The sequence below is a fragment of the Saccopteryx bilineata genome, chromosome 3, assembly GCF_036850765.1.
Source record: "Saccopteryx bilineata isolate mSacBil1 chromosome 3, mSacBil1_pri_phased_curated, whole genome shotgun sequence".
Classification (NCBI taxonomy): Eukaryota; Metazoa; Chordata; class Mammalia; order Chiroptera; family Emballonuridae; genus Saccopteryx; species Saccopteryx bilineata.
Window position 1 is genome coordinate 166,934,393 of NC_089492.1, and position 100,944 is coordinate 167,035,336.

The 100,944-nt window shown below is 43.4% G+C and overlaps 1 protein-coding gene across 1 annotated transcript; it reads left to right on the plus strand.

Moving 5' to 3' along the window:
• The first annotated feature begins 6,992 nt into the window (after nucleotides 1–6,992).
• CASQ2 (calsequestrin 2) lies at nucleotides 6,993–88,276 on the plus strand. Its single transcript, XM_066268214.1, has 11 exons — nucleotides 6,993–7,455; nucleotides 46,375–46,459; nucleotides 49,310–49,410; nucleotides 50,843–50,954; nucleotides 54,794–54,867; nucleotides 64,476–64,606; nucleotides 66,069–66,114; nucleotides 72,798–72,852; nucleotides 82,996–83,096; nucleotides 84,934–85,008; nucleotides 86,892–88,276. Exons 1-11 carry the CDS (start codon nucleotides 7,222–7,224, stop codon nucleotides 87,105–87,107), a joined length of 1,230 nt encoding a protein of 409 aa, XP_066124311.1. The 5' UTR covers nucleotides 6,993–7,221; the 3' UTR covers nucleotides 87,108–88,276.
• The last annotated feature ends 12,668 nt before the right edge of the window (nucleotides 88,277–100,944 follow it).

Consider the following 100,944-nt stretch of genomic DNA (forward strand, 5'->3'; position numbering starts at 1 on the left):
CAGGAATCGAACCTGGGACTCCTGCATGCCAGGCCGACGCTCTACCCCTGAGCTAACTGGCCAGGGCCTATTTTTACTTTCTTAAATACAGGATGGGACAAAAGCAGTTGTGAGTATGCAAAACAAAGTTTGTTCCTATATTTATATTTATTAATTAACGTAGTTTCTGTGCAAATCCTGTAAACCTACTTTTGCCCACTCTCCATAGTTGCTTCCCAAACCAGTGAGCCACTGGATCATTTGTTAAGAATCAGTCTTTCTCGTGGTGAATTATTTTCACTATACTCAACAGAATGAATCATTTACTAATTGAAAAACCGCAATTAACTTGATTCTGTATGGAATGATTATTATTAGAAATGATCTTAAAACAAACTTTAGAAAAGAGTTGGCAATAATGTAGCAATCCAGAAATGTTTGGAAATCATTTCTTTTTAAATACATTATGCAAGAATAACAACTTTTTTTTAATTCCTAAGGAAAGGTATTGAGAGATTGTCTATTGCTATAAAAAGTAAGTCAAAACAAATTAAGGAATGCGGATTAAGTTTATTTCTCTCATTCTAGAGGCCTAGATGAAGCGACTGGCCCTCTGAGACACATGGCCCAGCTTCTTCTTGGGGTGGAATTCAAAGGAACCATCAATGTAACAGTCTGAGCACCTGTATTTGCTAACCTGTTCTGTCATCTATGGGGTTAGGAGAAGATGCGGGTTTTGTTGTTTGTTTGTTTTTAAAGATTCTACTTATGATTTTAGAGAGAGGATAGAGAGAAAGACATGGAGGGAGGAGAAGAGGAAAGTATCAACTTGGAGTAGTAGCTTCTTGTATGTGACTTGACCAGGTAAGCCTGGGGCTTCAAACTGGTGACCTCAGCATTCCAGGTCATTGCTCTATCCACTGTGCCACCACAGGTCAGGCAAGATGCAGGTTATCAATACAGAGAAAACAGCTGAGGCCACAGGCTAGGCAGCTTTTCTTCATTTTAGGAGTCAGTTTTTACTGGTTTCCTTCTGTATTAGTTCACTATTGCTGCTGTAACAAACCACCTTAGACTCAGTGGTTAAAGCAATACAAATGCTGTTATGGAGGTTAAAAGTCTCAAATGGTTTGGCAGGGCTGCATTGCTTCTGGAAGTTCTAAGGGTAAACTCCATTTTCATAGGCTGCCAGCATTCTTTGGCCAATGGCCCTGCATCATTCAAACTTGGCTTCTGTGGTCACACTGCCTTCTCTCTCTCTGACCTGCCTACCTCTCTGTGATTCCATTGGCCCACCAGGATAATCGAGGCTTATCTCCCCATCTGAAGGTCCTTAATCTAATCATATCTGCAAAGTCCCTTTTGCTGCGTAAAGTAACACAGTTACAGGTCTGGGGAGTGGACCTACTACACTCTTTGTTTGGATACTGAATATTCTCTAGATTCAGGTTTTTTCTGTTCTTTTACTGCTTTCCCTAAGAAGTCCATATTTTTTTCTTGAGTTCCAAGACATATTAACAGCAAACTTTCCATTTATTTGTTCTTCTGTACATTTTCTTTTTAACTAAATTCCGCATTTTCTTTTCTTTTTTCCCCAACTGTTCCTCTTGTGCTTTCCTGTAGAAATACCTGGTTCTTTTTGTTTTCTTACCCTGGAAATTCTGGGTAACTGAAGATTTTCCATTTTTGTTATTCCCCAAAGGACACAGAGAAGGCCTCCTGTCCTTACATAGAGTAGTCTAGTTATGACAAGCCAGAACGACCCTGTCCAAACCCAGTCTCTGTTACTTACCACTGTGTCACAGGCAGATGACTTAATTTTGCCGACCCTCAGTTAAATCATCTGTGACGTAAAAGAAGTAACACCTACTCAACAGAATTGAGATGAGATGGTGTGTAAATGTGATGAGCCCAGTGACTGGCTCATAGTAAGCACTGCAAACACAGTGCCCTCTTCCCTTTTCTCCACACCCAGAAGGCATGGAGGTGATTCGGTGAAGCGATTCCTAGCTTGCCCTAGTGAATTTATCAGCCCCCTGTGATAGGCATCTAGCTTGTAGCTCCAAGTGGTAGAAAACAGATACAAGTGGCTTCAAATCTCAGCTTCCCTGTTATTAGCCATGTGAATCTAGGCAAGTTGGTGAACCTCTCTGTGCCTTGGTTTACCCATCTGTTAAATCAAGGGGTAATAAATTACCAGCCTCAAAGGGTTGGTGAGAATATTTTTTTAAGTAAGAGGAGGGGAGATAGAGAGACAGACTCCTATAGGTATTCTGAATGGAATCCACCTGGCAACCACATGTAGGGCTGATGCTTGAATCAATGGAGCTATTTTTAGCACCTGAGGCTGATGTGCTCAGACCAACTGAGCTATCCTTAGCACCTGAGACTGATACTCAAACCAATCAGGAAGGGAAAAGAAAGAGAAGGAGGGTAAGAGAAGCAGATGGTTGCTTCTCATGTGTGCCCTAACCAGGGATTGAACTCAGGATGTTTGCATGCTGGGCCAACCCTCTATCCACTGAGCCATATAGCAGGTTGAAAATAAATTTTAAAGTGCTTAAAATAAGGTCTGGCACAAAGTGCTCTAATTTTATATTATAAATATTTTATAATTAAATTCATTTACTGATTTTAGAAAGAGAGGAAGAGAGAGAGAAAGAGAAGCAACAACTCATTCCACTTAGTTGTGCATTCATTGCTTGCTTCTTATATATGCCCTAGTTGGGGACTGAATCTGCAACCTTAGCATATTAAAATGATGCTCTAACCAACTGAACTACTGGCCAGGGCCTATTTAATAAAATATTCAGTGAGAACTTCTATAGGCAGAGCATGTAGGTTGATGCTGTCCTCATTCCCCTGCTCCAATTAGGCTCAGTCTACTGTGGGGAAAGGCTCCCCAGTGGGAGGATGTTTCCAAGGAAAGGCATGGTGTGTAAGGGGAGTGCAAGCCAGCCACAGGTTGACACCGAGGGCATCCCTATGGAAGTGACATTTGTGAAAACCTGGAATTGTTATTGGCAGAGCTGTGGGGCTCTTTTCAATGGAACATCAATATATTTTTTCTGCCTGGTTCTGCTGAGGCGGTCTGATATTCAGAGTAAAAGGGGAAGGAGGCTTTGGGGTTGTGAACATGCCTGCTCAGAGCTGAGCAGAGGAAGCCCGAGGCCATGAAACATGAGGCTGCAGACAGGAGCATTTCTGGGACTCTTATCTACACAGCGAGCAGGCTGTATTTCCCAGGCCATTAGCCCTAGACTGTAGGAAGGAGAAGCAGGAGCAAACAAAGAGAGGTGCCATACCTTGTATTGTCCACTGGGTGGAGTATTTTAGCCAAAGAAGGGACCTTTGGCCATATCGATGGGAGATCTTTGCTTTGGAGAAGATAGATAGATGCAAGTTTGGATGTGTGAAGTCCCTCCCATCAAAACTCTTCTCCACAGGTAACATTCATCAAACTTCCTCAAACCTGTGGGCTGTGCCTAGGCTTAGTATAGTCAAAGAAATCCTTTATGGGTGTAGCAACTTTCAAATTTCATAGCCAGAAGTGGCCAGAGAGGACCAGTGAGTCTGACCCTCTTTTCCACAAATTGGAAATGTGAGGGCCAAGAGGGGAGGAGACTTGACCAAGGTCACACAGACAGGCTAGGCCGCGTCAGATCTGTCAGAATCCAGGTCTCCTGAATTCCTGGTCACAGCTCTGTCACCCTGAACTGTTTCTAAGTTGCTCAGATAGGTCTCCTTGCCCTTTAGACTTTCCAATGTAGGTATGAATCCATATCTTTTAAAAGAATCTAAGAAAACTGATGTGGAGAGAAGGAAGAGGTGGCTACAGCTCCCTTTAGTGGTAGATTCCACTGGGGTCTCCAGCTGGGAGGCATCCCAGTCCTCCCTGGGACTGGTCCTCTCAGCTGTTGCTTCCTGTCTCAGCCCCTCCCTCCCCTTCTGCTCTGGTATTCCTTCCTCAAAGGTGCTGTCTGGACTTCTGGTCTAAAAGGGCCACCCTTTCCCTACTGTCACAGGCTCTTCCTTGATCTACTTAACTGTCTTCAGAGCAGGTGCCTCTATTTGATGTTATATTGCGTGCGCGCGCGCACACACACACACCACATTTTGTTTCTCTAATTACTGCCTGCCTCCCCTCTATGAGCTTACTCTAGGAATAAGCTCAGTGAATTCAGGTTTACAATGTATCTATCCCCAGTACCCAGAAGAATGTCCAGTACATAGAAGATGCTCAACACAAATTTATTTAATTAGTAAATTAATAAAAGGTCATGGCTTCAAATTCTCATCTATAAAATGGATTATTATGCAGATCAAATTAAATAGGACATAAAGCAACTTGGCCACCTGTCAAGAAAAAAAATGCAAGTGGTGCCCACTCAGAGTGATGGACTAAAAATTATTAGCAGAAACAAATGGTCTATGGCATATAGCATGACAATAATTAATGTATATTTGCATTAATTTGTTTATTTTGTTTTATCCCTTCTTATTTCAAAACAAAACAACATAAAAAAATACCTGCTAACGGCAACATCAAGATACACACAGTTCAGCACTACCACATAAGCTAAGAGTGTGTGATGCGTGGCCTTAGGCAGCAGCGAGGTCTGGGATGGAACAGCTGATCTGTTAGCTGCAAAGCTGACTCAGAAATGTCAGAAGCTTTTTCTGTTTACAAAATAAATGAAAGTTGGTGAGCCATAAGGCAAAGTTAAACAAAATTAGGAAAATAAAAGGCACCTAAGAAAAGGTTGGTGCAGAAAAAGCAGACCATGAAAACCTATCATTATTCAGAGTGGGACACCAAGTTAGGTTCTCACAGCCTCCTGTGGATGGGCAGTGGGGGATCCGATCGTCACAGCATATGTCAGTGTCTGTGCAGCCATCAGGGCTGGGCTGTGAGACCCCAAACACTGTCCGGGATCTGGGGATGGGAACGTTCCACACTGGGGATTTTTTCTATTAATACGCAGCTGATCCTAAGCCAGAATTGAGGGCCAAATGAAAAATTTTAAAATTATCCATTGCCCTGGTATTTTTCGTCTCTTGCAAGTCAGTAGGAAATTCAAAGACTCTGATTTTAAATATCTCCCAGTTTTTCAGAAATGTTTTTTAAAAAGACATATATTAAGAAAAGTGGGACAAATTCTAAATAAAGGTAAAGCAGAGATTGAAACAACTGAGAACAGTTTGGAAAGCTGACCTTGAAAAGATAAGACCTACATGGTCACGTGGAAATCTTTTTCTCCCTAAATTTTCTGAAGAAAAGGGAGATCTCTCATGTTTGGCAATGACCTGAAAACCTAACCATGGCCTGGAATGGGTATTCTTGGCTAAATTTTGAAAAGCATAGAGAATTCACCATGGGAAGGAAGTGAATGCTGTCACAGGTTTTAACTGGTGAATTATCCAAAGTCCTGACTTCCTGGACATGAAAAATGACAACTCCTTGTAGGCCTGACTCTCAGTGTGAGACCCTCTGTCACTTGTGCAGGCAAATGAACTTCCCTTTTCCTTCTGTCCCCTGCGAATGCTGGGAGAGACAAGAGCCTCACTATTTACAAAGCTGGTCTCTCAATGGAAGGGTCACAAAAACTTGGCCCAAATCATAAGAGCCAGAGACCATTCTGAGGAGTGGAAAGGCATGACCGGACTGTTGTTTGACCAGAACACATGGTCAAGGGCCGTTTAAGAAAACGGTGTCTGCCGGGAAACTGTCCTGAGTCAGAATTAGAGCAGCTGGGAGCACCAGGCCCCTGGCAATCAAAAACAATCTCAGACAAATTGCTAATTTCTCTGAATCTCAGCTCACTTGCAAAATGAGAGCCAAATCACTGCTGCCCCGATTGCCTGCTGAAATCAAGGAGAAAATGGACAGAAAAGGTTCACAAACCATTACTATGAGAAATTAACAAGGAATTACTTTTAAGAACCTATGTCCCAGCGTCTTAGGTGAGAATGAAGTAGGTGAGATAGCTACCGGGTTTGGGCACATGCTTTACCATCTATATGTTCCAAACCTTACAGTATACTTCTTATTGTCTCCATTTGACATGGGGGCAGCTGAGGCTCAGAGGGAGAGTGACCCTCCAAAGTTTATTCAGCTATGAAAAGGGCAGAGCAGGTATTTGAACTCTCATCTGTCTGGTGTCTAGACCCTCTACATCACTCTGTGTCTAATGAAGAGGCAAGGGGCAAAAGCAATACTTTAGGGGTCAACATAAAAAGAAAAATATGACAGGGATGATAGCCAAGCACCTAAGAAGGTTTCTGGGGAGGACTGTTAATTTTAGATTTTAAAATGGGGACGGGTTCTCCTGGTGTCAGCAGGATTTGGCAGTGGGCAGGGTGACAGGAAGGAACAGGTCGTGGGTGGTCTGGTGCCCCTGGAGCCCTTTCCTGTATAGGGCTGGGGACAGAGAGTCTCCCCGTATCCTCCGCTCAGTGACTGGCAGAGCCATGTGGGCATGACCAGGGGCCAGCTGAGACTGGGTTTCTAAGAAGAGAGACAAGAGGTGGCACAGGTAGAACATTAAATTTACCCTGGAGCTCCCTTTGATTCCCTTGTCAGCAGTGGGGAGCAGGGGATGGATGAGCTGTCCCCAGGAAGGGTCAGGCTGGATAACAGAATGATTCAATAATGTCTGAGTGGCACTGTGCACGTTCTACCATCTCCACTTGCTTACTGGTGCCACGGTCCCGTGTCTGTCCTCTCGTTTTCTCTTCCTCCCTCCGAGCTCATCTCTTTTCTTTGACCTTCCTGGCCTCCTTCTTTTCTGTGCACATCCCGTTCTCCGCCCCTTTCCTTTATCCTCCCTCCCCAACCCCCTGACTGACAGTATCAGCGAGTCCCTCAACAGTGGCATAGGAATCTTTTTATTCATTGTATGATTTATTTTTAGCCTGAAACAAGTGCATCCTAAAAATGGAGTTCCTGATGGGACAGGCTGGGCAGAGCTATGCGAGGTATCTGGGGTTGGCCGGCCGCCTGGCTGTCAGTCTGCATGCGTGCGCATATGTGTGCATGTGAGTGAGCCTCTCTCCCTTCTTCCTGAGCCCACAGCTACAGTAGCTGGGCCCAAGGAGGACAAGAGTCAGTTCTGGGGCCCAGGAAGGGCAGGACAAATCAGCCTCTCTGTTCCCCACCTCTCTCAACAGGTCCCTTAAGAGTTGTACCTCCTTTTCCCTGCACTCAGTCTTTCTGGGCAAGAAAAACCGAACTTGTCCCAGATGAAGAAGACTTACCTATTTGTCGTGTGGATCTACCTGCTGTCCTCCTGCAGGGCGGAAGAGGGGCTGAACTTTCCCACGTATGATGGCAAGGACCGCGTGGTGAGTCTCACTGAGAAGAACTTCAAGCAGGTTTTGAAGAAGTACGACCTGCTCTGCCTCTACTACCATGAGCCCATGTCTTCAGACAAGGTCGCTCAGAAACAGTTCCAGCTGAAAGAAATCGTGCTGGAGGTAAGTGGGGGTGTGCTGGCCAGTGGAGGCAGGAGGGCAGGAGGGGCAGGGTCCCGATCCTGAAATCTTGCTGCATTCGCATCTCATGTGAATCTGGAGATATTCCTACTGCAAACCTGGGATGTGGGAACAAGCGTGGGCCCTGATGCCAAAAATGGGGACAATGGACTGTGTCTGACTTAGTCTGTTTCATAGTGGTGATTTTTTAAGGGCAATCTTGAAAATTTTTCAGAGAGAATGTTAAAACTATTGTTACAAAGACTGACTGACATGAAGTCCCAGAGCTTTGGGTTTCATTCAGTGTGTTAAGAACCCACTCTGTTGTCTCCCCATGATCCTGGAGAAACGGGAAATCTTTGACCTTGCGTCTCTTGGTGGGTCAGGTGGGGAATGTCTCTAAGTGATTCTCCTTCCTTGTGGTTTGGTTTTGGTCACCATTATATTGGGTGGATATGTGACAACCTTTGCTGCACACTCAGTAATGGGTGCTTTTTTTTTTTCTCTCTCAGAAAGTTCTTGGTGTGAGTTCAGGGCTGACACTGAAGTCAGTTCTTATTTTATCTGCATTATGTGGCCTGACTGTAAACCTGGCATGGGGCCCATTTTCAAATTCTGCGTGAGAGCCCTAGAGCCCTGCCTGTAGCCCGTCTGGACAAGTTGAGGTCATTCACACTCAGGAGCACCATGAATCCCAAGAACCCAGTGGGCACCCAGGTGCCCTGTCAGTCCCCATGCCCGACCCAGGCCAGCCCAGGCACAAATACATGAAAAGGACTGTTTGAGAATTACAGCAGTTTATTAACAATCAGAAAGCTCCATTTAATCAAATACTTTGATTAATAGAATTATCATATAAAACCCACGTAGATTTGAATTTTCAAAAAAAAATTTTTTTGACTCATAAAATCCAGGAAAACCATCCTAAACACATCAAAATATCTTGCTAATTTAAAAAGCACTCCAGAATCCTAAGTGTCACCTGGTCATCATACAGACACCCATTTCAGGTGTTTGTAGTCAGCAGTGTGGCCATTCAAAGAGCTCTAGTTGGCAAAAAGCTAAGTGTTTTTAAAATACCATTGTTACCATTACAGTTTCCCTTAGGCTCCGTCCTGGGGGCTGACAGTGGAAGCTGGGTTCTCTCCAAGGGCAGCACAGGAGAGAAAGCAGGGACAGTTCTTAGGTGGCTGTAGCATGGACATGGGGAAATTGCAGGTGGGAATCCAGCACAGCTAGCTGCCGCTTAGCCCGTGAAAGCCTTGCTCACCATCGTCTCCACTGCCAACTGCTTTACTCCATTACTGAGAGAGATTTTTATGAAAAATTTAATGGAAGGCATAAGGATTCTACTTATGTGCTCATCACTGTCCAGTTATACTAGATCTAAAAAAATAAGGTGCGAGCAGTGTCCCCTGTTTCTGATTGCCTATCGAACTAAGACACACACACAAACATAAACTCCCCCAAGAATACCTCCTCCCCAAAGACCAATTCTGGCCCCATACAAAATCATGATCAGGAAACTTCCTCTGGGTTCAGCGTTGCTTGACACATTTGACACAATAGTGCTGGGCAGAGACTGACCAGGGGGTGGTTTGGCATAGGAAGTTGAAGCCCCAGAGGCACCTAAAGGTGAAGTGGATATCATTAGAGAGAGAGAAAAAAAAAAAACAACAAAAACACAGAACTTGTGGTCAGGATATCTGGATTTATATTAGGTCACATTTATATGACAATAATTACCATATATCCTTAATGATATCATTAGATCAAAATAATTAACATTTACTAAGCACTCGCTGTGTGCAGAGGGCTCTTTAAGCACTTTGTACATGTTAGCTGGTTTCGTCCTTACAGTATTTCTGTAACGTCGGTGTGGTTACTACCTCATTTTACATATGGTGAAACTGAGGCACGGAGAGGCTAAGTGGCCTCCACTAGTGCAGTTGAAGGCCATCTTGGTCCCTCTAAGTGCTGCTGCTGGAGTCAGAGACAGGTACAAGGAGCTGCCAGATACTGTACCTTGTTCAGTGGTGTTTCAAGAGTTTGCTTGAACTAGACTCGCTCAGCCTGTCTGGTTCTGGTGATGCCGGCTGTGTCACCAACAGCGCTGAGCTGCACATAACCCTGGAGGTCCCCTGATGCAGGGAGGAGGCTGGGCATTCTTAGGGAATGCTGGGTAAGGACGGGGCAGACCTTTGTTGAGATGAGCAGTTTCTCAGAACTCAGGACAAAAATGGCTCCAGCACACCCATGGGCGAGAATGGAGTGGGGATGTGAGCCTGTATTCTTCATGGTCAAAACAAGTGTTTTGTCCTCTCAATTCCCTGGACCCTAGTCCTGCACTAAGGAAAATCAGAGTTGGAAGCCCATGTTGGAGCTTGCCACTTCTCAATCATTTCGGCCTGAGGGAGATTGTGATGTTGGAGGACTTTCTACCTATACATATGAGACATAAGTGCTGCTGGCCAGTTCAGGGCTATGTTGTCAGAGATGGAAGGAGAGGAGGAGGCATCCCAGCATATGACCCCAGGCAGGGGGGCTCAGCCACCAGGAGACAGCACAGGAAGGACCAGCCTCTTTTCCTCCAAGGAGTTTTGGAAGGTGACTTTTGATGTTATTTTGTTTGTTTGTTTTTATTGTAACTGACATCGACATAAACATATACAAATGAAATAAAAATTTCATAAAACAATCATTATTATTTGGGGACTACTTGGAGACAATTTGGGGACAATCTTGGCTTTCATTATATTATATTCTGTTTTATTTCACTTAAAAATTATTGATCACAACCAGCAAAATTGCTTTTTCTGTCCTGTGATGACTACCACCCCCAGGTTAAATAACCTGAGCACTCTTAGGAGCTAGGTGGTTAGGAACTGAAGGTTCATGGCTTGTCACATTAGGGCTAACCCATTCTGATAAAAAGCCAGAGGCACCATGGTCAGTTATGTAGAATTTGTCCGCTGCAAGGCAGTGATGTTCAACCTTTTCTTTCACGGCACACATAAACTAATTACTAAAATTCTGCGGCACACTAAAAAATATTTTTTTGCCCATCTGAAAGAAATTAGCTATAATTTTGATTCATTCACACCAAGTGGCTATTGCTGTGTTGGCTGTTGTCATTTTTTTATTTGACAAACTGAGGGAAAAGAGGCTAGTGCCCCTGACTAAATACTCAGGTATCACATGTTTTAAAAATCTTTGCAGTGCACCAGTTGAAAATCACTGCTCTAAGAGGATGACAAGAAAGAGACCCAGAAACAGGCCCTCCACACAGTCAGGAGGTCACTGCCTGACTGGGGCCTTGAAATGTCCTTCAGTTAGTCCTGCATTTGTCACTTGCTCTAAGTTGGCCCTTGGGAAGCACACTGGGGATACAGGAAACTTGAGACACTTGGGTGGCTCACAGCCTAATACAAAAGAAGACACACAAACAAGAAGGCACAGAGTGAAGGGCCACTGTCACAGTAGAGAAATTACAGGGTCCTCTGGGAGTGCAGAGGAGAGAGCCCCCACGCCCCCCGCGCCCAGATGTGGGAGGTGTGACAAGGAAGAACTGCGTGGTGTAATTCACCAGGCAGACAGGCAAGGGTGAGGCAGGAAACCTCAAAAGCAAGCAAGCTGACACTTCTCAAACTTTTTCCACCTGTTAGCTTTTCCCTAAAATTGTCTATGAGGGCCTCATTTCTTTAGAGTCAGACTTTTATCCCTACTTGGCCAAGCCCCTTTGGGAGAGGCAGGTCTCAGAGACGTTGCCAGTCCTTTATTCCTCCTTCTGACCAAGTGCGAGACTTCTCTCTGAGAACAGGGCTTGACAAGGGGAAGGGAGAGACCACAGGCCACTAAAAGCCTGAGCACCAGGAGGCACCAAACTCAAACTTCGCTCTCCCATTTGGCTGGCATCTAGCTCTGGAGGGCCCTGTGGTTGGTGCAGGGCATATGGTTCTATACAGATGTTCTGTAAACCCTTTCTGAGTGAATGTTGAAACCTTTCAGCTCAGGAGAACCTAAGGAAACATCTAAATTGTTCTGAACCCCTCATTTCATAGATGTGACCTTGTAGTGTTATGACTCACACAGCTGGGCATCCCAAGTCCTAGTTGGGCACCCTTCATCCACAAAATAGGGTGTAATCACTTAGAAATTTTAGAATGTGTAGAAAAAGAAAAAAAAAAGGTAAAAAAAGGTTTCTACCAGAAATAAGCATTGTTTATGTTCAGATAGATTTCTTTCTAATATTTTGTTCTACTCATAAATACACATTTTTCAATTGGGTTTATACCATTTATATAGTTTTGTTTCCTAATTTTTCATCTTAGTATATTGTGTGTGTTCCTATGTCATTAAATACTTTTATATTCTCTACAAACATAATGTTAAGGCCAGTATAATATTTCATTGTAATATTCCATTGTATGACTGTATAGGTTTTTAAAAATGATTTCTCTATTTTTGTAGACTGGCATTTTTCAGGGCTTTAAAATTTTTATTTAGATTTTCATTGCTTTTTTAAGGAACATTTTTCATTTTTAGCTAGATTGAATTTTTCATCAAATTATTTGCTATTTACATTTTTTATTCTGTGCATTATTTCTCTATGCCTTTCCCCCATTTTTCTGTTGAAGTATCCACAAAGTCATAGAAGGAGTTGCAGTTTTGTACTCTATTTCCTTCCACTTCAGCCAGAATGGTAACTTAAGTCCCACCACAGTAACCAAATCCTTATTATCACTGCAGGACTCAGAGATGCAAGAGGAAGATGCTGGCAATGAGTTTAATTTCTCTTTGCTCCTCTGTTGCCTACCTCTGCTTTCCCCTCAACTTGTGCTGCAAGGCACTGCTACTAGCATGTTCTGTGAAAGTCTCCCGACATCACAATCTCTTTTGGGTTGAAATGCTTGAGAAGTGGCGTGCTCCCCCATGGGCTTCCAAGTCAGATAGACCCCAGTTACCTCCCAAGGAAGAGGTCTGTCTGCATTCAGGCTCGTTCTTTGTTAAGTAGAGGTCATGGTGTTGTGAAGATTTGGTAAGGTAGCTATGTAAGGGCTCAGCTCTTAGAACACAGAAGGTACCTGAAACTGTCCTTCCCAGCCTGGATCTCAGACCCAGCCCAGCCCAAGCCCATCATTTTACAGGCGGGGGCACCAGGCCACTTTTTTTTTTTTTTTTCTTTCATCTTTTCTGAAGCTGGAAACAGGGAGAGACAGTCAGACAGACTCCCGCATGCGCCCGACCGGGATCCACCCGGCACGCCCACCATGGGGCGATGCTCTGCCCACCAGGGGGCGATGCTCTGCCCATCCTGGGCGTCGCCATGTTGCGACCCTCCTGGGTGTCGCCATATTGCGACCAGAGCCACTCTAGCGCCTGGGGCAGAGTCCACAGAGCCATCCCCAGCGCCCGGGCCATCTTTTGCTCCAATGGAGCCTTGGCTGCGGGAGGGGAAGAGAGAGACAGAGAGGAAGGCGCGGCGGAGGGGTGGAGAAGCAAATGGGCGCTTCTCCTATGTGCCCTGGCCGGGAATCGAACCTGGGTCCTCCGCACGCTAGGCCGACGCTCTACCGCTGCACCAGGCCACTTTTGGAAGCTCAGGACTGGTAGTGTGACACCATATTACTTATTCAGAACCAGCTAAGCCCCAGAGAGATGGAGTGACTTGCCCATGATCACAGGCTCTGGATGTCCCCACGTTCAGCTCCCCCTCTGATCCCGAAGGCTTTGCTGAGTCTGTGTCTGAGGTATTCAGTCATTTCATCAACATCATCTATTCATTAGCCCCTTTCTCATTTTTAGTCCCAGTGAAGCCTCTGTCCTTTTGAAAAGTGCTTCCAGTCTCCTAACTTACTCTTTCCCTCCATGGAGACATATGGTGGAGTTCTTCCTCTAGGCTGGAAGCCTCCATAAAGCCACCGAATCCAAAGCAAACATGGTACTGGGGGAAAGGAAATGGAGCCCAGTTCGTTGATTGAATGGGCAAGGATCAAAAAACTGCTGTGAGTCAAAAACACAACTAAATGAATTAACTGGGTATGTGACAATGTTGTGAAGAGTACCTTGATACAAGGAATCGAGGTCCTGAGCTCCTGGCAAACTGTCATTGTTGTACTCAGCACCTGAGCCAGGTGCAGGGAATCTCTTCCTCTTCCCTCTCCTGACTTCTCACAGGTCTTAGCCCAGAGTCCAAAGTTGTTCCCTTTCTTTCACACTCCTCTGCTTCCATGAAACCAGCATTCTAGCCTGAAAAAGAAGAAAGAAAAGGACAAAGCTTTTTCCTAGTGAGCTTCACGCTTGTAGAGAAACAACTTCAGGCCACCTACACATCTCAGGAAGGAGGCGTGCACGCACCTCAGTTTCAGGATCTCTGGGCACTCTATCATATTTCAGGTCCAAAGCTAATGCTGTTAACTGTGTCTGTGTGTTTGTGGGTGTAACTATAGGCCAACCCGTAGCAAATACAGTGGTTCCCTTTATCTGCTATCCATGGTTTCAGTTACCTGAGGTTACCACAGTCCAAAAATATTAAATGGGAAAATTTCGGAAATAAACAATTCATAAATTCTAAATTGCTCACCATTCTGAGTATGATTAAATCTCACACCATCCTTCACCACCCCACCCGGGATGTGAACCTTCCCTTTGTCCAGTAGCCAGCTCTGTGATTAGATAGAGTGTTGGGTTATGTCACTGTCATAGGAACAGAACAGTGTCGTAACCCGAGGACCCACCTGTACAGGGTTTGGTACTACTCGCAGTTTCAGGCATCCATCGAGGGTCTTGGACCATGTCCCCCATGGATAAGGGAGAACTACTGTATACAAATATTAGATTAGGAGAAACTACAGAGGATCTTCTCAGGCAGGTTATTGAGTGTTTTAGACCATGAAAATAAGTATTGCAAATCTCTGGCTAGAAATAGTAAATCATTAAATATCCATGGATCTGAGCAGGCTCTTATAATCTTTGCATTAATAAATGAGTGAAAGAGCCAGTGAGTGGGCGATAAACGAACAATGCTTTCCATATTGTGGAAAATTGGTTTGTTTGTTTAGGGTGAACTAGATCCTTGCACTGGCAGGCAAGCTGGGGTCTTGGTCACCCAGGAGGCTGCATGCCAGGTTGACCCACAGCTCCTATTGCTTTTTAGCAGGATTCAGATAGGGTGGGAGGTCTGAGGCTGCCCCTTGGTGTCCTCTCCGCAGGGGCCTTCTGCTCTTCCTACTAAAGGAGGTCCCACTTTAGCTCCCCACAGACAAGCTGCAACCATCCACATAGGACCCTCCCGGCAGCTTCCTCCCAAGTCCTCTTAGATATTAAATGGCAGGGTCATCACATAAAAATGATTGAAAATGACTTCTCTACCAGCAGGAAGGATTCTTATTATGACCCATGTTTCAGGAATGGCAAGATTATTTTCCAATCATTTCTAGATGGTATTCAAGCACAGATTATCCATTCAACTCTCTGGGGGAGTGGTAAGTAGGTTCCATCATCTATGGCAGAATCAAACATCAGAATCTTGCAGGATTCTGGGTTTTGCTGCTATTTGAGTAAGTCTCCTGATCCCATTGCTCTAGGTCTGCCACGGCTCCCAGTAGGCTGAGACCCCTTTTATATTCAGGTCACAGCTCATAATATATATATATATATATATATATATATATATATATATATATATATATATATATATATCATGGCCTTTCTATATATATTAATGAAAGTATCTTTCGCTGGGAAAAGCAGACAACTGAGGGTCAGAGTGCCTAAACTTCTCTTATATGTAATGTCCTATTTAATCCATGGCAAGTCAGTCCTACGAGCCTCATATCAGTCCTCTATAAAAATCAATTGAATAGTTTCTGTCTCAGTGAATTAAAAGAGTTAAATGAAAACAGGTGAATAAGAATTTTTTGTAAAATTCTAAGAAGCTGGACAAGTACCAGGTATTAGTATTTTGTTATACTGGTAACTATGTAGAAAATTAATCAAAGTAGAAAGCCCACGTGCCTAAAATATAGCCAGTGCTTTTCAAATGCTAACTCCCTTCAACTGACACTGGAAGTTTAGAGCATGATCTTGGCCAATTGCAATAGTTCTCAACCTTGGCTGCGTATTAGAATCATCTAGGGAGTTTTTTAAAAAATACTAGTGCCTGGATCTCATCCCCCGGTTCTGATTTAATTGGTCATGGGGTAAAGGATGCTATCCAGATGCTACAGTTTTTAGAAGCTCCCTGGGTGATTCAAACATGCAGCCCAGTTAGTGGACCACTTGAGCCCTAATGTTCAGAATGTGAACATCAGTGTCAGGGGCCTCACTGGGGTACTTGTTACATTTAAATGGGATGCCCAGGTGACACATTAAAGTTTGCAAAGCATTGTACTGATCTCTTGGGCTGGAGAAATTTTCCAGATGACTGGAATCATGTTGTGCTGGCTTGACCTTTGGTCTGTTGGCTTTCCTGAATGACACTGCACTGTCAGCATACCTCTGATTTGGAGGACTGTTGGAATATTAAGTTGATTCTGGGGCTGTAAGATTCAGGTCTGATCTGGGACTCAACCAGGCCTTCCAAAGTTCACCTGCTGTCTGTACATAGTAAGTGATTAATACTTGGGACTTCCTTACTGGGGAATAATCTGGGCCCATGGGAGTTCTTTCCTGCTGGGAGGTTTCAAGTTGAATTGAGGGGTTTTCTAAGGCAAAATCAGAAGGTGCCTTTCTAAGTAATCTTTCATCAGTGTCCAGGACTTACCTTTAGAAAGTGAGGCAAAGCCTCTCTCTGGTTGCTGCATTGCAATGCATTTTCCCCAGAGGAAATGACAAATCTGAGAACCCTAGAGGTATATGAATACAGAATACTAAGGTGTTAACATGTTTAACAGGGTAACACAGGAAAGCTTCTTAGACCAAACTGATGAATGTTCTATAAAGTGAAACTAAATTTTGTCAACACTCAAAGAGAAATATTCCCTTTTTCTCCTTTCTTCCTTTTTTCCTTCCTTCCTTCCTTCCTTCCTTCCTTCCTTCCTTCCTTCCTTCCTTCCTTCCTTCCTTCCTTCCTTCATTAAATCTTCATGCACTGCTTACTTACAAAATGCAGATGGCATAGGCCCTAATATCTAAGAAAATGCTTTTCTTTTAACTGATAAGAACTCACTTCCTGGCCCTGGCCAGACTGGCTCAGCGGTAGAGCACTGACCCAACATGTGGAAGTCCCTGGTTAGATTCCTGGTCAGGGCACACAGGAGAAGTGAGCATCTGCTTCTCCACCCCTCCCCCTTCTCTCTTTCTCTCTCTCTCTCTCCTCCTTTCCTGCAGACATCACTTAAATGAGAAGTTTGGCCCCAAGGGCTGAGGGTGGCTCCATGGCCTCGCCTCAGGCACTGATATAGCTTGGTTGCTGAGCAACAGAGCAGCAGCCCCAGATGGGCAGAGCATTGCCCTATAAGGGGCTTGCTGGGTGGATCCCTGGTCAGGCACATGCAAGAGTCTGTCTTTGTCTCCTCACCTCTCACTTAATTAAAAAAAAAAAAAGAACTCACTTCTTTTAGTTTCATGCTTAAATGTCACCTATCAAAGATGTTACCCCTCTAACCACCTATAGAAATCACACTGCCTGAGAACTCCTTTTATCTTCTCTGTCTTTCTCTGCTTGTGCCATGGCACTTGGCTATCCCATTGCATATTATCCACTACTCCTATAGAATTTAAAACCCACAGAGGCAAAGACTTTGTTCCCTTCATTGCTATACCCCAGTGCCTAGATTGGTGTCTGACTCAATGGACACTCACTGGTGTTTGTTGAATGAACATTGAATGAACAGAAGGAGGACAAGAGCAATAACGCTAATTATAAACTTACCATAAACCTTACCTAATACTGGTGCTTTACATCTGTTATTTTATTATATTCTTACAACATAGTCTCACATTGCCTGCCCAAAAGGATTTCATAAAGCTAAGTAAAAATTGCCCACAGTCACAAAGCTAGAAAATTGCAGAGCATGAAGCAGGATTTGAACTGACATATATTTGGTTCTAAATGTCATGTTTCTTCTACTGCCCCAAGGAACAGAATTGCTTCGTGTTCACAAGCAGTGCCCACATACAAAGGGACACATGTTTTTAGTTTGTATTCTGGATTTTTATCCACATTTGAGCAATGTTTAATTGTACAGCAGGTCTATGTGTTGAACCAAAATGCCCAGTGTGAGTAAAACAACTAGTGCTTAGTGCCTACTTGGTATTTATAAATGTTTGCTGGATGGATGGATGGATGGACAGAAAAAGAAAAGGCAAGAAATTATAGATACATTTTCTATATGGGAAATACTGTATAGTTCCCCTTGATTTGTTTTTAAGTTAAGTTAATTTTTTAAAAAGAATTGAACATAGTAGTAAAAGGAATAGATTGACTCTGTCAGATTCATGGACCTGTACATCATCCTTGCTTAATCCCACTGAAATATGGTTAAAACTGATTTTTTTAAAACCGTGGTACTCTCAGTTTGATTGATATATATATATATATATATATATATATATATATATATATACACACACACACACACACACACACACACACACACACACACACAGCATGATGGGCTGAAACCTCTGGGCATTGTCAGGCTGACCCTGCCTTTAAATCTATTTAGCTCTGGCAAATGTCTCAGAGGTTGCATGTCAACCCCCAAGAGAGAAAGGCAGAACAAAGTGGCCAGAGTCAAGTAAACATAGACGAACTGTTGTGGGAAGACGGGGCCGAGAATAGCAACACACATGGAATTCAGGCATTTCTTCCCATGCCCGCTGCCCAAAGATGGCCTTCTTTAAACCTGCAACTGCTGCACTATGAAAAATCCAATGAGGTCAGGCTTATTTTGGCTTGGCTTTGAGAACAAATCCTCACACGGAGCCACTGCTCTCAGAAATGTCTGTGCATCTTCACTCTTAAAATGTGATCTCCTTAGAACCCAGGTACCCCAAACCATTTGATGAGAGTTTGCTGTGCACATCTCAGTAATAACACTGGTGCCTGGGTGTGATGGTAGAGAGACAAGAGTGCTATTCTAAGAGCAGGGGTTGAATTGATTATAGGTAAAATTTTTCCCTCCATATATAGAGTTGAGAGGGAAACAGATTTTACAAAATAGTAAATATGCTGTTGATTTAGAACAGGGGCAGTCAACCTTTTTACACCTACTGCCCACTTTTGTATCTCTGTTAGTAGTAAAATTTTCTAACCGCCCACCAGTTCCACAGTAATAGTGATTTATAAAGTAGGGAAGTAACTTTACTTTATAAAATTTATAAAGCAGAGTTACAGAAAGTTAAAGCATATAAAAATAATTACTTACCAAGTACTTTATGTCGGATTTTCGCTAAGTTTGGCAGAATAAATCTTTATAAAACAACTTACTATAGTTAAATCTATCTTTTTATTTATACTTTGGTTGCTCCACTACCGTCCACCATGAAAGCTGGAACGCCCACTAGTGGGTGGTAGGGACCAGGTTGACTACCACTGATTTAGAAGGTTTTAGACCATTGGGACCTTCTCCCTTTACTGTCATCCCAAAGCCCTCATAGTCAAGCCTAGATAGGAAGTCTAGTCATCATATCCTTCCTCTCAAAGTTGTAAAACTTTAATTTTATTTTTCAATCACAGTTGACATTCAATATTTTTGTATTAGTTGCATGTGCAGAGCATAGTGGTTAGACAATCATACACTTTACAAAGTGTTCCACACAATATTTCCAGTACCCACCTGGAACTGTACATAGTTATTACAACATTGTTGACTATATTCCCTGTGCTGTACTGCACCTCCCCTGGACTGTTCTATAACTACCTATCTGTACTTATCAACCCCTTCCCCTTTTTCACTCAGTCCCCAACCCCCCTCCTCTCTGGGAACCATCACAGAGTTATAAATTTTTAAATGGAGTCATGAGATACCATGAAAGTCATCACCACTCTAAAACTATTACAGGGATGATTATAATGTAAAGTGGTAAAATATTGATATAAAAGAAAGAACATCTGTTTGAATCACCAGACCTTCCTTTCAAAGCAGCAGCCCTACTCTTTCACAGTTGGAGCTTCCCTGGTGGGTGCGAGAGATTTTTGTATGATAAACAGCTCAGCCTTAGCATCTACAATGACTTGTTCCACCGGGAAAGCCAGCCCTCCAAAGTACAACACCTCAGAGGCTCCCTCATCTGCCAACCGGCTGTGGCTTTATCCAGAGAAGCTCTTCCTATTTGAACAGCCACACAGGAAAGTGGCCAGCACTGCATCTTGCCATGCCAGGCTGGGCAGGCCAGAGCCGCTTCTGAGAGCCTGGAGCCTGCTGCCCAATGCCCACGCCAGGCAGGCCTCTCCTCACCACTGCTGTGTGCCAGGCAGGGAGCTGGGCCCACAGCTACCCTCTCACACACTCACCTGCCTCTACCTTACAGTGACACCAGCCACCCTGGCTCTGGACACCCAACCAATGTGACCTGCGTAGAGTCTCCCAGCTGATGAGTAGCAGAACCAGGATTCGGACTCAGGTCCCTGGGAGGCCCAGGTGTAAGGAGGGGATCATCATCAATGAGAGTGTGGGCTCTGGAGCTGGAGTGTCACCCGATTTACTTATGAAGGAAATGACAGCACCCTCTAGACTCAAAGAAAAAGTGAATACAACCTGGAAACAGCAGGCCATGACATTGCCTGGCCGTATCAGAAACACAGGCCTTGAAGTTAGAGCCACCTGGGTTTGAGTCCCTTCATGGTCAAGTCCTTGAACAGACATCCGACCACAGGCCAGTGACTTAATTTCTCAAGGTTGAGCACCTTTCTGTGTAAAATCGAAACCACACCCCCTCATCACAGAGTTCTTCTAAAGAGAAAAGAGGTGACATATAAATGACCGGCGTGTTTGGTGCACAGTAAAGGGCTCTTGTTGGAGTTATAGTGTCTGTGACAACGCCAGTTCTCTGCTTAGTTTTTGCAGTGTTTGTTGTTGTTAGCAGATGTTATCAAAATAAACACTAGTCAGACAATTACCAGAGTTCAGCCAAGCAGTAAGCAGTAATGCTCTTGCACGTGCACTATGGGGACACAAACCAAAGACCTTGGCTTCCTGTCACTATTTTACATTAGGAGTTCTCTCCAAGCAGCTGAAGCCCTCTCTCCTTCATTTGCTTTCTTATTTTATTTTTATTTTTTTATGAAGAGTATCAACCCATGGAAGGTTTAGTTATAAAAGAGATGATCTGTCCTGGCCCCAGGAATACCGGGATCCTTCTGAGAGGACGGAGGGGGAGGGGGCTACCAGAGGAGGCTGAGGTTTGGGCTGCCAGACTGCGTTTTCACAGGTTCTTGGGCACAGAACTCTGCTGAGAAAAACTGGTCCCATGTCAGTCAAACCTATTTCTTAAAAAATACCATTGGGACAAAATTTTTAGTATGGAAAGAAAAAAACCTGGCTCCAAAAATAGCCTCCTCATTCGGTCAGTGTGGACAGCACCAAATGCTACACAATGAGCCTGTGATTGTGCGTTGTAGACAGTTGTAGAGCATGGTTCTCGGTGTCACCTAGGACCTTGTCAGAAATATAGATTTGTGGGTCTCCTGCCAGACCTGCTGAGTCAGAAACCTTGGGTGGACCCAGAGCTTTCACAAGGCTCCCCCCTCCGCAGGTAATGTCAAATGGCTCAGGTACCAGGACCGAAGCTTGGTGTCATGGGGTTTCTTGTGGTGAATTTATAGGGAACACACAGTCACTAAGCACTTGCACCCACATTCTTCTCGCAAGAATTTGATCTCCTTTTTTAGATTAGAAATTGAATCAGGGGCTTGTGGCCTGTGCAGAATCTCTCAGCGAATGAGCAGCAGAGCCAGGATTTGGGACCACATGCTTAGGAAGCTAGATGTAAGGAAGGGAAGGTAGCAGATGAGAGCATGGGTTTGGGAGCTGGAATATTTGAGGTTGGAACCCCAGCTTTGTCACTTTAATGCTGTGTGGTCCTGGGTGAGTTGGTTAGCCTCTCTGTACCTCCATTTCCTCATCTGCAAACTTCTTCTTCATGTGGGTTTTGGGAAGATTCAGTAAGATAATTCATAGGTGGTGGGGCAGTTCTGGCAGGTAGTAAACACCAATATCATGGTTGTTACGGTGTTTCTCAGTGCACTGGAGTGGAAAGAACAGCCAGCACGGGAGCCTGGGTCTCGACTTTGGCATTGACCAAGGTGATAGCCCAAAATAAAATAATGGACAACCTCCCTCACCCCCAAGGCTTTTTCAGAGGCGCCAAATGCAGCCCCCAGAGGCCCCAATATTTACCTGAATTTCATAAAATACTTCTCCATCTCCTTCTCTGACTCCTGCAGGGACATAGCACGTGCCAACCTCCAGCTATAGATAGATCAGGACTCATTTGGGGGTGTGGAAAGTGACAAGAGATTACCGGGAGATAAGCATCAGCTCTCCGGTTTCAGGGGAGGACACACAGTGGTTGAATGGCTTGACTTGTTGCCAGATGGTATCAGGGACAGTGGGTGAGAACAGCCGCTGGGCTCTTAGCTTTCATGGATAGAGCGGGATTGCCGCCAGGGTATTTTTAATGACTGCCTGAGGGACATTCACTTTGAGAAAAGATCTGTGACATTCCCTTACATTTCTCAGTTCTCGGACTTTTTTTCAGATTCTTGGAGCCTGCAGAAGGTAACAATTATGTTGTTCCCTTCAAAAGAGGCCCCTGGCATATTGCAGGTGCTGTCCTCTGAGGCCCAGGGAGCAGTCACAGCCCAGGGAAGTTTCCCCCAGTGGTTCTGTTTTAGCTTTCCCTCCCTTCATGGGTAGACTCCTTGAACAAGTGATCCACACCTGCTCTAACATGTCCTTGTTACCCACTCAACTACTCAACTCCCAGTGCTTTGGCTCCTGTCCCAGCTCCTCTCTAAAAGGTCACTGGGGACTTACCAGTCCTAAAAAGAGAAACCTCGTGGGGATCCCACCCTGGGTGACTCCCTGCAACATTTAATCCAACCACCCACTCCTTCTCAAGGGTCTCACATCCCCTGACTTTGGAGTCATGGCACAATGTTTGTGCCCTCCTCCTGCTTCTCCCACAGTCCTCTCTGCCTCTGCTATGAGATGGCCAATCCCTGAAGGTATCACCCACCCTCATGCCTTTCCCTCTCATTTCTGCATCTCCATCTGGGCCCTCTCCCCTGAGCTCAAGTGTGGCACCCCCAGCTCTTGGCTGGGCTTCCATTGCCATGAACTCATTGCATCTAATCCAGGCTGAGGCCTTGCCCTGGTTCTGGCATGCCCTCCTGATGTCACTGTTTTGTCCTTCACTCTGTTCCCTGGAATCATCTCACCTCCTCCTTGCCTTTGACTCCCTTCCCTTCTCTCTCCAAAGCCATTGCAGAGTTACCAGGTCTGCCTGACTCTCCATTTGAAACATCACCTCACAAGTCACACCTTCTCTATCCACTAGCACTGCCCCTGTATGAGACCAGTCACCTCCCATTTAACTGTGGCATTAGCCTCCAGCTGGTCACCTTTCCTGCCACTCTCCTTTCTGTCTCTCTGGTCTATGACCTCAGTTCACCCTTCCAAACTCAAAGGAGCCATATTGCTCTTCTATTCAAACACCTCTCAGAACAGAACTGCTAGTCCCAGTATTCAGAGCCACTCAAACACTTTCTCACATGTCTTAATCACATTATTCCTGTCAGTGTCTCAGAAGAAGCCCTCTGCTCCAGTAAGTAAGCCTGTCCTGCGACACTCAGCCTGCAAGCTCCAGACCTTTGCTTGTGCCGTTTTTTCCTCCTGGATATCCCACGGCTCTCCTCTGCCTACCCACACACTCCTCCTCCTTCAAGGTCTAGCAGTCCCCTCTTTTATTCATTCAGTTACTTAAGAAACTTTTTATTTGCTACAAGATAGTGAGTGATATGGGCCCATCTCTTCAGATTTCTCAAGAAAAACCAAAAATATCAATTTTCATATGAAGTTGCTTCGTTTAAAGATGTTCACATTGTCTGACGGGTGGTGGCACAGTGGAAGGAACATTGACCTGGGATGCTGAGGACCCAGGTTCAAAACCTAGAGGTTGTGGGCTTGAACCACGGCTCATCTAATGTGAGTGCAGGGTCATTGTCATCAGCATCAGATCACGACTTGCTGGCTTGAAGCCCAAGGTTGTTGGCTTGAGCCCAAGGTCGCTGGTTTGACTAAGTGGTCACTGGCTTGGCTAGAGTCCCCTAGTCAAAGCCAGTTTAAGAAACAGTGAACAACTAATGAGCTGATGCTTCTTGCCTCTCTCCCTTCCTCTCTCTCTCTCTTTCTTGTTCACTTGCTCATTAAAAAAATAGAAAAGAAAAAGGTTCACCTCATACTACTTTAAAGGTAGTACCTATTAGAAGAGCATGAGCCCTTAAAATTATGATTTCAAGACTATTTCAGAGAGAGACCTGAAGATGGCAGCAGAGTAGGCAGATGAACAGACTCCCAGCTCATATCACCAAACTGGATTACAAATTAATTTAGAAACAATCAGCATGAAAAACCAACTCTGGACTACAAGAACAGCTCTCAAAAACCAAGGAGCAAAGAAGAAGCCACAAAAAACCTGGTAGAGAGCACCTGAATCTCCCCTGCTTACAGGAACAAGGGTGTGTGTGTGAGGCTGAGAGCACAGAAGGGCTCTCACTCCAAGGAAAAGGGCAGAAAATACTGCTCACAGCCACTTCCCTGGAGACCAAGGAACGAGGTGTGTTGAAAGGGCTGACTTGTCTTCCAAAAAGAAAGGGGAGAGAGAGAAAGAGATGGTGAGGAGCAGAGGAATACAGGGATGAACTGAGAAGATGACTCATCAAGTGCTGGAGGCGGCCATAGATGGAGGATGGACTGATTCTTCCACAAAACAAAAGACTAAAGTGCTTCTGGGTCACAGATCTCCAGACATCTCTACAGCTACTACAATCAGCACAACAAGACACAACTGAAAACGAGAAGTGGGGAGGAGAGGCAGTAATTCAGGTCTCCATGGAGGTCTGAGATACACCTCCCCCTACTGAAGCTGAGACAAAACCTTGCCCCCAGAGAAAGTAACTGGCACAAGAGGCCTTCCGAGTCTTAGGTTACACCCACTGCATTCCTGGATACAGTTTCAAATAAGCCCCCTGCTGAAATCAGTAAAAAAGACGATCACCTGTTAAGAAAACAAACAAATCAAGACTTCAAAGTAGCCCAAATCCGAAAGTAGATTACAAATAATAGCTGATGCCAACCCAAGAAGACCTAGAAATAACACAATTGAAAACTGGAGGCAGACAACACCAAGTCTAGACTCAACAAACTCTACAAACAAAACACCCAAACACATACATAATGAGAAGACAGAGAAGTACAATCCAAATGAAACCACAAAAGAAACCTCCAGGAAATGAACTGAGTGATATGGAAATAAACAAACTTCTGGATGCAGAGTTCAAAATAATGATTGTAAGGATGCTTAGGGATCTCAGAACAACAATGGATGGTCATTACGAACACCTAAATAAAGAAATAGCAAGTATAAAAAAGGATATTGAAATATTAAAAAAGAATCAGTTGGAGATGACAAATACAATATCAGAAATAAAGACCACAATGGAAGAAATTAAAAACAGGATGGATGGAGCTGAGGATCAAATCAGTGAGTTGGAGGACAAGTTGAATGAAGGCATGAAAGCAGAGAAGAAAAAAGAAAAGAGAATCAAAAAGTCTGAGGAAACTCTTAGAGAGCTCTGTGACAACATAAAGAGAAATAACATCCTCAAAATAGAGGTTTCTGAAGAAGAAGAGAAAGAACAAGGGATAGATTTGTTCAATCATATCATAGCTGAAAATTTCCCTAAATTAATGCAGGAGAAACTCTCACAAGTTCAAGAAGCACAGAGAATTACATTAAAGAGAAACCAAGACACATCATAATTAAAATACCAAAGCTAAGTGATAAAGAGAAAATATTAAAAGCTGCTAGAGAAAAAAAAGGTTATCACCTACAAAGAAGCCCCCATAAGGATGACATCAGACTTCTCAACAGAAACACTTGAGCCAGAAAAAATGGCAAGAAATATTCAAAGTAATGCAGAACAAGAGCCTACACCAAGACTACTTTATCCAGCAAGGCTATCATTTAAAATTGAAGGAGAAATAAAAATCTTCCCAGACAAAAAAAAAAAAAAAAACAACTCAAGGAATTCATTACAACCAAACCAAAGCCCCAGGAAATGTTAAGGGGCCTGTTGTAAACAGATCAAAGTGGGAAAAGAATATAGCAAAAGAGGAATACAGCTTTGAAGAATTCAATGGCAATAAACAACTACATATCAATAATAACCTTAAATGTAAATGGATTAAATGATCCAATCAAAAGACATAGGGTAGCTGCATAGATAAGAAAAAAGAACCCATACATATGCTGTCTACAAGAGACACACCTTAAAACACAAGCTGCACATAGACTGAAGGTAAAAGGATGGAAAAAAAACATTTCATGCAAATGGAAATGAAAAAAAAAGCAATACTTATATCAGACAAAATAGAATTTAAAACAAAGGATATAGTAAGAGATAAAGAAGGACACTACATAATGATAAAGGGAGTAATCCAACAGGAAGATATAACTATTATAAATATCCACGCACCTAATATAGGAGAACCTAAATATATAAAGCAGACTTTGATGGATTTAAAGGGCGAGATCAACAGCAATACTATAATAGTAGGGGATTTCAATACCCCACTAACATCACTAGATACATCCTCAAGAAAGAAAATTAACAAAGAAACAGCAGACTGAAAGGACACACTAGATCAACTTGATTTAATATTTATCTTCAGAACCTTTCACCCTAAAGCAGCAGAATATACATTCTTTTCAAGTGCTCATGGTACATTCTCTAGGATAGACCATATGTTAGAGCACAAAAATGGTCTCAACAAATTTAAGAAGATTGAAATCATATCAAGCACTTTCTCTGACCACAATGGCATGAAACTAGAAATGAAGCACAAGAGAAAAGCTCAAAAACTTTCAAACACATGGAAACTAAATAGCAGGTTGTTAAATAACAAATGGATTAAGAATGAGATCAAAGAAGAAATTTAAAAATTCCTAGAAACAAATGACAATGAGTACACAACAACTCAAAATTTATGGGACACAGGAAAAGCAGTCCTGAGAGGGAAGTTCATAGCACTACAGGCACACTTCAAGAAACTAGAAAAAGCTCAAATAAACAACTTAACCCTGCATGTAAAAGAACTAGAAAAAGACCAGCAAGTAAAGCCCAAATGTAGTAGAAGGAAGGACATAATAAAAATCAGAGCAGAAATAAATGACATAGAGGCTAAAGAAACAATACAGAGGATCAATGAAACTAGGAGCTGGTTCTTTGAAAAGTTAAACAAGATCGATAAACCTTTAACTAGACTCACTAAGAAAAAAAGAGAGAGGACTCAAATAAAATTAGCAATGAGAGTGGAGAAATAACAACTGACACAACAGAAATACAAAATATTTTAAGAAAATACTATGAAGAACTGTACGTCAAAAAGCTAGACATCCTAGGTGAAATAGACAAGTTCCTTGAAACATACAATCTTCCAAAAATCAATCTGGAAGAATCAGAAAACCTAAACAGACCAATTACACCAAATGAGATCAAAACAGTTATCCAAAAACTCCCAACAAAGAAAAGTCCTGGGCCTGATGGCTTCACAAGTGAATTCTACCAAATATTCAAAGAAGAACTAACTCCTATCCTTCTCAAGCTATTTCAAAAAATTCAAGAGGAAGGAAGACTTCCAAGCTCCTTTTATGAGGCGAGCATAATTCTGATTCCAAAACCAGGCAAAGACAACACAAAGAAAGAAAATTATAGGCCAATATCCCTGATGAATATAGATGCTAAAATCCTCAACAAAATATTAGCAAACTGGATCCAACATTATATAGAAAAAATCATACACCATGATCAAGTGGGATTTATTCTGGGGAGGCAAGGCTGGTCCAATATTCACAAATCAATCAATGTGATTCATCACATAAACAAAAGGAAGGACAAAAACCACATGATAATTTCAATAGATGCAGAAAAAGCATTTGATAAAATCCAGCAACCGTTCATGATCAAAACTCTCAGCAAAGTGCGAATACAGGGAACATACCACAACATAATAAAGGCCATCTATAACAAGCCCACAGCCAACATCATACTCAATGGGCAAAAATTAAAAGCAATCCCCTTAAGATCAGGAACAAGGCAGGGGTGCTCCTTTCACCACTCTTATTCAACATAGTCCTGGAAGTCCTAGCCACAGCAATCAGACAAGAAGAAGAAATAAAAGGCATTCAAGTTGGAAAAGAAGAAGTAAAACTATCATTATTTGCAGATGATATGATATTTTATATAGAAAACCCTAAAGTCTCAGTCAAAAAACTACTGGACCTGATAAATAAATTCAGCAAAGTGGCAGGATATAAAATTAATACTCAGAAATCAGAGGCATTTTTATACACCAACAATGAACAGTCAGAAAGAGAAATTAAGAAAATAGTCTCTTTCACTATTACAACCAAAAAAAATAAAGTACCTTGGAGGAAATTTAACCAACGAGACTAAGGACTTGTACTTTGAAATTTATAAAACATTGATAAAAGAATTCAAGTTAGATACAAGCAAGTGGAAGCATATACTATGCTCATGGTTAGGAAGAATAATCATTAAAATGTCTATATTACCCAAAGCAATTTATAAAACCAATGCAATACCAATTAAAATACCAATGACATACTTTAAAGATATAGATCACATATTCCAAAAATTTATATGGAACCAAAAAAGAACACGAATAGCCTCAGCAATCTTAATAAAGAAGAATAAAGTGGGAGGTATCACACTTCCTGATATCAAGTTATACTACAAGGCCATTGTACTCAAAACAGCCTGGTACTGGCATAAGAACAGGCATATAGATCAATGGAACAGAACAGGGAACCCAGAAATAAACCCACAGCTCTATGGACAACTGATATTTGACAAAGAAGGTAAGAGTGTACAATGGAGTAAAGACAGCCTCTTTAATAAATGGTGTTGGGAAAATTGGACAGCTACTTGCAAAAAAATAAAACTAGACCACCAACTTATACCATTCACAAAAATAAACTCAAAATGGATGACTTAAGTGTAAGCCATGAAACCATAAGCATCTTAGAAGAAAACATAGGCAGTAAGCTCTCAGACATTTCTCGCAGCAATTAATTTGCTGATTTATCTCCATGGGCAAGTGAAATAAAGAGAGAATAAACAAATGGGACTATATCAAACTAAAAGGCTTTTGCACAGCTAATGACAATTAGTACAGAATAAAAAGACAAACTACACAATGGGAGAACATATTTGACAATAGGTCTGATAAGGGGTTAATAACCAAAATTTATAAAGAACTTGTAAATCTCAACACCAGGAAGACAAACAATCCAATCAAAAATGGGCAAAAGAAATGAATAGACACTTCTCCAAAGAGGACATACTGATGGCCAATAGGCATATGGAAAAATGCTCAACATCACTAATCATTAGAGAAATGTAAATTAAAACCACAATGAGATATCACCTCACACCAGTCAGAATGGCGCTCATCAACAAAACAACACAGAATAAGTGCTGGTGAGGATGTGGAGAAAAGGGAACCCTCCTGCACTGCTGTTGGGAATGCAGACTGGTGCAGCCACTGTAGAAAACAGTATAGAGATTCCTCAAAAAATTAAAAATCAAACTGCCTTTTGACCCAGCTATCCCACTTTAAGGAATATACCCCAAGAACACCATAGAACTGCTCCAAAAGGAGAAATGCTCCCCCTGTTTTGGCAGCATTGTTCACAATAGCAAAGATCTGGAAACAGCCCAAGTGTTCGTCAGAGGATGAGTGGATTAAAAAGCTTTGGTACAGGAGAGACAAGATGGCGCTGGAGTAAGCAGACGTACCAGCATCTACCTCCCAGAACCAATGTGGATTAAAAACTAATTTTATGAACTATCACCTGGAAAAACCAACTTTGGACTAAACTAAAAGGACTCTTCAACCATGGAACGCTGAAGAAGCCACACAGAGACTGATAGGAAAAGCGGAAACGCGGAGAGGGCTGCCCAGCTTCTCGGAGCGAACGGCAGCAGGGAGAGACTCGCGTGGCGGGAAGTGAGTTTAGCAGAGGGGGAAGGGTCCTGAGCCCCAGGAACAAAGCCCCAGCCTGCAGCCCCAGAGCCCAGAAGAAGCGTAAGGACAGTATTTAGCTGGAAACAAGTCAGGATACTGTTTGTGAGAGAGTCTGATTTCTCAGACCCAGGATCCTTCTTAAAGGGACCACGCAGAACATCTCTCTCACAAACACTCAACCGGGGCTCCTGGAGACGGAGGGAGAGGGGAGAGAACCACAGTAACAGGAAGAGAGTGCAATCTAGGAGGCATAGGGAGAAACATTTTGGGAGATAGCCACCCTAACCCCTGGGACGAGTCACTCCCCAAAGCTGAAGTGAATATTTCCCCCGGAAACAGCAATACCAGCAAAGGGAAGCAGGAGAGCAGCCAAACAAGCTCCCCCGCAGCATTCAGAGCAGAGTCGCATAGAAGGAGGGAGCTTTCGGGTCTACAGTAGGGAGTCTTAGGGTCCGAGCTGCAACGCCCCCACCCACGCGGCTGAGGGTGCACCGGAGAGCGGGCGGCAGTGGGAGACAAAAGCGTGGTTCTGCTGGCAGGGGCGGAAGCCGGCTGGCCATCAGTGGGCTCAGGTGTGAGCTCAATCTTGCCTGGCTAGGGAGAAGGGGGCGTGCAAAAGCGGCCAAGCTCAGCTGCCGGCAGCCTGTAATCCAGCCTCCGGGAGAAGGGCGGGAAACCCAGAAAGGGTAGAAACCAGCCCCGGAGCAAGGGCAGAGGAGCACATCCCTGACCCGCCGGTGCAACCCAGGCTTGTGGTCTGACTTGGTAGCCTGCTCCTCCTGCGAGGGTGGAGCCAAAAGCCCAGAAGAGGCGGAGTTCCACTACAAAGCTGAGCTTGGGCAAGCAGCCCTGCCCGGCGGTAGAGCCAAGGCTAGCAGCTGTTCTTTGAGTGGGATCATCCTGCAAAGGCAGGGTGAAAGCTCGGAAACAGGTGGAGACCCGCAGCAGAGCAAAGGTGCTTGCCAGTGCCCTCAGGACCGAGCATAACGTCACACACAGGGGCGGGGCAAAGGCCAAGGCCACCAACCCTTGTGCACCCGAGCACGTGATCACAGCCACTCTCATGAAGAGAAAATGCGGAGGCAAAGAAATACAACACAAATAATCCAAGAGAAATCCCCAGAAAAGGACCTAAGTGAATCAGATATAACCAAATTACCAGATGCAGCGTTTAAAATAACGATTGTTAGGATGCTCAAAGATATTAGAACCACCATAGATGGCCATTACAAAAACCTAAATAAAGAGATAACAAATATAAAAGAGGACATTGAAATAATAAAAAAGAATCAGACAGAAATGACAAATACAATATATGAAATAAAGAATACAATGGAAGGAATTAAAAGCAGGATGGATGAAGCAGAGAATCGAATCAGTGAGTTAGAGGACACAATAAATAAAGGCACGGAAGCAGAGCAGAAAAAAGAAAAGAGACTCAAAAAGTCTGAGGAAACTCTAAGAGAGCTCTGTGACAACATGAAGAGAAATAACATCCGCATCATAGGGGTTCCTGAAGAAGAAGAGAAAGAACAAGGGATAGAGACTTTGTTCAAACATATTATAGCAGAAAACTTCCCCCAATTAAGGCAGGAAAACATTTCACATGTTCAGGAAGCACAGAGAACTCCATTAAGGAGAAACCCAAAGAAACCAACACCAAGACACATCATAATTAAATTACCAAAGCTAAATGATAAAGAGAAAATATTAAAAGCTGCTAGAGAAAAAAAGACTATCACCTACAAAGGAGCCCCCATAAGGATGACTTCTGACTTCTCAACAGAAACACTTGAGGCCAGAAGGGAATGGCAAGAAATATTCAAAGTAATGCCGAACAAGAACCTACAACCAAGACTACTTTATCCAGCAAGGCTATCATTTAAAATTGAAGGAGAAATAAAAAGCTTTACAGACAAAAAAAACTCAAGGATTTCACTGCAACCAAACCAAGGCTGCAAGAAATGCTAAGGGACCTCTTGTAAACAGATCAAAGGAAAAAAAAGAATATAGCAAAAGAGAAAAACAGTTTTAAAGAAAAAAAAAATGGCAACAAACAATTACATATCAGTAATAACCTTAAATGTTAATGGAATAAATGATCCAATCAAGAGACATAGGGTAGCTGCGTGGATAAGAAAACAGGACCCATACATATGCTGTCTACAAGAGACACACCTTAAATCAAAAGATGCACACAGACTGAAGATAAAAGGATGGAAAAAAATATTTCACGCAAATGGAAATGAAAAAAAAGCTGGGGTAGCAATACTTATATCAGACAAAATGGACTTTAGAACAAAGACCATAGTTAGAGATAAAGAAGGTCACTACATAATGATAAAGGGAGCAATACAAAAGGAAGATATAACCATTATAAATATCTACGCACCTAATATAGGAGCACCTAAATATATAAAGCAGACTTTGATAGACTTAAAGGGCAAGATCAACAGCAATACTATAATAGTAGGAGACTTCAATACCCCATTAACATCATTACACAGATCCTCAAGAAAGAAAATTAACAAAGAAACAGCAGACTTAAAGGACATATTAGATGAACTCGATTTAATAGATATCTTCAGGACCTTTCACCCTAAAACAGCAGAATATACAGCTTTTCAAGCGCTCATGGTACATTATCTAGAATAGACCACATGTTAGGGCACAAAAGCGGGCTCAACACATTTAAGAAGATTGAAATCATATCGAGCACTTTCTCTGATCACAATGGCATCAAACTAGAAATCAACCACAATAGAAAAACTGAAAAACATTCAAACACTTGGAAACTAAATAGCACGTTATTAAACAATGAATGGGTTAACATTGAGATCAAAGAAGAAATTTAAAAATTCCTAGAAACAAACGATAATGAGCATACATCAACTCAAAATTTATGGGACACAGCAAAAGCAGTCCTGAGAGGAAAGTTTATAGCATTACAGGCATACCTCAAGAAGCTAGAAAAAGCTCAAATAAACAACTTAACCCTGCATCGAAAAGAACTAGAAAAAGAACAGCAAGTAAAGCCCAGAGCTAGTAGAAGGAAGGAAATGATAAAAATCACAGCAGAAATAAATGACATAGAGGCTAAAGAAACAATACAGAGGATCAATGAAACCAGGAGCTGCTTCTTTGAAAAGGTAAACAAGATTGATGAACCTTTAATGAGACTCACCAAGGAAAAAAGAGAGAGGATTCAAATAAATAAAATTAGAAACGAGAGTGGAGAAATAACAACTGACACAACAGAAACACAAAATATTGTAAGAAAATACTATGAAGAACTGTATGCCAAAAAACTAGACAACCTAGATGAAATGGACAATTTCCTTGAATCATATAATCTTCCAAAAATCAATCTGGAAGAATCAGAAAACCTAAACAGACCAATTACAATAAATGAGATTGAAACAGCTATCAAAAAACTCCCAAAAAAGAAAAGTCCTGGACCTGATGGTTTCACAAGTGAATTCTACCAAATATTCAAAGAAGAACTAACTCGTATCCTTCTCAAGCTATTTCAAAATATTCAAGAGGAAGGAAGACTTCCAAACTCCTTTTATGAGGCGAGCATAATTCTGATTCCAAAACCAGGCAAAGACAACACAAAAAAAGAAAATTATAGGCCAATATCCCTGATGAACTTAGATGCAAAAATCCTCAACAAAATATTAGCAAACCGGATCCAGCAATATATGGAAAAAATCATACACCATGATCAAGTAGGATTTATTCTTGGGAGGCAAGGCTGGCACAATATTTGCAAATCAATCAATGTGATTCATCACATAAACAAAGGAAAGGAGAAAAACCACATGATAATTTCAATAGATGCAGAAAAAGCATTTGATAAAGTCCAGCACCCATTCATGATCAAAACTCTCAGCAAAGTGGGAATACAGGGAACATACCTCAACATGATAAAGGCCATCTATGACAAACCCACAGCCAACATCATACTCAATGGGCAAAAATTAAAAGCAATCCCCTTAAGATCAGGAACAAGGCAGGGGTGCCCCCTTTCACCACTCTTATTCAACATAGTTCTGGAAGTCCTAGCCACAGCAATCAGACAAGAAAAAGAAATAAAAGGCATCCAAATTGGAAAAGAAGAAGTAAAACTATCATTATTTGCAGATGACATGATATTGCATATAGAAAACCCTAAAGTCTCAGTCAAAAAACTACTAGACCTGATAAAAGAATTTGGCAAAGTCGCAGGATATAAAATCAATACTCAGAAATCAGAGGCATTTTTATACACTAATAATGAACTGTCAGAAAGAGAAATCAGGGAATCAATCCCATTTACCATTGCAACCAAAAAAATAAAGTACCTAGGAATAAATCTAACCAAGGAGATTAAAGACTTGTACTCGGAAAATTATAAAACATTGATAAAAGAAATCAGGGAAGATACGAATAAGTGGAGGCATATACCGTGCTCATGGTTAGGAAGAATAAACATCATTAAAATGTCTATATTACCCAAAGCAATTTATAAATTCAATGCAATACCAATGAAAATACCAATGACTTACTTCAAAGACATAGAACACATATTCCAAAAATTTATATGGAACCAAAAAAGAACACGAATAGCCTCAGCAATCCTGAAAAGGAAGAAAAAAGCGGGAGGTATCACACTTCCAGATATCAAGTTATATTATAAGGTCATTGTACTCAAAACAGCATGGTACTGGCATAAGAACAGGCACATAGATCAATGGAACAGAACAGAGAACTCAGAAATAAACCCACAGCTCTATGGACAACTGGTATTTGACAAAGGAGGTAAGACAATACAATGGAGTAAAGACAGCCTCTTCAACAAATGGTGTTGGGAAAACTGGACAGCTACCTGCAAAAAAATGAAACTAGACCACCAACTTACACCACTCACAAAAATAAACTCAAAATGGATAAAAGACTTGAATGTAAGCCGTGAAACCATAAGCATCTTAGAAGAAAACATAGGCAGTAAGCTCTCTGACATCTGTCGCAGCAATATATTTGCTGATTTGTCTCCACAGGCAAGTGAAATAAAAGACAGGATAAACAAATGGGACTTTATCAAACTAAAAAGCTTCTGCACAGCTAAAGACAATAAGAACAGAATAAAAAGACAAACTACACAATGGGAGAATATATTTGACATAGCGTCTGATAAGGGGTTAATAACCAAAATTTATAAAGAACTTGTAAAACTTAATACCAGGAAAACAAACAATCCAATCCAAAAATGGGCAAAAGAAATGAATAGACACTTCTCCAAAGAGGACACACAGATGGCCAATAGGCATATGAAAAAATGTTCAACATCACTAATCATTAGAGAAATGCAAATTAAAACCACAATGAGATATCACCTCACACCAGTCAGAATGGCGCTCATCAATAAAACAACACAGAATAAGTGCTGGCGAGGATGTGGAGAAAAGGGAACCCTCCTGCACTGCTGTTGGGAATGCAGACTGGTGCAGCCACTGTGGAAAACAGTATGGAGATTCCTCAAGAAATTAAAAATTGAACTTCCTTTTGACCCAGCTATACCACTGTTAGGAATATACCCCAAGAACACCATAGCACTGTTTGAAAAGAAGAAATGCACCCTCATGTTTATAGCAGCATTGTTCACAATAGCAAAGATTTGGAAACAGCCCAAGTGTCCATCAGAGGACGAATGACTTAAAAAGCTTTGGTATATATATACTATGGAATACTACTCAGCCATAAGAAATGATGACATCGGATCTTTTAAAACAACATGGATGGGCCTTGATAACATTATACTGAGTGAAAGAAGTAAATCAGAAAAAACTAAGAACTATATGTTTCCACACATAGGTGGGACATAAAGATGAGACTCAGAGACATGAACAACAGTGTGGGGGTTACAGGGTGGGGGGAGGAGAGGGAGGGGGTTGGGGGAGGAGAGGGGCACAAAGATCATGGATTTTCAGCATTTGCTATATTCCCCCCTTAATCTATAGACAGACAGCAAATATTTACGTATGGTGTTCCCACTATAAAGACTGCTGTCTTAGGGACAAATGCTGATAAACTATTTCAGCAGTTCCTCCTTCTTCAAAGACTTATATGTAAACATAGAGTTCCATGTTTCATAGGACATACTCAAGCTCACTCCATGCTCCCTGGTGCTTTAGCACAAGGGAATGCCCCCCCCCTTTTTTTTTTTTAGTATTTTTTCTTTTATTTATTTATTTTTTGTATATTTCTGAGGATGGGGATGGGGAGGCAGTCAGACAGACTCCTGCATGTGCCTGACTGGGATCCACCTGGCATGCCTACCGGGGGGAATGCTCTGCCCATCTGGGATGTTGCTCTGTTACAACCGGAGCCATTCTAGCGACTGGGGCAGAGGCCATGGGGCCATCCTTAGGGTCCAGGGTGGATTTGCTCTGGTGGAACCTTGGCTGTGGGCGGGAGGAGAGGAACCAAGAGGAAGGAGAGGGGGAGGAGTGGAGAGGTAGATGGGCTCTTCTCCTGTGTGCTCTGGCTGGGAACCGAACCCGGGAATCCTGCACACCAGGTCAATGACTCCGACGGGTCTACCATATCATGCTTTTTACTTAAAAAAAAAAATTTACATTTCTTTTGAATGCTCATGAACAGGAGACACCAATTTCGCCTGCAAACTACTACCTTCTTTATCAGATCTAGCTAATAACACTGTTCTGTCTTTTTTCCAAATAGCTCCAGATATATGGAAAAGATTTATATAGGCGGAAGGGGATCCTCAAACCCCTCAGCGAGATCTTCTGAGAATGGCTTTTAAGATACCTAGAGGCAGAAAAAGCCCAATAGAGATCAGGGGAACTACCAGCTTTTAGGATACACCCTTAAAGGCTCCAACACCCCAAAGGGTCTCATAGGATGCCATCTGGGTCCTGCTTCAATAGTGGAAAGGAAGGTCATTGAGCTAAAGCTTGCCAGGCTTACATGCCTCTGCTGTGAGGAAACAGGGACACTGGAAGGTGGGCTTCCCCCTCGCTCCTCTAAGGGAGGGTTCAGTCTCTTCCAGCCCTGCTCCAGCCACCTATGACCTAACCTTGCCCAGAAAGCTGGGGTTTGCCACTGAAGGCTGAAGGTGCCCAGGGCCGTCGGCCCCATCTATGACACTGTGGACGAGCCTAGGGTATTTCTTCCAAGAAGCAGGTAAACTGATCTCATTCGCACAAGGGCCACTTAACTATGTTTTGCCTGAATAGTCAGGTTTTTTATTCTTCCCTCAAAGATCTCTGTTGTGGGTGTTGATAGTCCTATTTTCTGCTGCTTTGCTTAATATATAGTGTTTCCTTTATCCCTCCTACCTCAATGCCCCACTCATATTTCAGGCTGAGACCTACTCTTAATTTAGAGCTCTCTTTCCTCCTTTTTCCAACTTGTATTATGAATTTACCTTTGCCACCCAGCTTAGTGTATCCCAAGGTTCTCTTTACCAGGCCACAGTCACAGAGCTCCAGGGAAAAGCAACCTGGTCTCAACTCTCCAGGCAGAGGAGAACAGAAGCTCCATATCCACGCATGCTGCAAATGGCTTTTTCCAGTCTGCCTGAATCATTACCAGCTAGAAGCAGCGGTCATTGGGACTTGGACATGAGCTGCAAAGTATAGAATGGTGACAACAATTCTAGTGCCATGCGGACTTTTCCTGTGGGGAACTTTCCTGGACTCCTGCTCCCTGTGACAGCTCCTAACAGACTGAACTGTGGTTGGGTCGCATTTTTCAGGGATTTGGCATGGTGATGGGGCCAACTTGGACTTGGGGAACATATTAAGGACACTACTCATTCATGGATTCTTGCTGTATTGGCCAAGAGTTTGCTTAAAGGCTGTTAATCACTGTAAAAAAAATAGAGGACTGGATGAAGAAGATGGGGCACATATACACCATGGTATATTATTCAGCTAGGAGAAAGGGTGACATCGGATCACTTATAGTGGAATGGTGGAGTCTTGGTAGCATTGTGCGGAGTGAAATAAGCGAATCAGAAAAAAACAGGAACTGCAGGATTCCATACATTGGCGGGACATAAAAGCGAGACTAAGAGGCATGAACAGGAGTGTGGTGGCTATGGGGGGTGGGGGGAGGGAAGGAGGGAGAGGGGGAGGGGGAGGGGTACAGAGAGAACTGGATGGAGGGTGGCAGAGGACAATCTCTCTTCGGGTGATGGGTATGCAACAGAACTAAATGACAAGATAACCTGGAAATGTTTTCTTTGAATGTATGTACCCTGATTTATTGATGTCACCCCATTAAAATAAAAATTTATTTATAAAAAAATAAAATAAACTAAAAATAAAAAAAATACAAAAAAAAAGCTTTGGTACATATATATTATGGAATACTACTCAGCCATAAGAAATGATGACATCGGATCATTTACAATAACATGGATGGACCTTGATAACATTATACGGAGTGAAATAAGTAAATCAGAAAAAACTAAGAACTATATGAATCCATACATAGATGGGACATAAAAATGAGACTCAGAGACATGGACAAGAATGTGATGGTAATGGGGATGCGGGGGTGGGGAGGGCGTAAGGATGGAGAGAGAGGCGGTGGGGGGGAGGGGAGGGGCACTAAAAATACCAGATAGAAGGTGAGGGAAGACAATTTGATTTTGGGTGAGGGGTATGCAACATAATCAATTGTCAAAATAATCTGGAAATGTTTTCTCTGAACATATGTACCCTGATTTATCAATGTCCCCGCATTAAAACTAATAAAAAAATTTTTTTTTAAATAAAAAAAGACTATTTCATGTATAACATGAATATAAAATCATAATATATTCAATGTACAAATGCAAAGAGTAACAATTACACTTTGCAGGATGGGTTTCAGGCCTGTAAAAGTAATTTTTCTTGAAAATTAGAAATTGAACATTCACCTTAGGAATTTGGTGTTTAAAAGACAAGAGAAAATATGGTAGTGTTTATTACTTTTTTGTTTTACAGATGAATTTAATAAGATAGTATTTTCATCAATTAATGTAACCAGGTGCCTTTAATATCTTCTTGTTATTTACATTTTATGAAAATATTTAGTGAAACAAATTTTTATTGATACATATTTGACATATAGCATTGTATTGGTTTTAGGTATACAATGTAACTATTTGATAAATGTGTATACTGTGACATGATCCTCACAATAAATATATGGTCAACATCCATCACCATACATAGTTAATTCTTTCTTGTGATGAGAGCTTTTAAGATTACTGTCTTAGCAACATTCAAATATACAATACAGTATTGTGGACTATAGTGATCATGGTGTCCATTATATCCCCAGGATTTCTAACCGCAAATCTCTGTATGTTTTGACCCCCTTTGCTCATTTATCCCCTCCCCCCACCTCCTGCTTCTATCTGAGATCATAGAAAGGGCAAGGAACTAATATGTCTTGTGATCTACTGTGCTCAGATACTACACTAAGTGCTAGAAAAACAGACAGGGATGTAGAGCTGGCAAATGATCCTGTAAGCTAAGTGTACTTACAAACTGAGAAGGTTTGGGGAGGAAAAGCACAGGGCTATAGATGTATCTAAAAAGAGCACCCAGTTCAGCTGGTAATCAAGGATTGCCTTCTGAGCTCTTTTATGTGTAGGCGCCAAGGATAATAGGAGTTGGTGAAGAATGGAGAGGAAGGGTCAAGGGCAAATGTGAGAGTAGAGCTTGATTAGTGCCTTTGTGTGAATTAGAACACGCACCCCCTACTGGCAGCTGCTGCGCATACCTGGCCTAAATTGACAAGGTCTGCCTGAAGACCACCTGAGGCAGGAAAGAGCTTAAAGTTACAAGAACTGGAAAAGAGTACCATATATTCTGTAATAGGCAGAGTGGACTCAAATGAGGCTGGACAGGAAGGTGGGCCAAACCATGCCAGCCTTGTTAGGGTTTTAGATGTCATCCTGAGTACATGGAAATTAAATCTGCAGTTCTTATCATAGCCCACTAGGTTCTGCATAATTGACATCCCTGTCCAAGAGTTCTCTCTCTCTCTCTCTCTCTTACTCTCTGTCTGTCTCCATAGCCTTTAATTTCTAGTCCTTTAGCACCTACCTAGTTTGTCATTAACTTCCTCACTAATGAAATCACAAGGTCCATAATGCTGAAATGTATCTTACACACTTCTGTTTAGCACAGACCTTGATCATAGTAGATCCTCAGTTAACAATTACTATTCTCTTTCATTTTTTTTTTTTTTTTTGTATTTTTCTGAAGCTGGAAATGGGGAGAGACAGTCAGACAGACTCCCGCATGCACCCGACCAGGATCCACCTGGCATGCCCACCAGGGGCAAAGCTCTGCCCACCAGGGGGCAATGCTCTGCCCCTCCAGGGCGTTGCTCTGTCGCGACCAGAGCCACTCTAGCGCCTGGGGCAGAGGCCAAGGAGCCATCCCCAGCGCCCGGGCCATCTTTGCTCCAATGGAGCCTCGCTGCAGGAGGGGAAGAGAGAAACAGAGAGGAAGGAGAGGGGGAGGGGTGGAGAAGCAAACGGGCGCTTCTCCTGTGTGCCCTGGCCGGGAATCGAACCCGGGACTTCTGCACGCCAGGCCAATGCTCTACCACTGAGCCAACCGGCCAGGGCCTCTCTTTCATTTCAATACATCAGACTTTGGTATTTTTGAATCAGCCCACAGTCCAGAGTCCTATCCAGCTGCCATAGCATCAAGAAAAAAATCTAACACTGATTAAGCTCTTGCTGCAACCAGCAGCTTGTCAAGCATTCCACCTGCTTTTTCTCGTTTAACCTTCACAACAGACTTATGAAACAGTATTGTTATTGTCCCTCTTTTGCAGCGGGGTCACAGCACCTGTGATCAAGTCAGAAATCCAGCTCTCTGGTTCCAAGTCCTGCGTTCTTAACCACTGGGATTACTACCCTTGGTCTTGTATTCATTTGGAGATGAGATCTAGTTTGACCTCATCATTACAGAGTTATCAGTGATGTGATACATATGTATACAATGCAATATGAAAAGAGAGAGAATAACGATATACTAAATATGCCTACTTTATTATTGAATTATGTATATTAGTTATTAGTACTTTTCCATTAAGTTATTCTTTTGTACTCAAAAGAATCAGCAATGACCTAAGCAAATCTTAATATTTCTGAAAAAATTGAGTTCTGTGCCAATGTCCTGGTCTACGCAGACCAACTGGTAAAAGACAACCCATTCTAGGGTATGACAGTAGGTGAGACCACCTGAGAAATAATCAACCAATTCATCAAACAAACAAACAAAATCAGCAGAGCAAAGATTATAAGTCAACAGGAGAAAGCTGCAGTCAGATCTGGAGTATTCCAGTGTTCTGGAATTTACGAGACATAGCAACTCCATCTTTTCCCCTCCTCCTATTTGTAACTCTTAATTACCATAATTGGTGATGATGGCCTCTTTCTCTTTGGCTCAAATGTCCCTTGAATTTGTGAAGTTCTTGGGCTAGTCCATCTCTTCATACAAAGTCTGAGTGTCTCTAAGGAACTATATAAGATACAAAAGAGGCACAACAAAGGGTTCTCCTTTGACAGGAAAGATTCACACCACAGAAAGGACTTATACACAACTTTCATGATTGTAAAATAGGTATCAGAGAGCTGTGTCTCTGCAATGGGCTATTGGAATTCACGGAAAGAAGACCAGCATGAAATATGACCCTGGAGCTGGGCTTTGCAGCCAAGGCTGGCAGCAACCTGAGCGAGCAGTGGGCCTGGGCTGTAGTGGAGTGAAGAAAGGAACACATGAGTTGGAGATTCAGGGCCAGAGCAAAGGCAGAGGTGAGAGCTAGTCAAATGTGAGAGGCAGACAATGTCCAGCCTGCATCACTGGCCTAACAGGCTGTAGGGGTTGGGGGGTGTGTGGTCATGGGGATGGGTCATGGCAGTAATGAGCCAAGCAGGCCCCGAGCTATCACCATAGCCATTCTCCAGCCTCACTGCTCTCTCTTGGGTTGCAGCCAGTCCTGGTTACTCTCGGCTTAGGCTCACAAACCATGCTTGCTACGGTTGACGGAAGTGATGACAGAGCTCAAGTGGGCAGACTTTGGGCCTAATTATGATGGGAGGTGAGAGTGATGGGCCACTGCAGGGCCTTAGTAAGTGCATCAGGAGGAGGTGAGCAGGTGTCTGGTAGTGTAGTTTCCTGGCCCATCTGTGTCTGCTGCTTCTGTCTGTGCATCCATGCCTAAGACAGTGAGGGGCTATGCTTAGTTAAACAGTAACCCAGGAGAACAGAACTGAGTTTTTTCTGAGACAGCACCTTCTGCTTCCATTCACATGTCTTCAAAAATCACATATAAATATCAATAAGGCAATTAGAAGTCCATGATTGGCATGCCTAAAAGAGGCACACGTTTGCATCCACCTAAAAACCAACAAAATATGGTTGTACATGCCTAACAGAGGTCAGAGTGAAATTCTGTGTTTAATTTTCAGAGTGAATTGCTTATAATCTTGGTAATGTTGATGTTGACGTTCTTTATGACTAAGGTTGAGGGGCCCACCGGGCAAAGTATGGGCCCATGGGTCACAGTTGGAAAACATTGTGTCATATCACTTTTGGATAAACTGAAAATTTATAGCAGTGTTTTTCCAGAGTGTTGTATGAGGTCTGCCGCATCAGAATCATGGGGTGTGGTTGTGATTTATGAAAGGTAGATTCCTGAGCCCACCCCAGACCTGTTCTCAGCTTGTTGGTTTGGAGGCCCCAGAAGCTCCACTTTAGCCAGTACCCCTGGTGAGTCTTGAGCACACCGAAGTTAAGGACCCTGTCAGAGGTTCATGCTGTAGGCATAGATGCACTCACCAATATCACAGAGCCATTGGGTCTTATCATCATTAATTTTGAATAATAGACAAGGATACATTTAAGTTGAGGTTTTGACAGCACTAAATAGGACAGAGTGACTTACACTGAAGACCAGGAAACTCACTGGAAAATGACCTTGTCTAACAAATTGAATGCAATAGACTAAAGCCAAATGACTTTACTGAATCGTTTGTTTAAATATCGGAGGAAGGCCCAAGATGAGTCATAACATAAACACTGATGATGATGTCTTTTATTCTATGCTTCCCCTAGTCCCAGGAAAAACCCAAGAAAGAAGAGAAAACAGCATGGGGTTGGGGGTAGGGTGTCATTTGTTACTTAACCCTCTAGCCCCAGCCACCAGGGACACTCCATTGAGCAGTTCTCTGTGCTTCTGCCCAATATCCTCAGCCCTAGAGGAGCAGGAGTGGTTAAGAGGCAGGAAGAAATAAGGAGAATGGAAGTGTGTGAACAGGGCACAGAAGGAAGAATGAATAGTCAAAGAAAGCCCTCAAAGAAGTTACAACAAGAGAGGAAATCCAAAGGAGAAGCCACAGATGCTGAGAAGACATAAAAATAAAAGGAGAAACAAGAGAAGCAACTATAGAAGAGAAGTGAAGAAATCTGGAGCACAAGCTATAGAGCCTAGTAGATCCAAGGTCACTCCACCAAGAAAATAAGAAAGCCTAAAAGTATACAAACCAAAGAACAAAACCGCAAAACATATGATAGAACTGAAAGAAAAAATAGACAAATCCTTCAGATTGAAAACAAGGCACAGATGCCCACTCTCAGCACTCTTATTCAGCAGAGAGCTGAAAGTTCTTGCCAGTGCAACAAAGAAGCATAGGAAATCAAAAGTATATCTTTTGGAAAGGGAGAAATAAACTGTCCCAAAATGCAGTTGGTGTGATTACTTACATAGAAAAATCCCAAAATATCTACAACAACAACAGAAAACTCTTAGAATTAATAATAGTTTATCAGGGTTGCAAAATATAAGATAAACATACAAAAGCCAATTATATATCCATATATTGGCAACAAACACTGGGATACCAAAATTTAAAATCAAATACTATTTACAACTGCTCAAAAATGTTAAATACTGAGGTATAAATACAAAACATAGCTAAGACTTATATGATAAAAACCACACAATGCTGATGAAAGAAATCAAAGAAGGTCTAATTAAGTGGAGAGACATACCACTTTGTTTGTGAAGTGGATGACTCAACATAGTATATATGTCAATTCTCCCCAAGTTAATAGACAGATTTAAAGATTCGATATAACTCCTATCAAAATCCTAGTACGATTTTTTTCATAAATAAAAAGATTATTCTAAAATTAATACAGAAATACAAAGGAACTAAACTAGCTAAAGCAATTTTGATAAAGAAGGATAAGTGAGAAGAGGTAATCAACCCACTTTCAAGGCTTATAATATAGCTATTGCAATCAAGGTTGTTACTGGCAGAGGGACAGAATAGAGAAAGCAGAACAGACCCACATAATTGTCAACTGATCTTTGACAAAGGTGCAAAAGGAGAAGTGGCTTTTTCAACAAATGGTGCTGGAACAGTTGGACATCCACTGGCAAAACAGAAGAAGATAAGACAAAAAAAATAAAAACAACTCCTTAAGATAAGTCTCACACTTTGCATAAACTTTAACTCAATATGGATCATGGACTTAATTGTAAGATGTAAAACTATAAAACATTTTTAAAATTAGGATAAAATTTCAGGATCTAAGGCTAATCAAAGATTTCTTAGACTTAATACCAAAAGCACAATTCACAAATGGAAAAAATGATAAGTTGGATTTCATCAGAATTAAATACTTTTGTTTCATGAAAGACGCTATTAAGAGGATGAAAAGATAAGCTATAGAGCAGGAGAAAATGTTTGTTAGCCACACACTTGACAAAAGATTAATATTAAAGAGCTCTCAAAACTCAACAATCTAAAAAGTCATTTTAGAAAACAGCAAAATACATTAAAAGAGAACATACCAATAATAATAAGTACATAAAAAGTCTTCAATATCATTAGCCATTAGGGAGATGCAAATTAAAACCATAAGAAGATAGCACTACACATCTGTCAGAATGGCTAAAATAAAAAATAAAGACAGCACCAAATGTTGACATGGAAGCAAAGAACTGGATCACTCATCACTACATTGCTGGTGACAATGTAAAGTGGTTTAAGACTAACTTTTGTATAAAAACCTGTACAGAAATGTTTATAGCAGTTTTATTCATAATAGCCAGGAACTTAAAACAACTCAGATGTCCTTCAATAGATAAAAGGTTAAAAAAATGGTGATTCCTCCATACCGTGGAAATACCACTCAGCAATGAAAAGGAAAGACCTACTGATATACGCAAGAATCTGGATGAGTCCCCAGAGAAATATGATGAGTGAAAGAAGCCAATCCTCAAAGATTGCATACTATATGAGTCAACTCATATAGCATTTTTGAAATGAACAAATACAGAAATGGAGAACAGAATAGTGGTTGCCAAAGGTCAGGGCAGGGATGAGGGTGGAAGCTAGTGGATGTGACTATAAAAGGACAACTTGAAGGATCCTTGTAGTTATGAAAATGTTCTGTATCTAGACTATATCAATGCCAATATCCAGACTGTTATATTATCTTATAGTTTTTAAAAGATGTAAAACTATTACATTTGTATTAATATTACTATTTAAGGGAAACTGTACATCAAATCTGTCTGTGTTATTTATATTTTATATGTATGTAAGCTTATTGTAGATTTTACTGATATAAAAGGTGTATAACATAATTTACAAATAATAATAAAATATACATTACTCTATTGTAAATTCCTAATATAACCAATTGATTCTCTTGATTTTTGCTGAACTATTGTGCTGGTGGCCAGCCTATGATTTCAAGTCAACCAGAACTTGACAAATGCAATTGCATCTCTTTTATTTTAAAGGATTAGAAGAAAATACGATCTCACTGGTAGCTTCTTTATTCTATTTCTTTTTCAAGCTCCCATTTAGCCAGATGGAAGGCATTTGATTTCAACCAATGGAGAGTGTATCTAAGCTTCAGGAGCTTACCCACGCTTGTGTTTGGTGTAATCTGTGTTGATGTTCACTCAGAGCCATTTTCGGCCTTCTGCCCAACTAGATCACACTGCGTCCTCCTCACCTCCAGGTTCTACAGTTCTTCCTCTCTATCGGCTGCAGGAAACCTTCAGAGACCCTCTCCAGCCTACTGCCAGATACACCCACTGGACTACTCTACTCCACATGTGGGGAAACTCGAGAACTACGCTTAGATATCAGGGACATGGGTTGCCTTTATTCAAAGGTCGTTCAGCCTATCTGGTATCCTCTTGCGTCCTCACCCCACCCCAGGTTCATTTGGTGGCTGGGGAAGGGTTCAGGGTCCTCTGTCAGGTATCCAAGGGCATCTGAGTACTCTTTTCTTTCTAATTCTCTTCTTTCCCAATTCAGATTTTGTCTACCCTGAGAGCAGAGAAGGGTGTGCAAGAGTGGACGTATTCTTTCAGACCTTATATCGTAGGTCCAGTCCCCATGTCTTTTCTCCTTGGGTCAGCACTCTGCAGAATCATCCTTATTCTGAGTGGATAAGCATAGAATCCTTTCACAAATGGTCACAGTAACAGGAAATGTGGAGGAAAACCCTCCTGAAAACCTCACAATAGTATCCTGTGATAGAGTCTACCACCATCCTGCCTTGGGTTCACGTATTCTCTTTGTCTTTCCCTTCAGCTTGTGGCCCAAGTCCTGGAACACAAAGATATAGGCTTTGTGATGGTCGATGCCAAGAAAGAAGCCAAGCTTGCCAAGAAATTGGGTAAGTATGATTTTTTTTTTTTTTGAGGAAATGATGTCTTGCAAAAAAAGTATAGTTTCATTTATTCTTGTGTGATAACTGGGCTTTATGTTTATTTTCATTGGTATGGTCTTGAGTACCCTAGTCTTGGGTTATAGGAAAGTTTCATAAAAGTAAATATTGGCCTGAATGAGATGGTTTTACATTAATAATCAAATATATCTTTGCATCAATGCAATGCAGAGTGTTTCTTCCAGGAGAAACTGACACTAAAGACTTTTCTAAAATATTTTATTTGTTGCTTTTACAGAGAGAGGAGTGAGGGTGCGAGAAGTATCAACTTATAGCTGCTTCCCTTCAGTTGCTCATTGATTGCTTGATATGTGCCTTGACTGGGCAAGCACAGGGCTTCGGACTGATGACCTCACATTTCAGGTCTATACTTTATCCACTGCACCACCACCAGCCAGGCAATGCTAAAAATTTAAACCTTTATATTTAGATCCTAGAGTGAAAAGGTCAGCTTCTCTATCTCACTACCATCATGATCTCCCTGAGGGAGATCAAATCTCTCCTTCTGCCATCTATTATTTTCTTACCTCTTGGCTGAAGAAGTCAACAAATCCAGCACTAATGGTAGTGACTCTGGTGTCCCCGTGGTTTCTAAATTAAAGGCTAAACCCCAGCTGGGCATTATCACCAGGGATGAGAGGGAGGATTTAGACAAAGTATGCGTAGGTGACTACACAGTGTGAATTGTAATCTCTTGTGTCAACGTGATGCTCAAGTGCAAGTGTACTTCAGATCCCCTTACACCTCTAACTCCAAGGAGAGAGAAAACAGGTAACTTCCCTGCTTTTCAAACGCCCCATACGGGTACTGCCCATTTCGCTTTTTTCACATGACCAGTGAACAATGACCAGGGCAGGAGGTTATAAAACAGGACCTTAGAAGAAAGGTTAATTGGATTTGAAGTGGTAAGCACAGGGGGAAAAAGAAAATAGAACAGTTGTGGTTCAATAAACACCTTCAGGTACATGAAAGTTCATTATTTCCAGGAATGACAAACAACTGTTTTCTATTTTATTTTCAAGAAGACTGGTCTTGTTTTTTGTTTGTTTGTTTGGTTTGGTTTGGTTTAAGATTTAAATCTCAGGAGACTGTGTTTAAGTTAGGCACAAGGAAGAATTCATTGTTATAAAATGATAATGAATTATTAAGAATTTCTGGGGTATCTCTTTCTCTAGAGACAAATTAAGGAATATTTTTTTCCCCTTGAAGGAAAGCAAAGTATGTAAAACTCCTTAGTCAAAAGCAATTTGATGAATCCTTTTTCCTCCCCAGCCCCTATTACTCCCAAGTTCTCTCCCTTCCAATTGTTTTAATGAGAAGTTGGATTTCTAGTAAATTTAGTTCGAGGAAAACACTAGTGTTCTGGAGATCTAAAACTTTAGGGAAGACAAGCCAGGCAAGCATTCATAAGAATGGCCCAGGGGATATTACCCCAGTGGAGGTAATATCCAAGTTCAGCCTGGAGAAATTGCTGGAGTAGGTTTGTCCTTGACTACCTAATCCTCGCAGTTTCCAGGACAGCAGTGTTTTGTGCACAGGTCCTTCATCTCCATCAGGCTGTGCCCAAACTAATGCAATAATAGCGTCTGAACTGGTTTCACTCAGAGCAAAAGGTAACAGCAGGACATTGGCAGATACTCCCTGCAGTGCCCTTTGTAAGCAGTCATTGCCAGATTCAAGGACACATGATCCATTGCTCCTTTACATTTAGAAATGGTGCTCCGAGTTGTGTTGGGATCTTCATATGTACCCTGGGACACAGCAGGCAGGGGGCCAGCCTCCCTTTCCCTAGAGTTTCTGCAGAGGAGTTCATTTGGAGGAAGCATTCTCCAGCTCACAGAAAGTTTGAAAACAATTAATCTAAGGAATTAAGGATGCCTGCAGTTGGACTGAATCCCAGCCTCAGCTCCTTAGCCTTCCTGGGGGGTAATGTAGTCTTCCAGAAAGTATTTGTTAATGTGCACAGCCTTCTGTCAAGAGCAACAGGAGGTGGGAAGAAGATGCAGACCTTGCGCTCACAGCGTCCTCAGTTAACTGGGAAGGGAGAGTGTGCAGAATTCAGTTATTCTAGAAAAGCAAGCTGTTCATGCTGGCCACAGACATCTGTGGGGTGCCCAGTGTGTCCAGGCTCTGTGTGACACCCTGAGCTACCAAGGTAAAAGGACCCTACCCTTGGGAAGCCTACTGGTATCATGAGCTCAGAGAAGATCGATCATGGCAGGAGATGATGAAGTGGCCTTCCTGGGAAAAATAAGTCCTAAGCTGAGGCCTGAAGTTGCTGGCCAAGACGACAGATGGAAGTGGGGGCTGCCTCAGACTATACCTGTAGAGAATCGTGCTCTGTGACTTTTCCTGACACACTCTTCCAAATCAGCTTGTGGATCAAAAGCAAAGGGAACTACCAGGATGGAGATAGCAGTTCTCAAGGAGCACAGCCCTACCCAGGGGCGAGCATAAAGGGTAGGGTTGGCATGAGATTGTGGGAGGACCTGGATAGCAGGCAAAAGAGTCAGGTGGGCGTTAGGTATTCAAACTTTTTGATAAGGTCATGGGATTTTTGGAAACTTAAAGCAGTGCTGGGTGGAGAAGAGCTTTTTCTTTTAAGTTAAAATCCAGGCAGAATTGTTGGTCCTTGACTATTTTGATTTAAATCTCTGCTTTGGGAGCACCTGCAAAGTGTGGTCTCAAGGGAACCAATCCTAGGATTAATGCTGGTCCCTCTCTGCTGGACTCTGGCCAGCAGGATGGTGTTTCCTGCATCAGGATGACTGTGTCCTGGGCAATCTTCCTTTCTCTCAGGTTTTAATGAAGAAGGAAGCCTGTATGTTCTAAAGGGTGATCGCACGATTGAGTTTGATGGCGAGTTTGCAGCTGATGTCCTGGTGGAGTTTCTCTTGGACGTAAGCATTTATGCACAGTGGCCCAGCATGGACTTGTTTGGGTTCAAATAGAGGGGGAAACAAAACCTTAAAATAAGACACAGAAGCTGGGTAACCGGTGTCGGTCTATGACAAATTTATTAGGCTTCACAAAAAATTAAGGAGATCCTACATCACAGTGCTATTTACTTCTTCGGGGAAGCTGGCCCTCTAGTCACTTTAGAAACTGTTTTATTCATGACTGGCAGGTCACACATCAGAACTGTGTAGTAGTAATATGCTTAGTAGTTATGCACCAACATCCCCTAGAATCCCCTTGGCTTTATTCCAGTGCTTCTGAAGCGAAGATATGGAGGAAGAGGTGGATAGTCAATGGGAAATGGAGTAATAATCAGCTGAGTTACTCTCAGATCAGAATAAGAAGAGGTGGGACTAATGAGCCCCAATGTCAATCTTCCTCTCAGCCAAGGAAGTTCACCACCTTCAGATTCATATGTTCAGGCAAATAGAGGAACAAACACCACAAAAATACTTTACCAATAGATAAACTGACACTTCTAACAGCAGCTGTGAAGTCAAGTTCAAGCTGTTTTTGAACACAGACTTCTGTACAGAACAAGATCATCCACAGTGATGATTCTTTCACAGCTTGTCCACAGTGGTCTTGCCTTTTCTCTACAGCTTCAACAGCCTAGAGAGTCAAAGTGAGCAGAAGGTTACCTCCAACCAAAAAGTGCCCATAGATTCTCCTCAGCCCTTTCATTGACCCAAAACTCAAACCTTCAAAGGTTAAGGGCAGCAACTGAGCAACCTTGGGACAACATGGCACTGCCCCCACTCTACCAGCAAGGCCAGGGCTTCTAGAAACTGTAACAGAACCAGACTCTAGCTACCTTCATCGATAAGCAACAAGATTGACCCATGCAAATAGAAGTTCAGAGTGAGGGCAGATTTTAGATTGAGCAAATCAGGGCTCTAGCTCCATTTTTCTCTGTAAATCATGGAAAATGCAGTGTGTTAGCTTTGTCCCCAAGCTGACTGTTCTTGGTCCTAAGATAGCCTGGAGTAGGAGATGAAATATCCCATTTTCTCATTAATATTTACTAACAAGGAGGGGGAAATTTGGCTTCCTATTGTTGCCTTAAAGAGAAAGCAGAATTTTCCTAAAGCTTTGAACAAATCTTCCTTGGAGATTCACTGACTAGAATTGGGTCTCATACCATTCCTGTATCAATATATGGCAAGAGAAATAGAATTTTCCCCAGACCAAGCAGCCTACCCCTGAGTTAAGGTTAATTCCTCAAAAGGTGCTGCTGCTATACTCACTGGGGGCAAGGGGGAAAGGATGCTGGGGCATTAACCAAAATCCACAGCTTCTCTCCAAAACCCTGGACATATGTGCCTGATTCCTGGGGAAGAAACCAATCTTGTGTGCGTATGTGTGGCATTTCAGCTCATTGAAGATCCAGTAGAGGTCATCGGCAACAAACTAGAAGTCCAAGCTTTTGAACGCATCGAAGACCACATCAAACTTATTGGCTTTTTCAAGAGTGAGGACTCAGAATGTAAGTTGTCTACCAACCCTAGCCTGTTGGTCTAAAGCAGGGGTAGTCAACCTTTTTATACCCACTGCCCACTTTTGTATCTCTGTTAGTAGTAAAATTTTCTAACCACCCACCAGCTCCACAGTAATGGTGATTTATAAAGTAGGGAAGTAACTTTACTTTATAAAATTTATAAAGCAGAGTTACAGCAAGTTAAAGCATATAATAATAATTACTTACCAAGTACTTTATATCGGATTTTCGCTAAGTTTGGCAGAATAAATCTTTATAAAACAACTTACTATAGTTAAATCTATCTTTTTATTTATACTTTGGTTGTTCTGCTACTGCCCACCATGAAAGCTGAAACATCCACTAGTGAGTGGGTGGTAGGGATCAGGTTGACAACCACTGGTCTAAAGGCTTGATCCCCAACAAGGTATATTAGATTATCCATAAAGAGGATGGGCCATTGGCATGTCCTATGCTGGGTAGTAGAGAGAGAGAATCTTCCTTTCACCCTGCGCAAGGGGTCACCTGCCTCGATTATGCAAAAACAGGCAGGGGAGCTGAAGAACAGAAAGTATGGACCATGTGCTCGGGCCCTGAAGGCAAGTGAGTGTTTTACAGAAGAGAGAAGCCCTTCCTCCACTTTTCCACCTGTGCACCCTCCAGTTAGATTATCCCCAAAATGGGGCACACAGTGGACTGTCTTCCTGAGTTGGCAGCTCTCAGGGTCACCAAGTTGGAGAGCTTATCAGACACTTGGACAGCATTAAAGGAAAATTGGGATAGGACTGGGCATAGCAGCTGCAGCACAATGTGGAAAATTGCTGGCCAAGCCCGCTGACCACCAAGGCCGCCACACCCTTGGGTACATTCCCTTTGAAAGCTTTGTGGCTGGGTTTTGGGTGGGCACAAGAACATCTCAGAGCATCAGCACAATCCACCCAGGGGTGAAAGGGTGGTGAGTGCGAGTCAGGAAGAATCAAGAAGGGAAAGATCCAGGAAGACTCACTACCTGAGTACCTTTTCTTAAACTGCTTTGGCAGCATAAGCCCAGTGAGTAAGCCTTTTTCTGGTGTCTCAGCCCTGAAGAGAGGGAGTGGGAAGACAGTCTGGTAGCATAGTATAGGAGGGAAGTGCAAATAAGGGCTGCATCTGGCTATTTCAGGAAACGCCAAAATATTTTGAAATTATTTGTGAAGCTTGTCTCTACCCCATCTGCCAACTGGCATCTTTAGTCATCTCAACAATCCACCAATTTTCTCTCCCCCATGTCCCAGCTGAATGCTCTCTTCATTTGCTACATAAGAGCCTCTATTCACTCTCCTTAGGAGTGTGTTGGGGGAAGGTGGTGAGCTAGGGAGTTTTGCTCCAGTTCTTTAGGTGACTTTATTTCAATTTTCACATTTCCGTATAGATGCTGACTGCCCTGTGGTGCTGCTGCTCATGAGATCAGAGTAGAACCCTAAGCCAGGCTTCCTGAAGACAACTACTGTTTACAGGAGGCTAAGGGTTCAATTCCTGCTTGAAGTGCCAACCTAGGACTTACTTGGCTCCACCATTTCCCATCTTAATAGGGATATAGATTGGCTCCCCAAGAGAGGAAAGGTGTTCTTTTGACACAGGTCTAGGCTGTGCTTTCCATCAAAGTAGGAGTTTAGGAGGTCGAGAGAGGCTCATCAGTGGCAAGAAGACAGGAGAGGGGAAACAGAGAATCCCAATGGAGCCCACTGCTGCTGTAAATAGATGTAAATGACTTAGCTATAGCGTTTCCTTTTCTAGACCCTCCCACTTTCCTCTATTCATTCTCCAAATCTGCCATTCATCTTCTTCCCCTCCACTCAATCCTTTACCCCAACTATCAGCATATATGGTATAGTTTGTGACAACCCAGTCCGTTATATGAGGATTAGTTTGTGTGAACATGGATCAGTATGTACAAGTTTCTTGTACATTTTTCAGATCCTCTCTCATTTGTGCTTGTTGTGCTTATCTCTGTTCTAGAGAGGATCACATTATACTGTGGTTCTTTTTTTTTTTTTTTTTTTTTTTTTTTTGTATTTTTTCTGAAGCTGGAGACGGGGAGAGACAGTCAGACAGACTCCCGCATGCGCCTGACCGGGATCCACCCGGCATGCCCACCAGGGGCGATGCTCTGCCCACCAGGGGGCGATGCTCTGCCCCTCCGGGGCGTCGCTCTGCCGTGACCAGAGCTACTCTAGCGCCTGGGGCAGAGGCCAAGGAGCCATCCTCAGCGCCCGGGCCATCTTTGCTCCAATGGAGCGTTGGCTGCGGGAGGGGAAGAGAGAGACAGAGAGGAAGGAGGGGGGGTGTGGAGAAGCAAATGGGCGCCTCTCCTATGTGCCCTGGCCGGGAATCGAACCCGGGTCCCCCGCACGCCAGGCCGACGCTCTACCGCTGAGCCAACCGGCCAGGGCATACTGTGGTTCTTTAAGAGTCCATAAGCTGCCCTAGGCTATGAGCTTTCTTACTCATCTTGGTGTCCCCTGAGCCAGCATTATTCTTGAAATATTGATTGAATATTAGAAAATTCTACATGCTCCTGGAATTCTAGCAAAAACTTATGCTTCCGATGATGAAGGGATATGGAATGCCATGAAGTGGAAAAAGTTAATCTTGTTAAGAATGAATCACAAGATCATCGACTTCCAAGATTATGGAGTATTTGTAGAACAACTACCAGCACCATTACCATTACCATTATTATCACCTTCAAATCGAAGGCTTGACCATAAATGTCTTTACCAAGTAACTGTCCAGATATAGTAAGGCACAGCATGGCCACATCCATGTGGCCTTATGCTTCTCTTCACCATTTTGGACTCAAGTTTGGGACCAGAGTCAAACATGGTCTTGATTAATTTTCAATAACCCTTTCCAGGGATCAGAATTAAAAAAAAGCAAAACTTGCCCTGGCCGGTTGGCTCAGTGGTAGAGCGTCGGCCTGGCGTGCAGGAGTCCCAGGTTCGATTCCTGGCCAGGGCACACAGGAGAAGCGCCCATCTGCTTCTCCACCCCTCCCCCTCTCCTTCCTCTCTGTCTCTCTCTTCCCCTCCCACAGCCAAGGCTCCATTGGAGCAAAGTTGGCCCAGGCACTGAGGATGGCTCTGTGGCCTCTGCCTCAGGCACTAGAATGGCTCTGGTTGCAACAGAGTGATGCCCCAGAGGGGCAGAGCATCGCGTGCCGGGTGAATCCCGGTCGGGTGCATGCGGGAGTCTGTCTGACTGCTTCCCCGTTTCCAACTTCAGAAAAATACAAAAAAAAAAATCAAAACTTAAAAAGAGGTATACAAAAACTGGAACTTACCAAAAACAAGATTCCTGCCTAGAAGTTTAAAATACTTCTGTGATGTCATTTTTGATTGAGTTGCTTTACGTACTGAGGTACATTTCTCCTTACATTGTGTTCATTCACAATCAGGCACGTTTATAACTAGCAGTGAATGTGAGCAAAAAACTTATCCTTTTGGTCTAGCATGTGACAATTTTTTTCTTTGCCTTGTTCTCTCTGGGTTTCCTTTTTTCAATCTACCAATTTCATAAAACATATAAAAGCATGGGAAAGAATTCTTTTGGATGATTGAGTGCCAGTCAGTACAAACTCCTTGGGGAAACTGGATTTATACTGCTCACAAAAGTTAGGGGATTTTTATAGCTTCATATTCATTTTGAAATAATCCCTAAATTTGTGAGCAGTATAATTATCTACCTAAATAATATCTACTTAATAATCATTATAATCACCCCTCCCACTCTCTCTACATTATTTAAAAGGAGCAATGTCTGCATTGTGCATCTTGAAAATGTCTCTCCCTTCCATCGTTTCCTCTTAGATTACAAGGCTTTTGAAGAAGCAGCTGAACACTTCCAGCCTTACATCAAATTTTTCGCGACCTTCGACAAAGGGGTAAGTACCTATGAAACCACAATTTGAACATTTTCATAGGCAAGAAATATTAAAATGTGAACTCTCCACTACTTTTTTCTTTTTCTTTAGAAATGTTAACCACCCTCCACCCATTTACGCTTTCTCCAGAAGTATTAGAAAATGGTGGTAAATCATTACTGACTAAGCGATGTGTACAAAGATGTTTATTTTGGAAGATGTAAGGGTATTTCTGAAAGCATCCAATGAAAAGAGATGAACCAACCACTCATTATCACCTTTGGCACTATGAACAGAGAGTGTGTGAGCCCAGAGTGTGCGGGACACTAATCACTGCTTCTTTTTTGTTTTGTTTTCTGTTGTTTTGTTTTTTAGAGCCATCCTCTCCATCCCTGGGTTCACACACTGTCCCTCTCTGGGTCAGGATGGGGGTGGAGTGGGGAGGAGCACTGACCTCTGCAACCCTGGGTGCCTCAGAAGATGTCCTCATCTTCAAGAGATGTCATTGATGTACTTATCTGTAATTCAATTGCTCTTTATTTTCCAGCTGTGGAGAGTACTCCACCCTTGTTCCAGGTACTACTAAAATGGCTACTCTTTGTACTGTGCTTTCTATATTTTGGGCACGATTTGATATATTGCACTAGACTAATCTCTTAGCCTTTAAACAACTTCAAAAGTGAGAACCCCCACTTCCCAGATGAAAAAAAATTTTAGAAAGGTTTAAGTAATATCAATGGTCACCAGTGAATTAATGGTGGTGCTGAGATCCCAGTTTAGGACAATGTGTGCTCAAATCCATGCCCTTTCTTCTGCACCACACCATTACTGGATCATACTTACCCTGGAGATCCAAGGTACACATTCCCACTCCCACACTCACATAACACACACATATATAGCACACATAGCACACATGTGCAACACACTTAAAATATACCCACCACACATGTAATACACACATAGCTGCATAGACAATATACACACTATACAATAAACAAGCCTAATGCACCTCCTCACGCACACCCACACTCACCCACACACATAAACACCATCAAATACATACACATTCAACGTGCTTGAAGTATTCTGTGGAAACCAAGGAAGCCTGTAGATCCTAAAGCCAGGGAAAAGTCTTATGGAATGAGGTTGTATTTGATTCACACATATTGAACCACTTCTACGGCAGTGGCCCCACTTTACAAGTTTATAATCCAGAAGAGATGTCCACAATCTAAATTACATAGCCTAAACTTGAAGAACATTTCTACTAATTGGTTGGATTAGAGTTGGGAGAGATCTTGAGCAAGAATACCAACAAGAATCATAATTATCCTTTATTAAGTATTTTTTTACATGCCAGGCTTTGTGCTAAGAGCTTTATATAGGCTTTCTCATTTCATCTTTTCAACACCCCTGTAAGAGAAGGATTAGTATTCATAGCCTCCAGAGGATGAAACTGAGGCATTGAGAGATTAAGTGATTTGCTCCTGATCATGTAGCTAGTGAGTCGGCCTTTCTTCAAAGTCAACACTCTGTGCTACTCTACTCCAGAAAAGGAACAACACACGTACAATGCGTCTGGCACATGGTAAGCCTTCAGTGAATGTTGGCTAGCTACAAGGACTGCTATTAATGAAAGCAGTCATTTAGGTCCAGGAGGATGGAGGTTGGGAGAGCATATTAGTAGAGAAGGGGAGGAAAAGAGAAGTTTGAACTGAGTCCATCACTGACATCTGGTTATTATTGGTCAGGAGTGCCTATGATGACTCCTGGGTAAGAACTCATCCAAGGGAAGAGAGAGTCAGGCAAACAAATGTGGCCAAGCAGCAAAGCCTCAGTTCTTAGAAGGGTGATTCAATGCAGAATTCAGGGTGGGGTCTATTTTCAGATGTGCCTCCCAGCCCAACCATATGGCTTTATGTCTGTGGCCCAAGAGGAAGGTGAGGTCAGGCTATAATTAAAAACTCAGAAGGCTCTTCATAAAGACTCTATAAGACACTGAGCCATAAGTGTCCCTGTTCATGTGGCCTTGTGGGAGTTCATAACACTCAGAAAGAGACCTATAACCCCTTTCTGCATCTATGTGGAGCGCAGGGGGAAGAGCTGTCATACCAAGAGGACTCATTGCCATTGGGACTTCAGAGCTTGCACCCATCAGTTAAGGGTATGGATGCTAATGTCTAGTGGGACTCAGAAGGCATTGTTGCACCAATCACATTATTCAGATGGCACACAATTTAAACTTATGAATTGTTTATTTCTGGAATTTTTCTTTTAATATTTTTGAACTGTGGTTGACTGCAGGTCACCGAGACCATGGATAATGGGGGACTGTTGTATTTGAGTTGGAAATGTAAAGAGGGTGAGATATCAGGGCTGCTGATGTAGATTTGGGAGTTTGTAGTTTCCAAACACTGTCCATATTGATATCTCTCAAGGAGATTTTAAAACTATGGATCCAGCCCTGAAAATCAGGATTTTTTAAAGGATTTTGACAGGGCCCAGGAATATGTATTTTAAAAAAGATCCCAGGGGATTTTACCTGGCACAGCAGTTTGGGACCAGAGCCCATCTATGGACCCTGATTCTAAATCAAGCCCCACAAGGAACCAGAAGGGGTTAGAGGGCTAAAGATGGTGCCCATTCCATTGCACCTTACAGCCTGAGAAATGTCAGCTCTATCTATCCCCATGTGATCTCCCACCGACCTGTTCCTTTCTTGGAGTAAACAGTGAGAAGCAAAATCAGTGTTTGAACCATAATGGGACCAAAAGAAGCAACGATTACCTGAGCAAAGTTGAAGGAGAAGATAGACATTGGAAAGCCCTAAATTCACTGAACTGGCTCCATTTGCAGTAATTGAAATGGCTTACATGGAAAAAAGCACCTGTAGCAAAATCCATACACTTGCAAATGTCAACATGGCCATGGTGCTTTGTAGCTTTTTTTCTGTGGCAAAAATCTATCCAAATAGTTTTTAAAAAGGCACCAAAAAGCTCATTATATGGACCTCCTAGGCTTGCAGTAGTAAAATCCATTCACATATTGTTGTTCTCACCCATGAGCCAGGTCTGGCCCCAGACCAGTGTCTCGGTACAGTCAGCCCATTAAATATGTATTGACTAATGAATAAATCAATGCCTCAATCAATAAAATCTTCAGCACGTACCACCAAAAATACAAATAAAAGAATTTAAAAAGTATTCTTGGGAGATCTGAAGATGGCAGCAAAGTAGGCAGATGCACAGACTCCCAGCTCTCACCACCAAACTGGAATACAAATCAATTTAGAAACAATCAGCATGAAAAACAAACTCTGGACTATAAGAACAGCTCTCAAAAACCAAAGAGCAAACAAGAAGCCTCAACAAACCTGGTAGGGAGCGCCTGAATCTCCCCAGCTTAAGAAATGGAGGGGGGCGGTGAGGCTGAGAGCCCAGAGGGGATCTCACTCCAGGAAAAAGAGCAGAAATTACTGCTCACAGCCACTTGTCTGGCGACCAGGGAGCGAGGTCTGTTGAAAGGACCAGCTTATCTCCCAAGTGGAAAGGGGAGAGAGAGGGACAGATGGTGAGGAGCAGAGGAAGGCAGAGGACTACCTAAAAAGCTGACTTATCCAATACTGGAGGTGGCCATGGCTGGGGGAGGGACTGATCCTTTCACAAAACAAAAGACTGAATTGCTCCCAAATCACAGATCTCCAGACATCTGCCAGCTCCTATCAGAACAACAAAACACAGCTGAAAACAAGAAGTGGGGAGGAGGGGCAGTAACTCAGGTCTCCATGGAGATCTGAGATACACCTCCCCCTACTGAAGCTGAGAAAACACCCTGCCCCCAGCAAGATTAGTTGGTGGAAGAGGCCTTCAGAGTCTCAGGTTACACCCACCTCTTTCCTAGATACAGTTTCAAGGAAGCCCCCTGCTGAGATCAGTAAAAAAAGACTATCACCTGTTAAAAAAACAAACAAATCAAGACTTCAAAGCAGCCCAAAACCAAAAGTGAATTACAAATAGTAGCTGATGCCAACCCAAGAAGATCTAGAAATAACAAAACTGAAAACAGAAAGCAGACAACACCAAGCCAAGACTCAACCAGCTCTACAAGCAAAACATCCAAACACAGACACAATGAGAAGACAAAGAGGTGCAATCCAAATGAAACCCCAAGAGAAACCTTCAGGAGTTGAACTGAGTGATATGGAAATAACCAAACTACCGGATGCGGAGTTCAAAATAATGATTGTAAGGATGCTTAGGGATCTTAGAACAACAATGGATGGTCATTATGAACACCTAAATAAAGAAATAGCAAGTATAAAAAGGATATTGAAATATAAAAAAGAATCAGTCAGAGATGACAAATACAATATCAGAAATAAAGACTACAATGGAAGGAATTAAAAACAGGATGGATGGAGCTGAGGATCGAATCAGCAAGTTGGAGGACAAGTTGAATGAAGGCATGAAAGCAGAGAAGAAAAAAGAAAAGAGAATCAAAAAGTCTGAGGAAACCCTTAGAGAGCTCTGTGACAACATAAAGAGAAATAACATCCTCAAAATAGAGGTTTCTGAAGAAGAAGAGAAAGAACAAGGGATAGAGACTTTGTTCAATCATATCATAGCTGAAAACTTCCCTAAATTAGTGCAGGAGAAACTCTCACAAGCTCAAGAAGCACAGAGAATTCCATTAAAGAGAAACCAAGACACATCATATTTAAAATACCAAAGCTAAGTGATAAAGAGAAAATATTAAAAGCTGCTAGAGAAAAAAAAGGTTATCATCTACAAAGGAGCCCCCATAATGATGACATCTGACTTCTCAACAGAAACACTTGAGGCCAGAAGGGAATGGCAAGAAATATTCAAAGTAATGCCGAACAAGAACCTACAACCAAGACTACTTTATCCAGCAAGGCTATCATTTAAAATTGAAGGAGAAATAAAAAGCTTCCCAGACAAAAAAAACCTCAAGGAATTCACTACAACCAGACCAATGCTGCAGGAAATGTTAAGGGGCATGGTGTAAATAGATCAAAGTGGGAAAAGAATATAGCAAAAGAGGAATACAGCTTTAAAGAATAAAATGGCAATAAACAACTACATATCAATAATAACCTTAAATCTAAATGGATTAAATGACCCAATCAAAAGACATAGGGTAGCTGCATGGATAAGAAAACAGGACCTGTACATATGCTGTCTACAAGAGATACACCTTAAAACAGCCTGACCAGGTGGTGGCGCAGTGGATAGAGCATTGGACTGGGATGCGCAAGGACCCAGGTTCGAGACCCCGAGGTCGCCAGCTTGAGCGCGGGCTCATCTGGCTTGAGCAAAAAGCTCACCAGCTTGGACCCAAGGTTGCTGGCTCCAGCGAGGGGTTACTCGGTCTGCTGAAGGCCCGTGGTCAAGGCACATATGAGAAAGCAATCAATGAACAACTAAGAAGTCGCAATGTGCAACGAAAAACTAATGATTGATGCTTCTCATCTCTCTCCATTCCTGTCTGTCTGTCCCTGTCTATCTCTGCCTCTGTAAAAAAAAAAAGAAAAGAAAAAAAAGATGCACATAGACTGAAGGTAAACAGATGGAAAAAAATATTTCATACAAATGGAAATGAAAAACAAGCTGGGGTAGCAATAGATATAGTACCTAGGAATAAATTTAACCAAGGAGACTAAAGACTTGTACTCGGAAAACTATAAAACATTGATTAAAAAAATCAAGGAAAATACAAACAAGTGGAAGCACATACCCTGCTCATGGTTAGGAAGAATAAACATCATTAAAATATCTATATTACCCAAAGCAATCTATAAATTCAATGCAATACCAATTAAAATACCAATGACATACTTCAAAGATATAGATCACATATTCCAAAAATTTATATGGAACCAAAAAAGAACACGAATAGCCTCAGCAATCTTAATAAAGAAGAATAAAGTGGGAGGTATCACACTTCCTGATATCAAGTTATACTACAAGGCCATTGTACTCAAAACAGCCTGGTACTGGCATAAGAACAGGCATATAGATCAATGGAACAGAACAGGGAACCCAAAAGTAAACCCACAGCTCTATGGACAACTGATATTTGACAAAGGAGGTAAGAGTGTACAATGGAGTAAAGACAGCCTCTTTAATAAATGGTGTTGGGAAAATTGGACAGCTACCTGCAAAAAAATAAAACTAGACCACCAACTTACACCATTCACAAAAATAATCTCAAAATAGATAAGACTTAAATGTAAGCCATGAAACCATAAGCATCTTAGAAGAAAACATAGGCAGTAAGCTTTCAGACATCTCTCGCAGAAATTTATTTGCTGATTTATCTCCATGGGTAAATGAAATAAAAGACAGAATAAACAAATGGGACTATATCAAACTAGAAAGCTTTAGCACAGCTAAAGACAATAAGAACAGAATAAAAAGACAAACTACACAACGGGAGAACATATTTGACAATAGGTCTGATAAGGGGTTAATAACCAAAATTTATAAAGAACTTGTATATCTCAACACCAGAAAGACAAACAATCCAATCAAAAAATGGGAAAAAGAAATGAATAGACACTTCTCCAAAGAGGACATACAGATGGCCAATAGGCATATGAAAAAATGCTCAACATCGCTAATCATTAGAGAAATGCAACTTAAAACCACAATAAGATATCATCTCACATCAGTCAGAATGGCGCTCATCAACAAAACAACACAGAATAAGTGCTGGTGAGGATGTGGAGAAAAGGGAACTCTCCTGCACTGCTGGTGGGAATGCAGACTGGTGCAGCCTCTGTGGAAAACAGTATGGAGATTCCTCAAAAAATTAAAAATCGAACTGCCTTTTGACCCAGCTATCCCACTTTTAGGAATATTCCCCAAGAACACCATAGATGTGCTCCAAAAGGATAAATGCACCCTCATGTTTGTGACAGCATTGTTCACAATAGCGAAGATCTGGAAACAGCCCAAGTGTTCGTCAGAGGACGAATGGATTAAAAAGCTTTGGTACATATATACTATGAAATACTACTCAGCTATTGCAAATGATGACATTGGATCATTTAGAATAACATGGATGGACCTTGATAACATTATATGGAGTAAAATATGTAAATCAGGTAAAATTAAGAATTATATGAATAGATGGGACATAAAAGTGAGACTCAGAGAGATGGACAAGAATGTGATGGTAATGGGGGGGAAGAGGGGGGAATGGGGCGGGAAGGAGAGAGGGGGTTGGAGGAGGGGAGGGGCACAAAGAAAACAAGATAGAAGGTGATGAAAGACAATTTGACTTTGGTGAGGGGTATACAGCATAATCTAATGTCAAAATAATCTGGAGATGTTTTCTCTCAACATATGTACCCTGATTTATCAATGTCACTGCATTAAATTTAATTAAAAATATTACCAATAAAAAATAGTATTCTCTGAGATACAAGATAAGGGAGGTAGGGATATAGTGAACAATAGCCTCTGGAAAATTTTGCTCAGCATTTTCCAGAATTCAACTAAAGCACATCACAATCCACCCTTACATTCATGGTCTTTACACTGCAGCCTGGGCCTACATCCACAAACCAGAGACACCCCCAAAACACACACATACACACGTGGGTGCACCCAAAGTTTCCGATGACCCTTTTCTTCCCTTCAGGAAGCCTAGATTTCTAGCAGACCATGATGGGGGTGAATTGATTAGATCATGTTCAAGAGGAACCAGAGACTTCTCCCTAAATGTGTAGCACCAGTGGCAGAATGCCTAGAGGGAGGCACATCTTTCTTTAGAGTGTTGAGGAAAAAGTGATTTTCTAATGAAAGGGAAGTTTGTGTGCTGGCAAATTGAATTTGAATTCCTGTTCTGTCCCCTCTAGGTAGATGATCTTGACAAATTGCAAGCTCAGACTGTGCCTAAGCTTTGTTGTCTGTAAAATAAGTACAATATTAGCTTTTATCTGATACAATCAAAGTGAGGGTTCACAAAGGAATCGACCTGAAACACTTTGTAAGAGCCTGTGACATAGCAAACACTGTGTTTTTACTATTATCATTTTTTTGTGCATCTGGTCACTACCTACTCATGTAAGCAGTTTCCTGATTCTTAAAACAAGTAGTAAGTGAATTCAGAAAACCAGAATCTAATGTTATATTCAAGCCCATTCCAGAATGGACCCAGCTTGGCAAAGAACTGTGTGCTAACCCAGACTCCGGTTGGATAGTGCTATATACCTTGTCCTTCTTGTTACCTACCCATCAGCAGTACCATCCACCCTGCCTTTTGCCCCAATGGTAGAGGTAAAAAAGTAAAGACAAAACAAAAACTCATACTTCTCTGTCCCTTAAAACAAAATTAACATGACCATAAAATCTCCTTTGACTGATGATATCTCTTAAAATAGCCTGTTTTCTTTAGCTCTGAGTCGAATGCTAGAGTTTCTTTGTTAAGTACTATAAGAAATTTCTTTTGGAATATAGTGACTTGGAATTAATAACAACTGATGACAAAAGCCATAAGGATACTAGTGTTTTCTAAGAATGGACATCCTTGTGGAACAGCTTATGTAGCACTCAGTTCTTCCCCCTCCCCATTCGTCCCAGCTGCCCTGGGCCACTGAACCATTGGTGATCACCACAGGGCTCCGCTTTTGCTCTCAGCAATTCCTCTTTAGTTTAAAGGAACCACTGTCCATCCTGCGCTGTCTTGGAGCACAGCTCTAAACTAGATAAGAATGGCATTTGGTTTCCTCCAGAGCATGGCACATTCCAGGCCTCTCAAATCATTTCACAAAAGGAGGTTCTGAATTCAGCAGCTCTGCAGGGAACACAGCAACCATTCTGCCCTGACAGGTCTGTGGCCACTTTCATCAAGAGAGGAGGTGCCTTCCAGGCTACATGTGGCTCTGGTACACCGAGCTTTTTCTCTGGTGTAGGGGAGAACAACTCAACCCAGCTTGGGTTGCTGGGTACTGTACAGTTTTAACACTGAGTCTAATTCCAGGGAAATCTCTCCTCACTAGACAAACTAGGTTGGTTGGTCACCTTGTGACTAATAACCAAGTGAGCAGTTCGCAGAGCTTTAGAAACCATCATACCAGCCCAGTATTAAGAGACAGCTCTAGGGCCATGCTTCAACCTCAATAACAAATAGAGTTTATGAGCTGATCAAGGATTGATGGGTGGCCTCTGATTTTGAGTATCTATATGCTTTAAATGGTCCCCATCAATTGCCTACTCTATCAAAATTGATTCCATTGAATCATACATCCAACGACATTAAGCATCTCTGCTGACCTTTGCTTCCTCCCCCAGCCCAGCAAATACAGTGGAGTGAAGGGGATTGTAGAATCAGATTTCCTACTTTCCATTCCATCTGCTCCTCACTCCTGTTTGGCCCTCATTGGCCTAAGAGGTTTTTTCTTCCTTATCTGTCCTTCTTTGATAGGTCCAGCCAGGCCTTAGGGAATGAGTTCTTATCACTACTACATTTAAGTTAAAACTATACATATACTCTCAAGTCTTTGCCCGAGGATACACACACACCTTAGAGATGGATGACCCACTGTTACTCTAAACTAGCATTCAAGGAAACTATTGTCATATTTCCAATTGTTACAGGTTGCAAAGAAATTGTCCTTGAAGATGAATGAGGTTGACTTTTATGAGCCATTTATGGACGAGCCCATTGCCATTCCCGACAAGCCTTACACAGAGGAAGAACTCGTGGAGTTTATAAAAGACCACCAAAGGTACCCCAGATGACATTTAGAGGATAGAGGGGTCCAAGGTCTGGGGAATGGAGAAGAACCTTCAGTCCTGACTTTTTAGTTCTGCCAGGAGCAACAACATGGAGTGAGCACCCCAGAAGAACTGAGCTCAGTAGAATGTCTTTGTTGGTCATCAATCGGTGGCAGGAATGTCACTATACTTTCTGAATATGGGTCTACACTTGCAGGCAAGGTTGGATCACCTCCCCTCATCAGTCATCAGTAAATCTCCTCAAAGTCAGAGTAAGATATAAGTAAAATTTGACAATAATAGCAATATTGATTCAGGGACAGCTTCCTATATGCCAAGTACCATGCTGGGTGCTTATGGGACTATTTTCTCTAATACCGGGATAAGCAAAAGTAGGTTTACAGTGTGAGCATGCAAAACATAGCATTTATTCCTGTATTATCATTAATTAATTATTGTATTATTTATTTTTGTTACAACTACAAACCTACTTTGCCCACTCCTGTATTCATCCTAATGGGCTAATTATTATCATCCCCATTTTACAGATCAAGGAATTGGCCTCAGAGTAGTTAAGTAACTTAGCCAAGATGAACATTCTATATGCAAAATTTCTGGGAAAAGAATATTTGACACTACTTAGAGTTGCTCTAGTAAGGATTAGTCAACTTTTCTTGTAAGGGGCCAGACAGTAAATATTTCAGGCTCTGTAGGCCAGATGTTCTCTGTTGCAATACTCAACTCTACTGTTCTTGTGTAAAAGCAGCTGTAGACAATATCCAAACAACTGCATGTGGCTGTGTCCACAAAAAAAAAGCTTATTTATAAAAATAAGAGGCACCAGCTGTAGTTTGCTGAGCCCTGCTCTTAAGGAAGAGACAATATTGAACATGGATCATAGCGGTGGGTTCACTGTCTCGCCACCATCCTCCCAGCACATGCTCTCATATGTTTATTGGACCTGGAACACCATGATTCCAGCAACCAGTCAGCCCAGGTCCTTCCAAGGAGCTAGTATGTGGAGGAGCAAATATCAACATGTATTGTACTATTTGCCAACATTCAGAAAGAAATGAAACTATGAGCAACATGTGAACCCTATCTGCTCTTCCAAACATCCCTGGAAGACTTTGGATGGATAACTTTGATGTTAAAATAAAAGCAGGACTTCTCTCGCAGGTCTCCTCATTCTGGCTCTTCTCTGGGTGCTCAGGAGTGGCTCCTATCTGGGAGGAAGGAGATGACTTCCTGCCCTGGGAATGAGCTGACTCGGTGCCCTCTGACCCATTGCCCACTGACCTATTGTTTGTAATAGACTTTATAATCCTTGGGTCTAATGGGTGCATGGAAAGGCTGAGAGCTTTAGGCCCAGCTTTCTGTGTGACACAGCAGGGTATGAGGTAAGCTCTGGTGTCTTGGTGGTTGCCACAGTAACCCCCACTGCAAGAAGCTCATTTCTCTTTTTTTTTTCAGACCCACCCTGCGTCGACTGCGCCCAGAAGATATGTTTGAAACATGGGTAAGAAAGTGACAAACTCCTTCTGCCCTGTAGAGACTGGTGTATTCCCAAAGAATCCCCTTTGAGTCCCAAACTCAAATCAAGCTTTACTTGGCTGATGTAGCTATCTAAATGTGGACAGCATTGAGCTCAGTGAAAACCCAGTTTTCATGGATCCAATTTATGCCTTTCTGGTACTACCCACGAGGCAAAATTACTCTACCTCTAAGTTTATTTTCCATGGTGACTACTGGCTTCTGTTCACTGACCACGAGAGGCTCAGGGTAACATAATGGAAGGTGGTCAAGCTATGTTGTCATGGAGACTTGGGTTCAAGTCTAGAATCTGACCCTAGTAGCTTTGCATCCCACGTCAAGTCTTGTGAGCTTTCTGAGCTTTAGTTTCTGCATCTAAAATCAGAGCTTTTTGTAAGGATGAATGGTGCAAAAAGCCCAGGATATGGCAAGTGCTTGATAAATAAATGTTTTTTTAAATTGCTCTTTAGAGAGAGAGGAAGGGAGTGAGAGAGAGAGACAGGGACAGAGAGGGAAACATTGTTTTGTTGTTCCACTTACTTATGCACTCACTGGTTGATTCTTGTATGTGCCTTGGCAGGGGATCAAACCCACAACCTTGGTGTAATCCATATGATTCTCTAACCAACAGAACTACCTGGCCAGGGCTGGTAGCTGGTTTTATCCAGATCAGCTCAAGGCACTAGAAAGCACTGAGCCAGCTTATCCCTTAGGTCTAAGTTTAGACAATATGGCAGGCGGGTCAAATAGTATTAGAAAGGGGGTTCTGGGGATACAGTCTCCCACCCACCTCAAATTTATACAAAATTCTGTAAACAGTAACAACCAAAATCTGTGGCTAAGTTTTCAAAGCATTTCATGTATCCTTTTATTGGTGTGTAACTTATTCAGATGTGTGCCATGGAACAAACATTTCCAAAGACAATGAAGGGTAGATAGATAATCCAATGTATAGGAGCGGACTGCTTCAGAACAGCACCACACGATAGAAACATATTTTCCCAACACCTCAAACTTTCAAAAAATTTAACCTTTAAAATGCTTTGTTATTACATATAAGTGGTATAGCAGTGCTTTAAAAATAATAGTCCTCTTGAAGACATTTTTACGTAAAATTATTTCAGACTTGGAAGAAATAAGGCACAGAATTCCATGATCTCTTTACCCAGATTCCCCAAGTGTTAACATTTTACCACCTTTGCTTTTTATGTTCTCTTGATAGATAGATAGATAGATAGATAGATACATAGATTTTCTTATTCTGAATCATTTGAGAGCAAGTGGAAGACACAATTCCCTTTTACCTTTAAACATTGCAGAGGTTTTTTAAAACTAGACTTTCTCTTACATAACCACAGTACATTTACTAAAATCAGGAAATTAATATAATTTCATTATTTTATCTATGAACCTTATTCAAATTGACTAGTTGTCCCACTAATGTCCTGCACAGCATGAGAAAAATGTTTTATTCCTGGCCCAGGGTCCAGCCCTGGATCACACTCCTGCATTCAGTTTTTACATTTGTTTAGCTGCCTTTGATCTGGAATAGGTTTTTGGTCTTTGTCTTTCATGATACAAGGCACCATTTTAAATTGAGAGTGATCATTACTCTTCTGCTATGCCTTTAGCCATAGATCTCCTTTTCATTTTCTTCATCCCTATAAGGTATTTTTCCCCGCTGAGGAAGAAGGAAGGCCGTAGCCACGAAGTGTGGATAAGCAAAAGCTTCATTGAGTATAGAGTGCTTCCTGGATGATGTTCCCTGGTCCGGGGGACACGGGTCAGGGAAGTCGCACAGATGAAAACGCCTGTGGGATATTTAAAGGGTCCCATCTAGGGTGGTCGAGCTAATATGACGTGGCGAAATCTCACTGGCTGACAGAGAGTCGCTTTTTTCCTAAGGACTCCTGGGAAGTTCTTTTGGTGCACATGGTTGTGGGCGGTTCTAGCCAAAGTTCCGGGTCTGGTTTCTCACGTGACCTTTCCCCATTATCCACCGACCTGACAATCCTTACTAGATAAGTCTCAATTACCTAGGCTTTTGGAAGGAAGAGACTACAAAATGGTTGAGCTCTTTTTTCAAGGCCTTCCCTCATTGACACAGCAGCCTCACACCCAAGATCCCTGAGTTCCATAGCAGGAGAGTCTCCATCGGGACCCCTCCCCCATCCACAAACACCCTAACATCCACACCACCCTGCAGGAACTCCCTCCCGCCAAGTAAGAGCTGGGTATTCAGAAAAGGCGTTCACTGTCTGGCTTCATTGAAACTCACCCTCTGCTTTCTTTTCACTTAATGAATAATATAAGTCACAGCCCTTTGCGATAATATGAAATAACGATGGCTCATATTTTCTATATTGTGTATATTCAATTGCTTTCTAATTAGAAAGGACTGTATGTTATATTTAACCTGGTAGAGAAAAGGGCACTTGACTGGTGTTATTTCTTTCCAACATCATGAAATACCCACATGGCTTCCCCAGAAACCCCGACCAGACCTAGCAAGCCCTCATCCCAGTCTCTGCCTTGGGAGGGAAGATAGAACAGGTCTTTCAGCATTACCTTCACATCCTAAGAGGAGAAGCAGAAATCAACCTATTGGAAGGATCTCCAGGAAGCCACTCCCCCACCCCTCTCCCCTCTACCTAGGAGGGCGCCTCTCCAAAGAGCAGCATCTCTGTAGGCCACTTGGCCACAGAAACTTAAACCACAGATGTTGGGAAAGTGACCAGCTAATGGACTTAGAAGTTTTTATCTTCAATACCCACTTCCCCAGACATTGCAAAATATTTTAATAAGATATGAAAACTAGGTAGGAGTAAAGCAACTATTGACCTTTTTTCTTCCTTAATCGTGCAGAATTTTAAAGGAGCAACCATAGAAAACACATCATTTATTTTTACTGAAGAAATTGATGCCTCATAATCTTTGCCTGTGTAAAACAGATAGTTATTTATTTATGTAAAATATTCAAAGAATGTCAAGGTGGGGCTGGGTGGTCCACACCCAGGGCTGACCTGTCCTTCCCCTCTGAGACTCCACCTTCCACTGGCTCTTCATCCTGGCAAGTGGTCAGCCAGAGGCCTGGGCCAAAGCCCACAGGGATAGGAGTCAACAATTCCTTCTAGAAGAATCCTTCCTCTCTTGCAATAACAAAGTAGTTCCAAGAGGGAGCCAGAAACCTCCAGATGAGCCCTTAGGATGCTCCATTGCACCAGGGAGTCTGCTACCTTTAACTGCGTTTTTTTTTCTTTGCTTCCCATAATTCAACATGAGAACAGATATTTAACAGAGACTGGAAGGAAACAACAAAATCTGAGCAGGGTAATCTATCTGGTTGGTGGGTTGATATTCATTTCTCCTTGGTATCTCTAATATTATCTACTTTTCTTCAGCCATACTCTTTAAAACTTAACAGACATTAATAAGAACGTGTGCTAAGCACAGAGATTATAAAAATAAGCATTGTGGTCCTGTCCTTATAAGTTCAGGTAGAGTATCAGCCTGGAGTGTGAAAGTCCCAGGTTCGATTCCTCATCAGGGTACACAGGAGAAGTGACCATCTGCTTCTCCATCCCTCCCCCTCTCTCTCCTCTCTCACCTTTCTCTCCTCTTTCTCTCTTTCCCTTCCCCTCCTGCAGCAATGGCTCAAATAGTTTGAGCAAGTTGGCCCTAGGCACTGAGAATGGCTCTGTGGTCCCCACCTCAGGTGCTAAAAAATAGCTTGGTTGCCGAGCAACAGGGGAACAGCCCCACATGAGCAGAGCATTGCCCTATAGGGGGCTTGCCAGGTGGATCTTGGTCGGGGTACATGCGAGAATCTGTCTCTGCCTCCCTGCCTCTCACTTAATAATATATATATGTATATGACACCAATCCAGTATGCTCCTGGCTATGACAGAGGGGCAGATAAAGTACTGGGGAATCCACAGTAGGGTCTCCACCAAAGTAACTCCCAAACTTCCACATTGGATTTGGAGGGATCTGGTGTTGGGTCATGTTATATATATAAGGGCCCTTTCTTAGCCTTTTACAACTTAAGAGCCACTGACCTGAGTTTGCAACATCTTCTGCAAACCTGGTAGCAGGGACAGCAGATTCATGGAGCTCATTCTGTGCTGTTGGTGATGTTTGTGACAATGTCTGAGAAGATTAGAGTTGCACCCTGGGAAAGGGTTTATGACAACTGAGCTCTTATGAGAGGCCCTACATTTAAGTCAAATATGGGATTTAGAAATTCAAATGCCTCCAGCTCAGAATAACTTTTATGCCACAGTGGCTTATTCTGGACTCCTTCTGTGAGTTTTGGGACCAGACAGAAATGACTTGAATTCCAGATGTGTCACATGCCCGCTCTGTAGCTTTAGGTAAGTCACCTCAATTCTTTATACATTAAACAGGAATAAGCCTTTCATTTAAGATTTAGAAATAATCTACTTACCACATTCTGATACAAAGGCAAATGGCAGATATTAATATCACCGTGTTAATCATCATTGTAATTTCAAGGTGTAATCCCTTTTCTCTGAGAGCTTGCTGTCTGGTAAAGAAGGGAAGATTTATTCAAAAAAGAGATTTCCAAGACAATGTGATCAGAAGACCAAATGGGTGATCTGGGCAGCAAAGGTGGTGTTTGGAGAAAGCCCCTGGGATGGTCAATCCAGGGGATGGTCAGCTTGGCTCTTCCTCACCTGTGTACATGGCATACTCACTGAGCAACCCTGACCTACAGGCTTGTTCTGTGAGTTTATTACTGAAAATACCTGGCCCAGGTCACACACCAGCTTCTTTGCAGATGTTCAATACAGGCTCGTATGCTGACTTTCTAGATCCACAGAGACAGAGGCTCTTTGCCTTGGTTACAGCCCTCCATCCAGGGATCATCTGAGGCCTGTGAAGTGATAGCCCTATTATGAGCAGTTTCTTAACAAACAAATATGGAGTCAGAATTCTAAAAGCAATTTCCAAATGCATCTGGAAGGGCAGTCAGAAATGAAGCCCACTTCACGGAGTTAACTACTCCTGCCTTCCCACCGATGGCAGGAGCCAGAGACGCAGAGCAGCCTGATGAGAACTGATTAGGGTATTCTGGGTGGTGATAACAGCAAATGTAAAACAGTGAGATCCCAGACTGCCCTTCTGGCTGCTGTCAGATGCAGGCAATAACCCTGCGTGCACACATATAGATTTGTACAATTCAATTCCCCAGAGAATCTGACCATGGCAGTGCCCACTCTCTTGTTTTTAATAATAAAATTCCCATTTAATCTCTCTGGAATTTTTGGAGGTTTTGTCCATTCCAAACTCAAAAGGAAAAAATTAGCATTTAGATAGGATTGCACCAGCATTAAAATCAATTGAAATGGAAACTGCGATCATGGGAGGGTTGAGATACCGGGAGTGTTTTTTTCCATAGAATGATTCTGATATGACAGTCAGGGTGCCCTGTGAATCCCTCCCCCATTGTCAGTGACCATGACTGTTCACTCAGATTTGTGGCATTCTCACACACCTTCCTGTCCAAGTCTTGCGAGGATTACATTTCTTATAAAGGAGGCACTGCCAAGCTCTCACTTGTTCTTCTGAAAGAATAATCCGTACAAAGGAGACACAAGGCATGTGGTCCTTTCTTCCCAGGACCTAGAAACATAGAATGCTGCTTGTCCTATAAATTTAAAATACTCTGTCTAGATGCTTGGCCTCGTCTAGACCTGTACAGCCACACCCACGCTTCATCCTCACACCCTCAGCCTTCCCTGACCCCCATTTTTAACTCTTCTGTAGCCTCCCACACTTAGACATGCCTTAGAGACCTATACTGCTCTGGCAAGCTCTGGTTCCAGAGCCCAGGGATACCCTGGAAGATACAGTCCGCAAAGCGCCCTCTACTGACCACATAGGCTCTTCAATAAGTGGTGTCAACAGAAAAGCACAACACTTGCGTAAACAAAACAGACTCACATCCTAATTTGCCTCAAAGATTCCTGTCTGCTGCCTGTTTGGGGACAGCTTCAGGACCTGTTGGCAGCATCCAAAAGTTTCCATAGTCGGCTCTATCACTGATTGTATTTGCTGGTGGTGACTTGAAACATGGACTGACATCCCCTGAGCTACGTTCAAAGTGTTTTCTGCCTTCAGAGTGCTTAATGACCAGATTAACATTCTTCCTCTTCTTGTCTCTTCCTGCTGTGCCCTTGGACCCACAGACCACAGGAGTGAGGCCCATTCACTGCTAATAAGCGTGTAGCTGGTGTCTTCCCCTCTCACAAACCCATTCATCAAAAGCCATGGTTCCTCCAGGTGGCTCATCAGTACTCCCTTCTTTGATGTGAATACTGCTCTGTTCCCCTGCCCCTCATGCCCCTATACTCCTGTGCCTCTGTCCCTATGTGTCCTTATTCCCCTGTGCCTTTGTTCCCCTGTGCCCTGTCCCTCTGTGATTTTGTCCCCCTGTGCTCCGTCCCCCTGTGCCCTGTCCCCTTGTTCCCCTCTGCCCCTGTCCCCCTCTGCCCCTGTCCCCCTCTGCCCCTGTCCCCCTGTGCCCTGTCCCCCTGTGCCTTCTTTATCCTCCCCTGCAACCCATTTTCATTCCAGCCTGCCTGTCCCTGACCCCTTTGCACTTCTCCACTTGGGAATGTAAACTTTTATTCTTTTCTCCCACAGGAAGATGATTTGAACGGGATCCACATAGTGGCCTTTGCAGAGAAGAGTGACCCAGGTAGGAACTTCCCCCACTCCATCTGTTCTTTGACACCTTAAGCAAGAACTGGCTTCTCTCCTTGGTCAGCCCTCACCTTTTCCCTCACTTCCTACCTACATTGCAACCCAAAGGCAGTGCACACCCCCTGGTGGTCACCTGCTATTAAGAATCCATTTCAGTGGTGCACACAGCTTAGTAGGGTGGAGAGATCAGAGCCTCATTCTGCTTAGCTGCCCCAATAGGAATAAGTACTTGGTGAATATAAATACGACCTAGCTTTACAGGGTGTGTGTGTATGCATGTGTAAACTTCTGCTCATTGTTAAGTTTGCGGACCTAGCCTATATAAATAACAATTCTACCTTAAATAACAATAAATGTAACCTTACATCTGTCAAATATTGTTCGTGCTTGGGGAACTTAATGGAAAATATTTCCACAAAGAATGGGAACTGGGCCAAATATGCAGCTGATTTCTAAAGTGTAAAATGACCCTATAAATAGATGAGTGATTTATTTAGTGATTTGTTATAAGTAGATGAGATTTGTTTTATTTTGGAACTTGGACAACTTTTCCCAGTTTTACTCTGTGTAGCATCATTGGAGAGCAAAGTGCAGGAAACAGTTAATTTTGCAGGTGGTAACATACTGGATCCCCTGAGCTGCGCCCGTGAGCTGAAGGGTCCCGAAGGGAGAGTGTGAGTGGAGATTCTGAGGTGCATTTTTGGAGACCTGGAACAATCCAGAATGCAACTGGAGAAGACAGGGAACTCCATGCCTGACGGCTAAGCAGCCGGGCCTCAGGCTCTGAGTGGCTGGGCAGGGGTTCCAGAACCTGACAGGGCAGAGAACCGCAGCCACCAAAGCCACCTCAGGCTGACTGATATGTACCCTGCAGGAACCCATAACTACGTGGTACTCTGCAGCAAGGTCTGAGGTGCCATCAGGTTTGGGAACCGTTGCATCAGGTAACGAGGAACTGTATGGTGTTTGCTGGGACTAAGGCCTCTTGTGCATTCATAGGGACAGATGGGGAAACAGAGGCTCAGAGAAGAGAAACTGCACAAGAGGGCATGTGAGCTAGCAGGATTTCCCGAAGGAGAAACAGGTTGTCTTGCACATGCCCCAACACACAGTAGGTGCTCAATAAATGCTCGTCAGGCAGGTGATTAGCTAGGCAGCTGGCTGACCAAGACCAAGCCTTGACTTTTTTTTTTTTTTTTTTTTGTATTTTTCCAAAGCTGGAAACGGGGAGGCAGTCAGACAGACTCCCGCATGTGCCCGACCGGGATCCACCCGGCACGCCCACCAGGGGGCAATGCTCTGCCCATCTGAGGCATTGCTCTGTTGCAACCAGAGCCATTCTAGTGACTGAGGTAGAGGCCACAGAGCCATCCTCAGAGCCCGGGCCAACCTTGCTCCAGTGGAGCCTTGGCTGCGGGAGGGGAAGAGAGAGACAGAGAGGAAGGAGAGGGGGAGGGGTGGAGAAACAGATGGGCGCTTCTCCTGTGTGCCCTGGCTGGGAATTGAACCAGGGACTCCCGCACGCCAGGCCGATGCTCTACCACTGAGCCAACCGGCCAGGGCCCAAGCCTTGACTCTTTACTGTCAGACCACCTGTTTCGTTTTTATTTTTTTGATAATTCATTTTCAGCTGTCATTGTTTCCTACAGACTAAAAACCCCAACTGGTTCTAGCATACAATCTTTATCATTGAGATACAATTCACATACCATAGTCTTCACCTTTTAAAAGTATACAATTTAGTGGTTTTTAGTACATACACAAAGTGGTACAAATAGTACCACTGCCTAATTCCAGAATGTTTCGTCACCTTGAAAGAATATTACATGTATTGGCAGTCAGTCTCTTTCCCCTCTGCCATCCCCTGGCAACCACTAATCTCATTTCCTCCTCCATGGATTCAACTATTCTGGAAATTTAAATATCATTATGTAATATGTGGCCTTCAGGGCCTGTTGTTCACTTAGATAGCGTATTCAAGGTTAATTCTTCTGAGGCGTGTATTCATACTACACTCCTTTTTAGGGCTAAATAATGCTCCCCTGTAGCACAACTGAATCTATGTTTCAAATTCTCTGAGAGCTTCCTCCCCCCCAACCCTCTATTTTTATTAGAATTTTTGAGTGCCTACTGATGTCCCAGTTTCCCCATCACGATTTACTGAGTTGGAAAAACTCTTCAAAGATGGCTAATCCTTGTCCAAAGATGCCAGTGTGGTTCCAGCCTCTTTCTATAGGTTCTGCCCTTTCCCTGCCCCCGAGGATAAAGCAGCAAAGAAGACAAGCTGCCCGAGGCTGACAAGCTACAATCGGACACAATCTGATCCGGGTGTCTGTGAACAGAGATGCCTGGCCATCAGCAACAGCCTGCTGGCCGGACTCCAGGAGGCTTTCCTCCCTCGCCTGCCCTCTTCCAGGCTGGGGGGGGGGGGCTGTCTGGCTCTTGGGAACAATGGAACAAAGAGGCCTCGGAGAAGTTGCAGGAACCTGTTTGACCGAGATTGCTGCTAATGAATCAAGCTCCTGAAACTATTTCCACCTCCTCCCTGCACAAATATCCTTGGGCCTGAAGCCTGTCTTTTCCCAAGCTGAGGCTTGTTACTGGGGAGCCAGAAAAACAGTGCTGGCATGAAGGCGGGGGGTGGGAAGCATCCTCTTCAGTGAGGGAGGGCCTGGTGTGCTGGGGGCTGAGAAAGGGAAAGGCTTGTCTGTGGAAATCCCTGACTCTGAGGCTAATCAGTCATTACTGCAGGTCACTGGTGTATGACTTGGGGTGGGAAGTCTGGCTGCAGACTAGAAATTTATTTCTGCCCAGACAGCGGGTCCTCCTATACCTTTGCTCTTGCTGAAAGGGACATGTGGACTTTTTGGGGCCAACCAAGCCCCTGCCTGCCCAAAAAAAGGTTATACATTCAGCAAAATTAACAGCACAGATTTCCTTGGAGAGCTAAAGCTTGAGGAAGTGTTCTGTGAGCATTATGGAAATGATCTCATTTGGTCCCTGAAGCCACTCCATGACATATGCACAATAAGGAAGAACATGACTTTAGGAAGAAGACAACTCTTGTGTGTTTATGTGACATGACAAACTCCTGTGTGAGGGGCTTGTTTTATTCCCATTTCAATCTTGAGGAAGCTGAGGCCAAGAGGTTGCCAGGCTGGGAAATAGTGAAGCTGGAATTAAGCTGAGGATGTATGGCTTCCCAGCCACGCCCCTAACTGCAAGGCCCTGCCGCAGACTTGTCCACCACTCGGAGTTACTACCCCTGATGACATCCCAGTGACAACCAGCCTGCCCTTCTTCCCCTCTGCCATTCTTCAACATTCCCTACACCGCCAACATTAGAAAGACCCAGAGAAGTCCAATGGCACACTCAAGGTCACATGGTTAGAGGCACAGCAGACACATAAGCATCGATTTCTTGGTGGCTCCTCTGGACACTGGACACCAGGCCATACTGCCTGCCCCAGGCTGCGGAGCTAGTGGCAGGCTCTGAGCATGTGCAATGCTGCTGCAACCTAATTGGGGGGTGGGGGGAAATTAGAGAGGAGAAGTGAGAAGAGAGCCTAATTATGAAGAAAAGTCAAACTTCCTTCTCCCATCCACTGATGTTCCCAGACTTGGAATCTATGCGTATACAATAGCAATAACAAACATCATCTAAGTGGTCTGGGTCCCCCAAGGACTCTTCTCCTGGCGTTCCAGCCTTCCCAGCTGAGAGCTTGTATTTGAGGGTTGCAGACAGTGTCTGCTCCGCTGGCCCCAGAGTGATGAGCTACGGCCCTTCTGCCATGAGCTCTCCTCAAGGCTGACGAGAGCTGCAGAGGAAAGGGCACGTCAGCGCTCTGCTCCTGCCTGGCTTTCTCCAGAGCCTCCTCTCGGTTGCCATGCTCAGAATGCCGACTGAGCTGCTATGTGACAGGTTTGAAAATGAATGTCTCTCCTCTCCCACTCCCAGATGAGTCCGCGTCAGGCTGACATCTTCTTCATAACACTTGAAAGGTTCGCAAAGTGGCATTTCTACATGAGTGCGTGCTTGATGGGTGTCCTCCAAGGGTATTGGGAATATTAGCACTAACAAGCTGGAAGGCAGAGCAGGCTGCTGTCTGTGCATGTGGGACAACCAGTGACAGGCCTGCCACTCATCTCCAAGCCCTGTTCCAACCGAGTGCCAACCACCTTGGGTTCTTGTCAAATGGTTTGGAGACTAATCATCTCAAATAGGAATGCTGATGGCTTATTTGAGCTTCAAAATTTAAATGTGGTTTATCGGATTTAACATTTGGTTCTTGCTAAGTGCTACATGATGTTCCAAGTACTTAGCAAATATCAGCACATTTAATCTTTACAACAACCCTCTGTGGTGGGTACTATCACTATTGTCTTCCCCCGTGCACAGACAGGAGTTAGATAATGTCCCCATGTCACACGGCTAATCAGGGATGGGACTGGGATTCAAACCTGAGCAGTCCAGCCCAAGCCTGGGCTCTGTAACCACCATTTCACTTTCTTGCCAATTCTGGGACCGGAGGGCCAGGAGAAGTCAGCAGTGCTGTTATATGGAGTTGGGGATCTCAAGTCCCAACTTGGGACCATGGAGCCCACACAGTGTCCCCTGTTCTAACAGGTGACTGGGTGATTCTGCCATGTCAGGGGAGCCCCCACCTTTCCTGTTCTTCCAACGCTCCCCAAGGGGCCCAGGCTCAGATGCCATGTGCTGCTCTTTCAGAATTGCACACTCACTGAGGGGTCTTTGGCCTAAGACAGGCACCTGCCCTGTACACCTGTGTCCCAGCACCTGGCCCTGGGCCAGAGATGTTGTGTGCACTCAGAATACACCTTCTGATGACAAAATGAGTTTTTCCCACCAATGAAGGATGAAAGTAGTGGGAAAAAAGCAACTAAAATGAATAAAAGGTTGGTGGGGCAGGGAGGGAAAGAAAGGAGACAGAAAATCTCTCATTCGGTGTGCAAGTGCCTCCCATGAGAACAACAGCATGATTATTACCTAGGAGTGCCAAGGCAAGAAGGTGGCTATTTTCTCCATTTTAGCTGAAGAAACAGAAGTCTGGACAGGTGAAGACCTCTGAGCAGGGTCATCAACCACCAGACACAATCTCTAAGCTGTGTGTTGCCAGCCCCCCTCTGTGTCACCTGCCACATGAACAGCAGCAGGACCCACCCTAACAGCCCTGCTCCCCAAGTCTAAGCCTCCCTCCAGGAATAAGACCCTGAGTCCCATAGCCACATAACGTGGCATCGGGGAGGGTCCTTTGTGATGAGCACAGCCACCTGCCCGGGGATGGGGTCACAAGGACAAGTGCAGGGTGGGCAGTGTGCAGTGGGCATGTTACTCTGGGTCACCGCATGGTCTCAGACACATGTGTCTCTGCCGAAGGGAGCCCTTGCTCCTGACGTGGCTGTGACTGGCCTGTAACTGGTACTCAGGGCCTGGTGTAGCCTCATCTGGGAGGAGAATGTACTCACCGGTTCTCTTCCCATGGAGATGTGATTCCCAGAGGCCTTGCACTTGCTGTGGGAAATGTGGCTCAACCGGAACCCTCAGCCCCGGGTCATGGGATCTCAGGGTCCACACTGTGTGGCAGGGAAGGAGTCACGGTTCTCACAGTGCCAGGCTCCTCTTCTTTATTTAGGTCCATCTCTGAGACCCCAGGCGCACTCAAGGGCATTGCTGAGCGGACCAGCCGGATGGGCTGTGGCAGTGGGGAGGATAGGGTGTGGCCACAGATCAGGAGGGGAAGGGATGGCTCAGGGGAAGGCAGAGCCCCCACCAGCCCCACGGGGCAACCCTGGCTGTCTCCTCAGGCCCCAACCTTGTGATGTCCGCCCACGGGCACTTGCACACTCCTCTAGCACCACCCTGAGGAAGGACGATGGCAGCAGCTTTCCCCCTCAAGAGTGTGGAAATAGCTGTAGACAGGCAGACCAAAAGCCCAAGTGAGAATCCTGGCTCTGTCACTTGCTGGCACATGATGCTAGACAAGTCACATACTCTCCCTGTGTCTCAATTCCATCCTCTTCAAGATGAAAATCATAAAATTCTCTTAACTTCCATCAGGACAAATTCCTAATCTTAAATGCAAAAGTACTCGGTAAGTGTTCAATGAATATTCATAAAATAACAGATTGGGAGGCTTAATGACGTTAGCACAAAGGGATTAACCTGTGCTCTAAGCCACGTGAGGCAAGGTTCTCATAGTGCAGAAGCCAGAATCAGGAATAGGAGCCAGAAGGAACAGCCCCAAGTTATTCTGTCTTATGGTGTAACTTCCTGTGAGCATGTCTTCTCTACTGTATGGGCCCAGACTGTACCTAACCCATAGCTTGTGCACTTAATACATATTCATTAAATGAACAGGTAAATGGCCAGTTCCCTTATATTTAGGTAGAAGAAATCAAATCACTTAAAAACAGTGGCTAAAACTTACTGTGTCCCAGGCACTGTCTCAGTGCCTCAGAGATACTGACTCATTTAACTCACAACCACCTTGTGAAGTAGATACCATTATTATCATCAACCCCGTTATACAGATGAGAAACAAAGACAGGAAATAACTTGCCCTAAGTCACACTCTAAATGGCAGAACCAGTATACCTGCCAAGGTTGATGGCCTCAAGTGTGCTTGTGCTTCAGCCCAAGGAATAGGCTCTGGTCTGTCCTTGAACGTTGCCGGGGACGCAGAGGGATTATGCCACGATAGAACTCATCATCTTGTGAGTCAGAAGGCTGCCTTTGGTTCTGGGTGAAACTTCTCCAGCTTTAATGTCAACCTCACTTATTAATTGACTCTTGGCATGTTTTTTGAGCTCTCCTAGCTCCTCTGCAGACCCAGACCCTTTCGTATTCTTAAAAATAGGCAGTGAGCCCCAATTTTTACTTCTTGTATTTAAGAAGAAACTCCAATCCACTTGATTTTTCTTGCAGAAACTAATTTTTATTCCTTCATTCTTTTTTGAAAGCTCCAAACCTGCTGATTGTGGTCTTATCCTCTACAACACATGTGTCTTTGTGGCTTCTTTCTTCCCTTTCTGTGAATTAGTCTTTTGCACCTCAGGTGTACATTTTCAACTTGAATTTGGGTCTGTGTTGTTAAATTTCATCCTCTTTGTGAACTTCTGATTTGTCAAGGTCACTTTAAAATTTGATTCTCATCTTCCAGACTATTGGCAACATCACCTCCTTCTTCATTATCCCTTTCTCCCCAGCTGCTGAAAGTAGTCACTGAAGGGGTTTAGGAGGAATTCCCCCTTGTGGTCTGTGTATTCTGATCATTAAATCCTGGTAGCACCATACTTCCTGACCTGTGACACAGGAACGTGTCCAGAAGGTGGGATCATAGTGTCCAGGTGGCAGCAGCCCGTGGCACTCTGGAGAGCTTGACCTCGGCCACACCTGCAGGCTGCAGGAGGAAGAACCCCAACCCCACCTCTCCTCTTGTCCCCAGAGTGGTGGATAATGAGCCCTAAAGCACATGGCCCTTTGGACGTCATGTCTCTGTCATAGATGGAACAACAACCCAGGCCGCCCTCAGCCTCATCTCTGCAGAAAAGGATGCTAAGGACCCTCTTCTCCACTAACTGGAGTTCTGCTTTCCAAGTAACAAGGCCTGAGGGGGCCCAGTCTGAGTCTCATGAGTTAACATTGAAAGTGACTCTGCCCACTTGCCCATTCAGTGTAGAGTTCCTCAGAACAGTATGGATTTTGCCTGGAATGTATTAGAAAATTAGGAAGTGCTGAGAAAAACCATTACTAAGCGACCTCAAATAGCCAAACAAAGGCTAGAGTGCCTGGGAGAAGGGAGGCTTGTTACACAGAGGCAGGAGAGGGGCTTGGATCCACTGCACATAACAAAAGAAGAAACCCTTTACAAACAACAAACAAAGGGCAGTTGCCACACTGAATTCCTAAGCAGCTAGTGGGTAGCTTGTATAGAAGGTATACATTCCAGGCTGCAGATTCAGCTAAGCAGGAAACATAACTTTATAGTCTAGAACTAAACCTCAACTTGACTGCTCAATGGCAGAAACTGGGTCTGACAATTAATGGTCCCCTTACCCCTACCCACCATCCCCAGAGGTTCAGTGTTTTGCAGGTTCCCAGGCACAGATGGCTGGAGAGTACATCTGGTCAGTCATTGTCATCAGCACCTATTCACAGTGGCATCTCTAGAGAAGTTTTTTTTTTAATAAATAAATTTTTATTAATTTTAATGGGGTGACATCAATAGATCAGGGTACATATATTCAAAGAAAACATGTCCAGGTTATATTGTCATTCAATTATGTTGCATACCCATCACCCAAAGTCAGATTGTCCTCCGTCACCTTCTATCTAGTTTTCTTTGTGCCCCTCCCCTCCCCTTTCCCTTCTCCCTCCTTCCCTCCCCCTGCCCCCCGTAACCACCACACTCTTATCCATGTCTCTTAGTCTCGTTTTTATGTCCCACCAATGTGTGGAGTCCTGCAGTTCTTGTTTTTTTCTAATTTACTTATTTCACTCCGTATAATATTATCAAGATCCCACCATTTTGTCATCATTTCTTATGGCTGAATAGTATACCATGGTGTATATGTGCCACATCTTCTTTACCCAGTCTCCAATTTTTTTTTTTTTACGGTGATTAAAGCCTTTAAGCAAACTCTTGGCCAATACAGCAAGAATCCATAAAAGAGTAGTGTCCTTAACAAGTTCACCAAGTCCAAGTTGGCCCCAACACCATGCCAAATCCCTGAAAAATGCAACCCAACCACAGTTCAGTCTGTTAGGAGCGTCCCAAGGAGCAGGAGTCCAGGAAAAGTCCACATCCAGGAAAAGTCTGCATGACACTGTAATTGTTGTCACAATTCTATACTTTGCAGCTCATGTCCAATCTCTAGAGAAGTTTGTCACTCGGTCTGGCCTTCAGCTTTGCTTCAAGGTCACCAGTGGTCCCCTCCATCCAGTTACCCAGTCTGTCTCTCCTCTAAACTTTGTGCATGGTCATCAGGGCCACAGAGAAGATGGTGGGGCCTCCTGACTTTTCTACCCTGGTGCTCTTGCACAGGGGCTTCTCCAACAGATTCTGGGTCTTTCCATTTCCCTGAGTTTCATTCTAGAACAAAGAATGCCCTATATTCTTAGGACTGCCTGAAATTGTGGCATTTCTATATGTGGACCCCTAGGCACACGGTGGCCTGCATTCATGCACACAGACATGTACATACATACACGATGCTTGTACACATGCACACGCTTGGGCACAGGGTTCATTCTCAGGGACTTTCCAGAATCTAAACTCTGTTTCTAGTTGGAAGTGGGATGGGGTTGCTGAGGATATAGTGTATGCTTTCTTTTATTAAACATTCTTCCAAAATGTTTGTTTATGCTATAAATTTTAGGTTGTTCCCAGTGCTATAAAATTTAAGCTTTTAAAGCCAAAAAAAAAAAAAAGAAAGAAAGAAAAAGTCTGTGTTCTTGCAACTCACAAGGCTTGTCTCTGCTTTTCTTACTTTCTTATGAATCATCTTTCCCCTGGGGCAACGAGCTGCTGACGGACTAGGGAGAGGGCAGAGCACACATGGAAATGGGGAGGGAGAGAGGGACGCCCCGTGTACTATCTCAAAACTATAAAACCAACTGTACAAATCAGAAATTCACTTAGTCTGAAGGTTTTAGGAATTCCAATTTGCAGAAAACTAAGGGTCCAGGCTATATGTCCCTGGTCCTTAGAGCAAATGTCATGGGGAGCATTGAGGGATAGCAATTACTGGTTTCAAGATGTGGCCCAGAGCACTGAGGACCAGGCAGGGCTCCTCTGCTCTGGGACTGAACTTTCTGACTCCAGGCTGGTCAGTTTTTACCTGCAGATTAGCAAACTGGAGTTTGGCTTCAAGTCACAAATCAGCCACTTCCTTGTGAACTTTTCATTTCTTTACTCAAAAATTGTATTGTTTCCTTTTGAGTAAGCTGCTTTGTGGCTGAAGTTTTCATCTGACTCATTTTATAGAATAATCCTATAATTGAGGGTATGCACCCAATGGCTTAAGAAACTCTCATGGAAAAACCACAGACGCTGCTCTCCATGTTGGAAGCTATGTATGTGCAAGGGTTAATCAAACTTCTTGAATCCTGACGCAGATGGCTATGAGTTCCTGGAGATCCTGAAGCAGGTCGCTCGGGACAACACCGACAACCCTGGCCTGAGCATCGTGTGGATTGACCCAGATGACTTTCCCCTGGTGAGTGGCTCAGGCCAGGGTTTCAGCCTTGGTCACTGTCACAGCCTCATGTTTGTGTATGGTGTGGGATCCTGTCCCATGAAAAAGGGTGTGAAATAGGAGGGTCACTTGCAGCGTGGGAGGTCTTGGCCACTGGGGCAATGCTGAACCTGGGGCCCACTCAGCTAGCTATCATGTATCCCATCACTACCCGTGTGCTATAACTTCTTTTATTTTCTGGGTGGGGACCACCATTCTAGGCAACCTGAGTTACTTAGCAATAAAAATCAGACGTGAATATTTTGTATAGAGTTAAGAATTTCATGGAGAGAGGGAGCAACTTCTTGAAGGACAAAGACCCTCTCTGTATCTTTATCATGTTCTCTGAGGTCCTAGCATTATGTCCAGCACTGGACCGGAATGTGTAAGAGCCCTAAAGTCTTGCTATGTCAGCAATCAATGACCACTAAGCCTTGATTATGCTGAGTTTATAGAGAATATGCAGAATTTGTACAATACACAAGCCCAGTGGTAGTGATAATGAAAGTAGCTAATAGACTGTACTGAATGCCTGGAACTATGGTAAGTTCTTTACATACATCAATTCATCTAATCTTTTCAACAACCTTATAAAGGAAGGACTATTATAATCCTGTGTTACAGATGAAAAATCACAGTTGGAGGGGTTAAAACAGTAAGTGGTAGATGTGATATTCCAACCCAGGTTTGCGAGATGACAAAGCTTTGTCTATCAGTCAGTAGACTCTAAGGAAGTCTACTTCCCTAAAGTTGCCTATTGGGAAAAGACTTTAAGTAGAGCTAACTGCTAGTAATCACTACAAGTTTAATTATCCTTAGATTATAAATAGTAACTCTAGCTTCTTCCAGGAATTATCATTTGGTGCATAAGTTACGACTGGTCATACCATGATTAAAAAGACAAAACCAAGGGGTTTTAGTGACTGCAAAGGTTCTGAAGCCCAATCCTACATAGAAGAGTGATTAAAAAGCAGAGACTACTGTGACACTGGAGGTCAATGTCATAAGTTCAGGTAATTATAACAAAGTCACTGCCTTACACGACAATGTACACTATAACTTTGGCCACAGCCTGATTGTGTTTCTAGTTCATCTGGACTATTTTGGTGTGCAAGCTTACAGCGGGTCTACAGTTCTCCTGGACTGTTCTATGTATTTGCCCTGCATTTTGCAAAGGAGAAATCCTCGGACTATTCTGATTTCCAGGGTTCTGACTCTCCCCAGTCCAGTCCCTACTAGGCCATATATTTGCTTGAGAGAATTTCTACCATTGAACACCTCCAGTTTTAGCCCCATGGCTGCTTACTCCTTTCGTCCTGCCCAGTAGGAAATCAGCCCACATGGAGCCAAGCCTGAAAGGAGCCTTCTTCTTACTTACATACCAACTTATGCACATGGCAACTTTCCCAGGCATCTCAGGAGGTAGGGTGGCACAGCATAAGGGGTTTCTAAATGGGATTTGAGGGAGAGGTAGAGAGAAATTCTTTTCCACCACACAGAAACTATAAAAGAGCCCCAAGCAATTTGGGGATTGACTTCGGACCATCTCTGTAATATTCTCCCTTCCAGCTATAGAAGCTTTTCTATTACACGTTTTCATAGTTTCTGTTATGACATCCTTTTTCTCCCATGCTTATTTAAAAGGCTTAAGGGCTGGGGCAAGTCTTCAATTTCCTAAGTGCTCACAGCTGTTTGGGAGATCCTTAACCAATGGTGACCTTGTTACTATGATGGGATGGCAGGTGGGTTTACCACAAAAAGTGATTTTAGCAGGAAATGCCTCCTACCCACTGTCTACTTTTATTTTTTGTTGCCACAGCTCGTTGCCTATTGGGAAAAGACTTTCAAGATTGACCTGTTCAAGCCACAGATTGGGGTGGTGAACGTGACAGATGTGAGTAGACCCCCTGAGAGCTCACACAGGCATCTACAACCGACCCTGTTTTCTGCCATGCTGCCTTGACTGTGAGATCATGTAAGGAGTCCAGCTGCTCCTAAAATGAGCAGGACCCAGGCCCTGCCCAAGCTCAGAAAACTTGTCAGTGTGGCCTGAGCCTCACCTCTGTGCCAGCCCCAACCTATGGCTCCACAGTTCTCTACCACGGGCACGTTTCCTTGCTTGTGGGGCCACCCTGACCTGGGTCACTGGCTGTTTGGAAATTTCCACCCAAGTAAACTCTCCTGTATTTCCTGCCAATGCCCCAAAACAAGGTCTTTTTGCACAAGGGTACCCACATGTGGAGCTGCTTTTGCACAACTGGGGGGTAGCACATCACCCGACAGTCTGTACTGCGACAGCAGAAAGTCACAGAAAGTCAGGTGGATGACAGGGCTTCTCTCACCATCCAGGCACCATTGTACTGAGTGCAGGAAGGGCTAGGCAGGTGGTCTGCTGAGCAGGAGGGATTTTAGACCTAGTCCAGACATCTGCTGCAACTCCACCATGACAATGCAGAAGGGGGATGGACACTACCAGGCAAATAACAGGCAGAAAGGGTGGCCCTGGAGTATCCATTAGAGCCATAGCTAATGGTGGTGGAGACTCTCGTGAATGGGGCCTCTCGGCCATGTCTTGTCACCCTGTCGTCCGTGTTCAAGCATCTGGGGAATTCTATATTTATGTGTTTTAGAAAGTACTTTTTATATTAATAATATCATAAATAATAATTTTTAATTTTTTTCCAGTTAAAATATTTTGAAACAGAACAGTAGGCTATAAGGTGAAAAGCAAAAGCATTCTGCATTACCCGGACCCCATCCCCAGTCCCAGCCCTTCGCGGACCGTTGGTGGGGGTCTCATAGCTGTCTTACCAGAAACTTAATATGTATATAATAGAATATATAATTTAGAAGTATACATTGGCAGTGACAGAATCGTCACAGGGATGTAAAGTACAGCATAGGGAATATAGCCAATAACACTGTAATAACCATGCATGGGACTGGGGGTACTGGAAATAGTGGGAGACACTTTGTTAAGTACAAGATTGTCTACCCACTGTGCTAGACACCAACACAAAATAATATTAGAACAATAAAAAAAGACTAAGAACCAATGTTTCCAGTAGTAGCAACTTATGAATAACACTAGATTTCATTAAGTAATTAAAATAGTTTAAAATGGAACATATCTATATTGTTATATAGGTACCTTGTATATAGTCACAGGAAAAACAACAATGCGAATACAATTACAATGCATGCAAATATTTAGTTTTAATGCCCTTGAGAACTATGTTATTCCTGGACTACCTCCCAACTCTAGCACTTTGCTACCGTGTCAATCTAATGTCAGGCAGGTGGGCAGGGTCGGGAGTGGGCTCTGCCAAGGCAGTGCTGGTGACCCTGAGGGATTCTACAGGATGGGGTGGCAAGGTACAAAGAGGGTTGGGTGGTGTGGGAAGGGGCATCTCTAAGGAGGGAGGGGATTGGAGGAGCTACCAGTCTCAACACTGAGCCAAGCCTGCTCCTCTAGTCACTCTCCATAATGCTGCCTCCCTGTCTCCTCCCCTTCCCCTGAAACCCTTTGCACAGATCGCTTATGCACACTTGCACATGAACACACTCATATGTCCTTTTATGTTGCATAGACAAGATATTTACTGCATGTACCATTCTGCAACTTGGCATTTCCATTGAACAATGCACACATATTCTGATAAGTGTAAGTGACCCAGGACCCACCTGGCCCAGCCGTTCGAAGCCTCCCACCCCCGTCCCCCCAGTCTGGCTTAGCTGCATGCCTCCACTCACTCTCTCACTCTGCCCTCCTTGCAGGCTGACAGCATCTGGATGGAGATCACAGATGATGATGACCTGCCCACAGCTGAGGAGCTGGAAGATTGGATTGAGGATGTGCTTTCAGGAAAGATAAACACTGAGGATGATGACAATGAGGACGATGATGAAGATGATGATGACGATGAAGATGATGATGACGACAGCGATAACTCTGATGAGGATAATGACAACAGTGACGATGATGATGAATAGTCCCGACTTCTCCTGGTTTTGATGGAAACAGAGTCACAGTTCCCCACATCTGTCCAGACAGCCCAAGGTGGCAGCCAGCAGTCCTGGCCCACGCTCAGCCAGCTCCTCTCTCCCTTGTCCAACATCTCCATCCCCACTCCCCTCTCAGCAGGAGCTGTGCAATTCAGCAAATGCCTTTCTGAATCCAGTCACCCACTCAGCAAGGACAAGAGGGGGATTATTCCCATGCTGACTTTCTTGACTGTCATGGAGAAGCTCTTGTTCTTTGACCATCAGCGGCCCCGCAGTGCTGAAATCTGGCAGTCTGGGGAGAACTATCCCCTAACACCTCTAGCCAAGTTTACTTGTCGCCTTTGACTATGACAGTAACAGAATTGACAGCTTGCTAACTCATGAGCATGGAGTACCCTTGTGATCTTCAGAGCCCAGGGAAGACACATAGTTAAGCCATATAGCCCCATGCCTAGGACATCAGTTAGGATCCTGCTTATGGAAGGGCCAGCCTTGGAAACAAGTTTATAAATCAGCTCCTCTCTGCTCTGTTAACCTTGTATTTAAGTGTAGGTCAGACCATTAGGAATGCGGACCCAAGCCTTTGGATTGCTATGAGAGGCCCTGAAGCACTGGTGGATAGAAGTCACCATGTGTTAGGATATTGGGATGGAAGGCTGATTTGCTCTCTGAACTTCCCTTTAGGTAACGAGTCTCACATATACACGTGGGAGTGGGGAGAACTGAAAGAATGAAAGCTTTTTATATTCTTCTGATCAGTTCATGTCCCTGATTGGGTCAGCTGGCTTCTTTGCCGGAGCTTGGATCTGAACACCCCTTCTCTGCGGAGTGAGCCTTTCTCTGTGGAGTGAGCGTTGGTTTATCCAGAAGTCAGCTAACTCTCCGTTTGTCAGCACTCCCACAGTTGACCAGGACAACTGTAAGAAGAGTTCATAGTGATGTCTGAGGCACTAAAAAAAAATCCCCAAGTGCCTTCTGAACTCTCTAACAATGACATTGTGTTCGGTAGTTTTAGTGTTAAGTGTGAATTATAATATTCTAATTTATTTTCTCAATCTTTTAACATGTGTAAGACACTTCAAATTCTTAGAAAATAGGGCAATTCTTTTATGGAATGCTGGCTAACTATCATTAAAGTCATATTTTGAAAATACTAAGACTGTCTTGAAAATCCTCTCTCAATTTTTCTGATCCTGCTCCTGTTTGGTTTTTCTGTTTTCCTCTCTGGCCCCCCTTCGCCTGCCCACCCTTGAAATGTTAGTGTTTCGTAGTATCTCTCAACTCTTAACATTTTTCTAGGGTAGGATCATCCATGCCCTTCAGCCACTGCCTATGTGCTAATGGCCTCCATCCCCGGGTCTCTAACTTTGACCCATTTATTCAGCAGCTTCTGGACAGCTTGGTTTAGAGATGCTGCATAAGCCCTACCTTCTCCCACAAACTTCCTTTCCTCCTCTTGGTGGAGCCTCAGTTTGGATGAGTGATAACATCTAAACAGTTGCCTAGTGACCTGAAGGGGCCTCTTCCCTTCTGCTTCCAAGTGCATGCCCTGATTCATGGCACTTATTTAAATTGCAATTCATATTTCCATATCTGCCCTGTTACTAAATTGCAGGTGAGGAATTTATTTATCTTTGTATCCCCAGAACCAAGTAGATACCCCTTTATTGAAATGATGGTCAGAATACCTATACTTGCCCAGTACCGCTGGATAACAATGCACAACGAGCTCCTGGCTCTTATTCTCACCTCACAACACAAGGCAGGCACTTCCCCAGCTGGGCTGTGCTGCCAGCCAGCCAGGCTCAGGCACACCTCGAGTAACCTCTTGGGGAGGTAAGTTTTCAAAGCCATCTTTGAAGCTCATCTTTCAAACAGCCAAGGAATGTGTTCCATCATAAAAGTGGTCTGTTTCCCAGCCCAGGAAAATCTTACTCTCAGAGGGAGGGCATGAGTGACGTGCAGGAAATTTGAATCACGTCGTTGCTCCTGCGTTAGAAGGGCTGAGGGTTGTGCTGGCACCGTCTGTAAGTAGCTGTTTCATTATTGGTTTAAAGCTTTTTAAGATGATATTTACTGTATGTTTGGTTTGTGCTGGTAGCAATATGCTATTGCTTTATGTGTAACATTTCATTTTATCTTTACAAAGTTCTTAGGAGAGAGTCTTGCTATTCTCCCCATTTTATAGATGAGAAAACTGAGTGAGATGCAGAAGGCTCGTGTAATTTTCTGAGGGTCACACAAACACTTGAAAAGAGAGTAAATGTAATCACACTTTAACACTTAAATCAAGAATTTAACAAAATTAAATTTCTTTGGTCAAGGAATCAAAGCATTCTATTTCTTTTTCACAGATAGTGTCCGAAGATGGACGCAAATGAATTTTCCATAATCCCTTTTACTGATTAAGCCAAGAGACTCCTCATTTCACCTTGGAGGCCATCATCAATTTAAACAGTATTGGAAATGTCAGATAATTAGAACTACAAGGTCAACCTATTAGAATAAAATAATTCATTATGTTATCAAGAATGCACAATCATTTTCAACGTGTTTCTTGAAAATATCATTCCATCATGTGAAATGAGCTTGACTTTTCTGCAACAAGGTTTTGTACCATCCAAACCCTGGTTTGTATTGGCTGAGAATCCCACACTGTCAATAACATCACCACTCACAGGCCATTATGATCAATAATCCTGACACACCTAGACATACACATCCCTTTTAAGTGCTGGTGGGTTCTGTGTCTCTGTCCTTGAACTTATTCATACCGGGTTTTCTCAACCCTGCTCAGTGAGCAACAGAATCATAATCTTATTTTAGAAAATGCAGATGCCTGTCACCTGCCTGAACACCATCCCAGGTGACCATCTGCATTTTAAGAAGAATCACTGGGGACTGACCTAAGCCAGGACTGGGACCCATTACTCTTCCCACACACCTGGGTCATCTCTCCCAGTCTGTGGCTTCCAGTACCATCTGTCTTTAGCCAGGCTTCTCCTGAGTCCTAAGCCCTCCACTCCAGCTGTCACCCTGGGACAGCTTCATTTGGGTGCCCCATCCTGAGATCAACACAGCTTTGGGGGTCTAAAGGGGTTCCTTGAAAAGTAGCCCTCTTTTCTTGACTGAGGTTTGAACCAACTGAGAGAGTAAGTCAAAAAGTCAACAGTTATAGAAAAGCAGCCATTTGTAGATTAGAGCTTAGGAGAATGGTTTCCCAGTTTCCTGCCTCCAAGTGCTGGCTACCCAAGGGAATCAGATATGTGGAGAGGATCCAGGCCATTGTGTCTCAGTGGTCAAGGGTGGAGGGAGAGAGGAGGAGAAGGCTGGAGCCCCATACACTAACTTTGCCCTAAGAATTTTACCCTAAGAAACATGGACCAATGGCTGTCGCCCACTAACCAGGTAACTCCCTCCATCCCAGAGACAGAAATAAGGGCTGGGCCAGAGGCCAGCAGCATTGAGGGAAAGGTCCTTCTTCCTAGAAGCAGAAGAGCAAAGAAGAAGCCTCTCCTGACAGTATTCAGGCCAGAAACCTCAGTGCCATTTCCTTGTCTCCCATCGCACCTCTAACAGGGAGCAAGTCCCGCCCTCTTCTTTTCACCCCCTCTCCCAGTGCCACTGGGGCTTTCACGGTCCCCCACTGGGTTCCTGCAGGCCCTACTGCTTCCCACCTCCAATTCAGCTTGCAATCCACCGATTTCCCTGAAATGAATAATTGACCTGTCCACACACATGCTTAAAATTCTTCAATGGCTCTCTAACTTTGATAGCTACTAAAAAAATTTTTTTAAAGAACAGTGGCCAGAAATTAGAGCTGAATGAAAATGTTTTTAGCTGCTGAATGCAGAGTCTACCAGGCGTCCCCAAACTATGGCCCGTGGGCCACATGCGGCCCCCTGAGGCCATTTATCCGGCCCCCCTCCGCACTTCTGGAAGGGGCACCTCTTTCATTAGTGGTCAGTGAGAGGAGCACTGTATGTGGCGGCCCTCCAACGGTCTGAGGGACAGTGAACTGGCCCCCTGTGTAAAAAGTTTGGGGACCCCTGGAGGCAGGAGGCAGGAGGTAAGGAAAGAAAAGGAGTGGGGCTTGTAAAACCCACAGTGCTTGAAGCATGTCTCTCTTCCATATGAGGAAAGCGAAGTCTGGGTGATGCTGATGCTGGTGACTGATATGTAGACAGCAGACTAGCTGATGCCCTGCAGCATATGTGGAGCATCCATCTTGGAATGATGGTGGCCAAATGGCTCATTTGGGATTATGGCATCCAGTTGTTGTTTTAGCAGAAGTCAGGTCAGCACCATGGCAAGGAGCTAGGGGGTCAGGTCCAGCTTTGTCATGGGGTAAAAGCTGATTTCCTTTGCAAGGTCTGTGTGAGCTGCCTTTGTCTGCTTTAAAGCCTCACCTGTCACAATGCCTCCCCACTACCTGCCCCCTTTACTCCTAGAACCTGAAGTTGACAGGAGCTGCCTGATAGCTTAACAACCTCCGAGCCTTGGCTATTCCATCCACTAGAATGCCTGGCCTTCTCCCACTGTGCCTCCAAGCACATTCCCAGCTATCTTACCTAAAGTATAGGGTAAGGTACACTCCATGACTCTTTTTCAGTTAAATTTTCCAGGCAGATTCCCCAGGAAAATTGGCCACCTCTTACAAGCAGCCCTCCCTCACTGTACCTCATGCAGCGTTCTCTTATAGACCCTATTTTATGTGTATGTCTTCCTCTTCCTATTAGTCTGAAGCCAACCTTAGGGAAAAGACTTAGGCTGATTCTGTTCTACCTCCGTGCTTAAGTTATGACAGGCACTTAAAAAATCTTGTCTGACTAAATACTCTCCAAGCCCAGGGCAAAGCCAACTAAACATTCTGTTAACAATGGGCTAGTGATGATCAAACGTCAATCTTATTCCGGGAAGTTTAGGGAACATAGTGTTATCTGTTCAGATTTGCTAGGATAGCCTACTGCTAAAGAAATAGAAACAGAATCTCCTTGGCTCTATGAGCAAGTTTTCAGAGTGGTTATTCTCTTTTCCCAGGTTGGCCAAGTCCCCCAGAAATAGAGCCTTCATGATGGGAAGCAAAGTGGTGAGGAGAAGAAAGCAAAAGGGCCAAGTCCCACTCTTTTGGAAGAGAATGACCCTGGCCACCTACATATCAGTTCAGTTATTTTAATGCATCTGCAGACCCAAGTGTTTGCAAGGTTAGTGAGTGAGGAACCTGTTTTGAATTAATCTGGTATTTTACCAATCTGAACTTTTTAAGCAGTGATAATCAGAATTCTTAATAATAACCCTAGAACCCCACAAATCCCAATGACTCCCCTAAAATAATCATATGTGATTAGGTTACAGGATTGTGCCATTACTCTCTCATGCATTCATTCACTTACTCGCATTTTTAAAAATTATTATTCAGTGACAGGCAGGAGGGCAGAGACAGATTCCTGCATGCACCCCAACTGGGATCCACCCAGCAAGCCCATTAGGAGGTGATACTCTGCCCGTCCGGGGTGTTGCTCCATTGCTCAGCAACCAAGCTCTTCTTAGTACCTAAGGCAGGGTCCATGGAGCACCTAGGGCCAACTTGCTCCAACAGAGCCATGGCTGCAGGAGGGGGAGAGAAAGAGAGAGAGGGAGAGAGAGAGAGAGAGAGAGAGAGAGAGAGAGAGAGAGAGAGAAGTGGGAGATGGATGGGTGGAGAAACAGATGGGTGCTTCTCCTGTGTTCCCTGACTGGGAATCAAACCCAGGACATCCACAAGCCAGGCTGATATTCTACCACTGAACCAACTGGCCAAGGCTCACTCACATTTTTAACCAATGGACCCTTAAAGTTTGTTACCACGCGCAGATCACAGAAGTGAGTGGGCAAGTGGGGAGGCTGAGTAAGAAGCTGGGACAGGAAAAATGTGTAAAGCACCTCATATCATTTCTACAAAAATATCATGAATTCTCTGAACCACAGTAATACACTCAGATGTAAATACAGACAACATACCCACAAGCCAAATACAAATACAGCTTTGATTGTCCATGTCAACATTAGTCTATATAATTAGATGTTCGCATGGCACTTTGACGCCAACAGGGAATTACCAAGTTTCCCTTAAAGCAGAGTTATGCTGTTCTATGCTGATGGGCCTTGTCTCTGGCACTGGCTTTATCTGATGCCATCCTGACATCCCTCACTCCATTTCCATAATCTGATAGTTTACTATATGGTATTCTCAAAACTCTTCCAGAATTCTATAGCTGTATCATAGGTAATGAATGAAAAAGAAAAGAATCTTTGGTTTCTGTCTGCACACAGCTTTCATCATTTCTGTAGTAGTTTGCTCGTCCAGATATAAATTGTGCACATCTTGGCTCTTGGCTCAGGGAAACAGCTTATCAATAATTTATATAATGAATATCATCACATCAATTGCTTTCTTTAATTCCTGTCCATGCGACCGAAAAGAATGTGTGTGCTATCAGCACTCTGTGCTGGTAAAAAGATAGCTGAGCATAGCAGAAGGCAAGCTCTAATACTTCTTTGTCAAATAACCAAGTCCTCTTTAAATAGACCTGTCTACAATAAGTCTTTCATTTAAATTGAATTACCAAGTCACTCACAAAAACAATAAAATATTTACACCTCCACTCAAAGATCTTTTTCATTTGTTGATTTACTCAAAAAGGCTTGTTCCATCTCTAGGTTTTAGAGCCTAGGATTTTAATTTTCAGTAGTCTATTCATTTACAATATTCCCTTGATCATAAAATGATGGCAACCAGTAGTTCCTGTTACAGTGGCCACTCTACTTCCCCACTCACCCAATCCTGTTGTCTCATTTTCATAGAAACTTGACAGGTTGTCTTCAAGGGGATATCAAAATCATGCAAGAGTGAGAATGTTCCCTAAAACACGAAACTCTTTAGATGAAAAAAAAAAAAAACCCACAACTTAGGATTTCTGTTTAATTTTCCAAGTTTTACAATATAAAAAATGTGACATATAAAATGTTTGGCAGTTAATTGAGATGGAGGAGTCAAAAGGGAACAAAATGACTTGGATGCCAGGTACATTCTGCCCTTAAGAGACGCTGACATTGTTGCTGATGTTTGAATGAGAGGAGGCTTCACAGCATCATCTATGAATGTGTGTGTAAGCATACTCATGCAGATGGTTGCTGGTAGTTAATTCATTCATTTACATGTTCGAAATGTCTTGATAGAGCCCACCACCCAGTTTGTGCAGGAAATCACACTCAGGCTTTGTCATGCACGTATGGGATCATGGGTACAGGGGTCAGTGAGAGGAGCACTGTATGTGGCGGCCCTCCAATGGTCTGAGGGATAGTGAACTGGCCCCCTGTGTAAAAAGTTTGGGGAACCCTGGTCCACATCTCGACTGGCATGGCCATGGGCTGCTCCGCTGTATATATGGTGTTACGTCATCATCTGCACATGCACACATGCTGCCACATCATCCTACAGAAACTGGGAGGGTTTTCCTTTTATTTGGTGCAGATTTCACATTTCTATCGTTTTGTTGCTTTCCTTTGATTGGTCAAAAGTGCACCATGACTTTATGGACACACTGTGTGTGTGTGTGTGTGTGTGTGTGTGTGTGTGTATATATATATATATATATATTTACAGGGACAGAAAGAGAGTCAGAGAGAGGGATAGATAGGGACAGACAGATAGGAACAGAGAGAGATGAGAAGCATCAATCATCAGTTTTTCATTGCGACACCTTAGTTGTTCATTGATTGCTTTCTCATATGTACCTTGACCGCTGAAGGTGGTAGGTCTTCAGCAGACTGAGTAACCCCTTGCTTGAGCCAGCGACCTTGGGTACAAGCTGGTAAGCTTTTTGCTCAAGCCAAATGAGCCCGTGCTCAAGCTGGCAACCTTGGGGTATCGAACCTGGGTCCTCCGCATCCCAGTCCAATGCTCTATCCACTGTGCCATCACCTGGTCAGGCCACTAGAAATGTATAGTTCTTTCAACACAAAAGCAATTGTCAAATAAACTCCTCAGAATAAGACCTGGCCCAGGTCTCTCTGGCCCTCTCCCTAGCATCCTTGTTGAGAAAGTGGTCATCCCCAAGGCCAGTTACATTCACCCTGCTGTGAGCTGGTACCCACCCTGCCCTCACTAGCCGGACACTCTCCACCATAATCATACTCATAAATGACTTCTTAGAAATCAAATTTGGTTAATCATGTCATAAATTAGGGGTCCAGAGGAGTTTGCTATTTAACTGGAGCCTATAGTGAATCCATTATAAAAATAAGAAATTATCAGTAAAGTTTGGATTTTCTTGTTTCCCTTTTTTTAAAAATCAGCCTGATGACCAACATTAAGTGATTATTTCATTATTCCTCTCTGAGTGACCCCATGAGCAACAGTCTCTGTTCCTCAGAGGAGGAACTTCCCTGGACTTTGGGCCTTAACGGGTTTAGAAACTCCTATAGGATAAGCTCCTTCCAAATGAAAGCTCATGTCCCCACTGGAAGCTCAGATCAGATAAATATAAGCACATACGAAACCAGACAACTGTACATTCACATATTTTTATCCAAATACAATTTCAGTGCTAAAAGAAATACCAAAGACATTCAAGATAAAAGCCCGGGGGTCTGTCACATTTGTTCGCAAGGTTTAAGATAAGTGTGTTTTTATTCCCCTAAGTCAAGGACAAAACCCCAATGTTTTCGAGCTGAGAGAGACATAAAATTGTAGATTCTTAGCGCCATAAGGTATCTTTTCAGGAGTCTGTTGTTGTGTTGGGGACACTCATGATAGAGATTTATTTCACAGGTGAAACAAAACAATGGAGTTATCTAAGTAAAAATGGGACAAGGCCTGGTGAAAGGGACTCAGAATCCTGCAACCTAATTTTATTCAGTAGTTCTAGATTTCTTATCTACCCTTTGAAACCTGTCCCGATTCCGATGAGCAGCAATGCTGAGGCTGTGTGCACTTCCTTCCCCTCCCTGTCCTTATTGAAGCAAACAGCAGGAGAGCAAAGGCAGGCAGGAGCAATAGAGCAAACCTTAAAGACACAGGAATAAAGGAAAATGGTGTTTTCAGAGCCCTCGCTTGTGATGTTCTTTAAAACTCTTGAGGGAAATTGTGAGGGAAAACCAGCGGATGCAGAGATTGCTGGGTACATGGTGTCGGGAGAGAGCCCAGACTATAGCTCCAAACCTCCCTGGCTGGGCTTAAGGGCAGCTCTTCTCCTGCCCTAACCAGGCACATAATGTTGACACAGCACCAGGAAGGGGCTTCCTTGGCTCAGGAAGAGGCCGGGTGAGCTCCTGCACAGCTCCCTGCCACCAAAGCCCAAGGTGCACACCTGCCCAAACCAGGTTAGGGGCGGGGGGCGGGCACAAAAGTAAAGGGTGGCTGCAGGGACAGCACCTGGGTCTTAGACCAGGTATGACACTGGCAGGGCTGGGTTTTTGCGGGGCAGGATTCTCAAGTTCTTTTCATTGAAAATCCTAAGAAATCTGTCCTTATGGTGGAGAAGCTTCTGGTGGAGCCATACCTCTGGGGCAAATCCAAAGTGAAGGAGCAAAAGCTTCCGACTGTCCCCCCTCCCATTCCAGGTTCTGGTTCAAGGTTAAATGTCCTCAGGTCCCTCCTCTGCATCCAAAATGTCAAATCATTTAGACCCTACCTTAAGCACAGTGACTTAGGGATTGGAACGAGCCATTCCATGTGAGCCTCCACTTACTATCCATGAGACTGTGGCGAGCCTCTCCTTCCCTACGCCCTTTTTCTCACCCGTAAATCAAGAGGACCCTACCTCAAAGGAGGGTGAGGACAACAAGGCCATCTAGAACAGCAACTAACATACAATGCTAACAAATACGTGTTAGGACTCTTCTCTTCCTTCTTTGACCATTATATCTTAAAGCTCAATAAAGTGATTTCCACATGGGATCTCACTTCCTCAATTCACTACTGCACCGAATACCATTCAAGAACTGTGCTATGGGCTTAAGTATGATTCATATATTTTATAATAGAATAGGATCACAAGGTTACATAGTAGTAAATTCACAGTAGTGATTTATATTTTGTAACAAGATCCATTAAGCACGAACGCTCCCCAGAAATACTTACATCCCTTTACAATCACAGGGTCTCTGCTGCTGGACTATTTAAATATTGTGTTAACATTTCCACGCTACCTTCAGCCATCAATCTTATTTTTTGATGATGCTCAATTTTTAAGGTATATCGAGAAACATATAGTCAGGCTTCCAGGGTAATGAAGTTGGAGCAGTAATTATAATAGAACTTGACCTTGCTGTTTTCTAGCCAGAGAGGCCTGAGACTAGAGTCGCATGGACTCATGTGCAGGACAGCAGGCTCTCCAGGGACACTTCTGAGCTACTGCTACTCACTCTAGGAGAGAAGCCAGCGTAACAGAGGGAAAAGAATAAAAGAGGGATGGGAGACATGTCTGGCTTTAAGAGCAACCTCCCAAAAGATGGTGCAATTAGAAAATCTCTCAAACACAAGGCCGATGTAGAAACACATACGCCACCCACACTCACCCATATACACAAACAAGTTATCTACGAAGATACACACCCATCTGCTACAGATAATACAGATGTTTAGATGTCCAACATAGAAACATGCCGTCCACCTGGGAATAGACACTCTGAGAAATGCGAACGTGTATGGGAACACATAACCACAATCTGCCTTCCTGTTTAGGGAGCCTTATACAGCAGGGCCCAGAGAGAAGAGAGTGAACCCAAGACTGATGCTGTTGGTCTCTTTGAATGGCTGGAACACTCGCTGTCCCAGGAGCAGAGTTATCAGTTTCTGTTAACTCAGGAGGCTCACTGGACCCCGCAGAGCTACAGCCATATCTAAAAACTATCTAAACACATGCACTCCAGAGTGGAGCTGAGACACAAGGCTGAACACCCAACTATCACCAATGATGGCAGAGAGAGGAGGGTAGGCACCTTGCCCCTCTCCAACACAGAGCGCAGCCATGTTCTCCCCACTGAACAGCTCAAAGCTCAGGCAACGAGCTGCGACACACACACAGACTCTGCCACATGCATGCCACCTACCCCTAACAATTTGCTGTCCAGAATCTGTTCCTGTCCGTATTTTTGTAAAGGAAGACAGAGAGAGATAAAGGGAGACAGACGGCAATGGCTGGAGAAAACTGGTCAAGCATTTTCTCAAGGGCTTTCTTTGGAATTTTGGCTAAAGCATTACATGTTCTGACTGCACTAATAACACAAAGGATGGATGAACTAGAAGACCTTAAAATCCCTTCCACCTCCAAGAATTCAGGCTTTCACATTCAGATCATGGACAATTAAAAACTGGCATCGCCTGACCAGGTGGTGGCGCAGTGGATAGAGCATTGGGCTGGGATGTGGAGGACCCAGGTTCAAGACCCTAAGGTCGCCAGCTTGAGCGTGGGCTCATCTGGTTTGAGCAAAGCTCACCAACTTGGACCTAAGGTCACTGGCTTGAGCAAGGGGGTTACTCAGTCTGCTGAAGGCCTGCGGTCAAGGCACATATGAGAAAGCAATCAATGAACAACTAAGGTGTCGCAATGAAAAACTGATGATTGATGCTTCTTATCTCTCTCTGTTCCTGTCTGTCTGTCCCTATCTGTCCCTCTCTCTGACTGTCTCTGTAAAAAAAAAAAAAAAAGAATTAAAAATGGGCATCTTTGGAAGGACACACTTAAAGACGAAAGTTACCCACTGGTGAAAACATCGCCAGGGAAGGAGCAATCTCAAATATGCGCTCATTACCTTCTGTTCTTTTTAACGTTCACATTGCAATAACCTCAGCTGAAAGTTACAGAAAAATCTATAAACATTTAAGGCAAATGAAATCCTGTCTCCTCTAATGTGGATGTATCTCTATTCAACTAGCCCCCAGGCACAGTTCACTCCCTTTTCAAAAACAACAGCCTATTGTTTTCAAGAACCGAAATAAAAACACATTGTGCTCCACTGTGGGGGCAGTGATCGGAAGCATTCAATGGTTTAACACCACCACCTTGTTCCACTTCACCAGTACTTCACGCGAGTAAGAGGTTGAATGTGCAAAGGCTGTAGACAAAGATCCTGCATTTTATTTTGGTATTTTTTTCAAAAAGAACTCAATACAAAGCATAAAAATATCGACATTCAATTTAAAACAGAAACAACAGTTTCAGAAATTCAGAGAAGAATGCCAAGATAGAGAGAGAGAGAGAGAGAGAGAGAGAGAGAGAGAGAGAGATAGGTAGAGAGAAAATATAGTCCTTAATTTAAACCTTTCTTAACATGCTAGGGTGCAGGCGCCCAAGCCCCCATTCAACTGAACCCCTTCAGGACTAGTAACGTAAGACAGGTTTGGAAACCCAGAGTTTAGAATGATGGCGAGCAGTGTCATTATGAACGATGTGTGGAGACATTCACGGCACATCCACTGCTGTGCTCCTGATGCAGCAGCCTCGGACACATTTAGTCTGGGACATTATAACCTTTACGTAGCCAAAGTCATAGACACTCACCATCTCCCACAATATATTTCCTGAGAAAGACATCATCCTAAGGAATGTCCAGCTTCAAGGGACCTACAGGCAAAAACTAAGAGGAAAAAGAGCACCATGGTCACATGGTATGTTTTTCATTGACAGAACCATGCAGTTAAAAAGTACATCTTGGTTTGTGCCATGCCGACTGGTTTCCCCCCCCTTCTTCCTCAGCGCATCTACTTTTTGACCAGAAGGCTGTTGATCCAAGAACACTGTTTACTCTTTTGGGGACAGGTGCATAAATATCCAAAGCCAGTTCTGAGTTAAAGGATGACACACAAATGCTGTCCCACCTGTGGAATGCATCCGCCAGTAAGGGCACACGGAACACATAGAGCACTATGACAGTATCGTCCTTTACTAAAGCAAGGGGACAGCACCCTAAGTACCTGAGAAAAGCAAGAGTGACAACTTTGTGAAGGTTTGTTGTGGATACAGGAAGGCAGAGGGAGGCATGGAGAGCCTGGATGTGGTCCTGCAGGGCTCTGCCAGGAAGGGTCAGTCCCTAGTGCCCACCCAGCCCCGGGAAAGCCCACTGGAACCATCTGCATTTAATAAGCAGATCTTGGGTGAATCATTCTGGATCCCAACACTGGTCCCCGCTCTCCCTTCCCTAAACTTTGCTGCCAGTTCATACCTTCTCTGCACTTTTCCAAATTCTACGAGCTGTGTTAACACCAGAGGCTTTGAAACAAACCCTTCCCCGATAGTGAGCGGCAGAGGCAATGAGTTAGTCGCACAGTGATGGTGGTCAGAAATCAGGGGCTGGACAGCAGCAGGTGTCACTGCAGCAGACACTGTTTGGTCTCCCGTGGTTGGGAGCTTGCTGCGAAGCTTTGAGAGAACCTCCCTCCCTGGGAAACTCAAGGCTCCAAGCTGAAGCTGCCAGCCCCAGAGTGACAGCATCAGTCTTCCCTGGTCAGTGGGGAGCAGGGGAGCAGGAGCAGGAGGGGTGGCTCCCGCTGCAGCCCGACAGGGACATTCTAGCTGGCTTGCCCTCCCTGTGATCTAGCTGATGGGCAATCCACATTTCCTATACAGACAATCTGTGGGACCACCTAAGGCTGTGCACAGAGTCTAAGGGCAAATGAGCAGAGACAGGTTCCAGGCAGCTCTGAAGGCTGGGCTTCCCTGGCCAAGCCTGCCAGCCAGCCAGCCAGCCAGGTGGGAATATGTGTGTGTGTGTGTGTGTGTGTGTGTGTGTGTGCGCGCGCCCGCCACCAGGAAGGACAAGATGGGTGAAGATAGGTGCCAAT

Coding starts and splice junctions, on each gene's coding strand:
- CASQ2 (XM_066268214.1), top strand. CDS start 7,222: ATGAAGAAGACTTACCTATTTGTCGTGTGGATCTACCTGCTGTCCTCC. Junction 49,411..50,842: donor TGGTGGAGTTTCTCTTGGAC/GTAAGCATTTAT, acceptor GTGGCATTTCAG/CTCATTGAAGATCCAGTAGA. Junction 50,955..54,793: donor CAAGAGTGAGGACTCAGAAT/GTAAGTTGTCTA, acceptor GTTTCCTCTTAG/ATTACAAGGCTTTTGAAGAA.